General features: G+C 38.0%; 1 protein-coding gene and 2 long non-coding RNA genes across 4 annotated transcripts; 1 reads left to right on the top strand and 2 right to left on the bottom strand.

Moving 5' to 3' along the window:
- Positions 1 to 9,101: 9,101 nt before the first annotated feature.
- EXOC1L (exocyst complex component 1 like) lies at positions 9,102 to 23,478 on the bottom strand. Its single transcript, XM_014552937.2, has 3 exons — positions 23,090 to 23,478; positions 14,762 to 14,892; positions 9,102 to 9,446 (listed from the first exon to the last, which is right to left on the bottom strand). The coding sequence occupies exons 1-3, from the start codon at positions 23,208 to 23,210 to the stop codon at positions 9,180 to 9,182; spliced, it is 519 nt and encodes a 172-aa protein (XP_014408423.1). The 5' UTR covers positions 23,211 to 23,478; the 3' UTR covers positions 9,102 to 9,179.
- A 23,387-nt stretch (positions 23,479 to 46,865) lies between these two features.
- On the bottom strand, positions 46,866 to 66,348 carry LOC116669055. The gene is made up of 3 exons (XR_004326432.1): positions 66,255 to 66,348; positions 64,056 to 64,127; positions 46,866 to 46,882 (listed from the first exon to the last, which is right to left on the bottom strand). It is a non-coding gene; the product is annotated as an uncharacterized LOC116669055 (long non-coding RNA).
- On the top strand, positions 47,847 to 126,665 carry LOC116669053. Of its 2 annotated transcripts, none has more exons than XR_004326431.1 (4): positions 47,847 to 48,049; positions 51,686 to 51,794; positions 54,088 to 54,158; positions 126,479 to 126,665. It is a non-coding gene; the product is annotated as an uncharacterized LOC116669053 (long non-coding RNA). The 2 variants fall into 2 exon arrangements; XR_004326430.1 differs by lacking the exon at positions 126,479 to 126,665 and adding an exon at positions 64,634 to 64,809.
- Positions 126,666 to 127,996: the final 1,331 nt, after the last annotated feature.

The following is a 127,996-nucleotide window of genomic DNA, read 5'->3' as shown; positions in this document are numbered from 1 at the left end:
AGTGAAACGAATGAGGCTCGTCAATATTTGCATTGGTTGATAACTACAGTACCAGTATTTCTACTTGGCTTAATATTCTCATCAGTGTTAACTTGGGGGACAGTTTATGATTTTGATGTTGTCTGGTTATTCGTTTAAGCGTAAGAAAAATTTGAAAGCACAGTGGCTTGTTCATTTTCTTTACATTGTCAGTAATTTTCCCCCCAATTTAAAACATTGTGGTAAAATACATATAACATAAGCTTTGCTATCGTACCTATTTTTTTTTAATTTTTAAATTTATGGGGGGTGGGGGGAGGTAATTAGGTTTGTTTATTTATTTATTCTTAGGAGAATTACTGGGGATTGAACCCAGGACCTCATAGATGCTAAGCATGCACTCTACCACTTGAGCTATACCTTCCCCCATCTTAACTATTTTTAAGTGTATAGTTCAGTGGTATTAAGTACATTCATATTGTTACACAGCCATCACCACCCTCCATCTCCATGACTCCTCATCTTGCAAAACTGAAATTCATTAAACAATAACTGCTCATTCTCGCTCTTCCAGTCCCTGGCAATCACCATTCTACTTGTGGTGATGTTTTCTTTAAATAGGACTTTTTGAGGTAAAGAATTATATGATTAAAAAAATTATAGAAGATTATAAAAATTAATTTTTAAGTACCCATACAGTATCTGAGCCCATCCCAGCTCAGTTCAGCCAAGCCCAGCCTGGATTCGCCCTATTCCAATGAACCTCAAGATGCATAAGCAACACAACATTGTAAAGTGATTATAAATCAATAAAAAATGTTATATTGTTAAAAAAAATGTAAAAAAAAAGATGCATAAGCAAGAGCTAAATGCTTGTTGTTTATAAGCCACTCAGACATAGAGTTGTTGTTATACTGTATTATTGTGAAAATAGCCAGCTGATACAAAGAGATGCTCAGAATGTAGTCAAGGGAGAGTGTGGACAATTGCTAGAGTGTGTGCTGGTAGATTGGTACTCTCTCTGAGTGCAGATGAGACTTTATGAAGGAGGGAGCTCTCCCCTACCTTTCCAGAACTCGACTTGGTGGCCTTAAATTGTAGATTTCGCCTGTAAATTGTCTTCTAAATTAATTGTTGTCGATGATAGGAATGATTCTCCTTTAGATGGGATCCTCTAGTGTGGTGCACGACCTGAAGGCCTGTGTGGGTGATTCTGCTAGTCTTGGCAACTAGGCGCTAGGAGTTTCCAATTGCTGGCAGTGGCTTAGCTAAAAGAGGAGTAAAATTAAAAATATACGAGGAAAGAGTGTAGAGAATTAAAGACATTTTGGCTTGCAGAGGAATTAAACTTAAAAAGAGTAGGGGAGAAAAAAGAATACAGAGAAGCAAAGGCAGAGAGAGGAAAAAAATAATTACTAAGGTGATCTGATTTTCAGTAAGTAACTAAAAAATTTCCTTTATAAGGATTACATGTCAAGAAAATAAATACACATAATTTGAGTGCCTCCAGTGTATAATACAAATATGAATGAGATACTATCTTTCTTCTCTCTTTAAAGACATCATTCCAATATGGGACATGATCACTTTCATAGACCACAATCTGAACTTTTTACCTTAGAAGCAAACACATGAGCTATATGGATAGGTTTTTTATTAGTCGGAGAGGGTAATGCAAGACTTGGCGTAGGATGTGTGAGATTTTTCTAGCATATCATCACTTGAACTGCCTGCTTTGAGAAAAAAGGTATTTTTACTTGTTGTCCCAATTAGAGGGCATTTCCCATTTTCAGAACAAGAAAACCAGTGGTGACTTGGTTTCTCACTTGGAAGTGAGATGCAACCAATTCATTTTCCCACAAATTGTCTGTCTCTTCATCGTTTAGGTACTTGATAGAAATTGACTCAAATAGGTCTTAACTTTTTAAAATTTAATCTTATGGAGCAGTTGCAAAGGTAGTACAGAGAGCTCCCCCCCCCCCACTCATTGCCCAGCTTCCCCCAGTGCTAACATTTTGCATAACCATAGCCCAATTATCCAAAACTAAGAAATTAACTTTAGTATAATATCACTAACTAAATCATAGATCTTACTGAGATTTCTTCAGTTTTTCTACCAATATCCTTTTTCTATTCTGGGATCCAATCCAGGATCTCACACTGCATTTAGTTGTCAAGTCCCCTTAAGTGTCCTCCAATCTGTTCCTCATAATTATGAATTGAATTGTGTCCCCCTTCCCATACTGCTCACTGTCCCAAATTCATTATTTTAAAGTCCTAACCCCCAGTGTCTCAGAATGTGACCTTACGTGGAGATAGGATCTTCATAGAAGCAACCAAACTAAAATGAGGTCATTACAGTGGGCTCTAATCCAATATGACTTGTCCTCATAAAAAGAGGAAATTTGGACTCAGAAACATGCCCAGAGGGAAGACAATGTGAAGGCACCAGGAGAAGATGCCCATCTACAAGCCAAGGAGAGATGCCTGGGCAGAATCTTTCCTCAAAGCTCTGGCCAGATAATTGAAAAACTTGATTAAGGCAGGAAATCATACAAAATATATACAACTTAAAGGTTTTTTTTCTTTCCTTGCCTTCCCTTTGCCTGGCTCAGAAAGCTGATCTTAACTTTATTTTATTATTTTTTTCATTTTAATTTACTTTATTATAATTATTTTTTCTTTTTACCTTTGACCCTTTTCACCCATTTCTCCCATCTCCCCAACACCCCACCACTGACAACCACCAGTCTGTTCTCTGTATCTATGAGATTTTTTTCTTACTTTCTTTTTTTTAAGATTTCACATATAAGAGAGATCATACAGTATTTGTCTTCCTCTGTCTAACTTATTTCATTAGCGTTATGCCCTTGAGATTCATCCATTTTGTAGCAAATGTCAAGGTTTCATTCTTTTTTATGGCTGAATAATACTCGTGTGTGTGTGTGTGTGTGTGTGTGTGTGTGTGTGTGTGACATTTTCTTTATCCATTTATCTATTGATGGACACTTACGTTGTTTCCATATCTTGACTATTTTAAACAATGCTGCTGTGAACATGGGAGTGCAGATATCTTTTTGAGTAAGTGTTTTTGTTTTCTTTGGATAAATACCCAGAAGTGGAATTGCTGGATCATATGTTAGCTCTATTTTTAGTTTTTTGAGAAACTTCCATACTGTTTTCCATAGTGGCTGCACCAATTTAAATTCCCACCAACAGTGCATGCAGGTTCCCTTTTTTCTACATCCTCCCCAATACTTGCTATTTCTTGTCTTTTTGGTAATAGCTATTCTAACTGGTGTGAGGTGATATCTCATTGTGGTTTTGGTTTGCATTTCTCTTGATGATTAATGATATTGAGCATCTTTTTATGTACCCATTGGCCATCTGTATGTCTTTTATGGAAAAATGTCTATTCAGATCTTTTGCCCGTTTTAAAATCAGATTGTATATTTTCTTGCTATTGAATTGTATGAGTTCTTCATGTATTTTGGATATCAGTCCCTAATCAGATATATGATTTGCAAATATTTTCTACCATTGAGTAGGTTGCCTTTTCATTTTGTTATGGCAGCCATTTTGTTTTGTTTGAAGCATCCTAACTTACAGAATGTCCCCCAATTTGGATTTGTCCTGTGTTTTCTCATGGTTAGACAAAGGTTATGTATTTGGGGGAAGAACAGTACAGAGGTGAGGTGCCTTTCTCAGTGCATCGTATCATATCTCGACATTGGTATGTCCCATTACTACTGGTAAAATTTACCTCGATCCCTGTTTAAGGGATTGTCTATCAGATGTCTGCCACTATAATGTTACTATTTTCCCCTCTTTTAGTCAACAAATATTTTAGGAGAAACACTTTGAGGCTATGAAAATATTCTATTTCTCCTTAAACTTTCACTCATTAATTTTAGTATTCATTTATTGATCTCATCTGCAGCAATTACTACTATGGTGCTTTGATGGTGATTTTCTATTCTCCTCATTTTTTTTTTCTACATTTACTAGTTTCCCTCATTCCTTCTACTTTTATTATTTGAAACTATACCATAAGGAAGAATTTTTCTTTCTTCCCTCATTCATTTTTTTTTGTTAGTATGGGCTCAGGTATTTACTTTATTCTTTGAGTGATGTTCCAGTACTTCCTTATTTGTTTTGTTGCTCAAATTTTTCCAGCACTAGCCATTGACAACTATTTCAAATTGTTTCCTGTGTCTTTTTGCTCTCATTTTTTTTTTTTCTAAAGCACTTCCTTATCCTCTGGCACCTAGATATTCTGGCTTACCTAGTATTTTCCTTGCCCGAGCCATTCTCAAGTAACTCTGCGTCCTTTTATAAGAGAATGGTATTTCAAAATGATCTTTAGCTTTTGTTTCAGAATGGTAGATGTCAACAGTTTTAAATGTTTTACTATGAAAAATTTAAAACATACCCAAAAGTAGAGAGACTGGTATAATAAACTCCCATGGATTCTTCATCCAGTTTCAATAATGGTTACACCAATCGTATTTTAAATTGTTCTCCATTTTTCATTCCTGCAGAATTTGACAGTAAATCCTCACTTCATGCTGTATCACCAGTAAATATCCTAGTATCTAACTGTCTTATCTAATTTATAAAGACTTTTATAAAACATACCCATCACAACCTTATGACACTTAACAAAATTAGTGATTATTCCTTAATATCTAATATTCTCCAAATTCAACTTTCCCTTATGGTTTCAAAACAGTCTTTTTTACACTTGGTATATTCAAATCAGGGTCTAAACCATGTTCACATGTTGTATTTGGATGTTACCTTTCTTAAGTCTCTTTTATCTTAAGGAATAAGATAATAAACAGTTTTTCTATCCACCCTTCCCTTTCCCCGCCACACACACACATACTTTAAATAATTGATTTGTGGAGAAATGGAGTCATTGGTGCTGTAGAATTTCATTCTTCATTTGGTTGTCATTTAGCTTATTCCTTCATTCCCCATATTTCCTAAAACTCAGTAACTAAACCTAGGAGACTGATTAGATTCACATTCATTTTTCAGATTAGTCTCCTTCATTGGTGGCGTGTGTACATCTTACCACATCACATAATGAGCACGTAGGGCTGGCTGACCCATTTTTAGTGATACTAAGATTACTTACTGGGTTTGGGTGGAGTCAGCCTGCTCCTTCCATTATAAAGTTCCCCATAACCTTTTACCTAATGGTTTTTAACATTCATTGGTAATTGTTGCCTAAATCCATAATTTCATTAGTCATTGAAAAATGGTAATTTTCTAGTTCTATCATTCCTACTGCATTGACTATTTGAAATTCTTCTTTAAAACTTCCTCTTATCGTCTGTTACCTGAAATACAGTTTCTACAGGAAAGGTAAGATACATGCTTGAGTCTTTCCTTTATTTATTGATTTTCAGATGTTCCAATGATGACAAATGAGATTTTTTTTTAAGTATTATGAAATTCATGGGCTGAAATATATTTTTGTGTTTTATTATACTATATTATAGTCATTTTCCTTCTTATGCTCAAATTGTCCTATCTTAGGCCAGTGGAAGCTACTTCAAGTTGGCTCCTGTGTCCTTGGACTGACCCCAGTTGACTTTAATAGCTTCCTTTTTTCCTGGTACATCAAGATATCCCATGTTCATCTTGTACATTTTCTGTCCCAGACCTAGAATCAGTAATTTCTTTAAACAGTCTTCATTCTTTTCAGTGGTAAACAGCATTTATAGAACACTCTTGCATACTAAGATGCTCATTGCTCACAATGCCTTTGCTTCAAAGTCTCAGTGGGCCAATCTAGGAAATGCAAGCTTATTTTTCTTAAAGAGAAATTTATATTAATAAGTTTATATTAATATTTCCAGTTAAATTTGCCATTAGAGGATTTTAATTTCTTTGATTTTATACATATATTCTATTAAACTTAAAATCTCAGTTTCTAATGACATTAACATGATAACATATGCTCAATCCTACAATATTCAATACTCCTATGATAGTGTCAAAATAACACTACCAAATATATTAACAGTTAAATTTCTGAATATGGTTTTTGGTTTGATGGATTTTGAGAAATGTATATAATTATGTAACCACCACTATAATCAAGAGATTTCTGAATATACAAATGGACAATGGCTAGACCATATGTAAAAATAGAACTCTGACCTACAACCTGCAGCAACCAGCTGATGAAGCCAACCGAGTATGTGTAATAACCAGTCCAGGAAGTCAAACTACTATCTGTAGCAACTAATCTAGAAAGCCAAATAATAATCTCTATGGTAATGGGCCCCAAGTGGCCAGTACTTGATTAATAAGCCAGCTTCCCTAATTTTGGCCCCCACTTCCAACTTAGGACCAACTAGAGAAAGCCATATATGCACCTGTAACCAGTCACCTAGCATGCCCAGCTTCTAGTTAGCCCATTTACACCTCCCCCATGCCAGTGGCCTCCAATCAGGGCACACCTGCAGGCTTCTCTATTTTCCACTTTGTACTGCTGCCTGGGACTGTATGTGTATTTGTACCATAGTTTATTCAACTGATCCTCTAATAATGGATATTTGGGCTATTTGAAATATTTCACTTTTATAAACAATGTCACATGCCTTATGCATGTATCATTCTGTATCTTTGCCAAAGTACCTTTGAGATGGAGTCTTAGATAAAATTAAATTGCCAGGTAAGAGTCAATGTACATGTAATTCTGCAAGCTATTGCCAAATTCCTCTTCTATGGGATTCCTTTCTTGCATTTCCAACAGCAGTGAATGAGAGGACCCGTTTTCCCATTTCCAATATAATGTTGTCAAAGTTTTGGATTTTTTCTAGTCTGATCCAAACAGGATCACACTGTATATTTAATTTAAATTTCTCTTATTATGGGCAAAGTTGAGCATCTTTTCATATATTTAAATGTCACTTGCAGTTCTTTTCCTATGAAATGTCTGTTCATATTTTTTACTAATTTTTCAGCAAACTACAGTTAGTCTTTTTAACTCCTCAATTTTAGGAGCACTCTGTATATGAAGGATATGTGCATTGTTATACAGCTTGCAGTTTTTTCCAGTTTGTCATTTGATTAGTTAGTTTTTTCATGCAAAGTCTTCTTATATTTATGTAGTTATATTACTCATTTTAATTGCTTCTGAATTTGAGTGATAGCTGAGTTTCCTCCAGTCTCAGTTTATAAAAATATTCACTCATGTTTTCTTCTAGGAGACTTAAGGTGGTCATTTTTCCTTTTTAACAGGTTTATTGATGTATAATGCACATACCATATAACTCACCCATTTAAGGTGTTCAGTTCAATGATTTTTAGCATGTTACATTGATATTTTTCAAAATTATGGTATTATATCTGTAACATTAAATTTGCCATTGAAAAATGTACAATTCAGCAGCATTAATTATATTCACAGTGTTGTGCAATCATCACCACCATCTATTTCCAAAACTTTTTCATCATCCCGAACAGGAATTCTAACAGTTCAGCAATAACTCCCCATTCCTTCCTCCTCCCAGTCCCTGGTAACCTCTAATCTACCTTCTGCCTCATATTTTGTCTATTCTAGATATTTCATATAAGTGGAATCATACAATATTTGTCCTTTTGTATCTGGCTTATTCCACTTAGCATATTTTCAATGTTCAGCCGTGTTGTAGCTTGTATCAAAACTTCATTGCTTTTTATAGCAGAATAATATTCCACTGTATGGATATACCACATTTTATTTATCCATTCATCTGTTGATGGACACTTGGGTTATTTCCATCTTTGGCACACAATATCCACAACAGTGGATAATGCTGTGATGAACATTGGTGTCCAAACACCTATTCAAGTCCCTGCTTTCTGTTTCTTTGTGTATATCTAGGAATGGAATTGCTAGGTCTTTGGGTAATTCTGTATTTAGCTTTTTGAGGAAGAAAGCTTTTCTGCAGTGTTTTCCATGGTGGCTATACCGTTTTACTTTCCCACAAGCAATGTATGAGGATTCCAATTTCTCCACATCTTTGCCAACACTTGTTTTTTTTTGTGTGTGTGTTTTAAAATAACCAACCTAGTAGTTGAGAAGTGGTATCTCCTTTTGGTTCTGATTTGCGTTTCTCTACTGATTAATGATGTTTGAGCGCCTTTTCTTGCGCTTATTGTATATATTCTTTGTCTATTCAGGTTTCTTGTCTATGTTTTAATTGGGTCTTTTTGTTACTGAGTTGTAGGAGATCTTTATATTAAACCTTGTCAAATATACAATTTGCAAGTATTTTCTTTCATTCTTTAATTTTTTTTCACTTTCTTGATATTATTCTTTGATGCTTTTTCTTTTGTTTTTCATGCTTTTGATATCATAAAAATCCATTGCCAAATCCAAGGTCCTGAAGATTTACCCCTCCATTTTCTTCCAGGAGTTTTATGGTTTCATGTTTTACATCCATTCTTTAATCCATTTTAAGTATTTTTATGTATGGCGTAAGATGGGGGTCGAGTTTCATTCTTTTGCATGTAGATATCCAGGTGTCCCAGTACCATTTGTTGAAGAGATTATTCTTTCCCCTTTGAATGAACTTGGCACCCTTGTCAAAAATCAACTAACCATAGATGTATGGATTGATTTCTGGACTCTCAATTTTATTCCGTTTGTTTATATGTCTATCTTTATGCTTTGATTACTACAGCTTTGTAGTAAGTTTTGAAATTGGGAGGTGTGAGTCCTTCAACTTTGTAATTCTTTTTCAAGATTGTTTGCCTATGTAGGGCCCCTTATAACTCCATATGAATTTGAGGATTGACTTTTCCTTTCTGCAAAAAAAAGCCATTGGAATTTTATAGGGATTACGTTGGTCTGCAGATTGCTTTGGGTAGTATTGACATCTTGACAATATTAAATCTTCCTATCCATGAACACAGGATGTATTTCCATTTATTTAGGCCTTTCAAAGTACTTCATGGTACTTTTTAGTAGAATACTAATTTAGGCAAAATCATCCAAAGTTACCAAAGAACGCATAGGGAAGTGTCCCAGATACTGAATGATTGTGTTAAAATATTTCACTGCAACTAACAAAGCATTACTTTATTTTCATGTAAGTAATAGTCACTGATGAAGGGAAAAAACAAAGTCATGACTATCAATATTTATATAGGGAACTATTTTCACAGAATACTGATGAAGGAACAGGTGTACATGTTCAGAGCGGCAGGGGACACAGGGACAAGCACACTAGATTGAAAGCATAAAAGCATATTCTCATAAGGACCAAGCAATCCTTGTTGTTGGAGGACCAAATGGAATCATCATTAATGTAAGTAGAATCAAAGTTCACAATCTGTAAGTCTTTCTTAAGATATGCATGATTCAGCTTGTTTACAGTTCGAGCAAAGGCATATTTAGAGGCACAACTATATGCTTCCAAACTGTACACTTTCTTGAAGTGCAGATCAAAAAATGGATTGTCCTAGAAGAGAAAAAGAGACATAATTTTGTTTGTAGCCAGGAACGTAGCTTGATCTCCTGGATTCTCTCATATTCTCTGATGTATGCTTATTAATTATGAAGTCTCAGTAAAAAACGTATTTCCAAAATCTACAAATGAGCTTTCCAAAGCTACCTGCTTCAAATATATTGCTTCTAAAAAGAACAAATAAGAAAGATTATTTTTGACGCATTTGTGATTTTTCAATTATGCAAATAAAACATGAGTCAGAATGTGCAGTTATCAAGTCTTCCTAGGCTAGTGACTTTGAGAGGATGGGTGGGGATGGAAAAAAAGAATAAACCCACTTACAGAATTCCACAAGGGAGAAAGGGGTTCTCTTTTTCTCTACTAGGAGGTCAGTCCCTTGTGCTATTTCAGTGGTAGAAAGGGGATATATAGAATAGCTAATTAGCCTTTGGCATATAACAGATCACCAACTTGCTGGCTTTGAAGTTAATAGCAAGGAATTACTTTTAAAATTAATGGCAAGGATCATTAAAATTACTAAAGACTGACTCTTCCTGGATTGCTCTAGGCTCTATAATTCTAGTGGAGATGTTTCAGGGAAAAAGTAGGCATCAAATCTGATCTAGGTCCTACATGTTAAAATAATAATAATTGCCAGTTACTAATAGCAGTAACAACAATATCTTGCATTTAAAAAGTGCTTTTCAGTTTACAAAATGCTTTCACAGTCATTATCTGCCTAACTCTTAACTCTCCTTGAGGGCAGAGGTTTTGAATTATTTATTTTTTGTGTTCCTGCTGCTTATCCATGGCAACTACTGAGTTCTCAACAAATGTGTGTTGAAGTGATCTGAAGTAGTCCTATAAAAAGAGAAATAGAGGTAAACATTGCCCTAAATGACAAGGAGGTAGAGAGAGACCAAACCAAACAAGTGTATTAATAATTTGTTACCATGTGGTGTCTAAAGATCATATACAAACAACTTGTGCACTTGCCGTTTCTTTTAAGTAGGAAAATTCTTACAAGAGACAGGAAAAAGAACATGGGTTTCGATGTCAGACAACCATTTTGACTCTTACGTAACCATGGGCAAGGTACTTACCTGATCTGACTCTCCCTTTTTAGGCAGGGTTGCTATGAAGTTTACTTGAGATTAATCATATAAACTGTGACATTACTATGGAGCTTAAGAAATGATAGTTCCCTTTTCCCAAATCTGCCCCCAAGATTGTGATACTGGTGTTAATACCACCTTGCTTTATACTATTAAATTTTTTTAAAAAACAAAACAACATTTAAAAAAAAGAATATACAAAGGTTATGTGATTTTAAGCGCAGTGTTCGCCTAGTCACACCTCGTGAAATTTTTCCTAGCTGTCGTAATTGCAGATGGAAAGACACTTCTGCAGAGAATCTCAGCAAAAGGAAATCACATCCATTCCATCACCAGATACTAATCAGGCACCTTATGTAGTTTCCTCACTGAAACATTTGCTCCTTATCATGTGGAAAATATCCTTTATATGTTTGAGAGGATTAATTTTTTTCCATTAGCCTAATAATTGAAGCTTAATCAGGAATAAACATAGAATACAAGTCCATCCCTCTCTCCCTTCCTTCCCTCTTTCTTTCTCTCCCCTTTCTTCTCTCTTTCTTTTGATAGAATCTTAGAGCTAAAAAGGAATCGCACAGTTCATTCAGTAATCTCTTGTTTATATACATGATTAAAATATAATATAATATAATATAATATAATATAATATAATATAATAGTGAATAATAGTTTCCAGAGAGGTGAAGGCCAGGTCACACATGTAGTTACTGGCAGAGCCAAGACAAGAACCAGGATCTCAATCAGCCCAACCCCTTTTTTTGCTACATCATCCTCTCTCTCATTACACCACATCAGTCTCCAAATCCCCAGTCATTTTGATTTCTGCTTTATAAATTGACTTCAATTTCAATTCCATTCCATTTTAAGGTTGACAACTTTCTGGCTTGAAATAGCTCTGTTTAAAACTGTATTGTTGCTATTGAGAAAAATATAATAAATGCTGACTCCTGAGGATTCAATTCCAAGGGGGGAGGAGAAGTGGAAATTCCCAAAACAACTGAAATATTTTTACTTCATCCACAGAAGAGAAATATTTTAAAGGAATTACTCTTTGGATATTATAGGTTTTCTTCTGGCCGTTTAATATTTTAGGTCCTAAAGTGATGAGAAAAATAGAAATACTAAATTTCTCTCTTGTATCTAGTTCACTGTCAAAGGTAATGATCTTCAAATAGGAGAGGGAAAAAACAACAACATAGAAATGGAATTAAAGGCAAGAAAGGTGAAGAGAAAGTAAAGCAGAGCTAGCTGCTTCCAATGAATCTGTTGATTGATTAATTCATCCCCCAGCACTGACCAAATGCATAAAAATAATTATGACATCAGTAATATTTGAGAACTTGAGAGAAAAAATAAGAAAGTGATCAGAAAAGAAGGTGGGGATGGTTAATTCCTGAAACTACAGATTAGTGAACTTGACATTGATTTCTGGTAAAATTCAATGCAGTATAGAAATTTTGGCAAATACATAAAAGTATATAGACGAAAGTAATTTCAAAATTTGTCATCCTATTACACAGAGCTAATTATTGTCAAAGTAGTGATTTGTTTCATGTATACATATACACATACATATACCTATATATATTTTTGTATTAAAATATAAGGTTCAGATTTCAATTTTCATACTATGATAGACTAAATATGCAGAATGAGATAATATTATGGAAAAGTTTTGTATTTGGCTGACTTTAAAAAAACATATTAAATGGTGAACAATTGTGTTCTAAGCTATCTTTGGGAAACATGATTTTTAATAGCTATGTAATGTTCCAGCATACTGACATGCAAAAACATATTTAATTATTTCCTAAGTGTTGAACATTTAGGTAGAATGTATTGAAAAATGCTGTGATTACTTAGGAAAGAAAGCAATAAAATCCAGCATGCTTTCACTAAGAAGTCATGCCAAACACACAAGATTTTAAAAATAGGATTCGTAGGTGATAAGGCAATAGCAGATAACATATACTGATTTATATGAAAATGAATATATGTATGTATATGCATGACTGGGACATTGTGCTGTACACCAGAAATTGACACATTATAACTGACAGTACTTCAATTTAAAAAAATAAACATGTACTGATTTCATTAAAGATCTTAAGGGCAACATTTAGATATTCAGACTAGATAATTAAATAAGGCAGAATTAAGTGCTAGTGTCTGTCTAACGTACCATTGTATCCTCAGAGCCTACCATGGTATACTGTAAATTCTCAGTGCATGACTGAGTATATGAAATTGTAGAGATGGCAAATGACCAGTCCAAAGAAGACAAATGAAGAGATTTCAAGGTAAAGTCTAGCTCCATCACTAAATAGTTATTTGACTTCCAGCAAGTCAGTTAGTCTCTTTATGTCTCATTTTCCTCATCTGTAAATCAGGAGTAATAATAGAGTCTAATTCTTGGGTTTTTGTGATCAATTATGTGAAATTATATATGGAAAGAGCTTTGCCTGGTTCCTGGCACCTGATAAGGGTTTACTAAGTATGAGATGGTAGCAGGTAGTAGTAGTAGTAGTAATAGTAGTAGTGCTGTTAATCTATCCGTTACCTAGAGGTATGCACTTAGCCCTGCCTCTTCATCATTTTTATTATTGACTTGAATAAAGTCTTAAATGTTGTGCTCATTTACTCTGTGTCATACTACAGTGAATATTAAAAACTCAAAATATTAAAAGATTTGATAGGTGGGAACAACAGGCCAAACTAAAAATATGGCATTAGGAGGATAAGGATAAATGAGTTTAAGTTCTAACTCATCCGACAATAACAGAAATATTTACTGAGTGCCTAAAATCTATCAGGCAGAAGACTACACTAAAAGGTGAAAGGTCATCATTGCTGTTTACTAGGAGCTTTCCATTCAGGGGGGAGACAGAGTAAGCCAATTACTGCAGTTTGTTGGACTGTTTTTATCCACAATGCAGTGGGGTTATAGGACAGGGGGACATGAGTAGGACTTTATCCCACAGGGAATCTGGGAATGGGTTGAGGGATAGAGGTGATTGGGCATTTTAAGCCCCAAGAATCAGTAGTCAAACACTGTGGATATATAAGTTTAAGGAGGAATGACCAGAGATAAAGGGGCCAGATCATCAGGGGCCTTTATTGAGATTTTATTCTATATACATAGAAGGAGTGGCAGACCAGGTTAAATGGTAATTCATGACCCAAAGACCTGAGGTCTCAGTTAAGGGTTTAATAGAAATAAGGAATCTGGGTCAACGAAATACAAACTGGTCACACTAATTCTAATGTATTGTATTTAATTCTGGAAAAACTGGAGCATTCCAGAGGACAGGAAATAGCATGGTAAAGGGTGTTGAGGCAATGTCATGGGAAAAAATAACAACAGTGCTATTACCTCTTAGTGTTTGTGTTTTCCTGTCATATTATCTTATTTAATCTGCATATGAATGTTATTTAAAGAGTGAAATGGATATATTGACCCTAGAAAATAGAAAACTTGAGGGAACATTATAATCATCTTCAAATTTTGGAAAGGTTGCTACATGAAAGGAGGGTTGGATTTGTTCTGGTTGCTCCAAATGGCAACACTAGGACTGATGGGAAGCTGTTAGAGTGAAGCAGATTTTGGTTAAAGGTAAGAAGGAAATGTGAAAATAAAGAATGGTAATTCAGAGAAGGAATGGAGTTCCTCGTAGTGAATTCCCTCCATCAGTAGAAGAGTTCAAAGGGAGACTGGAAAAACCACTTTCAAGTGGTCACATGAGAAATTCAAGTACACCCTCTTTTCTCTCTTTCAGCACTAAGGTTGTAGGACTTCCAAGAGTTACTGATCCTTCTGGAGGATCAGGTGGCTGACCAACTGCAAAATTTGAAGATGAGAGAAGGAATCCCCAAAACTTATGGAGGAAATCAGAGTGAGGAGAGAGTAGTGGTGGTGGGAGCATCATATATTTAAAGTTGCAGAACTGACTGGAAGATTGTGTTTAACCTGTTAAGAAGCCCTTGGGAAAGATGCTTTTAAGTCTAATAGGCAAAATCCAGATTTAAACTTATAAAAACAAAACAAAACAAAAAAAAAACAGTAGATCATCCCAGTAGGTTCAGCCATACCACTTAAGAACCATATGTCATCTTAACACTTAATACATGCCAAAAATATATGAAGTAGGATATTGAACATAAAGATCTCCAGCATATTGATTCCACATCTCCCTTACAAAACATAACACTTACTGTATCTGCTTCTTTTCCATCAATCATCTGTAGATCGTTCAAAGACCACTTTTTTGTTACTTCATATTTTTCATCTAAACCTATTCTGTAGTGTTTCACCATAATTATTTTTACTTCTTTATTTTTGGTCACTGTAGGATAGAAAAACACTTAGTTTACATAGACTCTTAGAAGATAATAAATTATTCATCAACCCATACTTTTCAGTATTTATGTACTTTCTTCTTGTATAATGAGCTTGAACATACCTTATATCTGCACCCCAGTTATGAACCCTGATGTATCTGAGCCTTCATAAGCATTCCGTCAAATTTCCCTCAAACTTGCTCAGTGTGTTAACATTATTTTTGCTACAGTTGTGGTTACACCCTGCCACAGTAATGCCTGTCAGGTACAATACCAAGCTATGTGCTTTCAGCTGTGAGCTTTGTGGTGGAGAATGGGGTTCAACTCAGGGCAGGAAATGAGAGGCTTAGCATTAGCATACAGTCAGTGCCAAAGTGTTTACCAGAACAAGTTGGAATTTTAATTTATGACAATATAAGAAAATGAGGTCAGGAAAGTAAAAAGTTCTGCTCACACAGCAACCTGCTGTTGAAGAGTGACCATGCAGATACTACTGTTAGATTTTTGTTGTAGAAGTGCTTGCAACACAGCTACTGTTGACCTATTTGGTATTGTTTGAAAATTTTACACCTCTTTAATGTGTCTCCAAAATCCTAGTGTTCAAAAGGGTATCCACTATTCTCCTGATAGAATTATTACAAATGCCACAGAGGGTACAAGTATGAGACAAGGCCCCTCTAGAAACTTATGGCTTTGTTGAAGAGCAAAGGCTAACACACATACATCACATACGATATATATTATAAGGGTATACAGGTATGTTATAATGAAGTGGCAGTGGGAATTGAATATCTTAAATTTCTTTCAAGATGGGTGATGTCACTTAGAAAGTTGCAAGCTGGTTCTGTCTTCTAAGAGGGAGGCTGGAATTTGTCTTTGAGGAAGGTTCTCTTTTGGTTTTGGAAAGTACCACTTTGGCATGCTCTCCTACTTAAGAAGATATAAAACAATATATTACAATATAATCATAGTAGTAGATAAGCAATGTGGAGCAGACACTATGTTCAACAGGAGTTCGGAGAAGAGAAGGGACTGGAATAGTTAAGGAAGGAATTATGAGAAAAGTAGAATTGGAGCTAGAACTTTAAATTTAGTCCAGTTAGAAAGTCAGGGATGATACTAAAGGCATTCCAGGTGAAGGACACGATGAAAGGAGGGGACAATAGACACTGAACTTCACCAGGCAGAAATAGAGAGTGGACTACATAGATTGGTTGGTGTTAGGACATGGTGGGCAATAAGATTAACCAGGTTGAGAAGGTTGTGAAAATGATTTGAAAAATGATGGAAACCACTGCAGATGTTTGATGTCTGAATCCCGCCTCTAGTGGAAGGGATGGGAGGCTGGCCTGGAGAGTGAGGGCTCCTGAGTTGGGACTGGTGAGGGGAGTAATTATCTGCTGAAAGTACAGGCGGTACTGAAATTCAGGCAACCAGTTGAGCTTAGAGTTCATAATGGAGCTGAGTTCAGTCTCCTAGGGAAGGAATTCTGAGCAGGTTGACAAATCTAAGAAGAGGGCACTGTGTCCAGAGTTTAGTTAAGACTCAACGAGTCATACACATTAAATAAATCTCTTTCCTCCTTGAGCAGGAGACTAATACTGTGGCACCTTGTAAAAGGAGTAGTTTTCTGGAATCAGTGATGCCCAGGATATACTGAAGAGGAAAAGAAAAAGGAACTGGAGGTCCCTAGAAGAGGCAGGATGTCTTAGTGGGCTCTGGCATTAGACAGTCTGGATTCAAATCATGACATTATTTCTTGTGGTGCAGTCTGAGTAAATTACTCAATCTCGAGAGAGATTAAACCTTAGTTTTCTCATTTTGTAAAGTGGACATCAGGGTGATACAAACTTACAGTGTATAAAGATGAAAGATGAAGTATATAAGTGCCTTAGGATAGTGCCTGGTTTATAGTAATTGTTCATCTTGTTGTTGTTGTTGTTTCATGAGGCTGTTCTTGTAATCCAGGCATAGGATGTGGGCAACAGAAATAGAAGTGGCAAATCTATGTAAGATTTCAAACAAGGCATGGACAACACTGAAGGGAAATAACTCTAGACAGAAACCCAAACTAGGGAAGTATGGAGGCTGAGCTGGTTGGGTGGAATGGTGAGTGTGGTTTTTGATATACAGAAGAGGTGTCCATAAATTATCTCAGAAGAGAAGGAGATGGAAGTTTATAGTTTAGGAATGGAGATACAGACTTGGAATTTTTCTGTGTAGACAGGTTTCCAAGACTAGGTTTATAGGGAAAAGAGGAGAAGAAAGAGGTGAGACAGAGTGGAGAAGAAGACGATGCCAGCAGCGATGTCTGAGAAGATGCCATCAGAAAAGAGACAAGCCTCCAGTGCAATGCCATAGAAATCAACGATTTCAAAGATTTGGAGACAATCTCCTGAAGTCACTTGGTTGGGTAAAAAGCAGAGCTCAGTTCTGGCACTGAATCTGACTTGGGGAAGATAATTGATTTCTTTCATGAGGGCAGTTTCTCTAGAATGGAAAGGGCAGAAGACAGCTTGTGGGGGGCTCCCTCATGTCCTAATGAACATTGGGTGTGTATGGCTTGCCAGTTGCTGGGCTGGGCAGGCTTTAGAAAAAGAAATAGGAAGAGACTAAAGGCTATCATTTGGATCACATACCCCAAGAATTTGGAAGAGGAGAGATTGCACATTTTGAGGACCGGAGGAATGACTGAGGCACATGTCCTGGAGGGGACCTAGTGTAGAAGATCTTATCCCTGGGTAAGAAAACTGGCTCAGAGTCTGTGAGTCTCCTGAAATTGTATGCAAAAGTTAGTGGGTTCCTATCCATGTATACTTCTCCAGCCCTTAAAGAGATCCATTTCCACTGGCCTAGATGTTAGCTTTGGGAAGAGGAAAGGAGAAAAGAAGCCATTAGGCTGGTGTGTTGAAGTGGATTGTGTTACACTTACTACAAAGATCTTGGAGGCAGTTCTTTCCACCAGGAGGCAGTTGTCTGTCCAGACAAAGGCTCTACCTCCGAACCAACTGATGATATTCTTGAACTGGCTAGCTGTCTCACTGGGTGCTGAGGAAGTGGGAGAGGGTGGGGATGTGGAGAAATAACTGAATACTGTATAAAAATGTGATTTGAAGCCAATTCCGCTGGCTCACTTACATGTTATGATAACCAACCAATTGACTGCAGACCCTTTTGTGTGAGGCCCTGTGCTAGGCACTGAAGAAAATGAATTCTCCCTATGACCCCATTCCTGCTCTCGCTGAGATTACAGAGAGTGGGGCTTCAGAAGGAAAATACATGATTACAGTGCAGTGAATGAGGCATAGACAGGCTATCATAGGAACGTGAAGAAGGAACATCTTCATCCCACTAGAGGTCAGAGAGAGCTTCTTGAAGGAGGTTATCTGAGTTGTAAAGGGCCGTGGGAGTTAGCAGAATGAAGAAAGGAATGGAGGGAGTTCTGGAACAGCGTGTGTACAAAAGCACGAAATACTTGAGTCTTTTGAGTCATTACAGGTATCTAGTATTGTTGGCATGAGGTGTAGGGGTGAATAGGTGGTGGGAAGCAGGGTAGGCAGAAGCTAGTTCCTGAAGGGTCTAGAATGCTAGGTTAAGGAATTCAAAGATCATCCTGAAAGCTATGGGTGTGAAGATTTATGGGGGCGGCGAGGAGGGTGTTGTCACTGAAGGACTTTAAGTAATTAGTAAATCTAAAGCTCAAGCTGAGCTTTAGATTTTAGAAAGTTTTCTTGGGCAATTCTGGAAAGGATGAATTGGAGGGAGGGAACAGAGAAAGATTAAGAAGGGGGGATCTACCAGTTATCAAGCTTTCTTACACGAATAGTTACTGTCTTACTAACAACAAACTAAGAAAGTAAAAAAGCTTGCTTTAAAAGTTAACCTTTTGATACAATGATGTAGCACAGAGACAGTACAGCCTCTTTAATTTGGCAAAACGTCTCCTCTGTAGCCAAGGGGTTCCAAGAACTGTCTTTAGCCAAGAGTCAAAGAAGTCTGCTCAGGCTGGAGTGGACCCAATCCCTAATTTCCATGCTTGAGCTCTGCTGCCAGCTAAAATTAAATGGCCATATCCACATTAATGCAGTGGCAAAGTGGGAACTTAGCACATTGTCTTAAAACAGAAATGTGTTTATATCGTCAAAATGTTACAGAGTTGGTTTCAGTAACATCAGATGTGCCATTATCCAATTATGATTTAGTGGCATCTATACACCCAAGGAATTTCAGAATGAACCTGCTCCAGTATTACTATTTCAGTTAGCAGTTTTCAGAATGACAGTCTTAACTTCATGTCCACCATTTTATTTTCACTGTGAATTTAAAAATAAACATTGTTGTCAATAACTGCCTCTGTTATTGTGGTAAAACAGCCACCATTATTCATGAGGCTAAGTGGAAAGGAGATTGGCCAATGGAACCAATATAATTTGGCAGAACAATGCTATTGTTGATTTCATCAAAAAAGTAACTTTCAAATACTTTTTCTAGAAATATTTTTATCAAAACAAATCTTTGGGCTGTATTAGGCATTATAGATTTAATGTTTGTGTCCCCTCCAAATTCCTACATTGAAGTCCTAACCCCCAAGATCACGGTGTTAGGAGGTGGGTCCTTGGGAGATGACTAGGTCATGAGGGCAGAGCCTTCATGAACAGGATTAGTGTCCTTATAAAGAGACTCCTGAGAGATACCTTGCCCTTACCTCCCTGAAAGGTTACAGGGAGAAAATGATGGTCTATGAGGAAGCAGATCCTCACCAGACACCATATCTGCAGGCCTGGTGTTCTTGGACTTCCAGCCTCCAGAACTGTGAGAAATAAATGGTTGTTTATAAGCCACTCAATTGCTAGTATTTTGTTTCTTTTTCTTGTTAACTTATTTAATCCTCTTACTGTTAACATTATAAATGATTTGACAAAATTATTCAAATCCATAGTTCACAGAGAAGTTCTTTTCTGGAATCAAAATGTAATATGTATAGAGAATTTATGCATACTATTTTTGTAATTCTAGCAAATGCCATTTATTTTCAAACTAATACCTATGAGTGGAGAATATTTTTCTAAAAAATGAGAATACTTAAAAAATAATCTGTATCTGAATATGTCTACAATTTTTATTTATAAAATATATAATACATAAACATATATGTTTACTGTGTATTTTATTATAAATATTTATTTACAGTATATACTAGTTATATATATGTTTACATGCATGTTTTCACAATAGATACATTCTTTTCTGTATATTTTAAGGACATAACCCTTCTTTTTACTTATTTGGGGTAGAATTTATTGTGTTTGTTTTTCTCCTAGTTAGGATTTAACAGGAGAGCACTAAGTTCAGATTAGGTGTTACTAGTTCCGTTCCAGAGAGGTCAACACTGAGACCAGAGTGTTGCCCCAGACTTCACAGCTGGCAGGAGGGCGAAGCAGAGTCATGTTTTACACCAGATCTGCCTGATTACTAGCATTCCAAGGTCTGTTTCACCACACCCTGCTACTTCCCATCCAATTATGACTGATGCTTTATATGCAATTTCAAGTCCTTCAGAGTTTCTTTAATTCATTTGCACTCTCACAGAATAAAGCTCCTCTATCCTTCATTAGAAGATGCTGCTTTTAACTGCCAGAGATAATGATGTTCTAGGTTAGGGGGAGCTAATTCCAAAGGGAAATGACCATACAAACCCTGTGGTGGGAGGTAACTGAGATGCCAGGAAATCCTCAGTTTAAATCCTAGCAAACTATAGAGAGGGAGATTGAATTTAGGAAGTATGCTTTTTGACACAAGCCAAGTAAGGTATCAAGGTAACAGTAAATCACAATCATCTGGTTGTGAGACCCCTGCAAAAGAGAGACTCTGATCAATAAATAGAAAGTTTAGCTTATTTAAACATATCTTCTTTAATTTGAAAAATGCATGATGATATTTAACTGCTCTAGACTCTTGATTCTCACAGATTTAGAGCTGGTGGATTGTAGGATATAAAGAGGAAATCATAACTACATGTCTGTCTACTCCCAGAAGGTGACCAACATTCAAAATCTGGAGTTACCTGCCTCAGCAACTGTGATGAGTCCTATCCATGGAGATTCTCTGAGTAAAGGGTGGTCAAAGATTTAGCTCTAGCAAGCATCACGCTGACTTTGTTTTAGATAACTGTTCTGTCTAAATGCATTTGAAGTGGTCATAAAGAGATGCTACTTTTGGGGAAAGTGCTCTCAAATTGACAGATGTGATATAGACGAGAGTCATGAAGTTAGTAAATGAACATGACTTACAAGGTTAACTTTTACCTGGAATATCACACTTTTGTCTTCTCTTCCTCACACCTGAGAGGACCTTGTTTTTTCCTTGCTTCTTACATGATAGTATCACTGAATGTTACTAATGGAAGCTATCACCTATTTTATTTGATCATTTTCCAGGTGAGAACATTGAACCCTAAGAGGTTGCCTTCACACATGCTAACAATGCAAACCCCTTGATCTTCTAATCCTAGTTAAAAGGATTCACGTCATTTATGAAGAAGACAGCAGCTGATCCCAGCCCACAGTGTCCTTCTCAGGACTTGAGGATACTGGGGAAAAAAAATCACATCCATTTCCCAAAATTTAATTCTAAGACCATTTCCCTCCCCCATGCCAGATAGAACAAGTTTAGTTAATTATATAGTTGGAGGGGGGCATTAAGATACATCTGGTAAGTTAGATGGAAATAAAAAAATGCCTGGTAAATACATACACATTATTGTAATTGTTTTACTTTTTATAAGGTTTTCTTTAAAAATACTTATACACTAATGTTACATGATGAGTAATTAGCTTTATCAAGTAGGATTACAATAGATATAAAATTATTAAGTTTTCATGTTGGAATAAGCATATCTCTAATATATTAAGTCAAAATACTTTAAGATACAGTAGTTTGAATATAATACAGTTGAAACTGTTTCACTTGACCTTTTCCCATAATTTGATTTCTTTCTTTTCTCTGGACTGTTTAAGTTTTTTACCTTGCTGATATGCCAAGCTCCACATTTTTATTTATATACCAAAATATACTAGGTAGAGTATTAGATAAATGTTACTATTCTTATTATTAAGTAAATATTAGTATACTTATTAGGAATTCCAGAATTTTAAAGAATTCTTAGCACTTTCTTTAAAGATGTTCTATTCCCCTCTACAGTACTCCCATTTGACAACTTTTGAAAGTTCTTCTAAGCAAATTACCAGGAAGGGAATTATAACAAGTTTTCTGAAGACGCTGAATGGTGTACCTTAAAAAGCAAAGTCTACAATGAAACCATAGTCTCTAAGCTTTTTCCTCCTAAGCCCCTGACAAGTATTAAAAAGTATAGATTGGGAAAAAGGAATGCTGAATATTAAATTCAATAATGGCACAACTTTTGAAATGCACAAGCATTTCTGTCTAAATTCCACACAAAAATTACAGGTAAGACAAACAATAATTAAGTGCAAAAGCCTATTCCTCACTTTTGGACAATTTTCACACATTTTCAAAACATAAGGGAAAATCCTCATTGTAGTTAAGTAGTTTAGAGAACATTTCCTTATCCTTAAACTTCCATCTCATGAACTAACTTCTGCCATTAAAACATTGTTTCTGTGAGCATACTGTGAGAAAGAATTTTTAAAAGATAATTTCTCTTTTCACAATAAGCCCCAGGAAGTCTAAATAAACGTCGGAAGAAAATCTAAGATCTATTTTTCTTTCCTAGCATGAAAAGAGAGAACCCTAGTTGTCCAGACGGGTTGGAAACAGAGCTGTACAGCTCAATTCTCCAATATGTTTAAAAATATACAGAAAGCTCTCTGTTGAATTTTTTAAAATGAGCTCTTACACAATAAAATTGCATGCCATGCAAGTGAATTAAATAAGAGACTGGGGACTAAATAATCAAATCAGGAAAAGTATATACCCAGTTTCATTTCTGAACAATTAATCTAAACATTCTTGACAATATTTTTTGCCTTTCATTTTAGCACCTAAAAAAAAACAATCCTGTCGATTCCTAAATGTTAATCTTGGTGTAGTTAAGATCCATTACAAGAAGATACATGTGCTGTTATTTGCATACGAAAAGAAACATCAAAAAACTGTCCCTCTATCACCCAAGCATCTTTGGGTTATTTACATTTTGGAATGATAACAGAAAGCACAGATTACCTGACACACAGAGATAATACCTGTCCTGGACCGAGACCTCTATTTCAATAAACTCGTACAGATTCTGCGAGAGTGGCTTGAACAGTTTCTTCTCCAAGTCCTCCTTTACCAATGATGACATTTCCTCCACTTCCACTTGGCCTGCGATCTTGGCTCCAGCTCACTCTTCCTCTCCTGCTCCCTAGATTTCTTGTTTTGGTCCGCAGCTCCTTGGTGAGTCCCGCCCACCTCCCAACCCTGACTCTTAACTTCTCATTCCTAGCCAGACCCAGGCTCCCGAGAGCACTCAGCGCGGTCAGACCCCTCACTGCGGTATCTGCCCAGTGACAGCAGCAGAGGCAGCAGCCAAAATACAGCAGCCGCACCAGCCCCACCGTCACTCTCCAGCATCCAGGCTCAAGGAGGCTGCTCTCTGGAGCTCTCCTGTGGTTTGTTGATGGGGAACATATTTATGAACACCAGCAAATACACTTGTGGAGTCACCTGGTTTCCCTAGTCTAGTAGCCTTTCCCCTATCGCATCACTCTGCAGAGGAAGACCACTACTTCAGCTTGATTCCATTATATAAATCAGCTGTCTGGCTCTATTGATTGGGATCATCTTCCATTAAGAACTTTGCTATCATCGGCAAGAGAAAAAGCATCTGTGCTTGTTCCTGACACTTCCAACAAGTCTCTTTCCCTCCTTTCTTTCCCCTCCTGCAGCTCATTCAGACCTTTGTTTCCATGAGAGTCAGCACCAACTCCTGGTCCAAATTACTTTTAAAATGAGCTCACTTTAGTGCTATTTCTTCCTTTACTCACAAAGAAAAATTTACTTGGTACCTACTAGGGCAAAGCATGTTTCTGGGAAGGTGAATTTCCTATCCTCAGGAAGCTAATAATCTGATAGGGATGAGTACACTAAATAATTATCATAAATGTTTAAAAGTCATAAATGGCACAAAAGAAAAGGAAATACAGAAAAGATATTTGTACCTGGAAAGTGTCAGAGACAGTGCTATGGGGGAGGATCTGGAGCTTGAAGGATGAGAGGCGAGCACGAAAGTGGAGGAGCCTATTCTGTGAAAGGAACGCTGTGAATGACAACGCTGATCAGTGAAGCACAGGGGGTGTTTGGGAGGACAGCATGTAGCCCAGTTTGCCTAAGTTTTAGAAGGTGTGCGAGTAAGTAAGAGAGAAAAGAGTGACTGTAAAGCAGGCAGCCAGTAGCATCTTTTGTGGCTCCTCTAAGAAAAATTAGTGGCATGTCTGCAGCTAGGCTGAATTGTGGGGATCCTGGGTGAGACATTTGCCTTTCTGAGCCTGTTTCCTTACCTGAAGAGTGATCTCTAGGTTCTTTTCCTACTTTAGTATCTCCTATTCTGTTTGTGATTCTGGGAATCTATTAGAATAATTTGGGTAAGAGGACCAGAGAACTAGTACTATGCTTTTGGGTATGGAAAATGGAGACGAGGAAATGAATGTAAGATGTATTTGGATGATAAAATGAATAAGCTGTGGCACCTAATTGGATGCGAAAGGCAGAAGGTGGAGTCAATATGACACAACTACTTTCCACTTTGATCCAGGGAATGTGTAAATGGGCTCACATCATAGGAGGTAGGTTTTCAGAGGACTATTTTCAGCTTTTACTTAAAAAATTTCCTGGGTGTTTTAGTCTTCCTACGGAGAAAAAAGACTGGGATAGAAAATCAGAACAACTCATCAGCAATACTGTCACTGAAATTTAATTAGATATTTGTTTAAGTGCTTCTTTGCTTTCTGTTTTTCTCCCCTCCTAGACTGTAAGTTTCATAAAGGCCGGAGCCATGTTTTTCCCGTCTGCCATTCTTTCGGGCTACATGATGCACAGTGACTACCACGTCACAGGCATTCTTGCATTCATTTATTCATTCAGCTTATTTGTAACTATTTAGTAAAAGAACAAATAAGTGAATCAAAGTCTTAGAATAACTTCTTTTTATTTCACATAGTTGATTTTGCAGTGATTTATCCTCACAGCTGGAAGGCACAGTTGTTAGTGTGGTAGTGGTGGTGGGGAGGGGAGAATTTCCCCTTACCCCTCTTGAGTTCTACTGGCTGGTCTAATAATTAAGTGGACAGAAGACAGATTAATAGGAGAAAAGGCCAATGTAATTCATGCACACGGAGGTCTCATAGATCTGGAACTCCCACAGTGGCCAGAACAGGCTGTTTATATATCATTTTCAGACAAAAAAAAATTATTTGTGAAGATTTAATAAAGCAAAGGGGCTCGTGCTTGGGGCAGCAGATTAATGAAGAATAATATAGTTTGTCTATACAGCTTTCTTAACCTTGAATTCCCTGACTGGTGATCAGGATGCTTTCTCTCCTCCTGGGGTAGGGGGGATACTTCCACATGGCAGATTTCCTGCCTTCAGGGGGGAAAAAGGGAGTCAGAATGGGGTTTTTTAATGTCATTTTTCCCACTGGCTGTTTCTCAAGTCACTTTAATTCAAAATAACCAATATGCCATTGAGGTACACTTTGGGGCATCCTTCCCTGGGCCCCAACATTAGTCTTACCAGTTACTTATCCTGTATCAATATCCATTTGTTCTTAATTGCCATGAACACATGGACTTTAGTTGTGAGCGTCTCAAAAGCACTTCTGAAGGAGATGCTACAACTTTCTCTGGACGTTCTTAAGAGTGGCTATGTATTCCAGGGTGGTCTTAAGCAACATTGAAATCAGAGGTTCAGGGATTGACATAGGACCTTTTAATTTGCTATCAGTTAAGGGTGTTCAGAAATGATTTGCCAGTTAGTTTGAATATTCTTATAGTATCAATTTGATTGACAGTCATAGGGGAAAAGTCATGTTAAAATGCTAATAAATGTCTCTTTTAAGGTTCCAAATAACTTTGTAAGAACAATCTATCAAAATATTATCTCCATTAATAAGAATTGAAGGATTTAACCTTAAAAGAAGTACAAATGACAATTCATTGAAAGTGAAAATAAGGAAGATCTTTAGAGACCCTAATTTCTTCGCCAGTTAAGAGGAATACAGTACCAACCCTTTGGAAACTAACATCAACAGAAGAAGTGCTAGAAAAATAACAAATAGACCCCCCCAAAAAATGTTCATTAAGATATTTAATAGGACTATTACAACAGTCTTTCCTCATAGCCAAAGGCTATTCTAGTCTGTAAACTTACTTTCTGAAATGCTATAGAATTGTCAGTGGGATGAGGAGAAAACCATAAAAAGTGACATATTTATGGAAACACTTATTTTTAAAACACCAGCATCTCCTAAATACATTTCCTACAGGAAAGGAATTTTCAAAATCCACTGTTTCACTGATGAGGCTCTGTTAGTCCATCATCCTGGGTAAAGTAATGAAGCTTGTGTGTGTAGATACAGCCCAACGGGTATATAGGGAGGAAAATTACTCAGAAGAAAAGACTTCCCTGCATATAAGACTCACAGATTAATGATCCTTTGTGTTAACTGAGGACTGGAAGCCTGGAATCTCAAAGACCACAACTACAAGAGTGGACTACAGTTTTAAAGTCTATAAACATTCCAGATCTATTTTATTCTTACTACTTTTCTTTTCAGAGACCAAGAAACTATTATTCTTTTAATTTTCAGTTTTGGAATCTTGCTTTAATCACTTCCCAACATGGTCTTTAAAAATTTTACATTCTCTTGCAACCAGAGAATTATTTACTGCTTGAGAAATCTGGGAGTAAGTGTCCCATCTGCCCATAAGTAACAAGATCACAGTGTTCAAATGATGGTAAGATTCTCCCTTGTGCACGTTCACAGGTGATAGGTGGGCAGGTCCTCACAGAGCTCAGGGCTCAGGCAGCTCATTGGTTTTCTGGAATTACAAACTTGGCCTGTTTGGGAGTTTGTTGACCAAAGTTCTGCTCTTCTCAGGGCCACTCTGTAGGTGTAATGAGGAGGTAGTGATAAACACAGTGAATCCAGGCTGGGCCCCAACTTTGTGTCTTCTTTCAGACTCACATCCCAAAGCCCTTTTGCTTCAGCGAAATGCTGTGTTTGTGTCCACCCTCACATTACTAAGTCCTGGAGTGGCCTTCAGGAGAGGAGGGGAAATACTATTTATTTACCAGGAATCAGTGCCAGAATGTGTGTGTTGTCCTTTGCATTATACATTGCTTAATCTTCTGGCAAAGCTAAGAGATACATGATTGTCCCCATTTTCCCTCTTAGGAAATAGAGTATCCTATGGAAACATGGTAGCGCTCCTTAAAACTTGACATAGGAGATGATGCGTCTCTGTCCCACGTTTATTGCTTCTCTCTTTGGTAAGAATGTCTTTAGTAGTAAAATGTTATTGTAACTAAATCTTCATTCATAGATCCTAAACTTGATGCCTTTTTATGTGTGATTATATGCCCGACTGAAAAACGCCACTTCTATGTTGCATTACTTAAACTTTTATTTGTAGGAATCAGGACAATGTTGGTATCAAAATATTTAATCTTTTTACATGCAAAAAATTCTATTACTGTATCATATTTTATTTAATCCAGGAAATATTTGTTCTTTAACCAAGGTAATTCCTTGGTAATTCAGTTTAGGAACATCGTGTGTGTGTGTGGGGGGGTGTGCAATGAAAGATAGACTGAATGTTTATATGCCCCACTCCATAAATTCATCTGTTGAAATTCTAACCCCCAGTGTGATAGGACCAGAAGGGGAGACCTTTGGGAGGTGATTAGTTCATGAGGATGGAGCCCTCATGAATGGGATTAGTGTCCTTATAAGAGACCCCAGGGAGCTCCCTTGCCCCTTCTGTGAGGAGGACACAGGGAAAAGAACCAAGAACTAGGCTGTCACCAGACACTGAATCTGTTGGCACCTTGAACTTAAACTTCCGAGCCTCCAGAACTGTGAGAGAGAAATTTCTATTGTTTAAGCCCCTCAGTCTATGAGATTGTTATAGCAGCCCAAACGGACTAAGACAGTGTGTGTATGTCTTGGGGGGGGGTGTGTATACACTTTGATAATTTAAATTCCAAATGCATCTACTTTGTAAGGTGTTTTCTCTTGTTTCTATTTGTTTTCTTCCAGTTATGGATACTCCAGGTAGTCCCATCACTCTGACTGTGGTAAGAGTTATCAGAGACTAGGACAGCCCTATCCCTGAAAGGAGAAGAAATGCAGTTCCTTCTTTTTGTGCCTGCTCTTCCCTGACATCCTGACATTCACCAACAAGGACTTGCTGGGAGACTCTATCTCAGACTTCAGTTTATCACTCATACTGCAGAGTGTATCACAATAGGAAGGCTTCAGTGGTTCACAGTCAGTGCCAGAGTCCTCATTAGGAGAGGGTTTCTCTGACTCAGCCAGAGAGGGAGTACATTTCTTGCTCAGAATACTCCAGTGTCATTTTAAAACATTGGATTTACAGAGGCAGTTTCCTTCTAAAAGTAGGCTATGAAAAATATATTCCTCTGACAAGATATGTACACAAATCCGTTTTCAGGGAAGAGTTTTTCTTTCCATACAATTTAACAAACATTCGAAGAAAGATTATAAAGGAAAGATTTGTATTTTCTTCTGTATGCTCTAGAATATCACCAAGAACAAGTTTTTGTTTGGTTTCACTTGGTTCCACTGAGTACATGATTTATGTTCATAAAGAAACTACTCCAGTGTCAGAAGTTAGTAAAAATAAAATAATTTTTATAAAATGGCCTCTTTTATAGGTGCTAAAATATATATGGCAGGTTAGACAAATGTTTCCAAACATTTTTTTTTCTTGTTTTGGAGATAAAGGGATTTTGAACTAGTTAATGGCGAGAAAGTCACATTACTTGATATCCAATTAATAATAACAAATTTGTAGTAGATGCTAAATAATCATAGAGTGCTTACTATATGCCAGGAGCCATTCAAACAGCTTTGCAAACATTAGCTTATTTAATCTTCCCACCAACTCTATGAGGTACCTATTATTGTTATTCAAATTTTACATATGAGAAAACTTTTGCAGAAGTCACCACTTACTTGCCCCATGTCACGTTGTAGTGAGACCGGGTTTGAATGCCCGCAGTCTTGCTCTGTGATTTGTGCTCAGAACCACGGGGTCATGCTGCCTTGTTCCAAAGTGACCCTGAGTAGTATTTTAAAACTTTGCTACAAAGTTGTGGCTATCTCTCTTAGGACATTTTAATCTGTAAATAAAGGTACCATTTTCTTGTCTCAGCCATTTTTCCAACAGCCTTTTTTTTTTTTTTTGGTTTTCAAAACTTTTATTTTTTATTATTTTTTAAACATTGTTTTATTGAGTTATAGTCATTTTACAATGTTGTGTCAAATTCCAGTGTAGAGAACAATTTTTCAGTTATACATGAACATACATATATTCATTGTCACATTCTCTTTTGCTGTGAGCCACCACAAGATCCTGTATATATTTCCCTGTGCTACACAGTACAATCTTGTTTATCTATTCTACATTTTGAAATCCCAGTTTGTCCCTTCTCACCACTCGTCCCCCTGGCAACCACAAGTTTGTATTCTATGTCTATGAGTCTGTTTCTGTTTTGTATTTATGTTTTTTTTTTTTTTTTTAGATTCTGCATATGAGCGATCTCATATGGTATTTTTCTTTCTCTTTCTGGCTTACTTCACTTAGAATGACATTCTCCAGGAACATCTATGTTGCTGCAAATGGCATTATGTTGTTGGTTTTTATGGCTGAATAGTATTCCATTGTATAAATATATCACCTCTTCTTTCTCCAGTCATCTGTTGATGGACATTTAGGCTGTTTCCATGTTTTGGCTATTGTAAATAGTGCTGCTATGAACATTGGGGTGCAGGTGTCATCCTGAAGTAGGGTTCCTTCTGGATATATGCCCAGGAGCTGGATTCCTGGGTCATATGGTAAGTTTATTCCTAGTCTTTTGAGGAATCTCCATACTGTTTTCCACAGTGGCTGCACCAAACTGCATTCCCACCAGCAGTGAAGGAGGGTTCCCTTTTCTCCACAGCCTCTCCAGCATTTGTCCTTTGTGGACTTTTGAATGATGGCCATTCTGACTGGTGTGAGGTGATACCTCATTGTAGTTTTGATTTGCATTTCTCTGATAATTAGTGATACTGAGTATTCTTTCATGTGCCTATTGATCATTTGTATTTCTTCCTTGGAGAATTGCGTGTTTAGGTCTTCTGCTCATTTTTGGATTGGGTTGTTTGTTTTTTTCTTATTAAGTCGTATGAGCTGCTTATATGTTCTGGAGATCAAGCCTTTGTCGGTTTCATTTGCAAAAATGTTCTCCCACTCCGTAGGTTGTCTTTTTGTTTTACTTACGATTTCCTTTGCTGTGCAGAAGCTTGTAAATTTCATTAGGTCCCATTTGTTTATTCTTGCTTTTATTTCCATTGCTTGGGTAGACTGCCCTCCGTAGAAGAGCATTTTTGAGATGTATGTCAGATAATGTTTTGCCTATATTTTCTTCTAGGAGGTTTATTGTATCCTGTCTTATGTGTAAGTATTTGATCTATTTTGAGTTTATTTTTGTGTATGGTGTAAGGGAGTGTTCTAGCTTCATTGATTTACATGCTGCTGTCCAGTTTTCCCAACACCATTTGCTGAAGAGACTGTCTTTATTCCATTGTATATTCTTGCCTCCTTTGTCGAAGATTAGTTGACCAAAAGTTTGTGGGTTCATTTCTGGGCTCTCTATTTTGTTCCATTGGTCCGTATGTCTGTTTTTGTACCAATATCATGCTTCTTGTTTACTGCAGCTCTGTAGTATTGTCTGAAGTCTGGGAGAGTTATTCCTCCAGCCTCTTTCTTTTTCTTCAGTAATGCTTTGGCAATTCTAGGTCTTTTGTGGTTCCATATAAATTTTATATGATTTGTTCTAGTTCTGTGAAATATGTCCTGGGTAAAATGATAAATTGCATTAAATCTGTAGATTGCCTTGGGCAGTATGATCATTTTAACAATATTGATTCTTCAAGTCCAGGAGCATGGGATATCTTTCTATTTTTTAAAGTCTTCTTTAATTTCCTTAATCAGTGTTTTATTGTTTTCTGTGTATAAGTCTTTCACCTCCTTGGTTAGATTTACTCCTAGGTATTTTATTACTTTGGGTGCTATTTTAAAGGGGGTTGTTTCTTTACTTTTTCTGTTGATTCATCATTAGTGTAAAGAAATGCAACTGATTTTTGAACGTTAATCTTGTAACCTGCTACTTTGCTGAATTCTTCGATTATTTCTAGTAGTTTTTGTGTGGACCTTTTAGGGTTTTCTATACGTAGTATCATGTCATCTGCATATAGTGACACTTTTACCTCTTCTTTTCCAACTTGGATCCCTTTTATTTCTCTCTCTTGCCTGATTGCTGTGGCTAGGACTTCCAAAACTATGTTGAATAGGAGTGGTGAGAGTGGGCATCCTTGTCTTGTCCCAGATTTTAGTGGGAAGCTTTTGAGTTTTTCACCGTTGAGTACTATGCTGGCTGTAGGTTTGTCATATATAGCTTTTATTATGTTGAGATATGTTCCCTCTATACCCACTTTGGTGAGAGTTTTTATCATAAATGGGTGTTGAATTTTATCAAAAGCTTTTTCTGCATCTATTGAGATGATCATGTGGTTTTTGTCCTTTCTCTTGTTGATGTGATGTATTACATTGATTGATGTGCGTATGTTGAACCATCCTTGTGTCCCTGGGATGAACCCCATTTGATCATGATGTATAATCTTTTTTATGTGCTGTTGGATTCTATTTGCTAGTATTTTGGTATGGATTTTTGCATCTATGTTCATCAGTGATATTGGTCTGTAATTCTCTTTTTTGGTGGCGCCTTTGCCTGGTTTTGGTATCATGGTGATCGTGGCTTCATAGAATGAGTTTGGGAGTATTTCCTCTTTTTCAATCTTCTGAAAGAGTTTGAGAAGGACTGGTATGAGTTCTTCTTTGTATGTTTGGTAGAATTCCCCAGTGAAGATGTCCGGTCCTGGAGTTTTATTTGTAGGGAGGTTCTTAATTGCTAATTCGATTTCATTTCTAGTGATTGGTTTGTTCAAGTGGTCAGTTTCTTCTTGATTCAGTCTTGGTGGATGCCTTTTCATTTTTAGACCTTTCAATTCAGCCTGTGTCCACAAATATTTCGGTGGTTCAGGACTAATAAAAGTAAGTTCCTCTAATACTAGGTGCTTAATAAATGTCTCTTAAATGAATTAAAATGCAGTTATCAGTCTTATAGAAAGACCTTAATTTTTCATTTTCTGTATGAACAAACCCAAATGGAACCAGACATTTTAAAGTCAATATACAACATACAAAGAATATTTATTGTTTTTCTTTGCCTAGTACTCTCCTTTCTTCTGGAAGAAAGTCCATCTTTAGTATGGACAAGCCATTCCATGTGTAGTGGCAGGGCTGCTCTCCTGCCATTTGCTTGACCGCAGCACAGGCATGAGCACATGACCCTGGCCTAGACTTAGCTAGTGACAGTCCTCTTTCTCCTGGTCACGGGGGAACCTACGACCTGAATCTGACTGGTTCAGGGCTGTACAGATGATCAAGGTAGGATGGTGCCTAACCTTTTGTCTCTCCAAATCCATCCTTCTTTGCCTTGCCTTTTGATCTTGAATCTGGATCCTGAAACGTTTCTCCTTTACCTGCTAGTGGAATACTAAACTTCGTCAACAGAGGGCAACGGAATGACCCTGCAAGGCAGTAGCAGCAGGAAGATGCTTCCTTTCCAGGCTCTGGTCCTCTATTATTACCACTATTTAGGATGGGAGCCTGGCAGGTGCTCAGGGGAATTCTAGCGGTGCCCCTAGGCCAGGCCCTCCTGATCAGCAGCCCTGCATCCCCTTGGGCCACAGTGAACTCTTTTACAGCCCAGCTGCAGCATGTCCACGCCCTCCCTTAAGGGCAAGCTGCTTCTGTAGCCTGACTGGGCTGGGCTCCACGACAAGCTGCTTCACCAGCAGCAGGCTTCTGGCCCCTGTGTTAGTCACCACCTCTTCAAAGAGGCCTGAACCTCCTCCTTGGTGAGGAGGGTTATCCTTTAGTCCTTAGTCTTCTACTGTTCAGTCATCCTTAATCTAAAGTTAATAACTGCTGTTTTGTACCTGTTCCCTGTTCAAACAACCAGTGTGGTTTCCATTTCCAGATTGGATACTGACTGATGTAAATGTCCATCAGTTTTCTCCCTGAAATTTTACACAGAGATTCTGGGAGAAAAAGATGGTTTCTCTCTTTACTGGATCGAGAGCTGTGAGTATAAAGTAAAAGCTGGAGCTGCTTGAGGCCGTTGTCCCCAAACACAGAAAAGCTATTTTGAGTTAAAAAAAAAAAAAGATGAAGTAATGCATAGAGATAAATAGATGTGAGAGACAAATGAAGATGGAGAGAGTTCTGGTGATGTCTTTTGACTCCTTAGATCCAGCTGTTCCTGAAGACAGTTTTCCAGTCATGATCCACCCCCCCCTTTTTTTTCTTAAGCAAGTTCATAAGATTTCTGTCTCTGGAAATTGAAGAAACACTAATTATGATAGAAAGTAGTTTTGCCACAAAAGAAGTAACCACCCTTCATTTTTTGGTTTTAATAGTATCTTTAATTTTTAAAAGGATTACTTATTTATTTAACTTTTGTTCACAATTTCCTGAAGGCAGAATTGGAAGGCTGTCTGCTGTCAGCCCTCCTTCACTGAGGGAGACTGGGGCCATGCATTGCAGTGTCCCCCTCATGGATGCCTTATTCTGAGGAATCAGCAGAAAGAAAAGTGACCGCCACTGAGATAACACACAATCGTATATTAGAGTTGTCCAACTCCAGCAAAATCTGAGAGTCAAAGAAGGGATATGTTAACCTGATCATTCAATAAACTGTTACTGAATTTCTCCATGTTATGTATAAGGGATTGCGGGGGCTGTTAGGAATACAAAACTAAACAAACTCCCCTAGTTTTAAGGAGATTTATTAACTGTGTGTTTTATTTTTTGCATTCTGATGCATTGACACTTGGGGCCTTGCTGACCCTGGAAGGGTCCTATCCCCATCACCTTCCTTATCAGGCTCTCATATTCTGAACCATCCATCATATCACCCCAGGACCATGTGACAGACATCTAGGGAACCCCCTAGCTCCAGAGCCTGCTGAAATTAATCAAGCTAGCCAATCCTAAGTCTGCTTACCCTGCCTGGCTTTTCCTTCCCAGTCCTTCCCTTGGAAACCACAGTAAAGACTCTTGCACATGTTTCCCCTCTCCCTCTGCCTCCTGATGGACCCTGGTGCTTCCCTATGTGACCTTCTGTGATGTGGCATGGCATGCCCCAGCCTCTTGGGATCTGTGAATATAACAAACTATCTTTTCAATGGCAATTGTCTCCTGATCTGTTGATCTTACTGAGCCTCCAATATTCTACTTCTACACTATACAGGGACTGCATTAGGGGAACTTTAAAGTTTTTCCTAGTCCCAACTTACCTAAAGCTCATTGAAAACAGAGGCCATGTCCACCTAGTCACCATTGTATCCTTGTCAGTAAATCAGTTACGTTCTAATTATCCCCTGTGAATTTCCAAGCATGTTCATCTAACATTGCTTACACTCATTCCTTCTTTCTGATTTCTACTAACACCACTCCACATCAGGCTCTTATTGACAACTAACTAGGCTCCCTCTTCTGATCACTCCCTTCATCTTTTCTTCTTTCAGGTTTCTGTTCATGGTCAGTTCAAATGCCACCAGATCCACAAAGCCTCTCCTGACCCTGTCAGCTAGGGGTAGGCCTTCTATTTCGTTAACTGCCATGCTGATATGTTTCAAATTTAATTGCACACTCTACTTTTTGCTCTAGTTATCTGTGGCCTTGTTTTATCTCTGTATCAGATTGTAAGCCTCTCCCTTGAAAGAGAGAACTGTATTTAGACATCTCTGTACCCTTAGATCCTAGCACAGTGCCAGGTAGGAGGTGTTTCATGACTGCTGAATGCATAGAAATACTGGATTATAAATTCCTTGAAGTCAGGGACCATGTTTTACTTCTCTTTGTATATCCTGGAATGCCTATCACAAGATCTTGCCTATAGGTGATCTATAAATATTTAGTGAATTGAATAAGCCTGTAAAGTAGGTAGAATAAGGAGTATTAATAACTCCATTTAGCAGATAAAGAAACTGAGGCTCAGAGAAGTTAATGCTTTTCCTAAAGTCATCAAGTTAGTGTGAAGTAGTAAAGCTGGATTGGAACCCAGGTACTTCGGAACCCACTTACTCCAGAGTATTTCTCACTACCCACCATCACAGGAATAGCTGGCATACCTGAGTCATTCTTAGGAATGACTAGGTGCTAGAAAGTTAAGGTGCTAGGAAGATAAGGATGCCATTGAGAAGTCCTCTCACAGGGTGAGATCTTGTTCTCTGTTAGATATGCTATAAATGGGACATTTATGTCTCCCCCAAACTTATATGTTAAATCCTAACCCTGATGTGATGGCATTAGGAGGTGGGGCATTTGGGAGGTCATGAGGGTATATCCTTCATGATGGGATTAGTGACCTTATAAGAAGAAGCTAACAGCTAGTTTACTCCCTTTCCTCCATGTGAAGATACAAGGAAAAGTCAGCAGTCTGCAACCCAGAAGAGAGCTCTTACCAGAACCTGACCATGCTGACACCCTGCACTCAGACATCCAGCCTCCAGAACTCTGAGAGACAAATGTTTGTTGATAATGGCCCAAACTGACAATGACATATGTTTTTGAAACCCTCTTGATTTTTATAAGATGAAATGAAAGATACATTCCTAAGTGTATTATGACCTTTATTGACAAAGATACTTGGATATGTCTGCAGTATTGATTTAATAAAAGGTGAAGATTTAGAATAGCATTGCTGCAAAAGATGAGGAATTGGCAGGTATGAGGAATTTAGCATTATTTTCTTGAGAATGACATGTTGTAAGTTGATCTGAATCTCTTTGATTTCCCAGAATTTTTATTGGCTAGGTATATTCCACCCGGGCCCCCACATCCACCTTGGCAAAATCTCATGAGCTATTGATAAATTATTAAGCTCTGATGCAAACCCAAGTGCTAGGATTAAGCATAAAATTGTATGTTCATCAGTGTCTAGTCAAGAGGCAGAAAACACAATGGTTATTTTGACAGAGAAAATGTAATATGGAGAATTGCTGACTAGATACAAAGAATCTTTAACTGAAAAGGTAGAAGAAAGGCTGTGTGTCATGGACTTAGTAGGAAGCAGCCACCACCCGGACTAGGGAACAAAGGAAAGAAGTTGAAATGATTAAAACTTAGAAACTTAGAGGAGAAGCCCTTGGGAGCTGAAAGTCAGGTCTCTGAGGAGGGACGCTGTTAGGCTGGTGAGGTGGGAGAATGTACCTGGGAGTGTTGCTGATCAGGTTCTGTAAGGCATGCAGACAGGAATGACTTTCATGCAGGATGATGTTTATACTCATAGATCTCTGGAAACAAGAGGCACAACCTTTCACGCAAGGCCACACGGGGAAGCACCAGGGTGGGTCAGGAGGCAGCTGGGAGAGGAAAAATCATGGGCACAAGCTTTTATTGTGATCTCCTTGGGAGAGGCAAGGCAGGCACATTAAACAGTTTAGGACTGATTAACTTCTGCAGGCCCTAGGCTGTAGGAATGGTTCCTAGCTGTCCAGGACCTGGCTCTGGAGTGACTGAGGGCAGGGGGGTAGAATGGGTTTGGTGTGTGAGCATTTGATAAAGGACATGGTTGGGGTATGGGCTGTGAATTGGTTGGTTTGCATATAAAGGAATGTCCACGGCAAGTTGTTTGCCTTCTCTAGAAATTGGCTAACCCTGGAGGGGCAGCCCTCCAGGGTCTGCAAGGCCCCCATCATATCAAAGTATCATAAAACATAGAAAATAAAAATCATGGTTAATACAGCTGGGCTGGTGTTCCTGAGTTCTAAGTGCTGCCAGCTGCTTTCCTAGGTCTTTTTTCCCATAAATTAAACCTCCTCCCTCCTTTGGGATCAGAGAGGGTAGCTAATATGTAACTTCAAAAGTGGAGGGAGTTTCTGGCCCTAATCATTGAACTTAACAGCAATTCAAAGATTCCACACTGGAAGTAATTTCCTAAGTATTCTAAACATCCTAGAAGAATATACACACCCATCTCCTCACCTCACTTGAAGACCTTCTCTTCTGTGCTCTTGGTTCATTACTAAACATCAGGTATCTGCTGATAGCAGAGATTTTAAACTGCTTTTTAAACTGGAGACAAAAGTTGGGCCCATGATGAGCATTACACTTACCTTCTACCAGACCCTTCTGTGCTTCCTCCCGTGTGTCCCCTCTCCCTATTGCCAGGACTCAAGAGATCTCAGAAAAAAAATTTTTTTATCCACAATAATTACCAGTTGAGTTTGTAAACGGTATTTTTAATTTGTCAGAGTTTTATTTCTCCGAAATTGAAACTTTTATGATATGAGTTGGGTGAAAAAGAGAGCCTAAGAAAAAGCATTTGCACAAATGTTTTATTGGGGAGTGTGGTCCCAGGGCAGCAAGAGTGAGGGGAAGGCAGGGTGACACAGAGAGGAAGGGTGGACCATCACTGCCCTGGCCACAGTTTCAAAAGAAAACACAGCTGGTGCCTTGGTCACACAAGATGTCTCCGGGTAGGCTCTCCGGAACCACGGCATGTTGAAGCAGTTCATTGTGGAAAAGAAATGAAATAAATTGCTCTGTTTGTTCCCTCCTTATAATTCTCATTGGTCAGAGTTTGCCCCATTGATCCCTTTGGACAGCTGATGGGAAATCCATATCCCATGCTTTGCAACTCTGTGGGTTGGTAAGACTGGACTTGGTGTTGGAGCTGCCGTGGCTTCTGTTAGCAGGGGCATGAAGGAGGCCATGCCAGCCTCCTGTCTTCCCCCATAAAAGGAGACTTCAGCAGTGTTAGGAGAAGAGGCAATGATTGCAGTGGCCAGAGCTCTCCACTAAGCAACTGGCAGGTGGCAACGAGCCAATGTGAGGATGCACATAAATTGAATCTGGTATAGATAGTAATGGGTAAGGAGTAAATCAGAGGTTGGAAATATTTGTAAATACAAATGAAAGTAATTGGAGAGATGAAAAGTCCCAGAAGGATATGTCTGGAATATGCATTTATAGAACCTGGGCGACAGAGGTCTCTATCCACATGCGGGGCAGTGCTGCCCTGCCTTAGGAGGCTGGAGACCCCGTCCCAGTTCCCTGTCTTCCCTTAGCTGTGGAATGATCTTGGATTAGTTTCTTTTCTCTGAGCCTCTGTTGTCTTATTTAAGAAATGAAAGAGAATCAAAGCTGATGTTTTTTAGTTCTAAGATACATGTTTCAGAGAAACAGTTTTGCAGGAGTAATTTACATGCATAGTCTTTTCAAATTTCACTAAATAAAAATGAGGAATTAGAGTCAAGAATATCACCAGACAGAAACTCATTTTTAACTTAATATACACACTAATGGGTCTGACAATGAGCTACTGCCCTGGGCAGCCAGCCAATCTGAATTCTAGGCCTGACTCTGTCAGCAGAGCAGCAATTCAAAGATTCCACACTGGAAGTGTGGAATATGATCATATGTAAATCAGGAAACATCTATCTCTGGGCTTCATCAAAGCACAAGCTCTGGTCTTCAGTCACCTTTGTTGCAGTCCCAGGGTTAGCACTGACCAGCTGTGTGACCTTTGGCACATTACCTGATCTCCCTGATTCTTTTTCCTTAGCTGTCTGGTGGGGCTGCCATGAGCAAATGCACATGAAATGTCTGACATAAGTGTACACACTCAAACATTTACTAGTATTTCCTTAATTGTAAAAAGTAGTTAGACCCATAGATCCCTGGGGCATATTTCAGCTTTAACATTCCATGATTCCAAATTCTGATTGATTACACAATGATTGCAAATGCTTACTGAGCATTTATTATGTAGGCAGTCTTGCCTTCAGGGAGAACCCAACCTGATTGACACAGTCCCGTAAGATTAGAAACCATGCACAATAGTCTACAGTATTGAAATAAAGAGTGATATCTTAAAAGCATACTACCTTTTATTTAGAGTTCTGAGATTGAAGACCTATCAAGCACATTGTTCTGGGAAAAAGCATTGTCAGTGTTGGAGGATATGCTTATGACAGGTCCTTACAGTTCTTTAAAAAATAATTTTATAGATGTCCATTAGTATGTATTTAACTTATAACTAATGGAGTATTGTTGGAAGAGTATTCACATGGAGTTTTATTCTAAAGTCTGAAGCATGGTAAATTATATATCATTGCTTAGTGTAACTACTCTTTATAATGATGTCATTTTTCTAATGGAAAAAATAAACATTAAAGTTAATATTAAACTGGCGACTTGAGTTGACGTGAAGTGGAAATGTTTTCTGTTGGTCATAAAAGTTACCATGGGTACAAAATACTCCACACAAAAAATAAAGGACAATGTCAAATCACTCTGTAGTACACCTGCAACTAACATAATATTGTATGTCAACTATATTTCAATTAAAAAAAAAAAGACAGGGTTTTCTTCATCAATAGCAAAGACTCTCCAGCCATTTAGAGAAACACTGAATGCAGGACTCTGACGATACAGAGGCAAAATTGGAAAGGTATATTATTTTGAAAGTGTTTTCAGATTAGAAAAAAGTTCATTTTTAACAAATAATTCAAAGCAAAATGGAGAAATCTGTAGCATTATTAGGCATTCAATAAAACATGAAGAAAAGTAATTTAAGAAGGCTTAAGGCAGAACTCCCAGAAATTTATTTTAGGATATTCAGGAAGTTGCTATTACAGGGTGCAATGTGCTATGATGGTAAGATGCTAAACTTTTGATTTAGAACATGTTGGTTCAACTACTTAATCTGCTACTCACTGTTTTGAATTACCTTGGCCTAGGGTTCTCCTCTCTTTGTATAAAATTGAGGGATTAAATAAAGTTACTTTAAATTTATTATAATTGTTTATAGAATTATCAAAATTTTATATACATGTAATTTACTTATTTAGTTTTTTTTTCAGTCGAAATATAGTTGATTTACAATGTTTTATTAGTTTCTGGTGTACATCTATAAGTATATATATTCTTTTTCATATTCTTTGTCATTATAGGTTATTACAAGCTTGTGAAAATAGTTTCCTGTGTGAAACAGTAGGACCTTGTTGTTCTGGATTTTGGCCACACTAATAGGTTTATAATAGTACCATTGTTGGTTATTTGCATTTCCCTGATGACATATGATGTGGAGCATCTTTTTCATATGCTTATAGGTCATCTGTATGTCTTCTTTGGTGAGGTCTCTGTCAAGAACTTTGGCCCATTTTCTACTTGAGTTTTTTTCTTATTGTTGACTTTTAAGAGTTTGCATTTATTTTGCACAACAGTCCTTTATCAGATGTATCTTTTGCAAATATTATCTCTCAGCCTGTGGCTTGTCTTCTCATTCTCCTGATATTGTCTTTCACAGAGCAGGAGTTTTTAATTTTAATAACATCCAGCTTATCAATTCTTTCTTTCATGGATTGTGTCTTTGGTTAATGTTATATCTAAAAAGGCATCACCTTACCCAAGGTCATTTAGGTTTTCTTCTATGTTATCTTCTAGGAGTCTTATAGCTTTATGTTTTACTTTTAGGTATGATCAATTTTGAGTTAATTTTTGTGAAGGGTGTAAGGTCTGTGTCTAGATTCTTTTTAATTTTTTCTGCATGTGGATGTCTAGTTGTTCCACTGTCGTTTGTTGAAGAGACTATGCTCAACTATATTGTTTTTGCTTCTTTGTCAGAGATCAGTTGATTATATGGGGGTTGATTTCTGGACTCTATTCTGATCCATTGATATATTTCTTTATTCTTTCACCAATATCTCACTGTCTTGATTACTGTAACTTTATAGTAAGTCGTGAAGTCAGATAGTGTCTTGTTCTTTTTCTATGGGTAAAACAACTTTTCCTGTCTGTTTGAGTACATTACTTATAGTTATTTAAGGCATTATTTTGCCCACATAGTCTCTGTATTTCCAATGTGGCTCCTCCCACACCCTATTCATTTGTTTGAGTTTCTCTCCTCTTTTTGTGCTACAGACTTTCCCTCAGATATCTGGGGATCTTTGGCCATCTGCTCATATGTAAGGGCTCTGTGCTGATTGGAAGCTCTGGGTTTGTTGACTGTGGAATTCACTGAAGGGTGATTTGGCAGGGAAATTTTGTGCTATCTTTAGATGTTAATTTGGACTACTCATGTTCCCTAGAGAACTATTTTCCAATTTCTTGCTTGAAAGGTACAGCCCTGGAGCTTCATCCTGGAGCTCATCAAGAAAAGAGGTTGGGGAAGGGTGTGTACAGGGTCTTCTCAATGTATATAAATGCAGTATATAAATATCTGTTAATACTCGCAGTATATAAAATATCTGTTTAAGTACTCTCAACTGGGCTGAATGTCCTCTAGTCCAGAAACTGTTTTCTACCTCCAGAAAGTAAACTCCAGTGTTTGGATGGGGTAGGGGAGAAACAATTGATTTGCTGCATAGGGTGGGAGAGAGTGAGCTGTGGACCTAACTGCTTCTTAAACAGACACTAAGTCAATCTTTCAATAGCTGTATGTTTGCCCCTATTTCAGAGGTACTTGGTGCTGCCAATTCCAGATCTTTGTGGGATTCTGTAGTGAAACTGGATTGCTTCTCAATTTTCCTTCTGCAGGTTTAGGATTTAGGGCTAAGTCAGCTTTCTGAGTCAATTACCATGCAGTCACTGTTTTCCAGCTTACAATATTTTGTTGCTATTCTTCCTTTCTCATTCTTTTATTTTTTAATGTTTAATTGATTTACAATGTTGTGTTTGTTTCTGGTGTACAGCATAGTCATTCAGCCATACAAATATATATAAAATAATATATATATATATTATTTTTCACATTCTTTTTCAATATAGGTTATTACAAGATACTGAATATAGTTCCCTATGTGAAACAGTAGGACTTTGCTGTTTATCTATTATATATATAGTAGTTAGTATCTGCAAATCCTGAATTCCTAATTTATCCCTCCTCACCCCTTTCCCCCCTGGTAACCATAACTTTGTGAGTCTGTTTCTGTTTTGTAAATAAGTTCATTTGTCTCATTTTTTTAGGTTCCACATATAAGTGATATATGGTATTTTTCTTTCTCTTTCTGACTTACTTCACTTAGCATGATAAACTCTAGGTCCATCCATGTTGCTGCAAATGGCATTATTTCTTTTTTTGGCTGAGTAGTATTCCGCTGTATGTATGTGTGTGTGTGTGTGTGTCTGTGTGTGTGTGTGTATACCACAACTGCTTTATCCAGTCATGTGTCAGTGAACATTTATGTTGTTTCCATGTCTTGGCTATTGTAAATAGTGCTGCTATGAACATTGGGGTGCATGTATCTTTTCGAATTAGAGTTTCCTCTGGATATATGCCCAGAAGTGGGATTGTTGGATCATATGGTATGTCTTTTTTTAATTTTTTAAGAAACCTCCATTCTGTCCTCCATAATGGCTTCACCAAACTGCATTCCCACGAGCAGTGTAGGAGGGTTCCCTTTTCTCCACACCCTCTTCAGCATATATCATTTGTGGACTTCTGAATGATGGCCATTCTGACTGGTGTGAGGTGATACCTCATTGTAGTTTGGATTTGTATTTCTCTGATAATTAGCGATATTGAGCATTTTTCCACATGTCTATTCTCATTCTTTTTATCTTGTGTGTTTTTAACACAATCTTTTTCTGTCATTTTTGTAGAATTTGTAGGGAAGGAAATTAGATGTATGTGTGCTCAGTCTTCTCTTTTTTTCCAAAATGCTAATGTATTTTCTAGTTCTGACAGTCTGTGAGTCTAAGATGGATGATAAATTGCAAAAAAAAAAAAAACAAACAAACCCCACCTAATCTGAACTATGCAAGGCTGTGTTGCACAGAATATAGATTTTCCTGACTCCTGGGGCTTCCTGTACTAGCCACTCACTTGCTCAGTTCCACTATTGTCCTAGTAGATGGCAGTAGAAAGTGTGGCAAAATTCCCAACAACTTGTTTTACAACTTGTCTTTTCTGGTAAAAAGAACGCAGAAAGGAAAATGTTAAAGGTCATGGCTAAAAGTGAGAGTTTGCTGTTTTACATTATTAGTGTAATAATTCCAATTAGTTTTAATATTTTAATGTTTTAAAATCACATTTCTTTCAATAAATAATAAGCAAAGGAATGTATTATTTTAAGATGTTGTATTTGTTAAAAATACTTTCATGCCTCTCCTATGATTATACTGATTACACGGGGTATGTTTAGATAAAGAAACTGAGGCATAAAAGACCAGTCAGATAACCTCCTTAAGTATGTATAGCTAATGAGGATCTTTTCACACCCTCAGGAGGATATTGGGGGCAGAACTGTTACCATTTGTAACTACTATTTACTCAGCATCTACTAAGTGCCTGGCTATATGCAAAGACTTTCCACACATTGTTCCATTAATCTTTATAATGGTCCTCTTCCTTTACCGATAGGAAACTGAGACCCAGACAGGTTATGCAACTTGCTGAAGTGCACACAACTTGTACCTGCAGGACTGGGATTGGACCCCAGGTGTCTCTGACTTGAAAGCTTACTCTTTCTCCATGCAGCTTCCTTCAGGGCACAGGTTAGTAGCCTAGTCTAGTGGTGAACTAGAGGCAAATAGGTAATTACAATATTGTGTGATAAAGGCTGTGGTGGGGTTACAGTGTGGTGTTATGAGGGCAGTAGAAGGGGGACCTGGGAAATTACTTGGAAGAAGTCATCTAATCAGAGACCTGATGGGATAGGAGGAGCTAGCCAGGGAAGAAAGGGCCAGAGAGCATTTCAAGCTGAGTGGTGCAAGAGGCATTCCTGTACCTGGGGGAAATCAGAATCATTGAACAAGGGCCTTTGGGAAGAAGCATGGCAGGAGATGAAGAGGTGGGCAGGGCAAGAAGAGGAAAGGCGGGGGAGGGCGGAGAAGGGTGGTCAACTAGAAAGAGCTTTGAAAATCTATTGAGGGAGTTAGGAGTTTATCCTCAGACTAATAGGGAACCATTTAAGGGTTTTTAGCCAGGAGGAACACGTGTAAAAATTTGCATTTTATAAAGACCATCCTTGTAGCTGTGGGGAGAATGGATATGAGAGGTGCTGGAATGGTGGAGAAGTCGAGAATGATTCTCAGATATCTTTCTTGAACAAGTGGACAGAGTGGTGCCATTTACTGAAACAGCCTCAGGAAAAAAAAGTCTACTACACTATCTAGGAGAGCGATTGGATTAATCAGAGCTGACTTTTCACAAAAATTCAGTGTATGTTTAGAACTAACTGGATAGACCTATGTTCATGGTTGTTATCTTTATCAGGTTCAGAATCAGTTTAAATCTTATAAAATTTGGGTATCCTTGTACTCATCTGTATCCTTCCTCATTTAAAAAAATATTGTGTACATGGTTTTTTAAAAATTAAATTGAATCATACAAGCAACAGTGGCTTTCACAGATTTACTCTTTTAGATGTTTTTCCTTATAAAAAGGAAATATCAACATGAGATTTTAAAAGTACGTATTTATATCATCGGATTTGCAATTTTCCTAGGTACCAATAATTACTAAAAATGTACAAAATTGAAATAATGGAATTACACAATGCAACTTTTTAACATGAGTATGTTTGCATGAGAAGGAAAATGTTGCCCAATGTATTTGCTTATTGAATCCTTCCTCTACTCTTTATGATCTTTAGAAAATGTTACTGTTGGTTGTTCTGAGCATTCTGTAGAGCATACAATATTAAAAATACTAAAATTATAGAGCTGGAAAGAAGTTTAGATAATTCAGTTCTCTCATTTTACATTTGAGGATAATAGGAACCAGAAAGTCCCTATAGTTGAGGAATCTGAGCAAAAAGAAATTTCACTTTTTAGGTAGGGATATGAAATCACTCTGTGTCCTTGGACACTCACACTATACATGAAAGAAGACTGACAACTTCAATCTTCACGTTTTTTCATTGTAAAGAAAAGTGGAAAAAAATAGTGTTTAGTGGAGAACACTTGTCTCTTAAATACATCATTGAGTCTTAGCATTTATTTTTAGATGGAATGAAACTTCTCCATAGCTGCTTTGGGAAAACAATGTGGATCAATTTCACATTAAATGTGCCAATAGCATACACATATATAGGATATTGGATTGTAAATTACAAAAATGGAAACCAATTAATAAAAGCTATGATGTGCCAAAGAAATTGTTACCATTAAACATTTGTAGAGCTTAGGGTGTTCACAAAATATCTGTCATTTGCATAACTGCAATTTCCACACTTCCTAATAATGAAATTTCTTCTTGAAAGTTGATAAAAATATAAAGCACTTTTAAGAGCTATGAATTTCATATATACGTAACAATGTTGTACATTCTAAACAGTCTGTACTAGTGTTAAGGTAAAAAAAGGATAAAAATTTATATTTCTATCAGGAACAAAACAAAGTAGGGGAAAAGTTCATTCAAATAAACTTTTGACTGATAAACCATTTTTTCTAACATGTTCAGTGACTGATCTGAGACAATAGAAAACTACAAATTAAATGTTTAATTCTGCACTATTGGAAATAATAAAGCACTGTAGAGATTCCTCAATAAAGGCAATGTAATATTTAGTGTATCACGTGCATCATATATGGCTTAGGCTAGAGTGTATGTGTGAGATAATAGAAAATACAGATTGGTCTCTGTGCCTGGTTCCTAATACAGTGCTCCCCACACCCTTGTAAATTCCTAAGTGATAAGAGCACTAGAGGCATCTTTTGCTCTACTGAAGCGACTCTGGGTGGGCTCCTGGATGGGTTGGGGGGCCTGGTCACCAGAAAGACCAAGTCATACTTAGAAGCTTGGAATTTTTAGGCCTGCTCCCTCTTACCCACCACTTCTCCAGAGAGGGGAGAGGGGGTAGAAATGGAGTTAATAATTGATCATGCCTATGTGGGGAAGCCTCCATAACCCTAATAGCATGGTTTGGAGAGCTTCGAACTGAGTGAAGACATACACCTATGGGAAGGGTGACGTACCTGAGTTCCGTGGGGACGGGAGTTTCTGTGGTGGCACTCCCAGACCTCTCCCTATGTACCTCTTCATCTGGTGTTCATCTGTATTCTTTATCTTAGCCTTTACTAAACTGGTAAACATAAGTACGTTTTCCCCTGAGTACTTTGAGCTATTACAGCAAATAATCAAATCAAAGGGGAAGAGGGTGATGGGAGATCAAACAAGTTGTGGGTAACCTCGGGACCTGCTGCTTGGGATTGGCATCTGAAGTAAGGTGGGAACAGTCTCCTGGGACTGAGCCCTTAACCTCTGGGATCTGACCCCATCTCCAGGTAGACAGTGTTAGAACTGAGTTAAATCGTAGAATACCCAGCTGGTGCTATAGAGAATTGCTTGGTGTGGGGAAAAACTTCCACACATTTGGTGACCAGAAGTGAAATGTTTTCTGTGAGTAGCAAAGGAGAAACACAGGAGAAAAAGGAGGAGAACTGTAAGTTTATCCAATGCACTGTTTCTCTCCTAGGGCCCTTCATGCTTGAGCGTCTCTTGAAAGACAATGGAACTCTTCATAAACTTTTAAACTTGTTACTCTTTTCTCTCCAAGAAAATATAAAAAGGCAACCTCCTCCATTTGTATTTTCTCCCAACTGCATATTGCTGTAGAGATTCCATATATTTCTGGTGTAATTCCATTCTGAGGCCCTCTTAATGGCGCGGACCTGTGAAAAATGTAGAGGACCAGTTCATTCGGGGCAGTTGCTGGATGACACTGTAAGCACTTAAAAACAACTCAGGTGTATTTAACCTCCTTTCCTGGGACATTTAAAGAAAACGAGGCTATTTTGTTGTTAAGTTGCCCCACTAAAACGAGCAATAATATATCAGTCTAGTAAAAGACCTGGCCTTCTAAGCCATCATTACCATCTATCCTCGAATCTGCTCGGCTTCCACTGCCCTAAGGTTCCGCTTGTGGTTTTTTAACCCATGTCCTTACAGCTTTTTTCCAAGAGGGCCCAGATGGCAGTCGGTAAACGAGTCTGACTCGGGGGTGGGCTGGGGTGTGGGTGGGGTTGGGTTTGCGGTCCTCTTCCAACCTGGGCTCGCGGCTGCGGAGCTGAACGCCCAGCGTAGGACTGGGCGTCTCCTGGATCCAGACTCAGGGTGCACAGCGAGGTCGAGAGGCAAGAACTCGTGTATAGAAAGAAGCATTCGCGTACGTGACACCGTTTCTCAAACTTGCACCCAAAGGCACCTCCCTGCAGCTGGCTACCCCGAGGGTCTCCCTGACCCCCGCTAAGTTTATTTTAAAGTCGTGTATTATTTTAAGATTGCATGTAAATGATACATTTACTTCCACAGCCTATACTTACTAGTTTCAATATAAAATTAAGAGTTCCATTTCCCCCACCTCCACGCACTCATTTCCTTTCTAGCTGCAATGCCAGGCTTGCGGCCCCTTCCCCACATCCCACCCCCACCCCCACCCCCAATCCGGGCTCATTGCGCGGGGCGGGGTCGGGTCGAGGTCTGGGCGAGGAGTCGCATTTTGCGGAGCGCCAGGGGGGGAAACCTGAAGGGTCTTCAGCCCGAGAGGCGGGGCCAAGGGCGTGTCCTCCCCAGACCCCCGCCCACCCTGCCGCCTCCCGTGAGGCCGCGAGCGCGCGGCGTCCCAGAGCAAGGCGAGTCCGGAAGCTCGCAGGTGGCCGGGCCCGGGTGGCCGAGGGGAAGGCCCTGGGGGGGGCGGCCTGAATCCTGGGGCGCGTTTGCGGACTGACCCTGTGCGTGACAAGGTAACAGCCACTCAGGAGCCCGCCTGCGGCAGCCAGGGCCGCTTCTCCCGCAGGGGCTACTCGGTGTGCTGGTTCCGAAAAGCCGCGGGCGCCGAGGTGAGCCAGCCATCGCTGAGGCCCGCCTCTTCCTTGAATTCGCTGGCATTGCTTAGCGAGGAAAATTGCCGCCTTCCTTTTCCTGGGAACCGTGTCTAGTAGCCTACTGACCCATCCTGCTTTCTTTAGTCAGTATGAATGAGAGATGTCAATTTGGTTTCCAAAATTAGGCAATAGAACCGGAGTAGGAATCCAGATTTTCTATATTTGCCTCTGGAGAAAGCAAGAATCAGAGAAGTGGCCCCTGGACTTTAAGTGGTGCTCCAAGTGTGGGGTGTACCTGTGGGAACTCTCTCTTGCTTGAGGAAGACTGGTTTCATAACTGAGGTCACACAGCATAGAAGAGAGAGGGGCTTGTTTTTTATTTTGGTTTTCCTGTCACAAACTGGATGAAGAATCCGTCTGTTAAGGGTCTCTCCTCTCTTCTCTTTCACAGAGAAGTGAAAAACAGCTGATAAGATAGCACCATTCCAACTCTTTAAGGAAAAACCCAGAAATATTTTTCCTTGTTTAATTTAGAACTCGGGAAAAATGTCAGATAAAATGATGTATCTACCTAGGCAGGCACCTAGATGTGGAATCTTTGGATTGCCCTTAATGAAGTAATGCTGGGGCAAAAATCTCATTGAGTCCAGGTGAGGATAGCACTTGGGCAATGAGACACCTGGTGTGGGGACCTCTGAGGACACAATAACAGCAACAAAAAACATGATATTTATTGAGAATTTACTATGTGCTTATGCGTGATTCTAAGCAAATTACATATACTATTTAATACAAAGTGAGATTCTGAGTGCTTAACTGCATTATTATTTAGTTTTGACAAGCATATGAAGTAGCTGCTATTATGAGTCCCATTTTACAGATGAGAAAACTGAAATATGGAGTTTTTCAGGTAGGTGGGTGGCCCTATTCTCCAGCTGCTAAGAGTATAGGCTGCCAACAGCTCACAGCTGCGCCTTCTCTCAAGACTAGCCCTTGCTAATGGAACAGCCTCACTGGGAAATGCCCAGGTGGTTACACCCCAAGACTTGCAGGTGTGGTCTGTAGCTGAAGGAAGATTGCTAGGAAGACACCTCCTGCCTCAAAAGGGAATAGCTTTGCAGTGTCGTTCATACTCCACAGCTGCCTGTGGGATCAGGCTGGGGATACAGCTGGACCTACATCTTTGCTTTGCTTCTTCCCTTTCCCTGTTCTGCTCGCCCCACTTCCCTCTAGTTTTCACCTGAGAACCTCAAATCACTAGGACAAGCATCCTTATCTCAGGCTCTGCTTCTGTGAAACCCGACATAACACAGCTACTCTGCTGTACAGGCATACCTCAGATTTGGTTCCAGACCACTGCAATAAATTAACTGTCACAATAAAGTGTTTCACATGAATTTTGTTTCCCAGTACATATGAAAGTTATTTTTACACTATAGTCTATTAAAAGTGTGTGATAGCATTTTATCTAAAAAATGTACATACCTTAATTTAAAAATACTTTATTGTTAAAAAATACTAACCATCATCTGAGCCTTCAGCAAGTCGTAATCTTTTTGCTGATAGATTTGCTCAATGCAGGGTTGCTACAAGCCTTCAATTTGTAAAAAACAAAAACAAAAAATCCCCACAGTATCTGTGAGGTACAATAAAAAGAGGTGTGTCTGTACTGGGTTGTGAAGTTTTCAGAATTTTATTCTTTATTCCCTAATGATAAGTCTATGGAAAGACAACTCACTAGTTTCAAACATATATCAGATGACTTTCTCTTACAGTTAGCACAGTGAAATATATTAAGGAAGCTATGCTGCTAAAATACTACTTTGTGTAAAGGAAATAATAGAATGGCTTCTTTTAGATGCCAGCTGGTAAAGAAAACCCTATTCCAACCAGGGATGGAGATAGCCAGAGTAGGTGACAGATAAGTAGTTATGCATTGAGTTCTTGATTGATGAAACAGGTTATGAGAAGGAAATGTGTTAATGCTGTTTTTAAAAGCTTTATGGAGAAACAGTTGACGTAGTGAAAGTGTACTTTTTGATACGTTGATATATGCATATACCCGCAAACTATCACTACAGTCAAAATAATGAAAATAGACTTCACTCCTCAAAGTTTCCACAGCCCCTTTCTGGTTCCAGGCAACCACTGTTTTTTGTTTTAGTAACATAAGGTTGAAAAAGACTTTAGAGGTCATGAGCTTCAGTTGTTCAGTAGCTGGGCATGCCTGAGCACAAGGCATGCGGGGATTTCCATGGGCTAAAACCAGGAGGGATGTTGAAGTAACTGGGGCCAGGCTGCCATCTGCTCATAGGAAAGGAGATGCATGCAAAGTTTGATGCTGATGATAGCTTTGGCATTCAAGGCACAGATCTCACGTGTGACAAATTCTGATGAGGTTCAGGTAGACCTTGGGATTGGGACAACTTGGGTTTAGTGACAGGTTAAAGGAGGCCATGTGAGGGAGTGATGCCGTCCTTGAACTACACAACCAAAATAAAAACATACAAACTCAACTCTCCACCCAAACTCAGAACTGCAAGCTTGGGACTGGACAAGGAGTCTCCTGATGGGTGGGGCAGTGGATTTCTGCCCTTCAGGTTTGACATTCTCTTGGCTCTCTTATTGATTGCTCCTGGCTACATGAGACATACTTGCCCATTTTAACTCTTTGGCTCAAGTTTGCTACCTCATAGTCCAGCTCAGACATATTTAGAATGTTCTGAGGCACTGCTGAAGGCTCTGGCAAAAGCAGCAGAGTGCCATAGTTCTAGATAATCTGGCATTTCAAACCTAATTTTCTCATCTTTGCTTTATGGTTCTTTGTCTCATGCCTGGAAATCCCTTTCTTTGGCTCCTCAAAGTTCAACCAACCCAGTTCCCCACTAACTCCTTTCTCCTCTCGCTCCTTTCTAGAGGATTCTTAGAGCACAACAACTGATGGTTAGCTTCATAATCCAGCTCTTGATCTAGCTCAGTGGTCTAGATCTCAATGGTCTGTATCAGTGCTGTCCAACAGAAATACAGTGCAAGCCACAAATGTGAGCCACACATGTAATTTTACATTTTTAGTGGCCACTTTAAAAAAAAAGGGGGAGAACAAACAGGTGAAATTATTTCTTAATAATATATTTTCAACCCAGTGTCTCTAAAATATGATCATTTCAACAAGTAATCTATATAAAAATTATTAATGAGATATTTTACATTCTGTTTTATACCAAGTCTTTGAAGTCCACTGAGTACTTCACTTACAGCACATCTCAATTTGTATGAATGATATTTACATATTGGACAGTGTGAGTCTAGATATAGGCCTGGATCCAAAATTAACTAAGTATTCTAGGGGAAGAGAGGAAAAATAGGAGTTTTGTTTTGGACACACTGAGTTTGGGGTACTGGTAGCATCCCTGTGGACAGTGACAGTAAGCTTTTGGAAATGCAGTTCTAGAGCAGTAAGACAGCATCTTCCTTGGTTTTTGAATCCGTACCTTAGAGTTTTCCCCCAGATCCTAACTTGCACGTTAAACTGTGTATGTTCTACTCCAGTCAGTTCATCTCCATGTTGGCTGATTTTCTTGCACGTTTTCTCTGCCAAGCAAGTACATATCACATACATTTTTCTATACATTTATATCATCTCTCCTTCAGGTACCCTGGAAAGGGTCGAGCAGAAGAATGCGCACCGTTTTACTTCATGAAGAACCATTCTGTGAATGAACTATTATTCAGCATAAGCAATTAGTCTAAATATAACTTGGTTAGTATTTTTAAATCTGCATCCTAATTAATAGCTGTCTAGAATAGCGAAATCTGTAATATCTTAAAAAATTTTTTATCTAATTGTAAAAGTAATACATAAAAATGATATCACCTTGGTTAAAGGTTAAAAAAAGGATGACAATACTCAGTATTTCAAGCACGTGAAGAAATAGACACCTTTCTGTGGTGTGAATGTAAATTTCTACAGGGATTTTGAGGACTGGCAATATGTATTACAATTCTAAATGTGTATACCTTTGCTTCTGCAATTTCAATTTTAGGAATTTATGCCATAAGAATGACTGGGTAAGTGCCCAAATTTGTGTGTGCAGGAGTGTTGATTCTATTGTTGTTTTTGTTTTTTTTAAAAAGGAAGCAACTTATATTTCAACAACCATTTATTGGGCACTGTAGTAGGTATGGGGCTACAACAATTAATCAGACATAGATGGTCTCTGCTCTCATATAGCTTGTGTTTTAGGAAAGAAGACAGCCAACTAAACATTTATTGAGCGCAGTCTGATGTTATAGACTGTGGCTGAAACACATTTGAGGGGAGCTGAACCCAGACTTGGGGAGGAAGTGAAGGTGTCTCAAGGAAGTGATATCTAAATTGAGTTCTGAGGGGTAACTGAGTTACATATGTTATGATAGATCATATAATGGAGCATGATGCAGCTATTAAAAATGATGATGTACATGTGGAAAGAAGTAAACAATATAGTATTGAAAAAAGTTGGGCCATAAAATAGAAAAATATAACTTTAGCCTCAAAACATAATTGTGGTTGGTAGAATTTCAATAGATTGTCACTTTCAAATGTAAATATGTTACTTTCATAATCAGAAAAGATTGTAGGTGTTTTTAAAAATTTGAAATTAAAGTAGTATAGGTTAAGTGTAGGAAATTTGGAAATTATAGAAAGATTAAAAAAGAAGAAAATAAAAATGACTAAAAATCCCATGCCCAAGATGACAGATAATCAATTGTAACATTTTGGTGTATTTTCCACCATTCTTTGTATGCATATGAATGTATTAGCTCTTCTCATAGTGATATGTGTTTTGTAGGCCAGTTTTAAATTTTAATATAAAAAATAATTTGAACTTATTATTCATATATATATTCTATCTATCACAGAGTAAAACTTAATCACCAAAATTATAGTTTATTATGCTCAATAGAGTTAAATTCTTATGTTTATTTGGGAAATATCTTAACATCAAATGAAGCAATGCACTTTCCTCTGTTTTCTTTTTTTAATTTGGTACAATTAAATTATTATATGTTAATCATATCAATAATAATTCTCTTCTAGATGCTGGCATTCATATGAGTAGATTATAGGGTTAAACTGGGTAAAAGTTCATTTTTCATGAGCATACATGAATGATGTTACTAGATCCCATTAGAACAGTGCCAGTCATGATGGGAGGGTAAATTTGCTTCACACTGTACAGTGTAGTTCCAAGTGTAGACTGGAGGTGTAGTGGAGCCCTGTTCCTTGACTTAAGGATAATATGTTGTATCATCTCTTCTATATTGCTTGGGTAGACTGTAGTAGTGCTGTCATTCATTCCTTTTAAAGATAGCTACTAAAAACCAGAAGAATTAAGTCAACATATTCCCTGTGTGTCCTTGATAGGCATTTTAAATAGCCAGAGAGTTTCTTCCTTATATAGGAAAGCAAAACATGTAAACTGTGTCAAGGGATGTAAAGTACTTGGAATAGTGCCTGATACATACTAAATGCTCAATAAATTACTGTTATTATTACTATTAATAAGAACAAATTATCAGCGTAAGTCTAGAAATGTCTTAGATCTATATTCAGATTCTCATCATTGGTTATGGGATGTGAAGAGTAAATTGATATCAAGATACAGGATGAAGGTCATACTTTTTCATATTGATGCCTAAGACCTGGAATAAAAAGTTAAACAAAGACCCTATACTGGGATAAATAAACTCAACTGAACTGAGTCTGTGTTTCGCTTAGAGCATAGCCCTCAGTCAGTTAACACTATTTTGAAACTGAATTCCCTAGGTAAAAAGGAAACAACTACTCTTGACACTTTTGTAAATGTTCATGGAGTCTGTTTGGTGAATGTGATCTCTCTTCAACGGAGTTGACATGAGAGTAATCTGCATTCATGGGGCGCCTTATACTCATAACAAGAAATATCGCTTTGTTGATCCAGGCTGTAAATCCTTTCCAAATTTTTAGGAAAAAAGTACGTTCATGGGGGACAGATAGGATATATTCAATGTAAACACGCTTTGTTTTACAGAGCAAAGATTTGGAAAAGCTGAAAACATTTTTGTTAATTCAACCTAAGCATAGAAACCAAGAAAATCTCAGGTAAAGAAATAAAGATTTTTTCTTGATATATGATTATTCTAATGTTATTAATAATGCTTTTCTTCTATCATTTTAAGCAAATACAGGTTAACACTATAAAAACACCATGCTGGATTATTTTTCTTACATTTTTACTCTCCTAACCCTTGCCTTAATTTTAGAAGTTTAGAAAACAAAATGGGGTTAAATAAAGATGGTTTGAATATATATGTTTTCTTTTGGTAGTGAAACAATTTTTTCTTTTATTTGTATCATAATATTAATTAAATAAATAGTAATCATTGAGTTCCTACTATGTGTTATGTTTGAGGTATGTATTTGAGATAAATAATTGATTTTGAATATAAATACATTTATTTAAGCCTATTAAAATGTTTTCTGTAATTTTAATTTACTAATCTTTGAACAAACTACAAAGTGATTCATCATGTAGATATAAATCTCTGTCCCTAGGAGATTAGGTGGACCGTCTCTGCTTCTATTAAAATTTTAATATACTTAGGTAAATTGGATTTACATTTGTTGTTTTTTAGCCTCTTAAGGATATTTTGTAAACCAGCTATAAAGTAAAAAGAGGTATTGATTTTTAAACATTTTAAGATATTAAGCATTTCAAAGTATCCTAAAAAATAAAGTGCTCTATTACAAGTATTCATCATCTTTGGCATCAGACATTTCTAAAAGTCAGTGTTTTCTGTGCTTGTGACATTGCCTTGAATCCACCAATACCATTTTAGTCTGGGAGGATCCAACAGTGGTAAGTATCATAGCCATGTAAGTTCTTGTAACTATGAGCTAAAATTCATGTCTGGATCCAGACAGTCCTCAACTTAACAGTGAATTTACAACTTGGGAAAAGTAGTATAAATAAACATGATTTAAGTTAAATTTATCTTTCTCATAGAATCTATTTTAAATATAGAATTGTCTTTCTGAGGGTGTAAAATAGATATTTACTCACTCTATGAATCATATGCGTACTATGGGAGATTTAAGCTTGGGAATCTTGGACATTTAAATTGCATGGGTGAATAGTAATAACTGGATACTGCTGATTTGCTTTTATTTTGGGCTTCAGTTACCTGGGACTGAGACCCATTTATTTCAGGTTACTGAGTGTAACCCCTGTGTTCAGCTGAAGCTAAACAATTTTTAAACTTTTTATGTTGATAATCTTAGGCTTGCAGAAGAGTTGCAGAGGTAGTGCAGATAGTTCCAATATACACTCTACCCAGCCTCCCCAAATGTTAATAATGTCTCATACAGCCATGCAACAATGACCAAAATTAAGAAATTAAGATTAGTTCTGTAAATACTGTTAACTAAACTACAGACTATTTAGATTTCCCCAGTGTTTCCACCATCTTTTTTTTCTGTTCCAAGATTCAAGTCAGGAGACCACAACTGCTTTTAGTTTTTGTGTCTCCTTACTCTCCTTCAATCTGTGACAGTTCCTTAGTTTTTCCCTTATCTTACTGCCTTGGCACTTTTGAGGAGTACTGGTTAAATGTTTTGTAGAATGTCCTTCAGTTTGGGTTTCCTTTTTTCTCATGATCAGACTGAGGTTATGGCTCTTGGGTACGTGACATCAATATGTCTTATTACTGGTGATGTTATCCTTGATCAGTTGGCTAAGGTCGTATTTGCCAGGATTCTCCATGGAAAGTTATCATTTCCCCATTCCATGTTCTGTCCTCTGAAAGTGAGTTACTTAGTCCAGTCCAGTCCAGGGGAATTAAGATCCATCTTCTGGAGGGAGGAGTATTTAAGAAATTGTAGACATATGTTAAAACCACCACAGTAAGTAATAAATATTTTGTAGGAGATCCTTGGAGACAGTGTGGGTGCTAGTTTCTCTTTAAAGTTTCACTCACTAGTTTCAGCACTCATCAGTGGATCTTGCCTGCAGCAGTTACTACTTTGATACTTTAATGGTGATTTATTTCCCTTATTCTTTCTGCATTTATAATTCTGTTGGGAAGAACTGCCTCTTTTTATTCATTCATTCTTTCAGCTGTATATTTTTATCAGTATGGTCTTACAGATATTTATTACCTTATGGATACTTACTTTATTCTTTGGGTTGTAACTCATTATTATCATTATTTATCATATTGCTCAAAGTATTCCAGCTCTGGCTATCAGGAGCTCTCAAGGGTTGGCTCATGTGTCCTTTGGACAGACCCACATCTTTTAATTAATTTTCTTTATTACTATTATTTTTATCATCAACTTACTTTCTGGCATTGTAAGATTCTCCAGATTTATTTTGTATTCTCTATGCCCTAGTCCCCAAACCAGCCATTCTTTAAGAAGCATAGTTTCTTTTATTGGAAAATGGTATTTAGAAACCAAAATCTGACCTCTAGGTGTTCTTGTTACAACTGGAGAGTCATTACTTCTAGCTCCTTTCAGTGCAAAGAGTTAACAAGTGTTTGTAGTATACTAACCCATGTATCTATATTCATTTCTGTATATATCCATCTGTATATATATTAAAATAAACATTAGTTCATATAGATATCTCCAAATTCAGTCTGTTACCTTAGGATTTACTCTAACATTCCCCATTTACTTATTTGAAACTTCTTTCTCCCCCAGGTACAAACCTGACTGTCACTATCTACAACATATTTCTTATTTTTTCAACTCTAGTATATATGTAAAGTAGTTTCAGAATTACTAACCTAGACCTGTGAGATACATATTTACCAACAAGAATATAGTGTTTTGTCTTTAGCCTTTCGTCTTTAGCCTTAGAATATCAAAACTCTGTTATAGAAAGTTATTTATCCATGAAATCATTGACAAGACCAATATCATGAATCTTCTCCCCTTGTTTTCTTCTAGAAGTTTTACAGCTTCAGGGCTTACATTTAAGTCTTTTATCCATTTTGAATTGATTTTTGTGTATGGTGTAAGATAAAGGTCCAATTTCATTCTTTTGCATGTGGACATCCAGTTTTCCCAACACCATTTGTTGAAGAGACTATCCTTTCCCCATTGTGTGTATTTGACATTCTTGTTGAAGATCAGTTAACTATATATGTGTGTGGATTCATTTCTGTGCTATCTATTCTGTTCATTTGCTCTGTATCTGTCTTTATGCCAGTACCATACTATTTTAATTACCGTGACTTTGTAATATACTTTGAAATCAGGAGATATGATACCTCCAGCTTTGTTCTTCTTTCTCAATATTGTTTTGGCTATTCAGTGTCCTTTATGGTTCCATATTAATTTTAGAATTGCCTTTTCTATTTCTGCAAAAAAAAACTATTGGAGTTTGATAGGGATTGATTTGAGTCTCTGGATTGCTTCGGGTAGTCTGGATATTTAAACAATAGTAAGCCTTCCAAGCCATGAACATGAGATGTCTTTCCATTTGTTTGTAACTTATTTAATTTCTCTCATCAGTGTTTTTATAGTTTTCAGTGTACAGTCTTCTCCATCCTTAGTTAATTTTATTCCTAAGTATTTTCTTCTTGACACTATTGTGAAAGAGATATATTCCATCATGACATTGATCTTGGCAGTTGTTTCATTGATATGACGAAAGCACAGGCAACAAAAGCAAAAACAGACAAGTAGACTATATCAAACTAAAAGGCTTCTGCACATCAAAGGGAGCAATCAACAAAATAAAAAAGGCAACCAATTGGATGACAGATAATGTTTGTAAACCATTTATCTGATAAAAGCTTACTATCTCAAATATGTAAGAAACTGCTACATCCCAATAGCAAAAAACCAAATACCTGATTAAAAAATGGGCAAAGGAATTAATAGACATTTCTCCAAAGAAGACATACAAGTGGCCAACAGGTATATGAAAAGATTCTTAAGGCCACTAACCATCAGGAAATTAAACCATGATAAGATATCACCTCACACCTGTTAGGATGGCTATTATGAAAAAAATAAAAAGAGAACAAGTATTGGCAAGGAAGTGGAAAAACTGGAATCCTTGTATACTGCTGGTGGGCATGTAAAATGGTGTAGCCACTGTGGAAAACAGTATTGAAATTCTTCAAAAAATTAAAAGTAGAACTATCATATGATCCAACAGCCCCACTTCTGATATTTTTCCAAAAAGAATTGAAATCACAGTTGAAATCAGGGATTTGATGAGATATTAGCATTCCTATTTTCATTGTAGCATTATTTACAATAGCCAAGATGTGGAAATAATCTAAATATCCATTGACAAATGAATGGATAAAGAAATTGTAGTATATCCATACAGTGGAATGTTATTTAGCCTTCAAAAAGAATGAAGTTCTGATACACATAAAAATATGGATGAACCTTGAGGACATTGTGATAATTGAAATAAGCCAGTCACAGAACAACAAATACTACATGATTCCACTGATTTGAAGTATCTAGAGTAGTCAAACTTACAGAAGCAGAGAATAGAACAGTGCTTGCCAGGGGCTGGGATGAGGGGGTAATGGAGAGTTATTACTTAATAGCCATACTTTCTATATGGGATGATGGAAAAGATTTGGAAACAGTGGTGCTGGTTGCACAACAGTGTAAATGTAATTCTTGCCATTGAATAGTATACTTAAGAATGATTTAAATGGCATTAAAAATTTAAAAGCTATGGTCACAACATGTAGAAATTGATACTTAAGGTTTTAAGCACTCTAAAATTTCAAATTTTTCAATCAAGTAGCCATTGCAGAAAACTGTTACCAGCAGGTCAGAAAATGAGGAATTTTAGTTAGTCAAGTGGCCATATAAATAGTAAATTAAGCCTGTACATCATAAACATCAAATTTCAAAAAATCTAAGTATTAACACAAATCTATACTTATTTAAGAATTAAATGGAATTTTAATTATTTAGTATTTAATTTAAGGATCATACTTATAAATATCCTTCAACAATGAATGAATAAACAAACTGATACGATGAAACACGACTGAATAATAAAGAAGAACAAACTTGATTCACATAAGACAAGGATGATCTTAAATGCATTTTGCTAAGCCAGACACAAAAAGTAACATAATGTATGATTCTCTTTATATGGTATCATGGAAGGCAAAGCTATAGGGAAAGAAAACAGATTAGTGGCTGCCAGGAATTAGGAGTCAAGGAAGGGGTTACCTAAGAGTGGGATTACTGGGTTGTATGATAATTCTATAGCTTTTTGAGTAATTGCCATACAGTTTTCCATTGCAGCTGTACAATTTACATTCCCACCAGCAATGCCCAAGGGTTCCAGTTAATTCACATCCTCACCAATACTTCTTATTTTATTCTACTACTACTACTATTATTATTGCTATGCTGGTAGGTGTGAAGTGGTATCTCATCCTGTGTTTGATTTGCATTTCCCAAGTAACTAAGAATGTTAAGCATCTTTTCGTGTACCATTTCATGGCTATTCGTATATCTTCTTTGGAGAAATGTCTATTCAAATCCATTGCTCATTTCTTAATTGGCCTGTTTGTCTTTTTGCTATCTAGTTGGGAGTTCTTTATATATTCTGGGTATTAAACCATTGTCAAATATATGATTGCAAGGATTGTCTCCCATTCTATTGGTTGTCTTTTCACTTTCTTTGATAATGTCCTTTGATGCAAAAAGTTTTAAGTTTTGATGAAGTCCAGTTTATTTTCTCTATGGCTGCTTGTGTGTTGTATTTAAGAATCTATTACCAAATCCAAGGTCATGAAGGTTTACCCCTATATTTTCCGGTTTAATATTTTTACGTCTTATATTTACATCATAGGTCCGTTTTTCGAGTTTATATACAGTGTGAGGTAGGGGTTATGAACATATCTTTATTTTCAGATGTTTTAAAAATGCAAACATTTTAAAGGTTTAGTGGCCACTTCAACAGTTCCTTCTCTGTGATAGCAGGCAGGCGCAATATTAATGCATATTAAAATCGAATACTTTGGAAAAGGGAAAAAAAGGCATGCTTGAACTTTTCACTTCAAGGTATCTTTCGGTAAAGGACTCCTGGACGCCATCAGATTTTATTTTTCTGGTCCATGATTTATCCTAACTATTTTTCTGGGCAAGCTACATCCTGAAGGATTCCTTACCAAATTCTTCACAGAGGTTAGGGGCCTAACATCACAGAACTTTATGAATATTGGGGAAGACCATCTACTCATTGTATCAATGTCTCCTTCCCTTTCATAGGAGATGTTTTACTCTATTAGGATCATATCAAATTCTCATGAATCCAGATATGGAAAATTTTGATTACCAACATCTACCACATACAGAATGGCTAGACTTTGGAGAACACATAAAATCTACTCTTGTTTTGGTTATCAGAAACATTGAAGGGGTCTGAGCTAATTGCAAAGCATCATAATCTTTTTCCTTTAGCCCTTTTCTAGGCTATTACTGATTTTTTTCTCTTCTTTTTTTTTTTTTTTAACTTTAACTATGTCTAAAGAAGAATAGGTCATTTCACAGTTTGCCAAATGAAGTACAGCTCCAACTTTGCCAGACCATAATCTGTCAAGAGTAAGTGACACAAAAATATTCCATTTGGATCTTGGCAGTTCCCTAAGAAAAGCAGTGGCCGATGGTGAATAGAGTTTAACAAAACTTTAAAGACAAAAGACATGTTACAAATTGAATACTGACCAAAAGAAATATGTAATAATTGGCGGTTTGTGCTTTGAACTGTAGTGTAATGATGAATTTTCAAACCAACCTGAGGGAAACTAGGATTGAAACTAGGACAAAGGCTAAAACTTACAAGCAAAATACCAAAAAAAAAAAAAAAAAAAAAAAAGACTGGACTACCAAAACAGTCCATTTGCTTATCTAGAAAAAGGAAAAACATGCAAAATGTGTTAGGTAAGGTACCCTGAATTTTATGATAAAGGTTGAAGTTGACATTTGCAATTTGGGGTTACCCAAAATCCTTTGAAAAAACTACATTTTTGTGGTATTTCTCCATAATGTAAACCTTACCATCTCAATGTAGCATATTAACAAAAACAAAACAATGTAACAAAAACTACCTTTTCTAGACCCTCCCCACTTTCTTTTATAAATACTTGGTTTAGATTCTGACAGATACATATTCATGACATTTGGTTTGCAATTAATACATGTGGGTGAAGAGGTAGGACATGGAACATCCATTTTGCTAATTCAGGAACTAGCGAAAACCACATGATTCTTTGTTCAGTTGTGGTAGCACCAGTTTCCTGACTGTGGTGGAGACAAACTTTGGTTCTGGGGTCTGCTTAGCATTTTCATCCAAAGTTATTCCTGGAAGTTTGGCTTAGAAACTACTTCACTAACCTTTCCAAAGATTCTATAAGCTATCTAATACCTGTAGTGAATTCTTTCTCTCTCTCAATCAATCAGAGTGGATTCTGTTGTCTGCAACCCAGAACCCTGTTTAATACAAGATCTATTGTGTATGTGAATCTTTCTTGGAAAAAGTTTAAAATGTAGCATTAACATGAAGTCTCATCTTAAAAATCATGGATATTTAGAAATTTTAATGGAGAGTTACTTATATTAAGCACTAGTTCATTTAGTGAAGATTGATATTGAAATTTATTCAAAATATCCTTTTAAGTGGAGAACAAAACCAAATATGAATCAGTGTATCTATTAATAGTAATGTTCATAAGCTCTTCTCAGAGTTCAATATATAATATACATATATAGCCATATGTATATTAATGAAGACACTTTTATTTTTGAATGTGGAGGTATTAAATCTTTCTTTTTCTGTTCCTAACAAAAATACTCTGATTTCTGTATTTGTTAGGCTGGAGCAGTTGTATTTATATGCCTAACAAGAAAAAAATTTTGAGGAAGATGATAATTCAAATCAAACCATGAATATTCACAAGTGCATCAAGTGCTCTGGAAGTATAAAATTAAATGTTTCAGCATGAGAAACCTATTTAGTATTGGCATTCCTTCACATCACTCATGTAGGCTCCTGAAGGATCATTCTGGAGTTACAATAGTAATACAAAAGTAGAGTACAGGCCCTTGTGAATATTTTATGGTTTATTGTATATGTGGCATTCTTAAATTTTAATGCCGCAGAAGAAATGGATAGCCCTGGAATCCTTGTGTCAGTGAGATAGAGAGGAGACTGGTGATCCAATTAGTAAATGGGCATCTGGCAGCCAAATGATGCACTTCAAAACTTGGCTGAGAATGACTGGCTGTCATCCACACTTTCACAATATAGAGGCGAGAAAACAGAATGTGGAGTCCTCCTGCTCTTTCTGTGATGCTTTAAATCCAGTTGAGTCTTGAATACCAGACCTTTTCCATTACAGTGCTTGTCATAAATATATTAGTTCTCAGTTCCACATGGCTTCTCCTTCCTTTTCCGTCACTTACTTATTGTTGGCCTCATTCTCGTGACTCCATGGTGGTCCTATTGACTGTTCTAGTCTTAGTTCATAGAAACCAATCATTATCTTGAGGATATTTCTGTGATATGGCAGTTACTTCAGGAATTTTTGATATTTTTTTCAAGTCTACAGAGTTTAAGCAGTAGTTTTTAAAAATTTCTGTCTATTAACATAAACAATCAAAAGTCAGGAGTCTTCACATTGTGATCTTGTGTGATCCTCTTCCCAAAAGCAGTGAAAATAGCATTTTGAAATTTCTCCTTGTATTGTTTCCTTTGGAACAAAAATCCTAATTCTTCCAGTAACCATTTAACTTTATTTTTAAATTCCATTCATTTGTATCATTACACTCTATATGCTGAGAGACAGTCTGCTTTGAGCCTCTTATGTTCTTACACATCTTGCTGAATGTGCCAAAATCCCAAGGCTTTGACTGTTCTTTTGCCTGGGCCATTTCTCAAATTGTTTATTCAGCTGACAGTCCTAACAAAGTAATGCATTGCACTTCTTCATGGCACCTGGTCTCCTTCCAGACAAACCAGCTTGCTTACTGCCTGTTATGAAAGCAGCAGATTCCCAAAGCTCAGGGTTCCTCCCCGTTACCCACTCCACTGCATATGCAGGCTCCACTGAGCCCTCCCCATTGCCTTGAGGGACTTGGGGACTGATGCAGCAATACTGATACTCTTGTTGGTCCTTTTGCTGCAACTAAAAGTTCTTTGTCTCTTGACTCATGAGTCCCATGTCTTCTGTGAGCATCCATGGAACTGTGGCTTACTTACTGCTTATATGGCTATTTTGCTGGGGTTTTTCCTGCTTCTAATTCTCCTTCACATCATCAGGCTTATTAAAGTAGGGCAAAATCCCAATTTGATTTATAAAATACCTTCCTTTTGAATAATTTAAATCAATGTTATATATTCTGTTTTTCCCCTAAAACATTATTATGAGGAATGTAGATACAGGTTTATTACCATTTTATCAATGGGGATTTGGAGGTTAAGTGATTTTCTCAAGATTATTTAAGTAATTCATTGTAAATCAAGGGCTAGAATTCAGACTTTCTTACTGATATCACAGGGATGGGGTGTCTTTGGTTATATAATAACTGCCATCTTCTTTCCCACTAATGTTCTCTGTAATGACACCTGCCTAATTTAGAATATAGAAATTATAACTGCTCTTCTAGGAAGAAAGAATTCTGGGTAGCATAATTACTAAATAAAAATCATAAATTATCCCAATATTTCATAGAACTTCTCAATATTTCATAGAACATGTTCTGTTCTGGTCTTCACAATAATTACTCATATCAGAAAAACAAAATAAATAATGTTTGCTCTTAGCCTCAAATACAATGTTCCTTAAAAGTGGTCCTCATCAAAATGATCTGGAGAGCCTTTTAAGTATACAGGTTCCTGGGGCCTATCCCAGACCTACCAAATCAGAATTTCCAGGGTATTAAGGAGTCTTGACTTTTTAAAATCAAATGTCCCAGGTTATTTTTATGTCAATTAAAGCTTACCATGCATGACTACTATGGGTAGTTGTTTCTAGAAGCTAAGGGTGGACAAACTCCTGTTCTCTGGCTGAAGACCTGTGAACAGAGGAAAGTAGCAGATTCACAAAGCTGATTATGTATATAGTACTTTTAAAAAGTCTTGATAAAAGGAATGCAAGTCAAATCAAATTTATGTCCTCAAAAAGGCAAAGATCTGGATTTACACCATGAATTCAGCAGTAATGGTTTTTTAAAATGCCTATATTTTGTGAAAGAGCAGGGCTCATCTAAGGAATTAATTTGTATGGCGACCTTTTGTGGTTGTGTGACACCTCTGTTTGCCTATTCGTAAATCCACTCAATATATATTCATCGAGTGTCTACTTTCTGAGCCAAGTGTCATTCTAGGCACTGATGCTACAGCAGTGGACAGGTTGGCAAGGATCCCTGCCTTCAAGGTCTTTACCAGAAGAGGATGAGAATTGCTTCTTAATAAAAAATAAAATTCTTTACAGATGAAGATGACAGAATTTTGCTAGCCAATAATGACTTCAAACTTGCCATTTTGCAGAAGAGATGTTTTTAATATTCTTTCTCCCCAGATTTGAAGCTGCAAGTATGATTCTAAGACAAGGACATGTACCCTTGGAATGCTACTTGATTTTTGCTGGATATTTAAAGGTCATGTCAAGTAATACAAACATGTGCAAAAATACCAACTCTGAAATTTTAAGTGAGTTTGAAGAAGACAACTTCATAGGAGTAAATACTGTCTCAATTTCCCAGTCTCTCATCATCATTTTTTTAAATTAAAATTTAAAAAAGTATGTGTCTCATTGCATTAAAATAATTAGCATGGTATGCTATAGTATTGTCCTTGAGCATTAAATATTTCAGTAATTGAATTGCTTAGAAGAAACATATTTTTCCTTAGCATTGTAGAACCAATATATAGTCTAATATACAGTTTGTCAATGTACAGGACATACAACAAGATTCATAAATGATTGCTCTATGAATGACTGACTAGTTAAATGAATGAATTACAAAGTGTAGCTCTGGAGGTAGGGTGGTATTAAAAAATACAGAAATTATACCAAAACAGTTACTGATTCAAGGAGTTCTTTTTGATTCATTAAAGAAATTTTGTGCTTCCAAAAGATTTTATGCAAAAGGGGTAAGATTTAGGCTAAGAAAGTAGCTTATGTGTAATTATGTAATGATAAAACTTGGTTCATTTCTGTATTTAGTCAAGGGTGGATTGGATTTAGAGATTCTTGAATCCATAAGTCCTTAAGTGTAGAGGTCTTGGGAGGTGAGAGCAGTTGCTGGGATTGAGGTCAGATATGGTATTGGAAATGCTGCCAAAGAGTCTGGACTTAATCCTACAGGCAGTGGAGCTCCTTGAGGGTTTTTAAGTAGGGGAGAGATGGATCAGATTAACATTTAGGTAGACGACCGGTGCGATGAGGTGGGGTTTATATTAACAGATGAAGGACAACATAGAATTGGAGAACAGCTGGGAGATCAATAAGCAGACCCTGGACCAAAGCAACGATCCTCGGGATACCAATTAGGAGATGAATTCAAGACATTTTATTGGCAACAAATTCAATGAGAAGGGCAAAGGAGAAATAACAGATATATTTCTAACAATTTTCAATAAAAACAAAACCTTATTTTTCCATGGCATTCCCATCGCTAAATTAATTATGAATCATCAGTGGGTAAAAAAAAATTTCTTGGTAGATTGAGCAGTGGTTAAGGAGTTGGCCAGCCTGGGACTAGTGAACCATTCTAGTGAGGGAGGTGCTTTGGAGGCACTCTTAGAACCTGATGATCCTTGTGGACTCCAAGGTCTTCCTGGGGATCAGTGACTGGTAGTGTTAGATGGAGCCTCAAAGGTCAACTACACAAAGTCTTTCACTTTACACCTTAGTGAATGGAGAACCAGGACAGTTAAATGAATTGCTCACAGTAACATAGTGACGGAAATGGGAGTAGAATCCTAAATTTTGAGCTCTGTTCCCGCCACTGGGCTGCCCCAACTGTGTGCAGAGCAAATGAGTCATTGGTTTTTCAACCAAAGATAAGAAACTTGGAGATCATCTGGACCGGTGTTTCTCAACCAAAATCTGTACTAGTCAGGGTTTTCCAGAGAAAGAGAACCAGTAGGGTATATCTACATATCTATATGTAGATTTAGTATAAGAATTGACTCACGTGATTATGGAGGCCAAGAAGTCCAGTAATCTGCCATCTGCAAGCTGGAGAACCAGGGAAGCCAGGAATTCAGTCTGAGTCCAGAGGCCTGAGAACCCGGGGGACCAATGGTGTAAGTCCCAGTTGGATTCCAAAGGACTGAAAATCAAAGGGCCAGTTATGTAAGGCCTAGTCCGAGTCTGAAGGCCCGAGAACCAGCAATGCCAGTGTCTAAGGCAGAAGATAGATGTTCCATCTCAAGCAGAGAGATTTTGAATTCCTGCTACTCTCCTTTCTCTAGGATAATCCCCCCTTGATTCTTTACTGCTACATCTTTTTCAACATTATAATCATAAAAAAGTGTTACGATTTTGTACGCGGTTACACTAACATCATCCCCCTTCACTGAGCATCATAGATCCAGGTCAGCATCTCTGCCCCAAGTTTGCTGTCTTCAGAACAAAGCATCCTTTTTTCCTGAGCATTGAATGGAGCTGGGGCACAGCCTTGTGCGTGTTTGTTTACCATGCTGCTGTTTTAGCATGTGATGTATTCCAAACGAAAGACTCATTCAACCAAGCTTCTGTTTTTATACAGTAGTTTGTCCAAATTAATCCTGCTGGGGCTGGCAGATAATGTGAAAGGAAAGTATTTATTAACTCTATAAGCCCAAAATTTACTTAAAAAATAATTTGCTTAAAATGATGCATACTTAAAATTTCACACGTTCCCAGATTTTCATGGTAAGAAAAATATCAGAGCTGAAATTGTTCTACAAGAGATGCATTTGTTTTTATTTTTCAGGAAATCTACCTTTTAACTAATGCCAATTGGCCCGCTTCGATTTTATGTAAAACAGATATGAAACTTTTGTAATAAGTAAAGAAGTAAGTATTTGATAATATTCATAAAAATGATTAATGTGTTAAGGAAACCTTTTGGTGGAGCCTAGATAAGTTTCAAAGTCAAAAATATTTACATTGAGAATGAATCTAAGGAAAATTAAGTGTCTGTTCATTAGATTAACAGGAGAAAAGCATACAAATTTCTACAAGGTTTACATGACACAGGAACCCTCATAATGACATAAAGACTCAAAGAAGTGGCAAAATCTAAATACTTTTATACCAGGTTAAACAAAGAGAGGCAATAGTGGGAAAGTAACTAAAACATACGGGTTGAAGGAAGATGAGTTATTTTAACAAGATCTGTTTGTACAGAATTCTCTCGGCTTTAGCCAAGGGAGGGCATCTTTCTCAAGAGTTTTCAGTGTCCTATTTTTAGGAAGAAAAGGGGAGATTAGAATGCCCTTCTTGCATATGCTCTTTTTAAGGTATCTTAAGTTTTAAATAATTCTTATGCCAAAGTGGCATATTTTGGGGTGGTGTCTTCTATCACCCATCACTGACCATAAGGATTTTTCCAGAGTAAATTAGATAATGCACGTAAAACTATTAGATCAGTGCCCGGCAGAACAACTCTCAGTAAATGGTAGTTGTTATTTTTGTCACTAATTATAATAAAAACAAATAATCTTGTGCTGTTGAGAGATACATGCCCATCAAATTAACTTAAAAATGTGCTTATTAATACTGCCTTGTTCATGAAAATGACTGGCTGGTCTGTTGCTAGGTTCATAATTTGAAGTTAAAATGCTTATTCACAGGGATATGCTGTGATGCTGTTAAAGTTCTTGATGAGGCAGGAGTTGTGGGTGGTTCCATCGGTTGGCAATTGAAGTGCACTTTGTTTCACAAGCCTGTGTCAAGTGGAAAGCAGAGTTTTTCATTTTCATTATTTTTGGAAAGTGATTTACAGGTGTTTAACAGTCCTTAGAGAAGGCTCAGGGGTACTATAATTCCCATATTATTTAAAAAATATTTCTCAGATAAATCTCATGAGACATCACCTTAGTTCCAGGGTGTTGGTAATCCAATAGTTCTAAGTTTTGGGTTTTTTTTTTTTAATAACTCAAGACAAATAACTTTCTGAAGCTATTTAGGCCATGTGTTCCTAGTCTGCCTATGAATCTTGATGTGCCAGGTTCTCGAGCAATTGCCTACTTGATCCCTTGGGAGATCTGAAGTGAAAGCATTGATTAGGCTCTTTTGGGCTGAGAGCCCTGTTCAGCTTTGCTGGCAGAAAAGTCTTCATTTTTTTTCATTAGAGAAATTAGTGGCAGTAGAATCTTGCTTAGAGGCATTTGTTACTATTAGCCTGGTCATGAGCACTGTCTGCTGTCTACTCACAAATTCTGTTGGTAAGCTGTTCCGGAAGCAAGGGAATGTGCTTGAAATCTGTGTTTGTTTAGAATTTTTAAAATGGATATCTTTGTCAGTACAAGCTGCTAAAATTTTCTGTATACCTGCTAGGAGAAATCATTCTGTGATAGATGCTGTTTGAATTCAGAGTGGAATGTACTGTAATCTGATTTGAAGATGTCAGGAAATTTCGTGAACATTCTAGTATTGATGAATATCAGTTTAATAGACACACGCTGTGTACTTCTTTACTGAGCCCATGCTGTGGGAACTTGATGGGCTGTAACAGTTATGGCCATAGTAAGTGCTGTGCACTCAAATGTCCTATGAAAAAGCATCAGAAATACAGGATGTGGTTTTCTTTTTAAATATTATATTTGATTTATTATTTATGGGCTAAAAAAGAAAGGTGAGCTCCATTAACCCAGTGACCTTTATTTTTTCCCAAGTGGGATAATTGCATTCTAATGGAAATATAGGAACAGTAGGTATTGTAAATACAAACTCCCTGCACAAGTGGGGCTGCTTGCTTCAGCCTCTGAAAGCATCCAGTGGGTTTCAGCATCAATTTATAAGCAGCTCAGATTCTTTACTAAACAAAATGGAAAAATGCTGCCAATGTGTTAGCATCAGGAAAATCTAATACTGTTTCTAGTGTTAATCCTGTAAATATATTTAAGTGTATTATGTTCTCTTTAAAGTAATAATTATCAGTTTCATTGAAGACTGAAATTACAGCCTTACAGTAAGTGTCACTGTGGCATATCTCACATATGGCAGTGGTGTGTTATTTGGGAGTGCTATGCACATCTTGTGTGAAAACCACAAATTTAAGGCTCCTATTCTGGCCACTCCTCACAGACCTTCTGTAATTTTTGACCTGATCACAACTTCTGAATCTTAAGAGACTTCATTTTGAGGACTTCTGGAATCCAGACAGGAGAAGGACGCAGTCTCAGTTCTGCTTTTAGGTCCTTCTTATTCTGGAGTCACAGAGAGATGCCCAGGGGAGGCTGTCACTGGTTCTCAAATGCTAGTTCATACATCATTGATATTCTCTGACTGTCCCTAGCCTCTCAGAGAGCAAACGAGAAAGATATGGACAGTGTACATTTTTCGCAAAGTTGAATTTATTCAAGTTTTAAAAACAAGGTTCTCTGTATTTTTAGATGATACCCTCCCCCTTCTTTCCTTCCTTCCTTCCTTTCCTGCTTAAGAATCATTTATTTCATGACATGATGTTGATGGTCCTTGGTGGTTGTTGTTTTAATGTCCTTCCTTGGCACACAAATAGAACAGAGGTTGCCAGCTGTACATCACATTCTCCCACCACCAAAATAAAAAAAAAAATTAACCAATCTGAGAGTTCACCAAATCTAGAAACTAGTGTACTTTGTTAAACTGTTTTGTCTTATATGAGGGCTCAGATCTCAGTGTTGGGAAATGCTTCCTCTCAACTACTGGTTTGCTATTACTGTTTTATATCACCTATCAAAACAGTGTTGCTTAGTCTTTAAGAGCCTGAGCTGTGAACTCAGGCAGTTAGGGTTCACATTTCAGGGCTGCCTCCGTGAGCCCTGGGCCACTTATTTAATCTCTTAGAGCCTCAGTTTCTCATCTGTGTAAATAGTGACTATAAACTATTAATTCATAGAGGGGTTATGACCATTAATACATATAAAATGTGTAGAACTGTGGCTGGCATAGAAGATATATATTGGCATATATGAATTTTGCAACTAATTGCATTTTCCTTCTTTGTTTTGGTAACAGAATATTTATAGCCAGATTTGCCCCTATTAAGCCCAAGACTGGGACATGATTGGGTGAAATAAATGGCTGGCCTTGCTTTTTCAGTATCTGTATTCTCTCTCCCCTCTGATTCCTCTGATTCCTTTGATTATATGCATCTTATTTCTTTTGGGGGGGGGAAGTAATTAGGTTTATCTATTTTTTAATTTTTTAATTATTATTTTTAATGAAGGTACTGGGGATTGAGCCTAGGACCTCGTGCATGCTAAACACGTACTCTACCACTGAGCTACACCCTCCTCCCCAATTATGTGCATTTTAAAAACATCCCACCAATATTGGGGATTGGGGTAAGATATAAATAAATTAAATAATTAACTTTAAAAGTCCCATTTCCTGCATTAAGCCTTCACACGCCTCTTCAGGCTGGAGTGACTTTACCGTTCTCTGATTTCAGAGCTGCTTTGATTATACAACTCACTTGGCCGTGCATGGACTCTTAGAATATTAGAACAGGAAATGTAAGTGAGTTGGCTGTGGCCATGAGGTTCTGTGGGACCCCAGGGAGCCACTGCCCAGGAAGAGGCTGTTGATAGAGCCAAGCCCAAGTGGGAGAAGATCAGAGGAACGAACACAGCTGTATCTCACAGTGTCAAACACTACTATTTGCTGGACATCTTTTTTAAAAACTGGATTTGTGCTAAGTCTATTACTTACAGTAATATTTAATTCATTTAATTCTCGCAATAATTCTATTACCTACTATTCTTAGTCCCTTTCACAGATTAAGGAAAAAAGCTAAATATCTTTAAAATTTTTTTCCAGAGCCCAAGACTAATAAGCTGTTGGACTTCCTAGCCTCATACTCAGAGTCCCTGCCTCTAAACCTCCCACTCCCAACCACTGTGGTATGTCCATTAAGTTATTTCCAGGCAGTGATACATAAAGTTCCAAAAGATTGCCCTGGAAGGCTTAGAGAGAAAGTTGTGAAACTTCCCAATTTCCAGGATAATTAAAAAGGCCTTTTTGTGTCTTGTCTTATATTTAAGTCTGTAAGCCATTTTGAGTTTATTTTTGTGTATGTTATGAGGGAGTGTTCTAACTTCATTGATTTACATGTAGCTGCCCAGTTTTCCCAACACCATTTGCTGAAGAGACTATATTCCATTTTGTGTTCTTGCCTCCAAGACAGAAACAGACTCACCGACATAGAACACAGACTTGTGGTTGCTGGGGGGGAAGGGTGGGAAGGAATAAACTGGGAGTTTGAGATTTGCAGATACTGACTAGTATATATAAAATAGATAAACAAGTTTGTACTGTATAGCACAGGGAAATATATTCAATATCTTGTAGCTTATGGTGGGAAAGAATATGAAAATGAATATACGTATGTTCATGTATGACTGAAGCATTGTGCTGTACACCAGAAATTGACACAACATTGTAAACTGACTATACCTCAGTTTAAAAAAAAAAAAGGGAAAATCTTCTAGCAGCCAAAAAAAACAAAAGGCTTTCTTGTTCATTTGTGCCAAGATTTACTGTATAGCGGTCCATCCCGAAATATGCCAGAACATTTGTACAAACCTAGCTTTGTGGCCTGAGTCGCCGTCTTAACCACAGACTTGTACACTCTGTGCTTACTGTCTGGTTGAATCGTGGACAGAAATGTTTACTTACTATTGTATACACTTCCAATTTTCTGTAATTGAAGGTGGCACGGGTCCTGAGAAGTAAGCAGTTGGCATTCCTATGCTGCCTGGTAGCCAAGCTCCTCTCCGGAGCAGTGCAAGTTCATCTCAGGACATAAGCAAGTCCTAGAAGTCAGTGATTGCCCTGTATTTGGGAAAAGAGTTTCATGTGTGTGTATCTAGTGCTGTGGTGGGTTCTCTGCTCTAGACAGGCAGTGGAGTGGTCACAGCAGTGTGGCCTTTTGGGGAAAACAAACACTGTGCTAGAGACTGAGTAGCCATAGGAAACTTGGAAGCCCTTGCTTTGTATTTTGAACATGTGCATTATAGGTTGTCCCTAAAATCAGCAGTGCCTCGTGTGGTTGCCTAAGAAAGTTGCAGTGGATGTTACAATCGCACGATTTTTTTTAAAACTAGTTTTGTTTTGTTTCTTTGTTGTTTGCTCAGAAATTCAGTACATCAGAGCCATTTCAGGTTTTATTGGATTTGGAGTCAGCCGAGGTCCAGATTTTGTAAAGGCTTGTCCCCAACAATCTTAGGAAATTGAGTGATTTTTGGGATGTATTTTACTCAGTTATTCACAGTACACTTATAGTTTCTAGTCTTGCCGTTACTTCTAATTCAGAAGGAACAACTCATTTAATATAAGCAACTTATTCAGAAGAAGTCTGAAAGCACTGTAGTGTGGTGGACAGTTTTGCAGTCAGAGAGTGCAGAGTTCTAATCCTGGCTCTGCCACTCACTTGCTGTGTGATTTAGCCTCTCTGAGCCTCAGAGGGCTCTTTTGGAATTGGGGATGATAAGGCCTGTCATGCAGAATGGGTGCAAAATGAACTTAAGAAAGCAACTCAAGGTAGTTATTGAGCTCTTACTGTGTGTCAGGTGTTGTCGAATGAATACCATGATGAACTTGAACTTGCCCTCAAGGAGCTTGTGTTCAAAAGGGAGGGCCAACCTAACAAGTGATTACAATAAAATAATATGCAGGCCAAGATACGGCGAAGCATGAGGGGCCTCTGGTGCTCAGGGACAGTAAGTAATTCAGTTTAGGTCAGTGGTTCTCTGCCTTGACTGTTAATTAGGATCCCCTGGGGAGTTAAAAAAAATACCAGTAGCCTGATATTGACCAGTTAAATCAGGATTTTGAGGGATATAGTTTGGGGACCAGTAATTTTTCAGTCCTCCAAGTGATTCTCATATGGAGTCAGGTTTGAGAAACACTGGTTTAGGCTATGATCTAAGAGGTTATCAGACAAAGCTGAACTCTTGAGACTGAAGCCTGCAGGATGGTCCAGAGGTGGCCAAATGTAGAAAGGAGGGAACCATATGCAGAACAAGAATTCTGTGTGTGTGTGTCTGTGACTGTCTGTCTGTCTGTCTGTCTGTGTCTGTTTAGAGCTGCAGGGGCAATGTAAACGATTTTGTCTGGGTTGAGAGGAGCCAGAGAAGAGTAGGGCAGGAAAGTTAAACTGGGGCTGGAACACAAGGGTCTTGAATTACATTCTAAAGAAATGCCTTGTGTAAAGGGATTTGTGCTGGTTTGTGGCAGGTCATCAGTAAATGACAATGATGGCTATTAACTTTGTGGACTTAAAAAAAAAAAACCTACAACCTAAAAGTTGAGAGTTATGTTTTACTTGGCAGACTTATTGAGGACTTCAAGCCTGAGATGTAGCCTCTCGGATCACTCTGAGAGACTGCTCCGAAGAGGTAGGGGAGGAACCAGGATATGTAGGAGTTTTTGCAACAAAGAGCAGATAGTTAAAACATCAAAAGATTACTGTTAATTAAAGGAAACCAGGTATCTCAAGGAATTTAGCATTTTTCTATATGTGGGAAGATGCACAAGTCTGGGCTCTTTGAAACAATTCCTTTGATATGTACCTTAGCTACCTAGGGCCAGTCTCCTGTGCTTCCCATCCTGAGTCCCCTCCAGTTGCACCACTGGGGGTGGCTCCAGAGGCTGAGGCCTTGCTTGTCTCCATTCTAAGTTCCCTCCAGCTCACCATCGGGGGCGGCAGTAGTGGCTGATGGGTGATGGCCACAGTGTCCTTTGTTAACTGATATGGCAGGTGGCGTTCTTAGTCCATCAGTTCTCAGAATCATTTCCATGTAGGGTGGGAGGGGCATTCTATGTCTGCTCAACTAACTTAATGGAATATACCAGCTGTGTGAGTGGGAAAAATAGGTTGTGGCATCTGGGTGGTGAGATATACTTAACAAAAAACTTATTTTAACTATTTCTAGTTGAACAGCTCAGTGGCATTAAGTACATTCATACTGTTGTGCAATCATCACCACCATCCATCTCCAGAACTTGTTCATCATCCCCAAGTGAAACTCTGTACCCATTAAACAAGAACTCTCCATTCCTCCTTGCCCTGGCCCCCTATTCTGCTTTTTGTCTCTGTATTTTGATTATTCTAGGTACCTTATGTAAGTGGACTCATACAATATTAGTTCTTTTGTGTCTGGCTTACTTCACTTAGTACAGTGTCCTTACTAGATTTTAATAGGTCTTTTTCTTGGACCTTAAAACTTTTTAACAGTGGAGGAATAACTTTGATGTTAGGGAGCTCATGATGCTTCAATGTAGCATCATGTGACAAAGCAGTATCTACAATGTGTGCAAAAGTCCCGCTGGAGTCTCTGTGACAAACATATGAGGGTCCTGGATTATGTGCTACAGTTTATCTCTGTTTCCTCACATGACTTGCGGAAAACATAAGGGTAGCTGTTTATCCACCTTTTCATGGGTTGTTGTTCTCTATTTTTCTATCCATCATATTTTTTGTTGTAACTCGTCACTGTAGACTGTATATACCCGAGGTGAGTAATAGACAAATACAGTGGACTTTTAGATGTCTCTTTTCTTCCCGCTGGATAGTATGTATAAATAGGAAGTGATTTTTAAACAATCTCAGTTTGTGTTTATATTAAAGCAGGAACAAATTGCTTCTTCACAGCCTGTGTTATAATAAACAGTCCAATTACATGACTGATCTATTTTCATAATTTTCTGCCCTCCAAAAATCTTTATGAATAGCTGCTCAAAAGGACAGAAAGCACTTGGCATAATAGTCATATGAAAAGTCATCACACCTCACCAGCAGCTTACTCTTCTGGAAAGAACCTGAATTCTTTCTTTTTTTCCTCTTATCTTAATTTTTCCTTTCTTAAAATTTTATTTATTCAAAAAATATTTCTCAAGTTCCTAGTATATGTCAGGCACTGCATTAGGGCCCATAATAAAATAGGTAGGGTGTCTATCCTTGTATGGTCTAATGGGTTTGTTATCATTTATTGATTTATATAGTTGATTTCTGATTCACAGTCATCTAGTGCTAAATACACAGAATATTAAGTGGATCATGTGTTCTTACATGTTTCTTTTTTTGTAACATGAGAGGGTAGAGCCACTTAAGGGGCTCTAGCTAAATGGCTGCCAAGATGTCCCACCAGATGGTGAAATTCCTGCCACCTGGGTCTGATGTTAGATTTGTGGTTTCACAAGTTTATAGGCCAGTGCCTGGTGAAGTACCTCCCAATACAAGAGGAGAAGACAGACTCATGTTGGCTTATGGGAGAACCGTGTAAATCCAAATGTTGATTTATTAATTTTGATGAGGAATATTCCCTTTCCAGTCACAAAATATTCATTTTTATCATTCAATGAATTCTTCCTGTGTCAGGGTAACTGAGAGGCTGAATTCATGATCAAAGGGATACTTAGTGAAGACAAAATTGAAGTAAAGGTCTGTAGGTGGTCTTGAGGGATCTTTTATCCACACTAAGGGGATGCCGAGTATAAATCCATACCTTGTCCCTGAGAGCACCTGGGGAGGGAACCAGCTGTATCCTCTGAGCCTGTGTCTGGCCGGTGATGGGTACTTTCTGCTCTTTCTTTTCTAAGCCCTTGTTCCTTGTGTTTCTAGGCTGATTACTGTTCTGAGTGACACATTCCCTCATCACATACGCTCACATCATCAAGACTGAGTTACAGTCAGATCATGCTCTTAATTTAGCCATTCTATCTCTTTAAAGTGATTTTGCTTATCTCTGATCTCATCCATGATGGGTTATGATTGCTGGGCAAACTCTTTAGAGTTCTAGGACTCTTCTTGTACCTGTATCTAATAAAATTGTTCTCTTCGCCTCCACCCATCACTGCATTCAAACAAGTGCTGTGTTTCTTTAGAACAGAAACATTATCCTTACATAATCCATGAGGGTTTTTGTTGTTGTTGTTAGGCCTTTCCATTCCTTTATCTATATAATCCATTTCTACTGTATTTGCCTACCAACTACATTTTTTTGGTGTGTGAAACATAGTGTAATTTAATATATATATTTTTAACTGAAGTATAATCAAGTCACAGTGTTTGTTAATTTCTGGTGTTCAGCATAGTGATTCAGATATACACATATATTCCTGTTCATATTCTTTTTCACTATAGGCCATTATTTCAAGGAAGTGCTTTGAGCTGAATTTAGACCCAAGCTTTCAGAGAAAGAAAATTTGGTTCTTAATCATGACCTAGACCCCAAGAATTCAGTGTGCAAATATAAATAACACCCACTTTTACCCTTCCAGCACTCTCTCAGTGTCCCACTTTGCCCTGAGATTGGGTCTGTTTCCCTGCTTCTGTATGCCCGTTACCCTCTTTTTCCCCTGGGCCCTTTCTAGACAGCAGTGTCTTGACTGGGCCTACCTGAGTTATAACCGTCTTGGATTTATGTGCCTTTTTTATGAGTCTTTAAAAGATAAGCAGCTGCCTGCTTTATCTGTACTAAGTCTGGGCCTTTGCCCAGATGTCTTTATGTTTTCAAAATAATGCCTACTTAAGCTTCATACTTTTATATTATATTCCTGATAATTTCAATATTATCTTTTCATAGCTTCATGGATCTGAATTTCTTTTGGTCATGGACTTCTAACAGTGACTTCACGCCCCTGGTCTTCCATTTGCCATCTGTTGGTAAATGAAAACTGTAGAGTTTAATACTTTATGCTTCCTGCCTGGAAATCTAACGCATTGATATCATCTTTGTCATCAGTTTTGATATTGCTTACTTCAGGAAAATTACTATGCTGGCTTGTGGCATTTTCACTTCCCTAATTTTAGGACTTTTGGGTGTGATATGTTTTTAAGAAACATCCAGTATATTAATAATAGACAAGAGATAGTGTCACACAAGCACATGGGACCTTGATGATTGAGGTCCCTGGGGATTCAGAAGAGCAAATTATAGAGTACATTTTATGTCTTGGACAGGGAGCAGATACTATAATGAATTTTTAAGTTAGCAATTTGTTTAGTCTCCTGAGGCCCTGGCAGCTTGCTGAGGTTACAGGGGTAAAAAGCACCTGCAGAGAGGAATTTCTCAGTCAGAATCAACATTTAAAGTAGTGGTGTGTTAATGCTTAAAAAGAAATCCTGCAGGCATTTTTTATAACTTCTAGCCTTTACAGCTGGATCTAACAAATGATGCTCCAAGAGGGTGAGCCAGCTTGCCATTTTCCAGGCTCTAGTTTCCATTATTTATGTCTTTTCTAGTAGAGCCTATGGCACATTCTTAAATTAAAAACTTAGCTTTGCTAAAAGTACAGCCCAGTACCTGAATGGAGGCCTCTGGAAAATGCCACTGGGCCGCCATCTTTTTTTTTTTTTTTAAACCCTTCTGTTCTTATTTAAGTATAGTCAGCCATTTAACTTAAAATCAAGTACACTTTCAAAAAGGCTGAGTTCATGGGGCTGTTCTTTGAAAAATGAATCCTTATGTCGTTAGTGCTTGATTAGGTGTTCAAAGAGGAGTTTTCATCACAGTGTCAAGTGGAGATGTGTCATAAAAATTTCGATGAGAACTCAAAAGAAAATTGAAGATTCCGTGAGTTTTTATGATATTAGCACAAAGGAATTTGAGTTTAAAAGAGAAACCAGGTGCTTTGGTGTCTTCAACAATAGGCTAAAGAAGTTCTGAACTAAATTCCAACGTAGTCCTATGGACCATAGTTTTCTGAGGGACCAAAAACAGGGAAATAAGGAATATACGATCGACTTCCCTCCCCTTCCCCAAAAGAGAGGAAGATATGGACCTTGGTGCTTGGACAGGCTAACTCCTGATACCTTGTTTGACACTGCACGTGTGAGTCCCCTACAGGCCTCGAGTGCAGATGTAGTCCTGTTAACGTTGTTGCCTAGATCACGGTAAGTCTTGGCCACCATTTTATCCTCTCCTTAAATGTCCCTCCTGTGTCAGACATCCCCAAGGTGGTATCTGCTTGTGTTCAAAAACTTACCCACTCAAATTCTTCTACTCTTGCCTTCTCACTAAGCTCTTCCTGCTGCCCTGGGAACATCTCGGCACAGTACCAATGGTCTTCCAGTCTGTAATGGGACAGAATGGGCTTCTTCTCCATGCCCTTCAGTTTCATGGTTGTGATTCAGACCAGATCCTTGGATGGTGAAGGGGAGAACTCCATCCTATTCTATCCATCTCCTTGTCTTTCCTCCTCTGGGCACCCCTGCTCACCCGGAAAAGAACTGCTTCTTCTTCAATCAAAAAATGATCCCCTTTGATTACCAACTCATGCTGATAGATTTCTACAGGGATCACTGGGTCACCAATTCTGCAAACTGCAATCTGTCTGGATACAGGACACCCTGCTATATATGCAGTTTTCCTTGAAAAACAGGAAGTGAAGGAGCTATGCAAGTACACTGGTCAGTGCAATAGTGAATTTCCAGACAAGCTTAAAGGACAAACCAGACTCATCCAAGGAATGCTAATACCTTTTGATTGATCTTTAAGATTCTCTGCTGGCTGTGATAAATATAACCTTATTTATTTATCCCTCATTTCTCTGTGTTACAACTGAACACTGTAAAAAAGATATAAAGACCACAGAAACTTCAAAATGAAACATTCAGTATTTCTACCCTCAAAAAATAAACCCTAACAATTATCTATCATACATAGATTAAAAATTATCTATCATACATCTCTTTTTTATGTGTGCACTTTTCCTTTCTCTCTTTCCCTCTCTCCACACACATACATTCTGTATGTTGTGTAATATATCTTCCTTTTCCCCTCTTTGTGGTATACAGAAATGTACCTCACTTGTAATAGGTATATTGTGTGGTATATTATGTAGAATATTATAATTTTATCAACTAGCCATCCATTCATGGACATTTGAGTTATGAAATACTGTATTTAGAAACTAAGCAATATATCACAATATTATCTGTCATAAATAACAATTGAATGTCAGCCAATGACACAATGCATTTTTCAGCAGAATCAAGTCTGAGTACTTTCTGGTGCTTCTAATAAATATTCACAGCAGGAAAGGACTCTAAAGAAGGATCTTGTTTATGCTTATTCCACCTAAGTAAATCATTTGTGTGTTTTAATTCTAGATTCACCAAGTCATTAGCATTCAAATGTAGTTGAGAGCATAAGTTCATTTCAAAAGCATGCTTGGGATTTTGCAGTTTTACAATTTATAGCAAGAACCAGACCGACTCAATACTTTTCTAATAAATAATATCTTTAATCACTGTCCTACTTAAGCAGGTAAATGATTATTCTTTATTGTACAGTGGACCCAGAACTGTGATGGATTAAGTTTCTAATTCTTTCTCCCTGCTCTGTTGTGCCTGCACTGCCAGTCCCTCCCTGTCTACAGACAGATGAAGGAGTACCTCACATCCTGGCTTCCTTCACTGCCATGGTCAGCAGGAGATGACTATTGCCCAGAGGCCCTATCCAGGTCAGCTTGACCTGGATACCCAGCCTCCCCAAGGACTCATAGAACGAATCCCATCATCCCTCACATTCCACCAGAAGGCCACGCCTCTCCAGGGCATCCGAATTGTCTGTGCCCTCTGCTGCCATCTGCCGTCTCTGCCCATCTGACCCAACTTGCTACTTTTCTCCAACCTCCCAAAACTCTTCCCCATGCCATTTGGAATTGATGAGCTATCAGGGCAAACTATTCTAGATCCCCAGCCACTACTCTGAAAGCCCTCACCACCTGCTCAACCTAATTGAAACCTGGGTGCTTCCTGCAGACATCAGCTCCCCTGCAGCCCTCTCCAGCTTAGTATTGATGTTCCATTTTTGCTATGATGTTATTGTTAGTAGTAATATTCACAGTGCAAGTTCCACAGGCCCTGGAGCTTGGGGTGAGTGTCCCCTTAGTACCCTATTGTGGCTTCCAGATCATATCTCTTTCATCCTTTAAACACCCAACTCCTTAGAATTTTGTGCTTTTAGACTTTACCACCCATCTCTGTTGCTACGGCCCCTAGGTCCCATTCACTGCTGACCAGACTGCTTCACTATCTTCCTATCACTAGTTGCTGGCTTTGTTCTTGGAGATTTGCATCCAGTACCTTGCTTGCTTCTTTGATCCTGGATTGGTTCTCTCCACCTGCACCACCACTCCTACAGTCGGAAGTTTGACTTTCTGTTACCAGTGACAGGACTACCTCTCGGATCTTTACTGCAAATATACTTCTCTTGACCAGTATCTTCTATGCTTCTAGCTTGCCTATTCTAGACCTTCTGAGACAGGAAGGAAGGGGACAGGGCACAGCCATTCAAGGAATGACACAGCAATTAACACCAAGGTGGCAGAAAATTCAACTCCCAACAGACCTTGAGGCCCAAAATGGTAGGAGATTTGACTTCCAGTAGACTTTAAGCTTCATTATATGCTCACTTTAATATATTAACATGGTACATGGCACTCCCACAGGTGCCATGACAGTTCCAAGGCTAACCATCAAAGGTCAAAAAGTGGGCAGTGGCCCAATTCCTGGGAATCCCTGCTCCTTCCCCAAAGTAGCTGAAATAATCCTCCCACTTGTTAGCATATGAAGTTACTGAGCCCATAAAAGCTAACAACCCCCACTCCTCATGGCTGCTCTCCCTTCTGAGTGAGACGGCCCACACTATCTATGTAGTGTGTAACTACTTTTACTTTAAACTAAGCAATCCCCATACCTTGTGGCCCTTCTCTTGCCTTCTGAGACTGCCTGCACTGTCTATGAAGTATGTATCTCTCTAAATAAATTTAACTTTACTCAACTATGCCTCACTCTTAAATTCTTTCCTGTGCAAAGCCAAGGACCCATACTTGGCAGGGCACATCCCAGGGTCTCAACTGAGACCTGGGACACGGCCATCTTCTCACCCCGCATTTTCCTGTATCACTTCCACTCCAGCAGGTCATTTGGACCTTTAATCCATTGACCTCTTTCTTTTCTTCTTTTCCTGTCATTCTTCCTGCTTTTATTGTTGGTTCTTTTCATATCCAGTCTAGATTCTTTGTTCTGCAAATATCCTCACCCTCTCCCATCTCCCTCCTTCTCCTAAACCTGCAACTAAATAAATCATGTGGAGAAAAACACTCAAGCGTGTTAACCAGTCTCTTTAAATTCTGCACTATAATTCCACTTTATTTCCTTGATATATTAGCATTCCTTTTGCCTAAAGTGGCTTGTTCCCTTATTTTCCTGTCTCTTAAATTCTTCTCCCCACTTGCATTGATCTGATGATCTTGCCTTTAATACTGGTTAATAAGACAAATAATAAAGCAGGAACCCCCTCATCATTCTGTCATGATTCCATCAAACAACTTTTATCTGTAACCAGAGTCTCCATTTTACTCCTGTTTCTGTGAATGAAGCTTTCCTGAGTGTATTTTTTATTACAAATTTTTTATTGAAATACAGTTGGCTTGCAATATTATATTAGTTTCAGGTGTACAACATAGTGATTCAATATTTTTATACATTACACAATGATCACTGTAAGTCCTAGTTACCATCTGTCGCCATACAAGGTTATTATAGTATTATTGACTATATTCCCTATGCTGTACATTTCTGAAAATATTGGACACCAGCCCCTCCTCTTGTGCCCTGGTCCTGTCAACTGAAAAGAAAAATGCACAGTGTGAGAGCTGTGAGTTTCAGTTTTATTTGGGAACTTTCTGAGGATTATAGCCCAGAAGACAGCCTCTCAGATAGCTCTGAAGAACTGCTTCAAAGAGGTAGAGGAGGAGCCAAGATACATATGCATTTTTCTGGCTGGGAAATACTGGTAGTCAAGCATACATCTTGGTAAAAGGTTACTGCTAGTCAAGGTTACAATAGCAAGCTTGGTGAAAGGTTACTGGTAGTTAATGAATTTAGTACTTTCCTATGTATGGGAGAAAGAAGAATCTGAGGTCATTGAAATTCTCCCTTAGGTATGCAGTTTAACTCTCCAGGGGCCTCTATATCCAAGACGCAGAATGCTGCTTCCTAAATTCCTCTCAGGGGGTCCCCTCGACTGCAGTGGCTCATGACTTGATCCTTGTAGAACTGGAATGGCGGGCACCAGCTTTGCTCATGGTGCCATCCTCTCTCAGTCTCAGGGACGGGCTCCAGTGGTAGGTTTGCCTTAGTGGCTTGGTACACGGGCTCTGGGAGTCAGACGGCTTAAGCGTGAATCTCGTCTGTGCCATCTCCTAGGTGTATGAGCTTCGGAAAGTCATGTAATTGCTCTGTGCCTCTGTTGCCCCATCTGTAAAATGCAGTGGTATCTACTTTGCCAAGTTCTTGTGCAGATTAAAGGAGTAAATTTAGTGCAGTGCTGAGGACAGGGCGGGGCTCCCAGTGAAGGCTGTGTCTGCGTTAGCTGCTCCTCACCCGGGCAGCTCCTCCCTCCAGCACACAGACATGCTCTAGTGATTTCATCTTGAACAAACCGACCCTTCCCTTCTCTTCACATTTCCCCAGCACTTCAGCTACCGCTTTGTTTCTCAGCTCCTCCAAACAACAAAGGGTTCCCTTTAGTCCAAGCTTCTCTTGCCTGGATTGCTGCAGGAGTTTTATGATCCATCCCCTGGAAATCAGATAATGTCACTGACTAAAAAGGTCTCCTAGGAATAAAACCAACACTCCTATTCTGGCATGCAAGGCCTGGATTGTTTAGATAGTGCCTCAGTGATCCTGAAGCACAGACCACCCTAAAAACTCTGGCTGAAAGCAGCCCTTGTTCTGCTGGGTCTGCTGGTCTGCCAGGGCAGCTCTGCTGATTGCAGCTGCTTTGCTCACATGCGTGCAGATTGGTGCAGGGCTGGCTGGCCTAGGCTGTAGGGACTAGGCAGCTCTGCTTCCAGCTGCAGGTTTGCTCTGGCCTGTTCTGCTCCCGGTGTCTCTCATTCTCCTCTTGGATGGCACCAGTCACCAATAGGCTGTGGCAGAGCACCAGAGGACGTACCTAAGCATCTGACACAGTTCTTGTGTCACTTATGCTGGCATCCCATCTACCAAAGAAAATGTCGTGGCAAACCCGAAGTCCAGGGATGGGGAAATAGGCTTCCTCTTGTGACAGAAATTACAAAGTGGGCATGTCAAAGGACATGGACTAGTGTGTGTATGTGTGTGTGTATGTGTGCATGAGAGAGAGATTGGGTCTAATATTTCAGTTTCCTGCACCATCCTCTGACATCTCACACCAGTTAACTCCTTGCCCACAATGCTCAGGTCTTCTCTCTGTTCCTTTGGCACAACCAATTCCCACTCTAGGGCTGTTTGCACTACATCACTATGCTATAAATTTACACGTAGCTTTAGCACTAACATTTGGTTTCCAGAGGATTCTAGTGACATGACAGCTATTCCTTTTCTTTCTTCATTGTTTTTAGCCCTTAAATTTTATATTATTTTTGATGATCTGTACCTTTAGAGCCTTCATTGACTTGAGGGTAGATAGGAAAGCCTTTCAGATTCACCATCGAATCAATAAAACACTTTTATTTTCCTCTAATACTATGAAACCTGTCAAAGATGAAAAACAAATTAATTTGCTCTTCAGTTGCTCAATAGGAATAATGGATAGTAGGCAGAGCCCTATGAGGAAAAAGCAAATCTAATGGAACTTTAGAATTTGGGAGTTGAGATGACTTGGATTTTGTGCATTTGAGCTTCTGGATTTAATAGATGCCATTTTCTAAGCATTTGAATTACTTTTTTTATTTATTCACATTACGAGATATTCAGTGGTCAGTTGGGTGTTAATTTGCCCAGTGCATACCAGGCAGCTTTTGGAGGTCTCCTGTGACTCTAGGGGAGCAAAGTTTGCAAAGAGGGAAGGACCAAATATAAAATGCAGGTCGGGGGTTGGCCCCAGAGGCACTTCAGCAACTGGCTCATGGATGAAAGGGACTGGTGGAGAGGGAATTCAAGGGACTGTATTTTTGGCTTCCAAGAGAGGGGTTTGGGACCTGGGGACAGGGCGTTCTCCTTCCTTATTTGGCAGAACTTAGGCTTAGGGAGTGGTCAGGAACCACTTTCCTGGTGAAGAAAAGGGGAAGCTTCACTACAGTCCTTGCAGGACCCAGGCCCAAAGTGGGGGAGGGCATGTGTGTATGTGTGTGTGTGTGTCCTTTGTGGCCTTCTGCACAGCTGAGAAGCACATCGTCATCACAATCATGGTAAAGAACTAGCATAATTGAGGGCTTTCTGTAGGTCAGCTATTATGATAAATGCTTTACACCTGAACTCATTTAACCCTTATAATAACCTTTGGCAGTTCTGTTATTATCATTTCCATGTTAAAGATGAGTTAATGGAGGAGGGTGTGTATAGTTCAGTGGTAGAGCACATGTTTAGCATGCATGAGGCCCTGGGTTCAATCCCCAGTACCTCCATTAAAAAAAAAAAGTTGTGTTAATGGAGGAGCAAAGAGTTTTCAAAGGACACTCAAGTGATAGAATCAGATTTGAGCTCGAGTCTGTCTGATGATAGCACTGTGCAACACCACCAAGAGCAGGGGGTGCAGAGTCCAGGTGAGAAGCACGGGGACTCACTACAGCCTGCGGACCTGGCCTACTGCACCCCCTCAGGGAACGCAGTACAGCACCTGGGGCTCCGGGGTGGAAGCAGCAGGGAACAAAGGGACTCAATCTACAAGCTGCTACTGCCTGCATTTCAGCCACTGTGGGAGGGAAAGGTGTTGTTGTGACTATGGTGACCAGAGGGGATGATTTAAGGATTTACCTGTGATTGTGGCTGAAGCAGTGAGCATTGTTCATATCTGGGTCAGGAACAGTCTGTGGGCCTCCCTGGGCCCCGGCTGGAGACCAGAGAGCCTGACATCCCTGAAAGGCCTGGCTTAGTTTTATCAACAAGGAAGCTGATGTATATTATTACCTATCCCATTGTGTTGCTTATTAGCATTTATCCAACAAGGTGCACCTGGAGTAGGCGCCCTGCATTCTTGTTATGAATAGTTCTGTTACTCTCCAGGCACACAGCTGCTTCTGGCATAGCTCCCTGTCCTCAGAGCTGATGACCAGGTCTCGTTCCCTGGGGGGGCCTCCTGGTGTCTCACTACAGCCCTGTCCTGTCACTCATCTCCCCTCTGGCCCCAGGGAAGACAAGGAATTGGAGGTACTCAGAAGGCAGGAAATAGGGTGGTATCCGACCAGCTATGTTTTATCTCCTACAAATAAGTGCATGAATTAAGACAAAATAGCAGTGGGAACACTTTTTCAATCAAGAATAATCATCACCATGCAACCGAGAGCCATAAAGCCTAAAAGCAGCTCAACTGGTTTTTTATTTCCTTTATTTTTGGTTTGGTTACAGCAGTATTCTGATAGCTCATTTATGCTCATGCCTCCCTCTTACAGCCTGGACTTTTATACTGGGGAATAAAGGCTCAGAGAAAGGAAAGAACGAGAGATATAGGGCACGTTTGTCAAAAGGGAGTTTGTAATTTAAAAAGAATGACAAACCACAAAAATGTATTATCCAATTGGTACACCAATAAGGTACTGTGTAAAGTCTCAAAATGTACAGACAATGGGGAAATGAGAGTAGATAATAAGGAACAAAATGTGTCTAAGTATACCAAATTCAGAAGTCAAGGTGGGGAGAATCAAGGTAAATGGTCATTTTCAAGAGAGGCTTCACCTGTCAATCTTGAGATAAGAGCTATCGATCCTACAGAGGCATCCTCAGATCACAGTCTTAATAGCATCTTAGAAACAGTCTTTGCAAAAGACTAATCATACCATGATGTATAATGTCAACTCTAAATGACAGGTAAGTGAGAAGTTAGCCATTAATGTTCTGGGTAGGTGTGAATTCTGTTATTACTTGAAGGGGACAGCACTATTGTAGCTTGGGAGTTTGCTCCCCAAAGTGATATTTTCCTGTCTAGGGAGGATAAAAAAGATCCTTTGTGTGGGGTTTTGCTTTTGCTATTATGGAGTCTGAGTGCTATGCCCCATGTTATCCTACAAAGAGACTGGAGGCCCTGGACCAGTGGGAGGTACAACAGAGTGTGGCATGTTAGTAAGGAACTGGGCTTTTTAGTCCTGATGTTGCCTCTAATTAGCCCTGCAACTTTGGACAAGTTCCTTAACTTATTTTTGAGTATGTTTGGATATGTTTATTAACCATGTTTCTAGCTTCTGTCAGTTTGATGCTTTAACATCTGCCCTACATGTATGTGCTGGACATGCCTTGTTCTGGGCAACCCAATGATATGCCTTAGTCACCTTGCCTTGATCTCCTGCCTCCCTCATTCCCTCTGTGGGCCCCCTCCCTCTGCTTAATGACCAAACCTTGGTGCTTCCTCATGTGGCCCCCACCTCTTGGGAACTGTCTTTCCAATAGCAGTCATCTCCTGATCTGTTGGCCTCCCAATACCTCAAATTAATACACTTGATTTTAAAACAGTCAAGAACTGATGCTACTCTAAGCCTGCTTAACTGCAGTGGAGGCTCAGAAGGATGAGAACTGGGAACTGGGAAGACAGTTTTTCTAGGTTGCAGGAGCCAGTTGTCTTTGCTCTGCTCTGCGTACCTGCTTCATTCTTCTTGCTTTCTGAGAGCTGGCTTCCTTTGCTGTCCTGGGCATGATTCATCTGAGTCGTCCCCAAATGATGCTCTTGGTTGACAAGTCTGTTCAAATCCAGCATTCATATCTTACTGCCTTAGACTTTCTCTGTCCTTTCAAACTCCTGTGAGAAAAAAATCTGATCAGGTCAGTCTAGCTTTGGGTCAGCTGTCCATTAGTCACCTGCATCGAGGGGGTAGGATAGACATGGCTTACAGAGGGGAAGTGAGAGGAGCAGGACCGTTGACTAATGTCTAGTACCTGAGGGCATTTTGCAGTATTTTTTAAAAAAAGTATTTAAAGGGATTCCACTTTTTAAAAAATCATAAGTAACTGAAAAGATGGCAAGTTAATATTCTTCAAAACCAGATTTGTTTGGTCAGGCAGCTCATTTTGCAAAGAACAAAGATAAAATCGAGAGGTCTAGAATGTTATTAAACCCAGTCTCCTAGTAGGAATTACAAATTGATGACTTCCCAGAGTCCTAAAGCAAATTCTAAAAATCACACCTTTGGTTAAAATTATAAGTAAACAATAAGTTTATTGTTTGAAGTTTTGGGAAAGCTAAAACTTGGAAATTATTTAACAATAAAGGAAGAATTGTTTCAGAGACAGTTGAAATATTATGAAAGGCTAGCAAATATTTAAAAGTAACAGCAAGTGTACTTATTAGAGTTTGAAAGGGTAAAGAGACTTTAATTTGGCTAAAATAAAAAATCCAACATTAGAACTTACAATTTTTAAAAATGGGATGATTTAATTATTTTTGTTTCAAGAGGTATTCTGTAAATGATAAAGAAGTACTGTGGAGCTCCTTTGTTGCGGGCTGAATATTCGTATGTCCCCCAAATTTGTATGTTGAAGCCCTAACCCCCAGCTTGGCTGTGTTTGGAGATGGGCGCCTTCAGAAGTAAAGTGAAGTGAGGTCATGGGGTGGGGCCCTCATCTGATAGGAATAGTGTCTTATAAGAAAAGACACCAGAGGGCTCTCTCTCCATGTGCATGCAACGAGGAAAGGCCATTTGAGGACACAGCAAGAAGGTAGCCGTCTGCTAGCCAGGAGGAGAGTTCTCATCAGGAACCGAATCAGCCAGCATCTTGATCTTGGACTTCTAGCCTCCAGAACTATGAAGAAATAAATTTCTGTTGTTTATGTCACCAAACCTTGATATTCTGTCATAAGTAAGTACAAGCAGACAGATACCCTTCATAACTTTTCGCCATGATACTTGTTACTAAAATATCACTCTTGTGTCCTCTGTGAATTATTTCCATGCCAAAACAAAGAACAAAAAACCCTGCACTATTCCCCAGAGAACTCTGAGGAAGGAAGCTAATATTTTTCTCTCTAAAATGTGTAAGTGGTGTCAACATCTTTCCTAAATCAATGGGCAGTGAGTGCCGCTGTTTGCCCCAGTAGGGTGAATGGATGAGGAAGCTTTGTTGTAGGGTAAGATGGCCAAAATTTGAGTTAAGCTATTTTTAATTTAAATATATTTTAAAACTTACATATTAATTTGTTAGGAAAGGCAGTGCAAATTTCAATCCATAAACTCCACAGCTGCTTTGCCCAGCTCTGCTAAACTGTTTCAGTTGGAGCCAAAATCTGAACCTTGCAATATTTCAAAGCACTTAGATAGTCACAGGGATAAAATGCTGCTGTCAGGACATCTTAACTCTCCATGATCCTGTAATAAGACTATGTTAAGAAACAGAGGGTAATGACACAGACTTGCTGATTGAGACGTGGTAGAGGTCCTTAGGCATGGGAAAAGTGATTTGCTCAGAGACTGGAGTGGATTTTAGCTAAGACTGCTTACTTATTCATATTCTATCATCCAGTGAATGAAATCCAAATTCCCACAAGTTCAAATCAGAGATTGGCCTATGGGCCATTTCTGGTCTGCAGGCATTTTTTGAAAATTTGCTAACAACTTAAACTCATAAAGATCTCTCATAAAAATCAACCATTTTGGCTTCCCTTTAAAAACTGGAAGAGGTGGCTGGATCAGAATAATGTATACCCTTGGGGACAAGTCATGAGGTCTCTAGGTCTCCATTCTCCACCACTCCCTAATGTCTTCACCTGCCCCATTCCACTCATTCATTGCTACTTGTGGGTCATTTGAGATCAGAGACCTTTAAGAATTATGCTCCAAACCAATGTCTCTTTCTCAAAAATCAGTGGGCAGCTGGATCCGGACAACAGGTTAAAACTGTATCAAGTTAGTCAACTTTAGTTATTATCTACAAATAAAACATGAAAGAAGGGTGCTAAGAGAATGTTTCTGTGTAAAACAAACAAAAACTCCTCCTTGAGGAAATGCAAACCTATCCCTGGGCAGGAAGATTCGATCTCTGAAAGAAGAATGAATTGTGCAACTTCAAATATGTTTGCCTTTCTACTTGATCGTTAGAAACCCGGGAGATTGTGTTAGATCAGGCACAAGTAAGCAAGCTCCTTAGGAACTCTGAGGACTCAGCAGTATGGATAGGGACATGGACAATCTTAAAGTGTAGACAGAAGCAGCAGAGATTGGATAGGAAATGAAAAGAGGAGGAGGAGGAGAGAGGAAAAGAATGAGAGCCCAAGAGAGGGAGGAGAAAGAGAAGAGATGAGCATGGCTGTTCTTTCAGAGCCATTTTGATTCACTTTTGTTCTGGGCTGTTACTGTTAATTAATCCACCAGGTGGTGCTCTGAAATACCAAATAAACTTCCCTCCGTTTAAAAAATTATATGGCCTGAACTTTCCACTGTTCACAGCTATCAAACCTGGAAATGACACATGTCTGATTACTCTTTATTTGAAAATAAAAATATTTGAAAACACATAAAATATTTTTAGTAGAAGGATGAAATTTAGGAGGAAAATTGGAGATCTATTTAAATTGTTATTTTCAGTGTTCTTTAAAATGTCTTTATACTTTACAAAGTATAAATTCCAAAAAAGCCAAGAGAATTGCAATGAATATTTGTGCTCCCCAAATCGATGTGTTTACATATCCTCAGTTTCTCTGGGCTGAGCTGGCCCCCTGTGAGAGCCATCTGTCCCCACTATATGTGCATGGGAGGCTATGGGATGCTGAGAAGAGTTCACTGGAGGAGTCTAATTTTCTGCATTCAGCCTGTGCTCACCAAACACCCTGGCTCCACTCCCCATGTTTTGGTCTCTGCTTTTAGTATACTCCATCCTCTGGGGACCCCTCAGAAGCTGAGGGAGGTCTGGCTCATTCATCCAGCACCACACTTTCTCCTTGGCTGCCCCCAAACAGCATTCCCAGAGAGGTCTGACTCTCCTCCCCCTCCCATAGCCCCTGGAAGTGAATTTAGACTATTTTTTAAAGTCTAATTTATGACACAATATAATTTAAGGAGGGAAAAACAAATGACCTGAGGAGAAATAGGCACTGGGGGCTGTGTTCTCAAAGATTTGGCATTAAATAATTGTAACTATGACAAAAGACAGTGTGAGTATAGCAACAATATTTTTAGAGTCAGATTGTCCTGAGTTCAAATTCTGACTACCCTACATGTTACCTATGTGATTACGGCAAAATTAGTTTGCTTTTGTTTTTTCAATTGAAGTACTGTCAGTTACAATGTGTCAGTTCTGGTGTATAGCACAATGTCTTAATCATGCATAGATAGCCTCTTTGAGCCTGTTTTCTCTCCTGTGGAAGGAGGATAATAATTCCTACTCTGCATGGTTGTTGTGGGGATTAAATGAGATCAGGTGCTTAAAGTACCTGGGTTAGTCGGCGGCCTGTCCATTTCAGGGCCCTTTCTTTTCCCTTCCTTACCTTATATGTGGGCTCCAACTCAAAATTTGTCCTCCAGTGCTGGTAACAGAGACACTTCTGTGCTCCTCTAAGCCTTACTCCTGTCTCAGTAATCTGCTTTCACACTTTCCTGACACGGACCATTGGCTGGATCTCCACTACCTGGCTACTTCAGTTCCTCATTGCCTTGTGCTCTGTGCTGCTGGGATGACCACCTGATGTGGTTTGTTCTACTTCTCTATGGCCAGTTGTCCGCCTGCCTTCTGGAATGGCCACTGTCCCTGCCATGCCCTCTGGGTACATCCTCCACTCCCTTCCCAGCAATGAAGTCCTTATTCCTGCTGCTGGGTTAACTCCCTAAATAACTGTCCTACTATGAAGGCCTCCTCGAAATCACTGGGCCTGATGCTTTAGGAAGAGAGCTGTCCAGCTGCACCATGCATAGCATCTCTTGGACACCTGAAAGTATGCAGAAAAATTGTGATTTTTAAATTGGGCTTGGAATCCAGTGGTCTGTCTATCCTGAAGGAGACTGCTGGCCTCTGGTAGGACAGCTTGAGGATCAGCAAAAGCTCCCCCTGGAATGTTGCACCCTCATAAAACCTGGGTCCTTTCAAGGCAGGAGTCCATACAGGGGAGCCCCAGGCAGCATTGCCAGGGTTGTGATAGGTAGTCTGAAAGGTGAGGTGAGGCAGTCAACAGAAGGCTGAGTGAAGGGCGCAGATGTTATGTGTTCTCAGAACAGGTGGTTTGGGCCCAAGGCCAAATACACTGACAGAAGGAGATACAGGAGCCTGTGGATGGGAAAGCTGCCAGCTGGGAACACCCACTGGGAGACATGGTTTATCTGGGGATTCTTATTTATGTATATTTTAAAACCAGTTTAATAATTCCTGGATATAGCCTTGTCCTGTATTTCTGAAACAGTTTTTAACGCTACAAAGAGCCCTTTAGAAAATCCATTTATCTGAATTATTTTTTGTTCTCTTAAATGCTTTTTCTGCCATGAAGAATTGACTCAACTTATTAAAATTTATCCTCATGCAGATTTTACATTAAATGCTTAAAACCCAAGCACTTAAAATTCTGAGGGAAGTAAGAAACATTTTTTAATAGACTCTGCAAATGTGCCACTTATTAATGGTAGAAATGGTTGTGAAAATCTGTTCCTTTTCCTAGATAGTGTTCCTAATTACAGATACAGAAACGTTGTAGAAATTGGCATTTGATCAAGTTCAGGCATCTTGTAAAGCTGGTTCTTAATGCAGATTTTATCTTCAGGACTTTAGTCTGCTTTCCACAAACAGTAACAACTATTTGAGCAAGAAATCAAAGTGCTTGTGGCCCCAGTGATCCCAAAGCCATAGTTCTCAGGAGGCCAAACTAAGATGCTTCAACTCACCAAAGTCTTTTCTTCTTAACCTCCTCCAAAAGGTAATGCAGTTAACAGCTCTGCAGTTCATTCCAAATCGCACATGCTATCATTCTCTCTCTTTAAAAAAAAAACACCAAAACAGAAAACAAAATCTGAATGCTTTTTTCCTTGAATAGTGCAGGTAGAAAACAATTAGATCCATTTAGATCATAAAGTGTTTTTGGTTTTATTTTAAATTTTGCTTAAGAGGAACTTTAAAAATCAGTGTAAAGTTTGGATCTTAAGGGCACGCTCAAAAAGCCAGTCTCAAAAGCTTGTGTATTGTATGATAATATAAAAGCCTCAGATGACAAAGTTACAGTAATGGAGAGCAGACCGGTGGTTGCCCTGGGCAGTGTTGGGGGAAGGGTGTGACGATTAAGGAATAGTACCAGGAAGTTTCTTTGTTGTGATAGAACTGATTGAGGTGTTGGTTACTTGAAACTACACATGTGGTGAAACTTCATATAACAATTGGGCAGAAAAGAAAAGGAAAAAAAGAAGAAAAAAGTATATAAAATCTGTGAGATCTGAATAAGCTGAGCTAATAATATTGAAAAACATCAGTGTCCTGCCTTTGACAATGTGCTAAGACTATGTAACATGTTATTTTGGGGGGAAGCTGGGAGAAGGGTACAAAGGAACTTTACTACTTTTACAGTTTCTGGTGAGCCTTAAACTATTTCAAAGGTAAAGATAATTTAAAAAAAAATTCAATGGATAGAATTAATTAGATACATGAAGGGTTTCTTTTCTTTTCTTTTCTTTTTTTAATGCGAGAGTGTAAGTTCTTTGAGTACCTATGTAAGTGATACTAACTGCTTTAGGGAAAAGGAAGGTTTGCAATAATCCATAGCAATTTTCCAGTTATGGTTTCCTAAGTACTGTTTCCTTTTAGTGATAGTTTCTTCTTCCCTCCTGTTTGCCCAGTTTCTGTCAATTTCCTATTACACGTGCTCCTTTACAACATGTGAAAACTCTGTGCTTCTCTCTTTCCCACTGTCTTCTGTTTATTGTGCATAATGTAATCTCTTTCCCGACAAAACCCACATCTGGGTATATAAACCACATTTCATGTATAGTTATGAATTTGTTCCCTAGTCTGAGTGCACTTCTGCTTATTTCTAGGGAGAGAATGGGATATTGGAAGAATCTTGACCAGCAAGTGGAGGTAAAGCAGAGAAGAGAATTTCTCTTTATTTATACTTTATCAAGAGTTCCTTGGGGGAAAGGTATAGCTCAAATGGTAGAGCACATGCTTAGCACACATGGGGACCTGGGTTCAATCCCTGGTACCTCCTCCAAGCGGAAATCAATGAAGAAATATAATTACCTCCCCCTCATAAAACAAACAATACAAGAAAAAGACAACAAAACAAAATGCAGCCATTAAAACAAGAGTAAGAGCCTTGGCATTTAAACACCTGAATTATTCCTTTGCACGATGTAGTCTTGAGAAATAGGGCTGTCACTTTCTGGATGTGGAAATTAGGGCTCCAGTGAACTGATCTGTTTATGGCAGGGCTCCAGTGCTCATAGGAAACTAGAGGAGATCCTGAGAGGCAAACTGTCACAAACATCCCAGCCACAGAGTTGTGTGGTGGTAAAACCCTTCCAGCCCTCTTGATGCAAATGGAAGATTTAGGCTTGTGTGGTTTTCCTGTCTAAAAGGGTCTGGGTGTCCTTGAAGCTTCACCCTCTTGAATTCATCAGGGTCATGGTGGGCATAATCATGTGACAGATCTCCCTAAAGAGGAGAAGGGATATGAGAGGATTTGAATAGTGCTATGAAGCTGAGGAGACCCTTCTCACAAGAGAACCTGTCTCCTGCAGCCTTGGAGAATGCTCTGGAGGTGGACAGTACTCTCAGGTGAGGCAAGAGCAGGCCAGTAGAGGCGGACATGAGATGTAAGGAAATGATTAGTGAGTTCTACTGGGCCAAGAGTAGGTCTTGTAGGATTTCTGTTGTTTATAAGCCACCCAGTCTATGATATTCCATTATAGCAACCCAAATGAGCTAAGACAATCGTAGAATGAATAATGGATATTACAACTGCTTTAAAAAAATCCAAATAATAGCTTGTGGTATCCTAAATTCTGATAACTTTGTTTTCCTCTTCCAACAGAAATCCCGCATTATTCTTTTTATGGTCAAAAGAAAAGATGGATTTCTTGGTTCACTGTTCCTTAATACTGATACTACAGGTTATATTGCTGTATTTTGTATCCTAAGCTTCTCTTTTAGAATCAGCAAATAAATATTTGAGTAAAATTTATTAAATGAATTAGAAGACTAGGCTCTCTACATCTATCAGAATCTTTTCTGTTAATCACACTTCTACCTATTGGCTATAGCCTTGTTTCTTCTGTGAAACCTCACCGGGCTCCTTTATCTATATGTGACTTCTCCATCCTTTGAAAGCCTTTATGTCTTTATGACACTCATTCATATGGCATGCTTTGCATTCTTCCTTTTACTCTTCAACAGCGTTTCATTTACCTTTATATAGTATTTATTTATAACCCTTCTTGTTCCATTAAGGAAACCTATGGAAGAAAATATAAATGAGAAAATGGTAATGAAAGGAAAATAAATATAGGAGTATAAGATAAAGCCAACTGTTGCAAACATTTATTGGGTACTTGCCATGTCCCACATGCTAGACTATCCCTGCTTTCCTGGAAAGCGGGATTGAGTCGGGACAGAGCTGTGACTTATAGACCATTTCAACCCTAGGAAGCTCTCAGAGACCAGCTTCAAACCATCACTAGAGGTTTGATGTTAATCATTTAGCCCCCTAGCTACCCAACTTCTCCCTGAAGCACTCACTTCTTACTATCATTTGTCCTGGAAATTAGCCAATGTTATAGTCTCAATTGTGCTCATATTTTCCATTAAAGGACTTATTTTCTAACTCCATTGATATCTTGGTAGCTCTTCTCTGAACCTTCAAGGTTTAAGGTTTCCCATACCAGACTTAAGACCATTCCTATAATTATGCTGGGGAGACAGGGTATCCCTCAATTTTTCCAGGGAATGTCCATTCCAGCTTGTATGTACTTAGCATACACTATATAGTAAAATGAATGCCTAGCAGTTTTTCATCAAGTTATAGCTGCCTTTGTAAAAGAAACCTCATTTATATCTCATCTTCTCTACACTGACTAAATGGAAGCAAATAAGATACAGAAATTATTATTACTTTCCAAATGTTGTGAGAGTGCTGGTGATACCAACAGAGTCATTTTGGGCTCCAGAGCAAATTATGAATAGAAAGTTATGATTGTAAAATATGTGGAAGTGGAGATTATTACCATAGCTATGTAAAAAGCTACAGTTCTCCCTCTCAAATCACTACCTAATTTCTATATTTTCACCAAATAATTTTGGAGAAAGTCCCTCCCAGGTCATTTGCATTTGCATTAGGACCATTAGAAAAAAATCATGAGAATATTTACTCTAATTTTCTATTTATATCTCTATGTATGAAGGAAGAAGAAGAAAACTATGGTTGCAGTATAATTTTCACTCTAATTGACCCTTTAAGTAGTACTTTTATTATAGTAACTATCACTTCAGATAATAACTAGTGATTAGAATTTTTTCCTCATTGGACTTATTTCTTCAAAAATGCTGAATTTTTGCTGCTCTCTTTGCAAAGTTTGACTAAGTTGCTAATTTAAGATCATGGGTGTAAATACTCTTCCACGAATTAGAGTTTTACTCCCAGGTGGCTCTGAGAAATGTTAATTTCATGAGTCTTATTTTTCATTATATAATAAAGTCAGTTACTTTAACACAGAGGATATTAGACCCTGCTCCCCACAAGAGCCAGAATGTAGGTATTTATGTATATCAGAAGCTTTGCCATCATCATCTTTGGGCTTTTTCACAAGATGGGGTTGCATCTGGTACAACAGGGACAGAAGGTGTGGAGACCAAGGCATGCAGGGGTCAGCCTGCAATCCCAGGGGCAGGCAGGGTCTACTCTGGGAGGTCATTAAGTGATGCTTGGAGCCGACGGGTGACATCAAAAGCCAAAGGGAAATAAGCCAGGAATCTGGGAACAACTGCTAGAGGGATCCAAATAAATGTGAAAAGGTAACTTTCTTGCTTAGGATAACTATGTGGTAAGTCTCTGGCCATATTTCTCAAGGTTTCCTGACCACAACTTAGTAAGAAATATATTTTATATCATGGTCTAATACACACTCGCACACAGCCCTGTGTTCAGAGTTTTAGGAAGATCCTTGCTCTCCCCATGGATGAGGCACCCTGATATTTTCAGTTCTCTAATTCCTATTTGATTTCATTTAAAAGGTGTTGATAGGGGACTAGACTGGCTAATTGATAGAAATCCATAGCTTAAAATGTACTGTCTTGGAGACTGGGGAAATGGGATGAAGACAGTATATACAAAAAAAAAGGCTAGTGGACATGGTGTCTGATTTTAAGGAGATTGAAACTCCTTGGGAAGTTAGAATGTAACACATGAAACAACAAAATAACACATTTAGAGTAGAATAAATCAAAAGAAGCAAACTAACAGGCAAATCACTATTAAACAAGTCAGTTTTAGAAGCGTTGGCTTAAGATATGAATAGTTAAGGTCAGCGATTAGAGGTTTCCTGGAAACGTAAGTATAAAGCTTGCTTTTGAGTGACATGAATGAATGGAGATCCCAGGAGGAGTAAATAGCCCAGACAGTGTAATAGCAAGCTCCTACAGAAGACCCTGAAGTGTGGTTCTTGGTTGGAATGGAGACTATGTGTAGTACAGAAGGATGAGGGCAATAACTCAGTAGAGAGGGGGTAGGTGGAAGCTTTCAATACTTTTACCAGCCTCAGGCAGTAGAAAAAAACTACCTTTGCTTATAGAAATGACATGATGTAATTGTGTTTAAGGATTATTCTAGTGACTTTGCTGAAAGAGGATGCTTTGCGATCAGATTTATTGGAGACAAGGAAGACTGTTGTGACTTAGTGTGAATAACCTGATCTAATGTCACAGAAGTGAAAATTTAAGAAGGGAAGGACCCAGGAGATGGGGACACATTTGGCTCATATACATCAGTTTTGTGACCTGCCTTTTCCTGGTATAAGACCCAATGCTGTGTGTGACTTGAGAGGCAGTTAGAGGGGCTGCTTGTCCATAGTTGCCTCTGTTGCTCTGAAAGGCACTATCTTTCCTCCAGCCTGACCTGGAATTACCATTATTCATCACTACCGGGTTAAACCACAAATATTTGTACGCAGTAGGTTGGAACAGGAGCTGTTTATCAGCCTCCCTACCATCTCTGAAAAGTGGTACATACCTTTAAGGAAAACTGCCAGCTCTTTTAAAAAATTGAGCCCAGACCCTCTGAGGCAAGAAGGTGGCTGGACCTCAGAGCCCCGACTCCTCTTTCTAGAGGTTCATCTTCCTCTTGGGGATCTCACTAATTGCTCCTGTTAGTGCTGGGGTCACCCTTCTGTACCTTGCCTACCTAGGAAGATCTAGGCTGGGGTTCATTAAGGGAGCTGGATGGCAGGTTTAGCTGCAAGAACCCTTTAACATGAAGCATGCTGTATCTCAGAACCTCAAAAGTGCATAAATGGCAGCCGATGTGGGATGATGAATACTAAGCCCTCCCTTGGCCTTTATGACCATGCGGCCCTCACTGTTCACTGCTTTGGTTAAAGTTGCAAGTTGAACTCTCCCCATTACTAGCTGGGAAGACCCCTTACAGACAAGGTTAGCATCTTATTCATCTTCACAGCCCCTTACTATGTGACACACAGTACTTTGCATTGGTGTTTGTAAATAAATTAGTAGCACAATGAGAATATAAGGCATTGTTATTCTAGGTATCTTGACAAGGCTGAAGTTAAAATTCATTATCTTTTATTTAGGAGAATAACCCTAAATTAATTATTAGAAATAAGTTCATCCAATTAGTATAAATTAGTTTAGTAGACACTTTAGTAGAAATTAGTTTGTCAAATTAGTTATTTGGCCTTGGATTGGCTCCCCCGTGGATGGAGACTATCAAGGTGAAGTCCACAGGAAGCTGCCAAGGAGCCTCAGAGATGCCCAAAGAAAGGAAATATATAAAAACAGAAGCAAAGCACCAAAATTGAACTTCATTTACTTAATAATCTTACCTCAAATTATTCTGCCTATACCCTTGCACATTTACTTAAATGGTATCTCCTCCTCCCCTACTTTTTAATGCTGTATTTCTTCAATATCTCCAAATAGAGCAGACATAGAACATGGTGTTGCTTTTCAAGACTAAGCACTGTGGGCTGTCTCTCCCCTTAGCCCCCTGCCCCAAATCTACAACACTGGCACAAAGAAGATGCTTAAGAATTAATCATGAGTGGAAAATACATACAACTTCATACAGTGAGGCACTGTCTCTTTTGTGCACTTCATCTGTAGCCTAGTACATAATAGTTTCAATGAGTATTTTTGTATGAATAAATAAATTTTCTCAGTGGTCTCTGAATTCCACTCTCCCCACTCCCTTTTCTTCCAGGGCTGGAACTATCATTCTCCCTGACAACTTAAACTCTCACTTCCTTGTATTCATCACATCTGTAAGCACACAATAGAAGCATTACCTTCTTCAGTTAAAATTCTGGCAGAGAGCTACAACCAACAATTCTATCCTTAAATGACTTTCATATTTGTGATCAGATAGAGCTAAGAGGCTAATTGAACCTGGCCACAGATTTCCCACTGACATTGGATAATTCAGTACTATCAACTCCCTTTTGAAGTTGTAAGTTAAATAATGTTCATGTGTCAGTGTAGAAGATGATGCATCTATGAACTCCAAATTTCTTTTGTATTCAGTTACTCAGGGTTGTTGTCAGACAATTGCTCAAATGAACTACAAGGAAATATCTGTACATGCCTGTGTAATGAAGACAGGTTCTCCCATCCTGAAAGATTTCCACACCATCCTTCCACCAAGAGGAACTCTTGATGTAACTTGAAGAAGTTTGGAAAGTAAGAATATTTATGTGTAATAATGTTGTAAAACATTGGAGTTTATTTCTGAGTTGTAGTTCACCAATTCTGGGTCCATATACTTTTAAGATTATATTTATGTTTATTCATTTATATTAATATGAATTATATATGTAATTTATGTTTTTATTATATTTATCTTTATTACATGAAATATTTTTCAATATACCATAAAAGAAGGAAAAGTTAAAACGAACATTAACTTTTTCATCATATATCCTTCTACAACACCATTTTAAGAAGTGCTTAGTATTCTACATAATGACTGGATCATAATATGAGTAAGTTTAAAATAAAATTTGCAACAACAAAATATCTGCTCTTATTCAGGCATCCACAGTTTCTCCCAAGACTCCATTCTCAGCTGCTAGGAAGAAAACACTCGACACAAAGAAACCTCAACTCCGGGTAAGGTAAATGGTTTAAATTTGATGTCTCATTGATGATCTGGATCTTTTTTTTTCTAAAATACAGAGGACTGATTGGTCCCAGGACTCCCAGTGGATACCAAAATCCAGGAAGCTCAAGTCCCTTACAGCACAGTATTTGCACATAACCTAGGCAATCCTCCTGTATACTTTAAATCATCTCTAGGCTACGCATGATGCCTAATATGATGTAAATGCTAAGTAAATAGTTGCCTTCCCTGGCAAATTCAAGTTTTGCATTTTGGAACTGTCTGGAATTTTTTTCTGAATAGTGTCAATTTGCTGTTGGTTGAATCCATGGATGCAGAAATCGTGGATACGGAGGGCTGACTGTATCAAGGATCTTTGTTCCAAGGGGTGCAGAGTAAAGAAACAGGAAGATCCCTCTTGTCTTGGCATTCACCAAGGGAACACCCCAAATTCCTGTGTTCATTTCTTTAAGTCTCGGATGGTACCTGGTTGCCAAGATGATAATTACTTTTTCAGAAAGTTTCTAGGGTGAGAAATCCACTTTTCTCTGTGATACAGGGTGATCTAGAAAGCTAGACAAGATAAATAGCAAGATTTTGCAGGATCTTCCTTGATTATACTTAATAACACTCTTATAATTAATTTTAAGAATAAATCCGCAGTCATTTGTAAAGCAGCAACTCTTTGTTGGAATTGGGGCACAAATGTGAGTAAGACCCAATCTTGTAAAGAAGAGAGCTTTTCATCTCTGTTGGCAAAGTAAATCATTATTTGTGAATGCTTCTGAAGAGTATAAATTATTTATAAATAACATCTGTGGTTTTTTTTTAAAAAATGTAATTCATTATCATACACGTCTATTGCATACATAGCCTGGCCTGCTTCCTGCAGAGTCTCATACTTCTGTCCTGTGGCTCCATTCCTGGAAGTCTGGCTTGCTTCCATATTTGCCAGTCCTTAGTAATGAATTACCAAAAGGAAATATTTAGTAACAAAAGACAGAAGTTGTATTTAATACCTACACTGATAATCATCAGCTTGGTGTGGGTCCTTAGTGTCCCACAAATAGATGTGTTCTTTCAGAGGAGGATGTAACCATTGCATCTTCCTCCACTGATGGCTGTCCTATCAGCTCTTCCCAAGGTTAACAGTTCTCCATTCAATGAGAAATTTCTGTTCTCCCAAGAGCATTAGCTACTTCCTTTTTCCTTCATTGATTCATCAAATATTTCTTGTGCACCTACTCTATAGTTTGCTGCTTTTTGTTTATGACACCATGTGTCTTGGGCCCAAGGCATTTCTCTGACTTTGTCAAAGTCACAGTTTTGATAATTGTTCTAGCGCATATCCTAGATACACTAGAGGTTTTCGCTGGTACTTGGGCTTATAGTAAAGCAAGGTAACTCAAGTTTAATTGAATGTGCTGTGCTGTATTTGATGGGAGTAATGAAAATTACAAGCATTTAAAAATCTGAATTACTTTAATAAGGACAAAGTGATTTCATAAATTAATTAATATATCACTTATTAACTGCCATTAAACACTTGTTAATTAAATACAGTGGTAGAGTTAAATAAAAAGGTGGATGATTTCCTAAAGGAGATGAAATTGTGATTTAAACATCTTTCTTAATTGGCTTAAAAGATAAGCATGGTACAATTCACCCAGGACTGGGAAGGCTGATGAAAGGCTCCACACAAATGGAGTGTTTTCAGAACAAGAAACAGTGAGGACTATTTTCCAGAGAATGATCATATTCTATTTTACTCTACTTCAGTGGTTATTAATTTTCTTGGTTAATGATTCAATATACATAAGTCAACTAATGTTTATTGAGTATGTCTTATATGCCAGGCATTTAGGGCATAAGCACTGAGGATTTGTTTGAACATTATTGAGCTCTCAGAAGGTGTATAGACCTCCAAAGTTCATCCATGGAGACCTTAGGTCTGTGGATTAAATTTAAGGACCCTTGCCCTATTTGAAGTTATTCAAGCAAGGAACAGTACGTGTGTCGTAGGACTAGGCACTTAACTTCCCTAGGCTTCCATTTTTTTTTTTTTTTTTGCCTATTAAATGAGAGTGGTAAATGAAAGCCTTTTATTTCTAAAAATCTGTGAATCTATGAATAGATGTTATAAAATATGCTTGTCTGTCTGTGTCATTGATCTCTCTGTTACTCCTGTTTTTATATGGAGATAGAAAAGAATAGTACAAAACCAACCATAAGGATGGGAAGGGATGAATTGGGAGTTTGAGATTTGCAGATATTAACCACTATATATAAAACAGAAAAACAAGTTTCTTCTGTATAGGGAACTATATTCAATATTCTGTAGGAACCTGTAATGCAAAAGAATATGAAATGAATATGTGTATGTATATGTATGACTGAGACATTATGCTGTACACCAGAAATTGACAGAACATTATAAACTGACTATCCTTCAATAAATTTTTTAAAAATTTAAAAAATAGAATAGAAATCATAGAATCCTCTGGGCTTCAGAGATCATATCAACTCATCCATGAGAAGAGGCTTGGCAATCCAGGTGGTAAATAGTCCCCCAAATGAGTGAATGTCAAGAGTTGGGACTCAGCTCTGTGTTTCCTGACCTCCTGTCAACTGACCAAAGTGCCACAGTGTGTATGATGATTTATCTCCCACTAATGCTTACAAGTGGTTATGTTAGTTTAATAACTTTCTTTTAAAATTGAAGTCAAATCATAGTTATTTGCTTATTGAGTTAAGATATTTATCTTTAATTAGAGGTGTCAATAATGAAAATGTTTTATAAACTGGCTTCTTGGTATGAGAGACATTTATGAAATTCAAGGATATTTGGGAAACCCAGAGAGCTTCACTAGTGACAATAACCCTATGGGGTTATGGGTTGAATTGTGTTCCCCCCAAATTCATACACTGAAGTTCTACCCCCTGTACCTCAAAATGTGATCTTATTCCTTATCGAGATAATCAAGTTAAAATTGGATGATTAGAGTGGACCGTAATCCAGTATGTCTTCTGTCCTAATGAAAAGGGGGAATTTTGAGACAGGCACGCATACAGGGAGAATGTCATGTGTAAAGGAGGACAGAGATTGGGTGATGCGTCTATAAGCCAGGGAAAACCAAATGTTGTTCAGAAACCTCCAGGAGCTAGGGGAACCTTGGAACACATCCTCTCTCACAGCTCTCAGAGGAAACAACCTTAGTTCTGGAAATCTAGCCTCCAGAACTGTGAGACCACACATTTCTGTTGTTTAAGCCTCCCAATTTGTGATACTTTGTTACAGCAGCCCTAGCAAACCCTAGCTAGGAAGATCACGTGGCCTCTCTGGGCTTTGGTTTCCTCATTTGTCAAGTGAGGGGTGACCCAGACAGATAAATAGTTTTTAGATGGTGTTCTGGGAGCCCTTTAGGGGCCTGTGGATGTGTTCCTGTGATACAAGAAAACTGTGAAGAAAAAAATGTATGTGTGTACGTATGTATTTATGTATGTTCATTCTGGAGTACCCTAGCCCCCTCCTCCTCTGTACCAGCTGCTCCCCCAGAAACAGATCCTCTCTACTTCCTGATAGGGAAAGGTCTCCAAGATGCTATGTGAAAAAAGCAAGCCTGTAGCAGTGTGTGTAGTATGTTCTCTTCTCTTTGTGTTAAAAAATGGAGGTAATCAAGAAGATGAGCAGTAACAACTGTTGGTGAGGATGTGGAGAACTGGAACACACATACATTGCTGGTGGGAGTGTAAAATGATGCAGCCCCGCTGGGAAAATAGTCTGGGTAAACCTTGAAATCATTATGCTGAGTGAAAGAAACTGGTCATAAGAGGCCACCTATTGCATGATTCCACTTACATGAAATGTCCAGAATAGGCAAATCTATGGTCTCAGAGAGTAGATTAATAGTTTCTTAGGCATAAGAAGGTGGGGGGCTGATAGCTAAGGGACATGGGCCTTCTTTTTGGAGTAATGAAAAAGTCCTTTAATTGGATAGTGGTGATGGTTGTACAACTTCATGAATATACCAAAAGCTGCTTAATTGTATACTTTAAAAGTGAATTTTATGGTATATGAATTAAATTTTAATTAAAAACCCTCTGGAGGGAATTAACACATTTTAAAGGGGGCAAATAATTCAGGTTTTCTTGATTATGCACAAAAAAATTATATAAGGAGACTATGACACTTATCAGTGGTTACCCAGATTGGGAGGGGCTTCTGATGGAGTAGGAACTGAGCAGTTGGGAGATAAGTGAGAGAGAGAGATTTTTATTTTAAAAAAAACCATAATTATATGTACTGTTTAATGTTTTATAATTTTATATTAAAATTTGAACCATGTGAATATAGTATCTCTTAAAAATTAAAAAATAATACAATTAATTAAAACTGTATATGTTGTATTAGAGTTTTATTATGGTTAGTTTGGTAAAACGTAGGTGTCAATCCCTAGATGTGAGAGCTTGAATACACATATTTAACTTTAGTTTTTAGATCATTTTGTTAATTTATCTTTAGGAAACATATTTGTTGGATCCCCTTTCTACTTGTTTATGATGTTTGATTACTCATGCTGGACAATCCTTTCTCTTTTTAGAACAATTTCTTTTTTAAAATTATTTTTAATTTTTTTATTGAAGCATAGTTGATTTGCAATATTATATTATTTTCAGATGTACAACACAGTGATCCAAAAATTTTTTATGAATTATACTCCATTTAAAGTTATTATAAAAGATTGACTGTATTTTCTATGTTGTGCAATATATCCTTGTAGCTTATTTATTTTATACATAGTAGTTGGTACTCTTAATCCCTTGCCCTTGTCTTGGCCCTCCCTGCTTCCCTCTCCCTACCGGTAACCACTAGTTTTTTCTCTATATCTGTGAGTCTGTTTCTGTTTTGTTATATTCATTCATTTGTCTTATTTTTCGGATTCTACATATAAGTGATGACATACACTGTTTGTCTTTCTTTGTCTGAATTATTTCACAAAGCATAATAACCTCCAGGTCCATCTTGAAAATGGCAAAATTTCAATCTTTTTAGTGGCTGAGTAATTCCACTGTATGTGTGTGTGTGTGTGTGTGTGTGTGTGTGTGTGTGTCTGTGTGCCTGTGTGTATAATTATATCAATCACATTTTCTTTATCCATTCATCCTACTCATCTACTGATGGACACTTAGGTTGCTTCCATATCTTGGCTATTGTAAATAATGCTGCTGTGAAAATTGGAGTGCATGTATCTTTTTTTTTTTTTTTTTTTTAGTAAAAGCAGATTTATTCAGAGAGATACACACTCCATAGACCTAGTGGAGTGTAGGCCATCTCAGAAGGCCAGAGAGGCCACAAGGCAGGGAGTGTTGTTGGGGTGGTGAAAGTAAAAGTAGACACACGCTCCATAGGCAGAGTATGGGCCATCTCAGAAGGCAAGAGAGAGAGTAACCTGTGTGCATATATCTTTTTGAATTAGTTTTAATTTTCTTTGCATATATGCCCAGGAGTGGAATTGCTGGATCATATGGTAACTATATTTTTGGTTTTTTTAGGAATCTCCATACTGTTTTCCACAGTGGCTGCATCAATTTAATTCCCACCAAAAGTGTACAAGAATTTCATTTTCTCCACATCCTTGCCAGCATTTGTTATTTGTGGTCTTTTTGATGATAGCCATTCTGACTGGTGAGAGGTGATATCTCATTGTGATTTTGATGTGTATTTCTCTGGTAATTCATGAAGTTGAGCATCTTTTCATGTGCCTGTTAGCCATCCGTATGCCTTCTTTGAACAAATGTCTATTCAGGTCACCTGCTTATTTTTTAATCAGATTGTTGTTGGGTTTTTTGTTTTTTTTTGTTTTTTTTTTTTGATATTGAGTTGTTTGAGCTGTTTATATATTTTGGATAATAACTCCTTATTGGTCATATCATTTGCAAATATTTTCTCCCATTCAGTAGGTTGTCTTTTCATTTTGTTGATGATATCCTTTGCTGTGCAAAAGCTTTTAGGTTTAAGTAGGTCCCATTTGTTTATTTTTGTTTCCTTTGCCTTAGGAGACAGGGTCAAAAAGTATTGCTACAATTTATGTCAAAGAGTGTTCTACCTATTTTCTTCTAAGAGTTTTATGATTTCAGAGCTTACATTTAGATCTTTAATCCATTTTGGGTTTATTCTTGTATATGGTGTGAAAAAAAAGTTCTAATTTTCTTCTTTTACATGTAGCTGTCCAGCTGTCTTATTGAAAAGTCTTTTCTCCATTGTATATTCTTGCCTCCTTTGTCATAGATAAATTGACCATAGTTATTTGGGTTTATTTCTGAGCTCTCTATTCTGTTCCATTGATCTTTGAATCTCTTTTTGTGCCAGTACCACACTGTTTTGATTACTGTAGCTTTGTAGTATAATCTGAAGTCAGGGCACATGAATCTCTTTTCGGTACAATTTTTATTTTTTCTAGGACTATTTGGTTTACTTTTTATTTCTCTGCATTTGTTCCTCTTTGCATACATAAATGGAAATAAGTAGTCATCTTGTATACATATAAGCAGATGTGTAATTAGTGAAACAAAATGCTCACATATGAGAATATTCCTACTGATCAAAATCTCAAAATTAGTTTAAAAAAAGGAACCTTATCCTTTTTCATTTCAACTAATTTTTATCAATGTTTTATGAACTATAATTTGCAACCAATTGGTTATTCATGCAATCAGTTTTTTTAAATTGGTTAAAGAGTTGAATAAAATAGAACTAGCCAGAGTTAATAAGAAGAGTGAGTAATATTTTGAACAGCATTTAAGATGGGGTGTGTGTGTGTATGTGTGTGTTTGTGTCTATAGTATAATTCTAGCTGTGGACCTTGGTTTTAAAAAATGTTTGAAAGTCACTGCTTTCTATTAATTCTTTTCTTTTCAATATTGTTATGAATTTATATCTTTCATAGATTCAGTTAATTTTAGTTAACCAAAATAATGACTAATTGTTATTACTCTGATTAGTAATCACTAATTACTATTATTCATATTATTATAATTAAACATTATTATTATTATTTCCATTGATGCTCAAATTAGGACAACTTGACCAGTGAGAGTTCTTTTAAATTGGCTCCTGTGAAATTCATCAGTGTTATTTTAGCAGTAGTTTGTTCTTTTCTATTGAATAAAATTTTATTGTATCAAAATCCCACAAGTTGTTTCTCCATTTTCCTTTTGATGGACATTTGTGTTATTTCTGTTTTGAAGCTATTTTTAATAAAACTGCTACAAACATTCTTGTGCAAGTCTTTTTGTGGACATAAGCATTTCTTTCTCTTGGATATACTATATATATTAGAAGTAGAATTATAGGTCATTGGGCAGGCAGATGTCTATTTAACTTTCAGAGAAATTGGGAAGCAGTTTTCCAATGTGGTTGTACAGTTTTATACTCACACCAGCAGTGTATAATAATTCCTATTGCTCCATTTTATTGCCAACATTGGTATTATTAATCTTTTAATTTTAGCTACTCTGATAGGTATGTGGTGGCATCTCATGGAAGTTTTAATTTGCATTTTCCTGATGACTAAAGATGTTCAGCACCCTTTTAGCATGCTTATTGATTATTTAGATAACTTCTTTTGTGGCGTGCCTGTTTAACTCTTTTGCTCATTTAAAATATATATTATTGATTTTTAAAATCTTTTTTGTTAGTCTGTGGCTTGTTTTTTCACTTTGGTAATGATGTCTTTTGGTGAATAGATGTTTATAAATTTGATGAGATCCAGTTTATCTATTTTCTTTTAACGTTAATATCTTTTGTGTACATTAATATCTTTTTGTGTAAGGAGCCGTTGTTTATCTTAGTGTCTTGAATAGTGGGCTACTCTGGACAGAAACAGAGGAAAGTGTGTATCTTTTTGAGTTTTATGAGTTCACACTTATTTTTAAATTTTGGCTTATTGTTTCTCATTTGTTTCATGTGTATTTCTTATTTAGCTTGTTATTCTCTACTTTCCTTATAATGTTGATCACTAAGACTTTCTCCTGCATTTATAACATAAGCTTTACTTGGGAAAAAAGGTCTTAAAACTTAAAAGAAAATATATGAAACCCCCCACCAGACTACATGGTATTTAAAGTTAATGTTATTTCCAAGATGTTATGATTTTCTGATTCACTCTGTGAGGATTATCTAGGCAGAATTGTTGACTAGGGACAAATCCAGGTTTTGTGGAACTTGAAGCTTGTATGAGTTTGGGGATCACTTTTTAAGAAACAGAGTTTTACAGACCATTTCATTTGGGATTGCCTCATTTCAAGATGTCTCCAATATGCCAAGATGTGATCTGATGTGCTGAGATACATAGATGTGTAAGTTTGCTTCTCACTATTTGTAGTGTTGCTGTAAATTTGTACCTTACATTCATAGGAATTGTAAAAATTTTTGTTTTGTAGGATTTCTGTAAAAAATACATATGCTGTGTTTATATTAAGTTGTATACATGGCAGTATAGAGCATATTTATGATGAAATAAAAATTCCATTTTGACTAAGGGATAATGAGGTCAGATTTTCAACTTACAATTTTACACATCTGATGATTGGAAGAACCCTCCACAGACTAGCTTCTGGCTCTGTCTCTCTCCATTTTCATAACACAGTATATTCAATGCCCTTCATCTTCATATCATGATTGCAGATGAGTCACAGATTGGGCACTTGAATTATTCCTGGAAGAAATTATACCCTCGAAGGGTTAGCAGTACCTAATTATATAGAAAAGTGACTGATAACTGCATCAATTTATCCCACTAAATCCAAGTTAATTGCATCTCCAACTCAACTTCCACTTAGCTGGATCTTCTGAATACCTCTGGTCACTCCAGTGCCACCCAACAAGATGGAAAATGTGATGCTAGTGAAAAGAGAAAGCTACCTTAAACAACTGTAGTTAAAATATCTTCTGCAAAATTTACAAAAATATAAGTTCATGTGAATATGTTGCTGGAGCCTCTCTCAGACTTTGAAAAGGGCCTGTGCAAGAGAGGGGTTCTAAAGCTTAAGATTCATTATTTTATGGTAAATCTGCCTATGCTTAGTACTTAAAATTAGAAATGTAAAAGAAGCAAGATACACACATTATTTAATAATTACTCTCTGTTGTAAATATTAGATAATATTTAAGTTTAGTTTATAGTACATTAGATACTGATGCGTATACTATATATTGTAGAAAACACTTAACCCTTTAGTACTTGGCCCATATTAGGTAGTCGAAAATGTTTAGGAATAAGTATATGCATGAAAAAATATTTAAAATATGTGATAGTTGGGACTGTTACAAAAGACTAACATACAAGCAACTTATCCCCATTGTTCATTAAATCTTACCATTGGAAGTGTTGAGAATCATGTGATAATGTAATTTAAAAGAAAGGTTCTATTTATTGAGTGTCACTCTGTGTCAAATATTGTGAGACACATAATTACACTATATTTGTTTAAAATTGTATTTTTCTGAAATCTTTTTAATATTTCAATAATGATTAAGAATGATGCCTTTTATTCCACTTAATGACTCACGCACTCACTGATGTCAACAGTATTTGAATTAAAGCTGTGGTTCCATCATGAAATAATTCTACCATGTTTCACAATGAGTACTTTTAGAAAATATTTTCCAGTAACTATTTTAGTAGAAAAATAGTGAAAAATATTCCCTAACTATTTGCCCTGATCTGAAAAATATTTCTGACATCTGCAGTTACATATTTTGACAGTCATGTGAATCGAATATGAACAAAGCAAACTTTTAGATACTAAGGAAAGATACCGTGGAAAGAGAGAGAAAGCAATTGTTTTAGAGGAAATTATTATTTATTCCAGGACATAGTCCAAGTGCATAACATGAGAAGATTCTTAGAACAATTATAATAATTTTTGTAACCATATTGTAAAAAAAGTGGTTATTGCAATAAAATTATTGGAGAATATGCTGATAGCATTGTTTTAAAGTTTACTGAATATTTTAAGTTTGACATTTCCATGATGTTGGGGTGGGTCAAGGCAGAAATTTAGGATTCTAAACAATGATCTCCTGAGTAGCTAAATTAGTTTAATCAACACTTTTAAGCTGATAAAAATAACATATCTTGTTTGCACATCCTTAATGTATAATGATATTTGCATATGGCTCACATTTGATTCCATTTAATTAAATGAAATTATTTACGTGAAGTGCCAAGGTCACATTGCCTGGCGCAAAGAAAAATGTGAAGTATATTAGTTGCAACCCTTATCTCCTAATTAAATTGAACCAAAATGTCAGTTGCATACTATTGTGCCCAAAGTTATGCTAGACTGTCTAATTTTTTAAAAATATATCTTTTTGTTTAATTTAAGATATAAATGTAACTCAGAATTTGAAAAAAAAAAACCTGTAAAAATCAGCAGCATTTAACCCAATATTGACTTAAGTTTCAAGTTATAACAAGCAGGGAATGAAAATAAAGATTATGATATTATCTCTATCCTTGATGTGTTTCCAGCTTTCCTGCCACAATTTGAGAATAAAATTTGAGAATAAAGTGCTCAGTTGTCTTATAAAAATGGCAGGTGGGTAGCTATTTGGAGAAGGACAGTAATGTGGCCTGGAAGAGTCAGAATGTCAACTCCATCTTAATAAATGGGAAAGGTTTGGCTAGGCAGTGACAAAAGAGGGAGCTTCCTAGGAGAGTAAATGTTTTGTCATTCATAAATATAGCAGGTAGTTTTTTAAAAACTATTTTGAAATACAGATAGTATAGTGGCATTTGGTGATGCCATTAGGTTTGAGGTTACAGGAACATCCCTTAACAGTGCTTTGCTAAATCGTGCTCTTTAGAAATTCAGAGGACTCAGAATAGCCAAGACAGTCTTGAAAAAGAAGAGCAAAGTTGGTCAAAGGTTATGTGTAAGCCTCCTTAGCCAGTTAGATTTTTACCTTTTACCATCGAATGTGTGTGCACCTTGGAGGCTGCTACATAGTTCAGAGAGTTTACTTTTGTTATGCTTGTATCGCACCTTTTCAGCTGGGAGCAGGATCTTGGAGTTTCCTTCTCTGATTGCTCCTGAGGGATGTTGGGGAAATAGTTCAAAAACAAATCTCTTCCCAACCCAGAAATCTTCTCCACAGCAGACATAGAGAAAGAAGCAGTTTTATTATGGACTAAGCATTAAACAAGAAGGTGATGTACATCACAGGCAGTCCGCTAAGAGGTTGTAAAGACGGAAGGAAATCCCCGCCATTTTATGTAGCCCAGCAGATGGAATCCACGGCACATGTGTTTTCAAGATAAACAATGACTAGTCAAGTAAGGGGACCTGACGGCACCTTTGTCACACATAGTTTGTGCTAACTTTACCTGGTAATTGGGGTGACCATCTATGTTGGCTAATTGGCTTTATCCAGTAGAAACCAATTTCTCCTGTCTGTATGACATGAGAGGAGGCAGCTTTGCAGCTTGGAGCAAGGCCCCACTGAAGTTAAGCTCCTACCTGCGCACAGACACTGGGAGGTAGAGGCACAGTCTCCCTCCATGGTGACATCGCAAAGAGTTGGCTCCCAGGTTCTCAAGAAAGACAGTGCTGGGTCACAAAGCTGAAAAAGGCTGATCCAGTCTTCAAAAGGATTTATATGCATTTCAAAGAGAGGAGAACTTTTATACTTCTGATCGTAAATCTCATACTCTGCACCTGACTGAGATGGCCTCGAATTGCCTCTTACTTATTTGAATATGGAAGAGTGTAACGCAGTCAAGCAATCTTCCTGAGGCTGTGGAGTCAATCTGATTTATGACTGCCACAGTACGCTCTGAAGAGCAGGTGCATTTCTTCTTCTATATACCTGAAGGAAAGAATCTCCCTTATTAAATTAAGTTTAATTAGATTCTTTTGAGAACTTGTCTCAGAATGACATAGACTGGACAGGCAGACAATCTCCCAGGATCAGTAAACAGGAAGGATCCCCAAGATCCAATGCCAGATGACAGGTGGGACTTGGGTCAGAAAAAAAGCAGAGCAAGATATCTGAGCATCTGTGCTAGTCCTTTGAGACTGGATAATATGCAGATAAATGGGTCTTGGTGTTCGGAAACCTATACTTTGGAAATCTATTTTTCCTTTCACATTTAGTATACTTATCCTTTAAAAATGTTTGCTCATCTCAGATAAGGACAGGACTATTTCTTTGTCCTTGTGTGGACAACCACACTTCAGAGACTTGGACAAGATGGGAGTGATAGAAATCAAAGCAAGAGAACACCAGGAAGGAGCCACATCCAGGAAATCAGTGAGGGGTGGGGCATGGGCACCTCGTCCATGTCTTCTAGAGCTTGGCCAGCTTGAATTTCATTTGTGTGAGTGGCTATTACCTCCCATGTTCCCCACTGAAGCAGAGTGGCAAGCTCTGACCGTTATCGCTTGTGCAGCATTGGAATAATCCCTGAAGCCCAGCGTGCCCCGACAGCTGCCTCCCCTGCTGACCTGGGCTCACCTGGCCCGCTCACCGTGCTCGGTGACCAGCTTGTTCCTGCCTCCTGACAACGCTACGCTCACTGACTGCTCTGCCCGGGGGCTCTTTCCATGAACTTTCCTTTCCTTGTTCCCATCTCAGGTTGACATATCACCTCTTCAGACAGACATTCCCATCATGTGACCACTTCCCACCCAGTCTCCCGCACATGTTCTTATCAAACTTTTCAGAGCTCTTATTACTTCTGAAATTATGTTGTTTATCTGCTTACTTTCATGCTTATTGTTGTCTTCCTCCCTCTGGTTTATCAGCTCCACAAGGCATGTGGTAGACACAATACATATCTGTTGAATGAATTAAGTGAATGATGGTGAAATAAAAGAGAAAAAGTTATGTGTGTGTGTAGGGATGTATGTGCAAGGATGCATCTGTTTATGCCTTGATTTATTTCACAGAAGGATGTGAGGTGGCTTACAAGACGCACCTGACTTTGAATCTAGGCATCAATTAATTTCTCACTTTATGGGTATTTATGCCATTTTCATTGTGATCTGCTTATTCAATTGCAAAAAAGGGCATAGATTTTACTTTGTGGTGCTCACTGACTGTGTAAAATGGCTGCTTCTCTACTTCATGTCTGTTGCACTATTAATAATCGATTGCTCCGATTGCTAGCTATTTTTCAAATCACCACTAAATGTTTCAGTTTTTTTTTTTTTTGCTCTGATAGGTACAATATAAAAATGTAGGAGCAACTAAATCAAGTTACATACTTTATCAGCAGAAAGATCAATGCGTTTTTTTTCAAATGTGAGAGTTTGTCAGTATTTTGTTGATCTACCAGGCTTATTTCCATCATATGTGAAATTTTAGTAAATTTGCATCTCTGTTATTATTCATGACCAGTGAAGACATGTAAAAAGAGAGGTCAGACTAGATATCACTTGTATGTGGAATCTTAAAAAAAAATGACACAAATGAACTTATTTATAAAACAGAAAGAAACTCACAAGCATAGAAAACAAACTTATGTTACCAGGGGGAATGGGGTAGGGGAGGGATAAAATCGGAGGTTTGGGATTTGCAGATACTAACTACTATAAATAAAATAGATAAGCAACAAGGTCCTACTGTATAGCACAGGGAATATTTTCCCGTGGGAATAGACACCCATTCAATATTGTAATGGCCTATAATGAAAAAGAATAGGAAAAGGAATGTATATATAGGCATCCCCAAACATTTAAATTTTCTAAAAATGATCTGTTGTGAATTTGAGGGAGCAGAGGGAAAAGTTTCCAATAGAAGAGGTGACAGGCAACACTCCTTACTGCTGGGAATCTCTTCAAGTTCGTGTCATAGTCATAGCCATCCTGGACCTCCAGTCTGACCTGTGGCTCATGGTCAGCTTGTTGGACAGACATTACAAGATACAAATTTTCCTTTTGTTGTTAAAAAGAATTTCCCAATTAGAATGGACCATTTATCAGCTGTACCTGGACATTCAGGCTACACGTGGAATAGGTTGTTTTTACTTAACCATTTGCAATGTAGTTTATCTCAAAGTGTGTGAACCTCAGGCATCAGAAAGTCCCCACCCCTCTGCATGTGTGGCTAAAATGCACATTCCTTGGCCTCACCCCAGACCTGCTGAATCAGAATCTGATTCTGATGCTCAGGGATCTGCAAGTTTCACAAATTCTCCAGGTGATTCTTCTTCACACTCAGGTTTGAAAACCATCATGTTAATGAGCTGGTAATAATTCCCCTCTGACCATCCTGCTGAAAGCATAGAAGCAAGGTAGCGTGACTTAGTAAGCAAATCCTACAGTCATTATCCTGAAAGAAAATGAGCTTGGCCTGTAAAACAGGTTGATTTGCCTTGTGATATATAACCCGTACAGTAACTCTATTTGAGTATCTTCCTCTTTAATTTCTGTTCTGGAATTTATTTTTGAGTGATTATAAAAACACAAATTTTTAAGTTACTATTTAATTTAAAGTAATAAATAAAATCATTTGATTCCCTTCTTAATGTTCCAAAAGTATATACTAGTTTAATTTAATTTAGTGTCACTTGGAGATATATAATAATTTCTTTGACCATAACCACTACCACCCTCATAGTGATAAAACAAAGTAAGAAAAAAAGTAAGAAAAGAACTCCTCATACTTTAAATGTTTTAAAAGTAACTCTTTAAAACTAATGTGATGATCATTGTTCATATATCCTTCTAATGCAGTTTTTAATCTATTAAAGACCATCAATATATTTTAAAATCATAGTAAAATACACTTAACATAAAACTTACCATCTTAACCAGTTTTGAGGGTACAGTCCATTGTGTTAAAAATAGTCATATTATTGTACAGCCAATCTCCAGAACTTTTTTATCTTATGAAACTGAAACTCTATACCCATTAATTAACAACTCCCCATTTTCTCCCTCCCCCAGGCCCTGGCAACCACCATTCTATTTTCTGTTTCTATGAATTTGACTACTCTGGGGACCTCATATAGGAGGAATTATACAGTATTTATCCTTCTGTGACTAGCTTATTTCACTTAGCATAATGTCCTCAAGGTTTATCCATGTTGTAGCATGTGTCAAAATTTCCTTTTTATTAAGGAAGTGAATAATCCATTGCATGTATATACCACACTTTGTTCATTCATTCATCCGCTGGTGGATTCTTGAGTTGCTTCCCTATTTTGGCTGTTATGAATAATGCTGCTCTAAACATGGGTGTACAAATACCTCTATGAGACCCTGCTTTCAAATTTTTGACCACAAACCCGGAAGTGGAAATGAGGGATCATATGGTAGTTCTATTTTTAATTTTTTGAGGAACTGCCGTACTGTTTTTCCATAGCAGCTGTGCCATTTTACACTCCCATCAACATTGCACATGGGTTTCAATTTCTCCACATCCTTGCCAACACTTGTTATTTCCAAAGATCATCAATATTTTGATTTATTCTTTTTAGGGAACTTCATCAGCCATGTGTTTTGTTGAGATAAGATTTATGAAAAAAAATTAAAAAAAAAAGAATTCTGGAACAAGGTGAAATTTTTGTAAGTCTCCTTAATTTGTTATTACAATTCATTTCTGATTGAAAAAATATTGTATTTTGTAGCTTTATCTGTTTAAATAAATACATAGAGTTATGTAGAATTCATGTTTTATCTATTGTGTATGGTTCACAATATAGCAAGTCATGACTTACATTGATAAAAGCAAACATTTATGTAGTGAACTTTACAATGGGTCTTCATATGTTTTCTTGTAACATTTTCATACTGATTCTCTGCTCTACAGCTGTGATCTTTCTCAAATGCAAATCTGATGATTTCACTCCAACTTACTGGTTTTTAAAGATTTCCTAACGCCCGTAGAACACAATGAAATTTCCTCAGTGTGGCAGACCACCCTCTCTGGCCTCATCTCTAGCTGCATCTTCCTCCCACCCTGTATTTCAGCCAAATCAAGCTGCGTGTAGTTTGTTGGCTACCACACCATAGCATACCTCTGAGTTATCTATTTATGTGGTTCCATCTGGCTGGAACATCCTTCCCAAAATCACACCTCATATTCTACCAGATCATGTGCCACTTCTTTTGTAATGCCTGTCCTACCTCTCTCATGGTGTCAGTGAGATGTCCTTCCAGTCCATGTCTCACCAGGTGGACGTGACCTCTCCTTTCTACCTGCTGTGGCCAGGACGGGTTTTCTTTACAGCCCCCACTGTGTTTTACCACATTCCTTTATATTCAAGTCTGTCTCTCTTTCTAGACTATGGACTCCTCGAGAGTCTGAGTCTAGTTTACCTCTGAAATGTCTCCAGTGACTGGCATTTACTACATGCTCAACAAATGTATACTGAATGAATAATTGAATAAACAGATGGGTGGGTGGATGAGTAGGTAAGTGGGGAGGTCAGTAGATGGTTGGATGGAGTGGGACAGTTATTCCTACAAGATTAAAAGTGTTTAAATGAGCTGCCCAAGATCTTACCACAGTAATTTGAGGGCTAAAAATCAAATCTAGATTTTTCTAACCTAAAAAAATTTGGAGGCCTTTTCCTCACCACAGTATTGTCTTCTAAATTTAAAATGCCAATATTAAAAACATTGCATAAGAGGACAGTGGTACATTTATTTAAATTTTTGAGTCTTTTTAAATAGGTGGATAAAGCCAATCTGATTCTTTCAACACATTTAATTGGACTTGTTTCCTGATGCTCCCACTTTGTCTCATTTCTGAAAGGTTTCATTAAAATTCAGTCAAGGCTCCATATAGTTTTATTAACAAAGTGTTGTGGCAGATATATATACACACACACACACACACACACACATATATAAAATCTTTACATATATATGTAATACATGTGTGTGTATATATATATGATGGAATACTATTAAACCATAAAAAAGAATAAAATAATGCCATTTGCAGCAACATGAATGGACCTGGAGATCGTCATTCTAAACAAACTAAAGCAGAAAGAGAAAGAAAAATACCATACGATATCACTTGTATGTGGAATCTTAAAAAAGGGACACAAATGAACTTATCTACAAAAGAGAAACAGACTCACAAACATGGAGAACAAACTTATGGTTACCAGGAGATAAAGGGGGTAGGAAAGGATAAATTGAGAATTCAAAATTTGCACCTCTTGGAGAGTGAGGGAAATGTTAGGCATCTTGACTGGGGTGGTGGTTTCATAAGTGTATATATACATCTATCAAAATTCATCCAGTTGTACATCTGAAATATGTGTAGTTTACTGTACAGGAATTATACCAAAGTAAAGGTGTTAAAAAAGAAAAGAAAAGAAAAAAACAAAGTCTTGATATTAATGTCATCCATATCCAAGCAGTTCTAAACATTTGCAAATTCTTCTTTCAAAGTGTATCTCACGATGATTTCTTTCCTCCTATTTTCTCTGTGGCTGTCCCAGTGGTCATGAAAATAGCATGAACATTGGACCCTGAGATATTGGCCTGTGCTGGCTTCTTGGGTTTGTCACTCCTTAGTTATATGTCCTTATCCAAGTCACCTCACCTGTACGAGCCTCAGCTTTCTTAAAATGAGAAGAATTATATCCACTTCATAGCATTTTTGTGAGGATTAAGTGAGATAATATATGCCCAGAGGCCTGTCACAAATAGGTATGCAACACATGTCAGTTCCTTCCAGACATGAATCCAGTTCATTTTAAAATAAAAAAAATTAATATTTTCCAAAATGCATTAGATCATGTCAAAAAGCAAATCTTGTCTTCCAAAGTTGACAGAAGTTTTCTTCAGAGAAAAGAGTATCTCTCTTATTTTTCCCATAGTCCCTCACACGTTCTAAATACGTGCTCCCTGGTTGCTAATCATTTTTATCAGGCATGCATATTTATAAAATAGTTCCCAGTAACTTTTATGAATTATCATTCACTATATATAACCTCAAATGAAGAGATGACTTTTCCTAGAACTTCATTCAGGTGGTCACCAATGAAGTAAGATGACTGATGATGGCCTTTGCATGTTGTCACCGGGCTACATCTTTAAGGATGGGGCCCAGACAGAGAATCAGAACCAAGCTCATTTGGCCTTATATTATCTGGCTGTTTACACTGACTCCATTCTTGATGAGCTCTGGGGGAATGAGGTTTAAGATTAAATTACAGTCTTCTCAGAGCCCACTATTAGAAGTCTAATATATACAGTATTTAATTTTTAGTTTGCATATATGTAATTACAACAATCATTTTCAAATGAATAATTACATGTTCCTTCAGGGCCTGGGCAACTATAATTTTTAGATTGAGGATGTCTGTGCTCCCAAAAGGAAAAGTGTCTCATTTGCTGAGTACCTACTACAGGAACACTGCACTAAGGGTTTCACATATGTTTTCTCATCTGATCCTTACAACATCCTTGTAAGTTATTTATTATCCCTATTTTACAAATTAAAAAACAAAATTAAACGGCTCTGTAAGTTAAGGATTTGGCCCAGGGTGCTTTAGTAAGTTGCAGAACGAGGACTGAAAGTGAGGTCTAGCTATCAGTTCCCCCAACTCCTGCTCATACAATGATGCCAACATTTTCCAATGACAACCAAAGATAAGAATATGGAAATGAATAAGCTGGAATGATGTTCATAAACTTAAGTAAAAACAAGGTTCACAGGTAGTATAAAACCTCACCAAACAAATTCAAATATGTGTTCCAGAAAACTGTAACATTTTATGTGGGAAGAAATTTTACAAAATTTTCTTTTTTGGCAAAACCTATATTTGGTCAGAAAAATATTTTTAAAATAATTTTAGATTGCTGAGGAAGGCCAAAATATTTTAATTAATATTAGCTTTATTAGACTAGCTAAACTGTTTGTTACATGGTCACGTATATGCACACTTTGAAAAGTTCTGTTTTCCCTCCACAGACATTTGCTTCAGAGACATTAGGGACACCTAGCTTTGGGGTACTGCCTCCTTAGACTGGCTTACAGGTTCCTACTTATTTCGAGTGTTTACTTTCCTCTGTGGACACGAAAGCTCAATGTTGATCAGATGTTTACCAATAAATTGTCCAGTTCTGGATTCCATAACTTAAGAGAAATGTGTAAAAAATCTCATGAGTTAAGGAATGAGGATCATGTATGAGGTGGTACACGAGACTTATACATACTGGTTACTAAGTGAATGGGAATTCATTTAGATCATCCTTCTTCCTGAGTGAAAACTATTCTGTCCTACAAGTTCCAGTGTTAGTCTCACTAAAAAACTAATAATCATTCATTTTCATGATTAGGAAGGACTTCTTAAAGCTTAATGAAAATAGATTATCTGCCTTGGATATGTTAAGTTTTCATTGGTGATGTGGCTCAGTCCTTGTAAATATGTGATTCTCAGCTTTATATGGATTTTAGAGTATTGGAAACATAGTTTGGATTCCCATTTTATTTGACTCCTGGAGAATCACATGTAGGTCTATGGCTACAGGAGAAGTAATCAAAAATCCAGGTTTCTGACTTGACTCTTTTGTCTCTTGTTTAATTTGATTGATGAAGAGTTACGTTTGATTTTTTAGTGAATTGGGTTCTCTTACAATTTTAGGGCTTGGCAGAAACAATGAACAATTCATATGATCTTCATTTGTGCCTGGTAAGAGCACTTCCTTTTCTCAAAGTGGTCTCTGAATCATTCTTAGCAAAGTCATGCTTTGTCCATCTGGTCAGCTCACAGGAGCTCACAAACAACACTGTTTCTAGCAGCATTCCACAAGGTAGAAATCTAAAGTGGAGGATGATCTCACCAGAATCCAAAACTTCAGGTTCAGAATTCTTGAAACAATTTTAATGGAATTAAACATTTTAAAATTTGCTTTCAAATTTTATTTGGCCTTACTGTTCTTTTTTTTTTTTTCCCCCGAAGTAAGTACCTTTCTTTAATCTGCCATTTTTCATTGTCTTTTATATTGGGGATTTATCATGTGTTAACTGAAATCTTGCAAATTATCCTGAGTAGACTTAAAGACTTTTTTTTCTAATTTTTTGAAATCCACAAAGGTTTTCAAACAGCATAAAGTAAGAGTATTCAAGGAAGTTTTGAAACACATACCAGTGCCTTGCCTGTAGAATCCATGCAGTTAACCTGCAGGGCTGTTTGCTCTGAGGCCAGTCTGTCTCCTAGAACGGACCGTTGCAATGGAGGCATTTGTATTGGAACAGAGAAACGACTCTAGAAGAAAGGCCACTTAAATAATAAGAGACTGCATTCCAGGCATATTCAACCTAGAATATTCTTTTTCCCTTAGTGGATTCTAATTCACGCCCACCCTGCTACAGAGTGTATTTAAGAGGCCTTAATTTCTGACACATTGGCATTGGGCAATAGCAGTTTTAAAAAGAACAAAAATGACAAAACCCAAAAGAAATAGCCCTGCTGAACCTTGAGAGTGACGGAAATTTTGAATAATTGAAGAGAGAACAAAGCCTAATACGAGAAAGTGGTAATTTCCTTGTTCACAACTTGATCCCTGGCACGTAGGGACCTATCTAGAACACAGAAGTGAGGTCAGAGGCATAGGAGCTGACCCAGGAGATGAGAAAGCTCTGGACTAGGACTAGAACAAAAGCACAGAACTCTGTGTCCTACTGAGTGGGGATTAACAGTTAACATCAGATCCACACTCCGTGCTACCTGCAAGCTGTTTCATAACTACCTACCTTATATATAAACTCTATATGGCTTGTCCCATTAGAGGTTTCTACTTTCTTAACTAATCCTTTTATAGGCCTTATGTAGAATCCCTTAAGGTGTTGACAAGGAAAAGGTCAGGACTAGATGGACCCAATGACCATTATTGTTGCCATCCTGTTTCCCTGTTTAGGTAGACCCGTCAACTGGTCCTGACACGCACAGCACATCTCTGTTGACTGATGAGGCCCTCGGGAGGGCTTGAGAGGGGCACATTAGCTCTTTCAGACCTATGTTTGATTCTGAACTACATTGGTTTTCTGCATTAAACAACTAAACATCTGTATTCATTCTCTCTTCTAGATTAGTGAAGGAGCGGAATTCATTTTTATTCCCTAAAACTTGTTTCTAGGAGAAGCTAGCCCTGAATTTAGGAACACTGGAGTGTCTCTGCCCCACAGAGGAGGCTGTTAGGGAGCATCTGGTCAAACAACAAGTGTGGGATGAGCACAAGGTCAGACTCTTGGCTCAGCAGCTGAAGAGTGGAAGCTGACCTCCTGGCTCAGCTCATTTTTATTTTTAATGAAAAATCTTAATAGAGACTGAAAAACACAATTGGAAGATGATTTCAGCCTGCACTTAGAAGTGCCTCCCTTGAGGTCAAGGCATGGGGTTTATTAGTATTGCTCAAATAACTCATGCCATACCCTAACTTCCTTGAAGCTCCAACTGGTAACTTCCTCATTCTGGAAAACATAATTAAGCCCAATAAAATATATTGTTTTTCATTGAATAGTGTCTTTAAGATTCAGTTATTAAAGCGGTATCACTTCACATTAGAAAAAAGTCTATAAAACTATAACTGATATGATTTTGATCAAAGTGTATATACATTTTTACAGCATACTAAATGGCACAGGATTTTAACAATGGCAGTCTGTGAATAGTGTCTTTTTTTGGTGTTTAAAATTTTTCTCCTTTGGGTATTTTTGTATTTTCAAATATATTTTAATAACAGAGATTACTCCTTAAAACTAAAGTATAGTTGATTTACAATGTTGTGTTAGTTTCTGGTGTACAGCATAGTGACTCAGTTCTACATATAAATATATACACATATTTTCATCTTCTTTTTCATTAAAAGTTATTACAAGATATTGAACATAATTCTCTGTGCTATCAGTAGGGCCTTGTTTATCTGTTTTATATATGGTGGTTTATATCTGCTTATCCCAAACTCTAATTTATCAGAAGGTTACTTCTTTAATCAGAAAAATTAAGTCTTAAAAATTCCAGTTTTGGCTAGGTTAATGCTTCTGTGAGATGAACTCGGCAGATTTTGAAAGACTAACACAGTAAATAAAGCTCCTAGGGAAGCTTCATGTTGTATGAAACCTATATCTTGTCCCAGAAAAGTTATGGATGGCATTAGCATGAAATACTTTAGCAGAAGCTTATTGGTGCCCCCACCTCATATACGCTCAGCCCACCTATGATTTCATCTACATTAGCTTTGGCATGTTGACAGCATCTAACCTCCAGTGCCCACTCTGGAACTGGGATTTTGTGCATCATTGCCTCAGCCTCCCAATCTTTAGTGGAAGGTTTCTGAGGTGTATTAACTCAGTTCCTCAAAGGGTCCTATACTCATTACCTGTGTCACAAATTACCTCAAACCTGGTGGTTTAAAATACCAAAAGTTTCTTATTTTACAGTTATTATGAGTCAGGAATCAGAGAGCAGCTTGGCTAGGTGATCTTGGCTCAGAGTTCCTCACAAGTCTGTAATCATGTGTCAGCCAAGGCTGCAGTCATCCCAGGCGTGACTGGGTCTGAAGCATCCACTTCCAGCTCACTCACCTGGCTGTTGGCAGGAGGAGTCACCTCCTAAGTCTCCTTGCCATACCGTTCCCCTAGAGTGAGTGGTCTGAAAGACAGAGTGCCAGTGCCCAAAAATGGAAGCTGTAGTCTTTTTTATGACCTAATCTCAGAAATGACATAACCTCACTTTTGCTGTATGCTGTTGGTCACACAACCAACCCTGGTGGAGTCTGGAAGGACATTACATGAAGGAGTGATTACAAGGAGGCAGGGACTACTGGGAGCCGTATTAGAGGCTGGCTACCACTGGTCTCTGGCAGGACTGCATCTCAGGTGCCCCTAGGGAGGGATCAACTGATAAAGCATTCTTGTGTTGTCTTTTTATTCTTCTCTGAGTTACTCTCCCCATCCCCTCACTTCTGCTTCCTGAGATGACGCTCCCCCCAACCGCCGCCAACTGACCTAAACCTGAGCATGACTTAGGTTCTCATTTCAGAGGGGCCCAAAATAAGAGAAATCCTGGCCCATTGTGCAAAATATTAGTCAAGGGTCTTCCTTGAACTTTGTTAGTTGAGAAAAAACATGGGGTCACTTTTAACTTTTTATTTTGAAATAACTTAAAACATAAAGTTGCAATATTACTACAATGAGCTCCCATACATCTTTACCCAGATTCACCAATTTTTAATGTTTTGCCACATTGACTTTCATCCTCAAGGGCCTGGATTCTGAACCTAATCAAAATACCTAGTGCCATTCATGCTTTGCTTTTATTCTATATTCATAATATGATTTAGTTTGATTTCATCTTCATTTAATTTATATATATCTTTGGGGATATCCCTCAATCTCTTTACACTTGTTTTCTCATCTGAAATGTGAAGATATTTATAGCATAGTTAAATGATATTTGTCATTTATAAAGATTAAATGAGAGAGTGCATGGAAAGCACGTAGCACAGGGCCTGGCACACAGTAAGTGCTCAGTAAACATTAGCCTTTTGTTCATTCGTTATATCAGCAAATATTTACTGAGAAGCTTGTTGCTGTTGTTCTTATTATACGTCTGTGATGACTGATAAATAATTCAATCCCAGGAGGTAAGCACTGATAATTATAGTTAGAATTGTAATACACAGATGCAGAGGAAATAAGATGACATCTGAGCTTTGCTTCAAAATAATTTGCAGGGAAAACAGGTGATGAGTACCTAAAGTTTCATTAAATACAATCTTTTTTGCGTATGTTTCAAATTTTCCGTTTTTCCGTTATACGAAGTTAAAAAAAAGTACAAAGACATACATACCAAATTAATCATTCTCAAATGCCTAGTAAATGTCACATTTTCCCAGAGCTGGGTCATATAATTGGTTTGAAAAATATTAAAATGAAACAATGATGGTCACAGAAGTCAGCTTCCTGTACTTTCACCATTAACTTGACAGCCACTTTTCCACATTTTTTTTTTTAGCATTGTATTTTTTAACACTGAGGGCACAAATTGTGTCCAGGTAATTATCCATTGGCAATGACTGAATAATAACATTGTTTATTTATCTCTTTCATTGTTTATTTATCTCTTTCATATTCTGTTACACAGGCATTCAGAAAACTACATTTATAAATGTGATTCTTAAACCTGCTAATCAATTCAGGCCTTAATTAATGGGAACCCCAGGAGTTTCAGTGCTATGAAGCCAATGTAGTTTAAACTTGTATTATGAATGGCTTTATTCTAAGAGCTGAATGGCAATTTTTTTGCATTATTATTTTACTATGTTTGATAAGAAGAAAGAAATACAAGCAATAGAGGAGTTGTAAAGTTGAGTAGTTTCCAAGTTAGAGAACTCTGAGATCTCTGGAACTCAGTCTTAAAATTTGTTAGATGCATAGACCTTTGTTGCACCTCTCCCACCTCCTCCAAAATCTTGCTTGGTTAATTATCTTTTCCCTTAACTGTATCTTCCATCTTTCTCCATGTTCTTACTTTTTCCGGTTTTGTGGACCAGTCTGATGTGATATTCCTTATCTTAAAATACAACAAAACTCTTCCCAGGCATGAAACTCTTGTGGATGCACAAGAAGGGGACAAGACTGCATGCTCTAGGTGTTGAGGCACCTGGATAGAGAAAGCAGTGACTGCTCAGTGTCCCCAGGGCAGAGGCCATGAATGGTGGCACTAATTTGCCTTCAAGCTGCTTCTCACAGGGCCATCTCCAGGAAGCATGAGCCAGGATAAATGAGAGCAGATATGTATTTAACAGAAATGGGTGAGTCTCTCAAGCCTGGGCCAGCAAGTTAAAGAATAAAATAAATCGCGCAGAGAAATTAAATGGGCAAAGGGTTCATTTGGTTTTCCTTAGGGCCAGAATCAGCTCTGGCCTATTCCTTCAGGATACTCTGTTCCTTCTGTTCTTTCACGATCCCCTCTGCCCACCTCTCCTGACAACAGGAGCCATATGTCTGGCTTCAATCTCTGATCAGAGGCACACGGTTTTAGAATGTGAAAGTTACAGTTTTAAAAGCAATGGATCCTAAATGGAGGCATTTGCTGCTGGCAACATCCTGGAAAAGGAGAATTCAAATTTTTCTTATCTCTGTCCTTACATATTGGAACTCTTTGGAAGGACTCAGTGGAAACCAACTCCACTGGGCTTTGTTGAGTCATGTCCTTAATGGTTACAAAGAAAGGTTAATCTGAATCACTGGGGTGGTTCCTTACATTAATTCTTGCACTTGCTTTCCACAAGATATTAAGTCAATTCTCCCTCTCCCATTTTCTGTTAATGATAGCTGTGGCTCACCAAAAATGAGTAATTCCAATATTCAAAGTGCATAATATGTATCTAATGAAGTTAGATACGACTGCAGTTGGGAATGGAAACCTGGTCCAGAATGTCACACAGTTTTATCTTTTCTTGTTTTTTCTGTCTTACACTATTAAATGGATTTGCTCCGTGTAATCACCAGCTCTTAGAATTGGAAGCTCTCTTATACATCAGTGCAGGGGCTGATTCAGTACTGGCATCCTTGGCATCTGGCACCTGGAACACAGTATGTGCTTCGCAAATATTTGCTGACTAGCTTGAGCTGGTTCAATCATCCCACTCAGCACAGGAATATTTTCAACCTTTTTCTTGAAAGATGGTCTTTAATATATTCTGCTTGAACCTTTCTAGTTCTGGTGTTGGTGGGGGGGGTCCTCTTCCTTCCTCCTCTTCTCCCTCCTCCCTACCCCTCCTTGTTCAGTAGGTCTATGATGAGTAGGTCTATCTGGGGTCTCTACCATGAGAAACAACACATTCCCTGCCCTCACGGAAGTCACAGGTTAGTAGGGGAGACAGACATTAATTAAACGGTCAAACAAGACAAGTCAAGCCACAGCTCTGACAAGTACAAACAAGAAGAACACGGAGGGCAAAGTGACCTCCTCCAGGAGGTAGGAAGGATTCTGTGAAGATGGGAGAACTGAGATCTGAAGGATGAATCGGAGTTGGTTTGCTATAGAAAAGAAGTAAGACCACCCAGGCAGAGGGACCTGCATGGTCAAGGCTGGGAAGTAGGGAGGAGCCTGTTGTGCACCAGGGCTAAACCAGGTCAGTGTGGCTGCAGCCAGCGGAATGGGAGGGAGTGAGTGTGAGCTGGGACTGGACACTAACCAAAGGGCCCATCCACAAAGGGCTTGTAAACTTTCCTAAGTATCTTGGACGTTATCTAAGAGCACTAGGAAACCATCCAGTGGTTTTTACAAGAGGGTGTCATGATCAAATTTGCATCCCATTCAGGGCTAGACTTGTGTGTGTGTGTGTGTGTGTGTGTGTGTGTGTGTGTGTGTGTGTGTGTTAGAAAGTCTTCCTTCCATTAACTTAAAACTGCCTCTGTATCACTTGCTGTTTCTGCTCTTGGTCCTGTTGTTACAGAAACAGGTCTCCTCCCTCTTCTCAGTGAGGTCTTTTCAAACTCCAATTCTGTTTCAGCTTCTTACTGTCCTGTTCATATCCTTCTATACTTTTGTTTTTGTGTATGAGGGAGAGAGAATTAGATTTATTTATTTATTTAAACGGAGGTGCTGGGGATTGAACACAGGACCTCCTGAATGCTAAGCATGCCCTTTGCCACTGAGCTATACCCTCCCCCCACTTCTATACTTTCTAAATCATCAATTTTCTTAATAAAATGTGCTTCACAGAATTGAGTACAATCCTCCAGAAAGGTCTGGAGAACAGATATGTTATTTTTCTGTGGTCTGGATCCTATACTGTGAGCCACATGCATGACCAAGAGTTTCAGGCTAACTTTTTAGACTATGAAACAATCCCAATCCCCAACTTTTTCATGTGCAATGCTAATAAATCAGGGAGTCTCTCTTATCCTGTTTTGCTCCATTTTTTTTAAAACACGAATAAATAAAGCTTTCAACCCTGACACTACTACCTACTTGCTGTTTAATCCTGGAAAGGTCACAAATTCTCTCTGGGCTTCTGTGCTTTACAGAGAGGAAATCTTCTTTCCCGTTTCTTGATGTTTCCTTCTGAGAAGCCTCATTCTTGAATCAGTCTCGGACTCTCTCCAGTTCTCTCAGTCTTCCCAGAGGAGGAGTGAATTCGTCTGATGGGTGAGTTTGGAAGGGGAACATGGACATCCTTGGCTCAGTGTGTTTCTCCTCTTTCTTTGGGAACAAGTCGGCCCATAGAGAGCCCATGCTTTGTCCTGCTCTCCCTGTGCTGTAAGTTTTGCTGGGGGTTTGTGCCCCCAGGGAGCTTGCACTAGTCTAGTGAGACTTGGTATTTTGAAGCCCACTTGCCTGCAGATTTAAGTCAGTTTCTCCATTATCAGTTTTATCTATAATAAAGTGATAGTCCTGCTCAAATGGCATTATGTCATTGTCTTGTTTCTCATTTGGTTCAGCACTCAGTGCTATTTATTGGGCTCTCCCAAACAATGAGAGGATAACTAATGACTGTTTTCCAGAATTCCTTGTTCCTCGGAATATTAGTTTATATTTATCCCATTAAATGTCTTTAGATTGGTTTCAGCCCATTCTTCATTACAGCCTAAATTACCATTAATTGGTACCCAGTGGTCTGGAGGAGTTAACTCATGTCCTTAACCAATTAGCTAAGTCTGAGGAAGTGAGGTTGGCACTGGAATGCATTCTAGAAGAAGAATACAGTATGTTGGAAAGTTGCCACAGCTTTATTAATGTCATATTACAATTGTATGGAAGCCGCATTAGTAAAATGCCATTTCAAAATCAGATCTGCTCCGTATGCAATTCCACTCTATTGTAACTAATGGCACAGCAAGGTCATGTGCTACACATGTGACATACCTGTGAAAAGTTTGTTCATGGTGCCTGTCATGTAACAAATGGGGAAGTAATTGCATTGGTGACGGTGATGATTCAAAGTGTTAGTAATAGTAATTTGTATTTCTCGAGTGTTTATGTGATTCAAAGAACTTGCGGGTATAATATCTCACTTGGGCTTCCCAGCCGCCCTGTGTAGCAGACAGGATAAGAAGTATTCATTTTACAAATGAGGAAACAGTCTTTGGGGGTTCAATAACACATCAGTTTACAGGGTGAATTAGTAGTAGAGTCAGAACCAGAACACAAGCCTGCCGATGTTGTCTAAAATTTGCTTCTAAACCTGATAGCCACTCCAGTGGTATATTATCTTCTACCCAGAATGGGTTCTTACTTATGATGCTGATCTAGGTGTCAATATCATATATTCATCACTAGACTCAGTGCTTCTAGTAAGTTGCCTCTTCATGTGGTTCACTGGTGTCCATAGCATAGTGCCGTCTACATTAGAGCCCTGGGTTCTGGTATGTTTGTCAGGGTTCATGCGTTTGAATATTAAAATAGATTTTTACACTTAGCAAAAAAAAAAAAAAAAAGAGAAAAAAAAGAAAGAAAACTTAGAATAATTATTTAGGGATAATTATATCTGATCCACCTACCTAAAAATTGGAAATATCAATGTAAATAACTGTTTAAATGCTTAT

The sequence above is a fragment of the Camelus ferus genome, chromosome 2 (assembly GCF_009834535.1).
Source record: "Camelus ferus isolate YT-003-E chromosome 2, BCGSAC_Cfer_1.0, whole genome shotgun sequence".
Lineage (NCBI taxonomy): Eukaryota > Metazoa > Chordata > Mammalia > Artiodactyla > Camelidae > Camelus > Camelus ferus.
Note: the sequence above shows the minus strand (reverse complement) of the source record. Positions and strands in the feature narration are given on the sequence as shown.

Excerpts from the sequence above, each read along its gene's own strand:
- EXOC1L (XM_014552937.2), bottom strand. The coding sequence starts at position 23,210 with ATGTCATCATTGGTAAAGGAGGACTTGGAGAAGAAACTGTTCAAGCCA. Across the intron at positions 14,893-23,089 it reads GTATTATCTCTGTGTGTCAG|TGACCAAAAATAAAGAAGTA; the intron begins GTAATCTGTGCT and ends TCTATCCTACAG. Across the intron at positions 9,447-14,761 it reads ATGGAAAAGAAGCAGATACA|GACAATCCATTTTTTGATCT; the intron begins GTAAGTGTTATG and ends TTTCTCTTCTAG.